At 35.9% G+C, this 144,179-nt stretch overlaps 1 protein-coding gene across 1 annotated transcript; it reads left to right on the top strand.

Moving 5' to 3' along the window:
• Positions 1 to 50,178: 50,178 nt before the first annotated feature.
• GNAT3 (G protein subunit alpha transducin 3) lies at positions 50,179 to 106,423 on the top strand. The gene is made up of 8 exons (XM_041723090.1): positions 50,179 to 50,296; positions 74,845 to 74,887; positions 77,752 to 77,893; positions 85,076 to 85,233; positions 90,744 to 90,872; positions 101,549 to 101,678; positions 101,884 to 102,037; positions 105,319 to 106,423. The coding sequence occupies exons 1-8, from the start codon at positions 50,179 to 50,181 to the stop codon at positions 105,507 to 105,509; spliced, it is 1,065 nt and encodes a 354-aa protein (XP_041579024.1). The 3' UTR covers positions 105,510 to 106,423.
• Positions 106,424 to 144,179: the final 37,756 nt, after the last annotated feature.

Below are 144,179 nucleotides of genomic sequence, written 5' to 3'. Positions count from 1 at the left end.
TCACACAGATGAAACTTCCTTAAGGAATTATAAAAAAAAAAAAAATAGCATGTCAAACTATTGCCTTCATAGCCCGTGCTCCCTTTTTTACATCTTGTACCTTCTCCAAAAATCATCCTGCCAACTCCAACATTTATACAGCCTTGAAGAAACATCAGTCTCAAGCCCAAGAACTTGACTGAAAGAGCAAACAGAATGACTTAAGAACAATTGTCTTCCACCTGGGAGATCCTGTAAGTGAAAAGGGAGTACATTTCCTCCCAGGAGAAATCAAGCTGTAAATAAACAGAATGAACTCATATCCTAAATTCTCTGACATCCAGACATCTCTTACACACCCACTCCCAGAATGTTTCTTTTTATAACATAAAAACTAGAAAATCTTGGGTACTAATAACTGGTGACATTAAGTTCTGTAACAGCAGGGGATGAACAAGACAACTTGAAAAAATACCATCTTGAGGCTCTTCTACAAGGGACAGGTGGAGATGTTAGCACCTTCCCAGAGCATCTCTTCCCACAGCCATTTCTAACCTTTGTTTTATATGAAATTAGAGTGTACTGATGACCTATTTCTTGCTAAATATACAAAGGAATTCTAACTGAATCATTTGAGGGTAAGCAGAAAATGGTACTTAAAATGAGAAAATATATGAAGTGAAGGCCCTTTCCTTCAAAATTTTAAAACAAATGACATTGCAAAGATTACATAAAATAACATTCTAAGGCTTTCCCCAGTTCTAGAATCTTTTGGAACAAAACCTGCAACAAATTTCAGAGAAAAAAAAGGACAAACAATATTAATGAGCAAACCAGGCTTCCACTATAACATTGTATATCCCAGCTGCACTAGGGAAATCATATACTCTGTGCTGCAAAGTTAATGTCTATTTCTTGTTCTTGATCGTAGATCAAGCGACCTAATAATAAGTTTCCATGTAATTATTTTCTGGATTTTATTTTACTTCCTTCTGTCAGTAAATTCTCTAACAGTAGGGTTGCAGAGGAACCTCAACCTACTCTGCTTCTAGTACATTGTGATAGCAGTTCTGGGGTTTTCTCCTTTTCTCTTTTACTCTGCCCTACTTCCTTGGTTCCCTTGGTCACTTTGTCCTGTGTCACAGGATCTGATAACTTGATCAAGGCATTTATGCAATGTGTTGGCACACCTCCTGCCTCCCGACTGCCTTGACCAACATGCTTATGGTAGAGATTATCATGTGAATCTTTGGCTGGGCCTATTTAAGATAATAGAGCAACACACATAATATCAAGGCCAAAGTACAAAAGGTGCTTGGGAATTAGAAGAAAAGATAGAGAAGAATGGAAAATAATAATATCTAATAATCAAAGAACAAATGGGCACAGGATATAAGGAAACGTGGCAAGGTTTTATTAGAATCATGTACCTGAAGTATGATTTGTAGATATAGTCTACTAAGGGCAATGAGGAGACTCATTCTTGATGCAGTTCTTAACCTCAGGAAAGTCACTTAGACAAGTTCTCTGGACCTCAGTTTTATTGTCTGTTAAATGGAAATAAAAATATTTGCCCTGCTAATCTGGTGGCCTTGTTGTTTACTGCAGAATGCTCCAGTGTCTCTAACAAAGTCTGGTTGCAAGCAGGAGCTCAGTACAGCTGTGCATACCTAGATAGAAATCCCTGCAAGACAAACTCCCAAGGTTCCTTTTAGGCAAAAATTTGAAGCAGAAGTTTTATTTTGATTCCTTGGATCCCATTCTTGCAAAATTATTCTAGATTTGGCATCTTTCTTCTCCAAAAAGGTGTTGGGCCATTTCCATTTGTACCCTCTTTGGAAAACATACATTTAGGGGAACCTAGGTGGCCTATACGGTTGAGTATCTGACTCTTGGTTTTGGCTCAGGTTCCGATCTCAGTGTCATTAGATTGAACCCCACATGGGGCTCCACATTTTCTCCCTCCCCCCACCCCTCCCACTCATGCTTTATAAAATAAATAAATATTTTTTTAAAATTAATACTTATGAAAACTTACACTTATACTGCTTAATATTTAAAATAGGCAAATCTTATTCATGTGCTTCAGGATATAAGTATTTTAAGGCTGGTTTTATTGCAGAATGGGTTATTTTTATTTCATAGGTAGACTCATGTTTTATTACCATGCTACTCAGTTCAAAACAAGGTAAAGGGGAATGATAGAATGTAGCCTTGGCTCATGTATTGATGGCAAAAGAAAGTGGCCAAAGAAAGTAGTGTGAGGAGATGAAGGGAACTTAAGATATGCCAGTAGGGAGGTCTGTAGAACAGGGTAATAGCACAGAGAAGAATAACAGGCATACAGACTATAAAATGCCACTATATACCCTGTCTACAGTCAGGTTTTCTTGGGTTACCTAATGTCAAAAACTTGAGACATCTCAGACCCAAAATCAGTAAACTTTTTGAAGTTTGAGTGTATTGAGTAGGGAATGGAAGGAGAAGTAAAATTGGCACTATTTTCAGATGACATATTATATACAGAAAACCGTAAAAACTCCATAAAAAATCTGTTAGAATAAACAAATTCAGTAAAGTTGCAGGATATGTAATCAATATGCAAAAAACTGTTGCATTTCGACAAACTGATAAAGTATTGGAAGGGCACTATTAAGAAAAAAATCCCATTTATAATTGCAACAAAAAGAATAAAATATCTAGGAATAAATTTTACCAACGAGATCAAAGACTTGCGTATTAAAAAACAATTATGAAAGAAACTGAAAAAGACACAAATGAATAGAAAGCTATTCTGTGGTTATGGATTAGAAGAGTCAATATTGTTAAAATGCCCATACTAGTCAAAGCAATCTATAGAGCCAATACAATCTCTATCACAATCCCAATGGCATATTTCAAAGATACAGAACAAATAATCTTAAAAGTTGAATGCAATAGCAGAAATATCCAAATAGCAAAAGCAATATTAAGAAGCTGGAGGCAGGGACACCTGGGTGGCTCAGCGGTTGAGCATCTGTCTATGGCTCAGGGTGTGATCCCGGAGTTCCAGGATGGAGACCTACTTTGGGCTCCCTGCGGGGAGCCTGCTTCTCCCTCTGCCTGTCTCTGCCTCTCTGTGTTTCTCATGAATAAACAACAACAAAAAAAATCTTATAAAAAAAAAAGAAGCTGGAGGCATCGTGCTCCCTCACTTAGAACTATACTATATAGATCAACGAAACAGAATGAAGAGTCCGTAAATAAACTCATGCACACATGGTCAATTAACTAACAACAAAAGAGTCAAGAATATATCATGGAGAAGGACAGTCTTTCAATAAACTGTGTTGGAAAAACTGGACAGCCACATGCAAAAGAATGAAACTTGACCCTGATCCTGTCCTATACACAAAACACTATCCCAAAATGGACTAAAAATTTGAACGTAAGACCTGGAGCCATAAACTCCAGGGAGAAAACATAGGTGCTAAGCTCCTTGAAATCAGTCTTGGCGATGAGTTTTTGAATCTGACATCAAAAGCACAAGCGACCAAAGCAAAAATAAGCAAGGGACACTGTATCAAACTACAAAAATTCTGCACAGCAAAGAAAACCATCAACAAAATGGCAAGGCAAAATACTTGATGTGAGAAAATATTTGCAAATCATATATCGGATAAGGGGATAATATAAATATGAATATATTTACATTATAAAATATAATATAAAATATAAAAATATGAAATAAATAAAATATAAAAATTAAAAATATATAAAATGTAATATAAAGAGCTCATATAACTCAATAGCAAAAAAACAAAACAATCCAATTCAAAAATGGACAGAGGACCTGAATAGACAATTTTCTAAAGATGACATACACATGGTAAACAGATATGTGAAAAGATGCTCAACATCATTAATAATCAGGGAAATGCAATTCAAAACCACAGTCAGAAATTAAGTAAAACCAACCCTGTTAAGGGGCACCTGGCTGGCTCAGTCAGTGGAACATGTAACTCTTATTCTCAAGGTTGTGAGTTTGAGCCCCATGTTGGGCGTAGAGATTGCTTTAAGAAATAAATAAAATGTTTAATAAAAAATATACCTATTTAGAATGGCTATTATCAAAAGGACATGAAATAAGTTTTGGCAAGGCTAAGGGAAAAAGGGAACCCTTGTGCACTCTTGGAATGCAAATGGTGCATCCACTTTGGAAAACAGTATGGAGTTTCCTCAAAAAATTAAAAATAGAACTGCCAGTTGATCCAGCAATTCCACTCTGAGGATTTACTTGAATGAAACAAAAACACTATTTGAAAAGATATATGCATCCCCATGTTCATTGCAGGATTATTTATAATAGCTAAGATATGGAGGGAACCTCAGTGTCTACTGATTGATGAACAGATAAAGAAATTGTTATATAAATAGATATATTAAAAAAAAAATAAATAAATAAATAGATATATTAGAGTACATATTATGTATGTACAGTACATATGTGTATATATTAAGCATATGGAGTATATATTACAGTATACGCACATACATACGCATAATGGGATATTATTCAGCCATGAAAAAAATGAGATCTTGCCATTTGCAACAAGGGCCTTATGCAAAGTGAAATCAGACAGAGAAAGATAAATGCCATGTGATCTCTCTTACATGTGGAATCTTGAAAGACAAAAACGAAAGCTCAGATACAAAGAAAAGACTGATGGTTGTCAAAAGTGGGAGAAATGGGTGAAGAGAGTCCAAGGGTAAAAGAACAATAACAAAACAAAACAAAACAGAAAAAAAAAAAAAGAAAAGGAAAGGAAAAAAGAGAAATAGTGGGTTTTACGGAGAAATGAGAAGTTCAGCTTTGGAGATTTTGAGTCTGGGGTGCCTGTGGGATATAGAGACATCTGTCATGTCCTAGAAAACGCCCCTCTGGGCTTGGGAAATGGGTATGAGTTATAGGTAGACCGGGAAGCATCAGCATATAACTAATACCTGATGTCAAATGAGAAGGCGGAGATGAGCCAGGAGAAATGAAGAGTGAGAGGAGGTACAAGCCAGAGCCCTGGCATGTATTAATACCCACTACATTTAATGTCTGGGCAGAGAAAGATGGACTTGGAGTGGAAACTGAGTTAAACATCCTCAGGGGGAGGAGGAATTAAAAAAAAACAAGTGGAGTCTGAGGTCACATAGGCTGCTGGAGGAGTATTTCTCAACAAGAGGAGAGAACAAATACAGTAAGATTTGAGAAATGTGAGATTAGCAGGTGGGGCCCTGTGACCTTGACCAGAGGCATTTCTGGGCATGGAAGATAGACTGGAGAGGGATGGAAATTAGGAGGGGAAGGACAAGCACAAGGAAATTCAGCTGCCAAAGGCGGGTAAGGCAGTGGGGAGGAACCTAAGGATTTGTGGAGCTGAAATGGAGGGATGGTGAGACAAAGCATGATGAACTGCTACTGGGAAGCAGTCAGTAGAAGGCAAAGATGGAAACCACATGAATATAAGGAAAATAACCTGTTCAACAGTTAGCTGAGAGCTCCCATGTACCACTCAATCCAGTCGCCCTCTCATGAGAACGCAGGTATAGACTACACACATGACAAGTGAACCTAAGGCTTCACTTATCTAGGGAAAGCAGTTCTCCTTAAGCTGTTATTCCTAAAAGTTCTTATTCTGACCCCTCTTTCTCTTCTCCCCTCACCACTACATACGAAGATAACCTGCAGGAGAGGAAGGAAGGAGGGAGGGAGGAAGAAAATGAAGGAAGGAAGGGAGGAAGGGAGGAAGGAAGGAAGGAAGGAAGGAAGGAAGGAAGGAAGGAAGGAAAGAAGGAAAAAAGGAAGGAAGAAAAAAGGAAGGAAAGAGAGAAAGAAGGAGGGAGGGAGAGGGGAAGGGAGGGAGGAAAGAAGGAAGGAAGGAAGAAAAAAAGAAAGGAGAAACCAGATTCCTTCCAGTTTTTCTTACCTGGAGTTCCCCAAAAGAATGAAGCCCTAATGCCCTCAGTTATCCATTGTGGGCAATAATGTAACTTCTCTCTTGTGCATCTAGAATGGCATTTCTTAGGCACTATGCATGGGAGATTTGTTCTGTGAATCAGATGAGGAACCTGGTTGAGAAAGGCTGCAATGAAGGAGGGCACTGTCCTACTCAAAGAGGAAATACCCAGTAGCAACTGCTAGGACTTTCCCCAAGCATAGGACTCTTCATGCTTGGTTTTTAGCCATTGAACTTCAGATAAACTACAGGGTGAAACCACTCTTGTCCCTTAAGGAATCATGCTCCATAAATTCCCATTCTTCTCCCACCCTGGAAAGCCTGGACCTCATATGGGTGAGGTAAAGATGCCCAACTGGCTTAATCTGGGAAATAAGGAGAGCTTGGTATAGATGTGGTGAAAGGAAAGGGATGGTTAGGAAGACGACATGCTATCGCTGGAGAATAGGATTCAGTGACTTCCTGTAATTACCAGTAACAGATAGAAACTTTATGTAGCTGCCTTTAGGTCAGCCTTGCTCATGTTTAGGACACATCTCTCTAAGGACAAGTGGGGCCTTAGAGACTCTCTAAGACTGATAGCCTGGGTGAGGTGGAGCTACTTAGAAGGAAGATTAAGAAAAGTAAGCTCCTGGGGTGTCTGGGTGGCTCAGATCTCAGCGTCCTGGGATTGAGCCCCTCATTATTGTAGTTGGACTCCCTGCTCAGCGAGGAATCTGCTTCTCCCTCTCCCTATGCTCTTCCCTTCCCCCATTTATGATCTCTCTCCCATGCTCTCTCTCTCTCTCAAATAAATACAATCTTTTTGTTTTATTTTAAGATTTTATTTATTTATTCATGACAGGCACAGAGAGAGGCAGAGACACAGGCAGAGGGAGAAGCAGGCTCCATTGGGACTTGATCCTGGGACTCCGGGATCATGACCTGAGCAGAAGGCAGAGACGCTCAACCTCTGAGCCATCCAGGAGTCCTTAAAATCTTAAAAAAAAAAAATAGTAAGCTCCTGAAAGAGGTTGTCAAGCATTATCCCGGTGCTCAAGCTCACCAATCTTTCTCAAGATGTTGATGGCACTACTTTGTGTGCATGTCACACTATCCTGGGGTAGCATCTCCATCTGAGATAACATACACGTTTCAGCTTTCTGGTGATGGAGGAGATGGTGACTATGGTGATGGCATGTGGTCACACAGGAATGGGAAAGAAGTATTGTTTGAGAGGACATAAAGACATACTAGTGGGGGGAAGTAACTAGATAAATTATTGAGTTACATATAAGTGACTGATCTCCATCTTTCCTTCTCTTATTTCTAATCATATTGCTATATCAGTTGAATGCTCTTCCAGAATGTTCTTGCAGAACGTCAGATTGAAGTCATTGGAGGTTAGCTCCACATTAGGACTTTGTTAAGTGTTCCAACTCACTGAAGACATTATGCTTGATATCATAGAAAGGAAGGAGAAGTGAGAGGGTAAATGAGTAGGACTCTAAAAGTCCAAAGAAGGAACTTTCCTCCAGCTTCATTGCAATATCTTGAGGGAAGTGGCAGGATCTCGATGGTGATGCGATCCTAGTTCCTCAATTTCATGTTTCTAAGATCTATCTCCTTTCTTTACCCTTTCTCGAATTTCACTCTTTTCTTGAGTCTTTATGCTGTTGTGTCCCTACATTTTTGACAGTCTAAGCTAATCTGCGGGGACTTCACTTTCATATTTTACTTTATACCTACAAAGAACTCGAATTCTGATCTACAATTTCTCTAGCCTTTTCTGGCGTTTTGTTCTTAGTTTAGTCTTATCTTGATACTGATAGAGTGCAATAGCTGTCTTCTACTCAAAACTTTGAGACTACTAATTTGTCCATGAGAAACAAAGAGAGAGACAGAGACATGGGCAGAGGGAGAAGCAGGCCCCCTCCCCACCTGCGACCTGAGCCAAAGGCAGATGCTCAACCATGGAGCCACCCAGGTGCCCCAAATCCCCTCTCTTGAGTGTAAGTTGGATTAATCAATTTCTTTTGACCAACAGAATGTGACAAAGTTGATAGGATGCCATTTTTGTGATTAGGTTACAAGAGACTGTGACTTCTGTCTTGCTAGTAGACTCTCTCTTGCCTTCTTGGCTTATAAAGTTTGATAGAACAATACACTCTGTCATAGAGGCCATGTGGCAAGGAACTGAGGGTGTCCTTCAGCCAACAGCCAGCAAGAAACCAAGACTTTTAGTTTCTGCAAATATACCCACTCCTCCTAACATTTGAATACTGCCTATTACTCAAAGTAATATGGGGATGTTTTTAACTTAATAGGTGACTTTCTATAACCAAAACACGTTAAAGATATAAAGGACTCAATAATGGCATAGATTTTGTTGTTGATTTTTTCCTTTTTCTTTTTATATTCTTTTTGTTTATTTGTTTAAAGCAAAGTGCATTCCCCTAATCATTATGTGTAGCCTATCACATCTATTTTTCCTACTAAAAAGCTCCTGGTAGAGCTCAAATTGATTTATATCACCAATTTAGTTACATCTAAAAAAAATAGGATGATACTGATATGTCAGTGAGCAGAAAATACCCTGTAAAGCAACTCTTTTTTGACCTCTAATAACCGTATTCATTGCTTGGCCTTTGTAGTTTGAGTTCTATATCAAATACAATTTGAAGAACTTTGGAGTAGCTCAAGAGAAAGAACTAAAAAAATGATTAGCAGAAGAGTGGTATTTAGAGAAGTAAACTAATTAGGATAAAGAATATATATATAGTGAATAAGAGAATATGTTTGGCAATTGTCACTGAACATATGATTGGTTAATCTAAAGAATAGATTTGTTTTACCTATAAACATTGCCAAACAATACTATAAAGCAATGACCATGGTTTTTAAATTTTTTAATAGATTTTTTAAATTCAAAGTCATCTGCCTTAATGAGACATGGTAATCCAACAGGCAAATAAAGTCAAGGGTCGGCAACCTTGCCTAACAGAACTGAAGAGGCTCTGTTTATATTTTCCATACAGACAGCCCAACAAATGCTAGTGTACTCAGTTCATGAAAGGACGATTCACTAGTTAACTATTGCCCACACACCAAAACAATGTTCCTGAAACAATAATGCAGAACTAATCTCTTCTTCAAGTAGTACTCGAGTGTGACTGTATGATTAATGATGACTCAGTACTCTTTTTGGAAACTCAGTATCATTATGACATAAAACATGTGATATGGAAAGAATAATAGGATTTTGGAGATCCTACAGACCATTCTTTTCAGCTTACAAATGAAGCAAATGTGATACCCTGGGGTTCAGTAACTTGCCTGGATACATATGGTTATTGAAAATGTCCTCATCTCTAATACAGTGTGCCTAATTGTAATGTAGGACATTGATAGATTCAAGATGCTTATATATTGATAGATAGAAAGTCACAGATACTTGCAAAGTCATCATCATAAATAAAATTTGGATGGATTTTGAATTTTAAAAGTTGACTGTCATTTTAAAAAAAAATATTTTTCAGAGTGCCCAGCAGCCTAGAAATGCTATGAAGCCAATAATTTATCATGATTTTTAGAATGTTTCATGTAAGTGTCAGAAAATATAGATTCCAAATAAGACTCATTGTTGAATTCAGAACTTTTAGCCCTTCTGTCTTTTAACAGAGTTAAAAGGTTCTAGTTAATGTTAGGAATCAAATGGTAAGGGAGACATAGTTCCTACTCTGCCATCACTTCCAGACTACTCAGAGTTAGAAGTAATTAAACAAATAATTAGAATCCAATATAAAAAAAAATAGTTTAAGCGCCTATTGTTTTTTAGACACTATCCGAGGTTCTGTATAGGACAGCAGAAAAAAGGCAGGCAAAATCTCTGCCTTACCCTTCCTTGGGTGAAGGGAGGAGAAAGAAAAGAAAAGAGCTAGAGAAAGAAAGAAGTAAAATGTAAATGAATACATATCCATACATATAACTCATCCCATGCGATACTGCAAAATGAAAGGTGCTCTGATGAGAATGAATTGAGATAATGGGAACAGAATGCCAGGTGGTGGAGAAGAGCATGGTTCTTTTGGAAGGCTTCTCTGAGGTAATGCATTGAAGCAAAGAACTGAATAAAAAATAGATGAGTCATAGAAAAATCTGGAAGACCATTCTAGGAAGAGCTACCGCAAGTGTAAAGCCCAAAGGTTGCAAAGGGTTGGACATATTAGAGAAACAATAAAGCCATTATTGTGGGAATGGAGTAAAGAGAAGGTAGGAAGAGGTGAGGCCAGATTAAGAAATGGTTATAGGTCATGGTAGGAGTTTTGATTGTATTCTATGTGTGTTGGGAAGCCACTTCAAAATAGGGACACGTAGGGGAAAGAAGAGAGGCAAAAGGTTTAGTTAGGAGACCAGTGTAGGAGGCTAGAGGGGTTTAGGGGTGACCCAGCAGAGGGTAGTATTAGTGCAGTTGTTGAGAAAAGGCTAGATTTTTAAAAAAATATATGTATTGTATATATAAATACACACAAAAATATATAGACATACACACACAATTAGACATACACAACAATACACATACATACAACAGTTGATGCTTGAATGTTACAGGTTTGAACTACACTTATATTTGAATTTTTTGGATAAATACAGTAAAGTATAAATACAGTAACTCTTTTCCTTGTGATTTTATTAATAACATTTTTTCTCTCACTTACTTTATCCTAAGAATATAGTATATAAATCATATAACATGCAAAATATATGTTAATTGTTTATGTTATTGGCAAGGCTTCTGGTCAATAGTAGGCTATTAATAGTTAAATTCTTGAGGAGCCAAAAGGTATACACAGAGTTTTGAGTGAGCAGGGGGTTGGTGTTAACCTTGTGTTGTTCTAAGGTCAACTTTATCTATATATAAGAAGTAAAGCATAGTCACTGATGAACTGACTGGATGTTGGATGGATGTGAAGGAACAGGAAAGGTCGTGATGAATCCAGGATGTTTGCCTTTGAAGGGCTATTTAACTCAACTTCGGTGAACATGTAAGCTTTCCTGAAGAGAGCAATAACCTATCAGCTTTATCAGGTCAATATATGCAGAAGTCTCTGATAGATATATTCCCTAAAGACGTAACTAAATATTTCCCCAATACATTATCTAAAACAGCCATTTCTGAGCTTAATTCAACAATAAAGATAAAAGCTTATAAAGTATTTCTTTTTAATTACTAATCTTGAAAGAAGTTGGCTATTAATAAAGGGTAGCAGGATGCTTCTGTATTATCTTTCAAATGTTGTATGCAGACGCGCACATAGGGAGGATACAAAGGAAGAGGGCAGTACGTGTAGGTTATGTTTCATTGAAGCCTATGTTTTCATTAGGCCAGCATGGTACAGTGAGAAGGAGAGAAGAGGTTTATAAGGAAAAAAAACCCTAATACAATGATAAAATGTTCTAGTTGAAAGGCACTCAGAAGTCATTTTGTTCGAGCACTTTATTTTACAGATGACAAATTAAGTATCAGAGATATTAGGTGACTCAAAGTAATTTGAAGGACATTCTCTATTTTCCCTGTTCACATACTAGTACATGTCATTTTCCTTCTTTATCTCACTCTTGGATTTTGAAAAAAAAATATGTATGTTTTTTAAAGTTAAGAAGTCAACAACAAAAAAAAGTTAAGAAGTCATCTAATATTTTTATATGATACTGAAGCCCTTATTATTTACCTCCTCTCCTCCCCAATTCCACCCAAATAATAGTAAAAACCTCATAAATCTATAATCCTAAAAAAATGGAGGAGAACTTTCAATGAACAACGGATTCCAATACATTCTGGGAAAAGATAAAAGGACTGGAAATTACTGAAAGATGAAGTAAAATAAGCAAATCATGGCCTAAAATACATATAGAAATGGCTGTAGTGCAGCAGACAGAAAACTCAGTATCTGTGAGTTAAATCTTCATCCCATCAGCAAAAGGTATTTTAAATTGATAATTTAGGGGATCCCTGGGTGGCTCAGTAGCTTAATGCCGCCTTCAGTCCAGGGTATGATCCTGGGGTCCCAGGATTGAATCCCACATCGGGCTCCCTGCATGGGACCTGCTTCTCCCTCTGCCTGTCTCTCTGCCTCTGTCTATCTCTGTGTCTCTTATGAATAAGTAAATAAAATATTTTTAAACATTTGATAATTTAAAAAAGTAGCAATAGAGCTATTAGCTATTTAGTATTTAGAGACTTGAAGGTACTAAGAACTGCTAATATTCTACATGCCAAACAGTATTCTAAAATACTTTAATGTATTAGGACTTAGAAACTTGATACTCTCATCCCCAATTTATAGATGAAAAAATTGAGGCATAGAAAGTCAAGCCCGAGGTCATCCAGCTAGTAAGTGGTGAAGCCAGGATTTGGAGCCAGTAGTCTAGTTCCAGACTCCTACATTTCAAAACACTGCAATGTGCTAACTGTATATACAACTGGAGGAGGAAATACTATCATAACTGAAACTCGAAATAATTAAAAGAAGCTATTTCAGAAAAATGGGAGTGGGGGTAGGCAGAAATGGGGCACGGATTATACCTTTTCTTTTTAGAGGTTCTATATTGTCTACTTTGTAAAACATTTTCAAATATTACTTAAAATTAAACCAACAGATAAAATTTTTTAAAAGGAGAGATAAAAACGAGAGGGCTGAATGGTATTCAATGGTATCAATGGAATAATACTGAATAATGTGAATATATTTAGATGAGCCTACTAGAGCACATGAAGTGTTTTCTCTGTTTTTCAGTTTCTGCAAGAGGGTTAAGAACAAAATTAATGAAAAAACCCAAAAACTTTTAAATAAAGATAGAATGATCCTTCCTGTATCAAGAGATTCATTTTTGAACTTCAAATAGTATGACTACCCTCTGTAATATTGTAAAGTGTGCCTAGAAAGAAAAGCCTGGGGCTAAAGAACCATAACTCACAAGTCACAGAATACAATCCAAACTCTCAGTAACACTTATCTCTTTTCTCATATGAACTTAGATTCTAAGAAAGAAATTCAAGAGGAAGTCCATTATATAAGAAAACCAATGCCAGGAACTGATGATTTTACTGCATGAAGGCCACAGAGTCCTGGAAAGAGAGACTACAATCACATAATTATAAGAGTAATTACTTGAAATGTGTATTAGTGGGCCATTATCTCAAATTGTATCTTGTGATCATTAGTGAACCAGGAGAATAAAATCACACCAGCACTTTGAAAGTGATGATTTAAGACAAAGAGAAACTTAATTGGCTTAACTTTAAAAACAAAAAAACAAAAAACATTTCCACAGCCAGATTTTAGAAACACTGACCTACTTAATAGAGTATCTATCTATGTTTAGGATAGATTATTTCCACTTGAAATAATCTCATGATTCAGATGGAAACAATCTACCCTAAACATAGAAAAAATGCAATATCCAGCCAAAAAATGTTAAAGATAGTCAGGGTCAGGAAGTCATTTTGTTTTTGTTGTTCCCATTGATTCTAAGAGAAATAAAGTAGCAAACAGGATAAATGGCATATGCATTAAAGAATATCTTTGGGATATTTCCTGAAACAAAAGAAAAATATGTGGTTAACATGGACTTTCTACCATCACACTTTATAGCCAAATTAAAGTATGTCCACAAATTATTTAATACTGCTGTGTTTAAGAGATAAATATATATAAAATCTGACATTGATATCAGGGACATAAGAGCAAGCTTGGCTTCTCAGTTAAACTGTGGGTTAAAAAAAAAATAAAAAATAAACTGTGGGTTAAAATAGACCACATAATAGAAAGAGTCTAGGGCCTAAATCAATGACCCACTTTGTGGTTATTTCCTTAATCTCCAAACACTTAATTGGGATTCATACATTTTGTAGCTGGAAAACCCGTATACTGATCCCTTGACCTGAGAGTTAAGAGCCGTTAAAGTAGCATAAAAAGAACCAAGTGAGAGTCCCCTGAAATTTCTCACTCTTGAAACTTCAGAAGCAATACCATATTCTGGATAGAATTGCAAGGATTAATATCATCCTTAAAGATTTAAGGATATAGGTATAGTAGTTGCCATTACATTTCCCTTTAATTCTTTTGAATGGCTCTTGCAAAAACTCTACAGATGGCAATGGAATACCATAAACTTAACCAAGTGGCTCCAATTGCAGCTGCAATGTAGATGTGTTATTCTTACTTGAATATATCAACACAACAGCTGGAACAAGCATGTATCTGTTAATCTGGCAAACATATACTTTTAAATCCTATCAATAAGGATAATTAAAATATCAACTTGCCTTTACACAAGAAGGGCAACAATAAGCTTTTACAGTCATGGTCCAAGGTCATGTTAAATTGTTCGCTGTCATAATAGAATATCCAGGATGCTTGTTCTTCATATGCTGCAAAGTATCATTCTGGTTTCTTCTTTCTTTTCTTTTCTTTTTTTTTTTTAATCAGTCTGATTTCATAGAGAGAAAATATAATACCATGCAAATTGGAACTGGCTTATAAAGCACAAATACTCTGTGTTAGTTAGACACATTTGAGCTAGAGGGTGGAAGATAAAACCACAAAGATGCCTGGGCTCATCAAGAGGATCTTAGGAGTGCAGTGGTATGTCGATGTTTAGGATATCCCCTTTAAGGTAAAGGGCAGGTTATTAGACCTTGCACTTGCTACGTCTAAGAAAGGTACTCAGTTTGGTTAGTCTAGTTGGATTTTGGAAGCAGCATACATGACATTTGAGAACACTGCTCCAACCAATTTATCAGGTGACTCAGAAGGCTGCCAGTTTTGAGTGAAGTCCAGAACACGAGAGAACTCTGGAGGGTGGCCAAGCTCTGAGCTGAGAAACCTGCTAAGAGTTTCACAGACTAAGGACTTAACTGGAGGTCAAATATGTGACTTCAAACCAAGGAAAGGAACAGAGACCAAAATAAATCTGATTTCATATTCCACATAATGATACATTTATGCTCATACTACTGTGCTTTGTGCTTGTATAGGTGTTGGTAATTACCACCAGGAATCAGTTTTCTGCTTTACTCAAAAAAAGCAGGGTATAGGTTACTCTGAACACATTCACAATTAACTGGCTTCATTGGTGTGCACTCTACCATCTTTAGAGCAACATACCAAAAAAAAGGAAGTGATATAACTGGGATAGTGAGAAAGACATGTCATTTTTTTATTCTTTGTATGTATATGTGGCCGAATACGGAAATAAAACATTTTCAAACATTTTGTTATAAGTGAATTATACTTTACTTCATGAAAAAAGGCAGTGAAATATAGTTGTTCAACTGATCTTTTAGACACCTTCATAAATACACACACATTGGTTAAAGTATAGTCTCTTAAAGCAAATACACATGCATTCAAATTTTGCACTACCGCTGGCTATGTGACATTCACATTCATTTTCCTAATGAAACAATGTTTGTAGACATTTATAATTTCGGAATCATATAACGATTAAGCAGCAAATGGCAGTACCTAGTTCTGTGTGTAGAATAGAATGAAAGTTTAATATATATTAACCAGTTATCATTACCATTACCAATTTCATTATCTTGCATATATGTGTACACTCAACATATATTTACATATAATTTTATATTTGTATATATGTCATTTATATATACATAGATGGACTCTCAGTTTATATTTACATATACATAAACCTGAAAAGGAGATATTTTAGCATAGTATGGGATCGTCATTTAAATTCACCATTCACATTTTTATTCCTTTGATAAATGATTATGGAGTACATCTATATGCCAAGTTCTATTCTAAGACTAAGAATAATTGAGACCTAACTTCTACTGAGAGGAGCCTACATTGTCGGCTTACAGCAAGAATGATACCTGTATCTGTATACATCCTCGTGTTTTCATATTTTATTGTAAATTATTTTACTTTTCCTCTCTTAAAGGATACTAGGAATGCACAAAACACAGACACAATATAGTTACCAAGAAGTTAGTTACCAAAAAAAAAAAAGAAGTTAGTTACCAAGAATTCAATCATTCTTGCCTGCCCATCTCCAGAGTACCAGCATGTAATGCACCAACAATGCATGTTACCTGGAATAAATGCTCTATATTCTTTTATATGCATATTTGAGCTGGAATCCATCAGTCTCAACATATCTTTGCATATAGTTAAAACCCACTTTCATTAGGAAATAAAAAATGAATACCTTTCCATGTTACAACCATCGTACAACCTAAATAAAATGCCGAGCACAACTAGCCCACCAACTGTTCAGTGCCACTTTCAAAGGAACACATTCCAGGAATTAAAGTAATTTAAAGCAATGTGTCTCTTAACTGCATCTCTCAAGACAAAAGAAAATTGTGTTCCTGGCACTAAGGTGACATTCCTGAGTAAATCGTTTCCCTTTTTGTTTTACCTCTTCCTCTTCTCCTACTAAAATTCTTCCCAACATCCAGAATGTGTAGACCCATCCTCAATTACTCAATTGTTTATTTTACCTTATATATTAGGGAAATAACTTTGAACAACCCAAAGCTCTACAAGGACTGGATAGATGCTTAGCAGTTTATTCTGAAGGAACACATATGTTCCTATAGTTCCCACAATTTTCCTGGAATCAAATATGGTCATTTGATAGCCAAAGATGATACTCCAGATAAAACTCATTACTGATTCCAGAAACATTTCTTTTTTATTGAAGATATTACTATTTTTATTGAAGATGACTATTCTTATCTTTACAAATTTATTAGTAGTGATATTATTTGTGTGATAATAAATATCTAAATTATTCTAATATTAGTATCTAGCTCAGAGCCTTTTAAATGTGATACAGTATTACACATTTATATAAGAAGTCCACTGAAATTCAACTCAGAATTAGAATTGAGATATTACATGTCATGAAAGTCAAGTGTTTGTGTTATTTTTGTATTATACAAGAGTATACTCTGTAAAATTTTGAGGGATTGGCACACAAATTTAAGTCCTTCTGCACCTAGGAGCCTCCATCTCTGTGGAGTCTTTCCATTCATAAAAATTTAAATCAAAAGATATATAATGCTGTAGGTTATAGCCAACTCTTAGAAAAAAAATAGTGAGAGCTCTTCAGTCTCTCTTAACCAGAGTTTTCACAATATGGTCCTGAATTTAATACTTGAGCTCCATTTATTCTGGCGTTTCAATCTGTGAAACTGGAATTCACTCAATAAATAACATCTTTTGTGTATCAGGCACTGTTCATGACCTAGAGAAGAACTAAAATCTATTTAGTATTTTCTACATATTTGTTCATTTACTCTACACAACAATGTTTGAGGCAGGGCAAGTATTTTTACATTTATTGTATAGGTGAGAAAAAATGATTTTCAGAGAGATTGAGGGATTTTCCATGAATACACAGCTAGTATATGACCTAGATGGATTCAATTTTAAATTATGTCTTATATCTAAGTTCTTTTCAAGTACACAAAATACTTTCACAGAAGGAAAGAATATTAACAATAACCATATGGCTAAAAATAATAATCCAACATATCTAAGATGGTGAGTAACATGTAAATAGAAGTACAGGTATTTATTAATTGAAGGTATTTATTACTTTTATGTAATAGGAAAAAGGAATGAGGAAGTAACATATGAGGAATTAAAATCAGTAAATTTGACCTTATTTTTTTTATTATTTATTTATTTATTTATTTATTTATTTATTTATTTATTTATCTCTGGTAGGATAAGATTATGCTTCACATGTAGAAATTCTAGAGTAATTATAATTTAAACAAGTTTATTCTCTCTTTCACTTCACAGTGGAAGGGACTCAAGCTACTGATCTTAATATTCTCTGCTGTGGCTTCTGATCTCATGACCCAAAAGATAAGTGTTTCAAAATTGCTGCTTGAAGTCATAGCCTCTACCGTCCCTCTATCAGGGAGGAAGTATGGAAGCAAAGCATAACTTTCTTCCTTAATGCCATTCCCTAGACACCGAATAGCACTTCACCACTTCCTACTGGCCAGACTTTTCGTTCCATGTCAGCACCTGTTTGCAAGAGAAGCTGGAAAATGCAGTCTTCATTCTAGACAGCCAGCTACCAGTTAAAAATTGGAAGGTAATTTATTATGGAAGAAAAAGACAATGGGTGTGACAACCCAGGTTTCTACTACAGTATCCAAACCAAGCTCATTCTTGTGCTCCATGGCTAGTTTTTCCTGTCATCATTAATAGCACCATATTTTTTTCTTTCACTAAGACTCATAGTCTTTTATTGTTAAATGCATTTTTTGGGGGAAGAATGTAGAAAAATTAGAGATTATAAAGTCAAACAGGACTGAACTTGTAACAGTCTTCTACTTGTAAGTTCTTTTTATTAATAAAAATGTTCTAACTCCTCTTTGCCTCAACTTTCTCTTTTTAAAAAATAGGAAAACCAATGGCATTTGACCTTGAGATTTACAAGCATTGCATGCAATAACTTAACTAAAAATATTAAGCTCCACACTTTACAGAGTGAGTATTCAGTAAATATTAGCTTCAGTAAATATCATCTTGCCTCTTTCTTTCCCGTCATGATCCATACCAACTCAATTGCCATAACCTTGAAAGCTAACCCAAAAATGGGTTTCTTAACTTCTTTTCCTTCGCCATGTCCTGTGCTCAGCTTTATTTTATTAGCACGCATATAGCCATGATACCTCGCCTCCTAAACTGACCTCTGTGCCTTCATTCTTTTTTTCCCTGAAAGCCATTCAACCCAGCATAGCTAGAACTTCTTTCCAAATAACAACTCTAAAGAAAAAGATTTCTGGAATCCATAGAAAAAGTTCACGATTTCTTATATGAAATACACAGTACATATGAGAGCATGCAGCATAATGCTTGATGTGAAATAAGTTAGATCCCTTCTATCCCCACCATCCCTTTATACACACAAGTCCTTGAAATTGATGTTCATATAATTCAAATATCAGTTATATGATAACTTTGGTTTTCTTCTTGTCCCTTATTCTCTTAAATGTCTTATCTTTAAGCAACCCCTGAATGACTTTATCCTAGGGCCTTACCTTATAAAATTTAGTTAAAATGTACACTCTGGTTTTTCCACCATCAATTTTGAAATTTTTGAAGCAAATATGGCTAAATGTTTATAGTAGTTGAATATAAAGGATTGGGTATTCACTGTATGCTCCTTCTGACTTCTGTATTTTTGAAATTTTGATTATAAATATTAAAAAATATTTTTCAAAGAATTGTAATTTCTTCCTAAAGAATAAAACAACCCTCCAACCTGGAAATATGCTTTCTTTCCTTTAGGTACACTAATCCTATTCTTTTAGGTGCACTAATCTGCATCTCCTTTTAGGGCTTATGCCTTTATGACCTCATCTGAATTTAGCTACCTCCTCCAGGTTTCATCTCCAAGTACCACCATATTGGAAATTAGGTTTTCAAACCATACTAATTTTGGGAGGATACAACCATCAATCCATTATACCTAATATCTGGCATACCTAGTTGCTTTAAAAAGAGAGATACCTGTCTAGCACACGTTGTCTATGAGTAGAATTAGCTTCATGAAGAATTAGTGAAGAAAACAAAATATAGATAACAGTAAAAGCAAAAATAAAACACTATAAGGAAATTTTTTTTTCTAAATGATAAGGTAGTGAAACATTTGGAAAAAGGAAATGAAAAATTTCCCATAAATTATTGGCAACTTTCTAGAGGATTGAAGACATTCTGGCGATTAGCACCATTCCCTGCCACATCATTTTTGACATCTCAAAAGTATCTACTGAGACTTGAATCTGAGTTTTCAGCCAGCTGAAATTAGCACCAATGTATCCCCAAGCCCCATAGCAACACATATCACATATACAAATACATGCATGTCATCCGACTTTGAGTCATAAAAGGAGAGTTAAAGGTCATAAAATTTGTTAAGTTGAGCAAAACTTAAAAAATGTTCTTAGAGATGTAGAAATTGGCTAGAAAGAAAAAAACATAGATGCAAAGAAAAATGACCTAATTTTCTAAATACAGAAGATTATATTTGGTCTCATAAATAAGTTATCACTGAGAGATGAGCACCTCAAGGTGAGCTAGAATCTTCTACATAGTTTTTCAGTATGCATCAAAAAGTGTTCCTAAGTTAGGTCTATAAATGTTTTACTTTACACTAAATATTTAGTCATTCTCAATAGGTAACCTTGGCTACTTCAATTATTTCCAAATTAGATATGCTGGGTCAGCTACCCGAACAATTCACTCAAGAATTTGTGGCTCAAAACAAGAAAAAAACAAACCTTACCATATTATGGAGCAGTGTGAATTTCTGGATTCCTTATAAATTATACATTTAAGTTCTATGTCCCAATAGATTATTTAGCACATTTAGAGCATAAAATTATTCAACGTAATCATTTTAGAGTAGTATCTTTGGAAATGTCAGTAGAAATAGTCCCGATTTTCACAGCAACTCTGCAGGAGAAATTATAATTCTTGTTGGAAAATTTTATTATCAGGAAAGGTTATCTCTGGGTCATTAGAATGAAGGCTAATGCTGAGAGAACAGGAAGAGGAACGGAAGGTCTGCCTATATTCCTAATTGAAAAGCAGGAAGTAGCAGAGTGACTTTTCCTCTTGATTTTTATCCCAGTAATTACATGTTTACAAGTTGCTAATTAAAGAGGCAGAAGGGTCTCTTCACCTAGATACGTAGGTGCATCTACACTATCAAAGATGAAAATTAATTCTCAAAGTAGACCTCCTGCCTCCAATTTCTTCCTGATTTGCAGATTCTTGCCTAAAACATTTACTTCTCTCTGTCTGGTTTTATTTTTACGAAGATCATGTTATGCATCAAGTGAAATAAAATACTTTTCTATCAGCCATTGCATGGAAGGATAAACTTTCCTCCCCACAGCCATCACATTGTTTGACTCTGAAGATCATATTCAACAAAAATGCATCAGTATTTCATTTCTTCAATGTAAATTCACACAGTCACTTGAGGGAACCTACCTTAATCCTTCAAGAGTCATTTGAGGTGTTCTTAACCACTCTTAAAAATTGCAGACTAAAATTAAGGAAGATTTTTTTTGGGTAATTGAGGCAAGTGTTGTACCATGCCTACTGATGACTTAGATACTGATGACTTAGATGCTGTGGGAAGGAAATTTGGTTTTCACTATGAGAGATTGGATAGAATAAATTTCCTCCTCTTAGCTTGCAGACTAAAGATGGTATAGGAGGGGAATGAGCAGGAGAGCCAGAAACTAAAAAACCTAAAATAAAAATAGAACCAGAAGAAAGAAGTAGGAAGTAGGAAATACACAATGGAAAGAAAGATCCTATGTGTAGAGCACAATCCAGGTACGTTCTCCTGTAAGCAAGATTGGCATCTCCAGAACTAAGCACATGTGCTATGGTACAATATTCCCTCATATTTACCTCGTATATATGGGGGGGATGCTCTGTGGGGTGAGGGATACCGGAGCAACCAGAGATGCAGCTTACAAACCAGGGCTTTGGAGTTGAGATTTTTGACTTCTCTACTTACTTCGTGAAATTGGGCCAGTTACTTAAAGTAAACTCCTAAGTTTTAATTTTCTCAACATTTAAATATTAACCTCATGGGATGATTCTATTAATATAAATATATTCATTAGGTGTTATATTATGTCATATATAACATATAATGTACTCTGTGGCCATCACTGTTCTTTTTCTCTTTTTTAAGATTTTATTTATTTTGGGGTGCCTGGGTTACGTATCTGACTTCAGCTCAGGTCAGGATCTCAGGGTCCCGGGATCAAGCCCTGAGTGGGGCCCCTATAAAATCTTTAAAAAATATTATTTATTTATTATTTATTTATTTATTTATTTATTTATTTATATTAGAGTAAGTGAGAGAGTGTGCATAAGCATAAGCAGGGGAAGGGGTAGAGAGGAAGGGAGAGGGAGGACTCCATGCTGAGTGCAGAGCCTCAAATGGGGCTCGATCCCACCATCCTGAGATCACAACCCTGAGTTCATGTCCTAAGTCAAAACCTAGAGTCAGAGGGATGCTTCACCAACTCAGCCACCCATGTCCCCTTGTGGCCAACACTGTTCTAAGTGCTTTCATTCACTGACTCCTTATTCTGTACACCACCACAAAGAGGTTACACACTTTCATGCATAAGAAAATTCTAATAAGTTACAGATAGTGTGTACAGAGTTCTTGCCACAGTTCCTCATACACAAGTGGAGTTCAGTAAACAAGAATCATTGTTACTTACAACCTTGCCCATGTACCTTACACTGTTGGAAATAAGGCTATTTTAAATGATGAAATTAACTAATTGCTAAACCATATAGAAAGAGAATGTAGCCAGCAACAAAACTATTTAGACAGAAAGGAAATATTTCAACAAATAATTAAGGAAATTCTGATTATATTTACCTGATGATTCTTAGTGAGCTGGAAGTTGATAACATTTGCCAAGGATTTCTTTTGTAAAACGACTCAATTATTCATCAAAATAGTATAATTATTGAAATATAAAATTTGCTTCTCTTAGATGTAGAATATTTTTCTTCTCTTCTCAAGTTTAAGAATGAGAATTTGGTTTTTGGGCATCAGTAAAATGTAGTACCATTCAGTGCAAACACTATAGGGAATAAATATCAATCTAGGCAATTGCATTTCACAGATTGCTAGGATGAAGCAATTAATATTTAATGAATTTTGCTTTTCCTTTTATTTAAAAAAAAAGCCCAAAATGTGTAAAATTTTTAAGATCTATGGGTTTTGGGGAGGCCCTTGGGAGGTTCAGTCAGTTAAGTGTCTGCCTTCGATTCAGGTCATGATCCTGGAGTCCTGGAGACTGGAGTCCCAGGGACTCCAAGCAGAAGAAATGCTTTCTTGGGGTAGGGAGAATGGGCAACATAAATCGCTCAGAAAAAGCAGTTGTTTTTTAATAATTCTGTTTGTTTCCATTTTAAATTTTACATATTGATAATTGTTCAAAAGACATTCTGCGGTACAAATCCCAGTTTTTTGACAACTACATAATGTTCCATGAATCCTAAGACTTCTCATTATTATTTTCCTTCCTGGGTTATATCTCAGGCAAAATGTAAAATAGTTGTTTGACACATGCTATGTTATTACAAATTTGAGTCGTAATAGTTGGATAGTTCTGGGCCAGTATTTAGCCCTTTGGCACCATCTAAGAAACAGTTGGCCTCCATTTGGGCAAAAATACTAGCCAAGTTGCTCTTAGGAGTCAACCTGATTTAAAATTTGCAGTTTAAGGCAGCCATCTGGAACCTGACTATCACTGGGGAAATGGAGGAGGATGTCACTCCCATTGTACAATGGAGGCAAAAAGTGTTTATTTCCTCTCATGCTGATTAAATTTTAAAGGGAAAGGTTAAAATGGAGAATATGAAAAACAGAACTTTGGTCCCATATGTTCTCTTTGCCTTCTCATGCAAATTTGAAAGCATTATGGGAACTGGCAGCTCCTAAGACTGCCAATAGCAGGAACTGAAACAATCTAAAATTAGATGTTGATGGGGAAAGTCTCTGAGGATGTTCAAAAATGTTCTTTTGTTTGTTTTTTTGTGTGTGTGTCATTAAGTAAATATTGTAAATCATAGGTCACAGGTCTAGAATGTTTCTAAAAGCCAACTCCCTTTTATACTCCACACAATACCAACAGAATTAGAGAGAGCCAATAGGAATTCACTGTAAAAGGGAAAAAATACTCATAATGTAATAAACTGATTATATTAAACAAACATATAAAAGAAAGGCCTAACTGCCATTTAGATAAAGTTGGGCTCTCAAGCTATAATAAAAGGTAGATAGTAACAGTTGAAAAATTAATAAAAAAAGAAGATATTTGTGAAATGTGCCACTTTGAGAGAGAACAAGAATGACAGCAGGAGAGAGAAAGAGAAAGAGAAAGAGAAAGAGAAAGAGAAAGAGAAAGAGAAAGAGAAAGAGAAAGAAAGAGAAAGAGAAAGAGAAAGAAAGAGAAAGAGAAAGAGAGAGAACTAAAACTTAGAATCCCAGTCAATCATTGCCTATAGAGAAAATCCCTATCCTTTGATAATGAATTTGACCTTGACTTGACATCAGTCCAAAGGAGCTTTTCCTAATACCCAGCCTCTACCCCAAGGGAACTGATACCCCACCCCTCTGCAGCCCTACTGCATGAAATCTGCATTTCTATTTCATATTTACATCATTATGCTTCTACTACAGCAAAGTAGTAGTAGGCATATGTCATTCAATAGGTGGATATCACAGATATTTATCAATTGCATTCTATTTACCAGAAAAATTTACCAGGATCTTGGAAAATGCTGGTGAATGATCTTGCCACTGGGGAATTTTACCCCCTCCTGGGGGAGACAGATAATAAACAAGTAAATATGTGAAGAAATGGCTTAGAAATGATTTAATTTGACAAAGTGATATAGCATTTGAGATAGAGATAGCAAAGACAGGGAGACTTAAGGATCTACAATGAATGACTGGGAGGGAAGAGTGTAGAATGAGACTGGTGAAGTGACGGTGATGGTGTCACACTAAAGCTATGATCTCATACAAAAGTCTTTGAATGCCAGGACAAGGAGTTTAGATTTGATTTTCTAGTCCAGAATCTCAACTGGTAGGGATTTAGAAATATACATTTTAACAAGCTCCCAGGATGATTCTGATGTTAAATCACCCAGCCTAATCAGATAAAATAACCTGTGGCAATTTGCGGAGATCACTAGCAGAACTGCTATGTTATTTTTCGAATATTACATAGCGTTATTATTTTTTCATATTCTTGAAATTACACATTATGAATTTATGTCAGTGATTCTTTAAATTGAAACATGACATTGACATTTGCATAGGTGAAAAATGTTGAAATATCAGTAGTTACATATACTTTAAAATATTTACTAAAAATTTATAAATATTTAAAAAAATATCAAATATTTTAAGGCTTTTATATCTTGGACCTTATTATTTTACATAGAAGTTTTGTTACAAATCTTCAAAAATGAAGTTTTAATAAATCAATGTGTTCAGTGCATATTTACATATCCCAAAAATAGTAGTTGAGTGCCTAATATAGTCAGACATTGTTTTTGTTTGTTTGTTTAGAAGATTTTATTTATTTATTTATTTGTTTGTTTGTTTATTTATTAATCATTTCGCACAGAGAGAGAGAGATCACAAACAAGGGAAGTGGCAGGCAAAGGGAGAGGGAGAAGCTTGGACTTTCATATTGGCCCAGCCATGCCCCAGTATCCTCCTTTGCACTTAAATTGCCTCTAAAAGAATAAAACACAAGAAAGTTTATTTCAAGGTATACATTAAAGTACATAAATGAACTACTTAGGATTTCTTTGCCAAACTTTTAGAATTACTTATGTTGTTATAGAACAACACAGCATACAAATGATAGCAGAAACAAAAATGTTTTAATTCTCATCTGTCAATGACAATTTGATTAATAATGAGACCATGAGTGACTGAAGGTAAATTAGCACAAGGAATTGCATTCCTTTGATTTCCTAAATTCAAACTTCATATTCTCTTTCATGTGATTCCTTTGCATTTCTCTCAGATAGCCCTGATAACTAGTCTGCACAGTAAGGATTTTTTAGTCTTTATATGAGTTTGCATAGAAATGATTTTTTTTATTCTTTTGAAGAAAGGCTAAAACACATATTTAGAAATACTTTTTGCATATATTCACAAAGATAATTATATCCACATTTAAGACTCACAAAGTTGATGAACCCAGTACAACTAAGACTACATATAGTCATGTGAAAAAAAAAGACAGAGGACTAGGCATGAATTAAGTAACACAGCAGATCCAAGAGCATTTGGTGGAGAGGTCATAGGAATGTGAGGCTCCTATCATGCCCCTTTAAAAAAAAAGTCTCAAATTAACCTCACTACCAAACCAGCTTTCCATAAACACTGCTGTTAATCTTCCCCAAAGAGATACAGTGTGCCCCAATCATTGCCTACTGGGACAGATATGGATGGGGCATGCAGCAGATTTTGGGTCAGCAGATTTTGTGTCCACTATAGTTGGTATATCCTAACTCACTAGTTAAAAGGACCTTAGAAAAGACAAAAAAATAATAACTCATTTACTGAGAATGTTGTGTCTTTCACAGAGGGAAGCCTAACCCACATTATTATTCACAATAATCTTGTGAATTCACCTGAGTATTCCCAACTGCTTGTTGGGAAATCAATTTTAAATCTGCTTTAAAATTACTCAAAAGCATAGATTTCTAGGTTTTTATTCCAGAAAGTTCTTTAATAACTGAATAACATTTTAAAGTATATCAATTAATTAATCCATTCATTACTGTAACAAGATTTATTGAAGGCCTTGATGTGCTAAGTGCTATGCAAATTAAAAGAAAAAAAAAGAATTAATTCTACCCAGAAAGTTCTCAGTCTAAAGCAGAAGACATAATCTTATTTATGTGAGATTAGCTGGAAATACCTATAATAGAACTGGATGCCTTTCACTATCATTTACCTTTCAACTTTAATTAGAGAGATATATTATTAGAAGACTTTGAAATAGTGAATAAAATGAGGATTAAGAAATATATATATATATATATATATATATATATATATATATCCTTCTTCATAGAAGAGCAGATGTATTCCTAAGGCATAGAAGCTTCTCCTTACCCTTTCTAATCTTCCCTTGGTCAATGATTCTTATAGAACAAGAGAGTGATCAGTTTGAGCTGTGCTAATAGTTTCTGGACTATGACTAAAGCTTCTCTCTTCCTTTCCTTTATATATATATATATAAAACTCAAAAATTATAATAACTCAAAAATTTAACATTATATATATATAATATATATATTAACTCAAAAATATATAATACCTCAAAAATTTAACATTGCTTTTTAATATTCTGAGAAATAAAATGTGAAAACAGAGCACAACATAAAGAAAAGAGATACAAAAAATGTATGCTGGATAAAATATTCTTAGCTGCATATTTTTCTCATTTAGCACCCTGAATATACCATGCCAGTCCTTTCTGGCCTGCCAGGTCTCTGTGGATAAGTCTGCTGACAGTCTAATGTTTCTGCCCTTGTCGGTTACAGATCTCTTGTCCCAAGCTGCTTTCAGGTTTTTCTCTTTGCCCCTGAGATTTGAAAATTTCACCTATTTTTATTGATTTTGAAGGGGAAGTTCTCTGTGCCTCCTGGCCCTAGATGCCTGTTTTCTTCTGACGATTATGGAACTTCTCTGCTCTAAGTTGCTCCAATATACCTTCTGTGTGTCTCTGTTTCCTCTTCCTCTGGGATCCCAATCATTCTAATATTGTTTCCCTTTTGGCCTCATATATCTCTCAAATTCTCCCCTAGTGATCCATTAGTTATTTATCTCTCTTTTCTCACCTTTATTCTCCATCATTTTGTCTTCTATATCACTAATTCTTTCCTCTGCCTTGTTTATCCTAGAAGTCAGAGCCTCCATTTTTTATTGCATCTCATTAGTAGTCTTTTTTATTTTAACTTGATTAGACTTTAGTTGTTTTATTTCTCCAGAAGGGGATTTTCTAGTGTCTTCTATGCTTTTTCCAAGCCCTGCTAGTATCTTTATAATCATCATTCTGAGCTCTAGTTCTCACGTCTTACTTAGGTACATACCGATTAGGTCCCTGACAATCAGTACTGCCTCTTATTCTTTTTTTGAGGTGAGTTTTTCTGGCTTGTCATTCTGCCCAGAGAAGAATAGACAAATGAGAGAGCAAAATGTTAAAATGGCAGCAACAACCCAGAGAAATATACACTAAACAAATCAGAAGATACCCCCCCCCCCAAAAAAAAGTAAAAAAAAAAAGAAAGAAAGAAAAGGCATCTGAACTGGCAAAGGAGTCAAACTCTCACTCTTTGCAGAAGATGGTACTTTATATGGAAAACCTAAAAGACTCTACCCCAAAATAGCTAGAACTCATACAGAAACTCAGCAAAGTGGCAGGATATAACATCAATGGACAGAAATCAGTTATATTTCTATAGAGTAACAGTGAGACAGAAGAAAGATAAATTAAGAAGTTGATACCATTTACAACTGTACCCAAAACTACAAGATACCTAGGAATAAACCCAACCAAAGAGGCAAAGGATCTGTACTCAGAAAACTATAAAATACTCATAAAAGAAACTGAGGAAGACATAAAGAAATGAAAAAATGTTCCCTGCTCATAGATTGGAAGAACAAATGTTGTTAAAATGTCTATCCTACCTAGAGCAATCTATACATTCAATGCAATCCCTATCAAAATACCATCACCCTATTTCACAGAGTTAGAACAAATAATTCTAAAATTTGTATGGAACCAGAAAAGACCCCAAATAGCCAAATAATGCTGAAAAAAAGGGGGGATCCCTGGGTGGTTCAGTGGTTTAGTGCCTGCCTTCGGCCCAGGGCGTGATCCTGGAGTCCTGGGATCGAGTCCCACATTGGGCTCCCTGCATGGAGCCTGCTTCTCCCTCTGCCTGTGTCTCTGCCTCTCCATCTCTCTGTGTCTCTCATGAATAAATAAATAAAATCTTAAAAAAAAAAAAAAAGCTGGTGGCATCACAATTCTGGACTCAAGCTGTATTACAAAGCTGTCATCATCAAGACAGTGTGGTATTGGCACAAAAACAGCCACAAAGATTCTAACAGAATACAGAGCCCAGAAATGGACCCTCAACTCTATGGTCAACTAATATTCAACAAAGCAGGAAAGAATATCCTTTGGGAAAAAGACATCTTCTTCAACAAATGGTTTTGGGAAAATTAGCCACATGCAGAAGAATGAAATTAAGCCATTTCCTCACACCACACACAAAAATAGACTCAAAATAGATGAACGACCTAAATGTGAGGCAGAAATCCATCAATATCCTAGAGGAAAAAACAGGCGCCAACTTTGTGACCCCGGCTGCAGCAACTTCTTACTAGGAATGTCTCCAAAGGCAAGGGAAACAAAGGCAAAAATGAACTATCAGGACTTCAACAAGATAAAAAACTTTTGCATAACAAAAGAAATAGTCAATAAAACCAAGGAGATATTTGGAACCTACAGAATGGCAGAATATATCAGATAAAGGGCTAGTATCCAAAATCTATAAAGAACTTATGAAAAAAAAAGAAAAGAAATCAAACTCAACACCCAAAGAGCAAATAATCCAATCACGAAATAGGCAGAAGACATGAATAGACATTTCTCCAAAGAAGACATCCAAATGGCCAGCAGACACCTGAAAAAATGCTGCACATCACTCTGCATCAGGGAAATATAAATCAAAACCACAGTGAGATACAATGAGTCAGAATGACTAAAATTAAGAAGTCAGGAAACAACAGATGTTGGTGACAATGCAGAGAAAGGGGAACCCTCTTATACTGTTGATGGGAATGCAAGCTGGTGCAGTCACTCTGGAAAATAGTATGGAGCTTTCTTTAAAAAGTTAAAAATAGAGCTACCCTACAACCCAGCAATTGCACTACTAGGTATTTACTTCAAAGATACAAATGTAGTGATATGAAGGAACACTTGCACCCCAATGTTCATAGAAGCAATGTATACAATAGCCAAACTATGGAAAGAGCCCAGATGCCCCTCAACAGATGAATGGATAAAGAAGATGCTATATATATACAATGGACTACTACTCAGCCATCAAAAAGCCTGAAATCTTGCCTTTGCAATGATGTGGATGGGACTAGAAGATATTACGCTAAGTGAAATAAGTCAATCAGAGAAAGACAATTATATGATCTCACTTATAAGTGGAATTTGAGAAACAAAACAGAGAATCATAGGGGAAGAGAGGAAAAAATAAGCTGAAATCAGAGATGGAGACAAACCGAGAATCATAGGAAACAAATTGAGGGTTGCTGGAGGGGAAAGGGATAGGGGGATGGGATAACTGGGTAATGACATTAAGAAGGGCACATGATATAATGAGCACTGGGTGTTACATAAGACTGATGAATCACTGACCTCTACCTCTGAAACCAATAATTTATTACATGTTAATTAATTAAATTTAAATAAAAATTTTTAAATATTAAAAAATAAAAGGTTAAGGATCTAAAATTAACCACCTAAGTTCCCATCTCAGGAAACTAGAACACAGTGCAAAATAGAATAAAATATATAATAAAAATTACAACAGAAATTGATGAAATTTAAAACAGAAAATCAATAGAGAAAATGCAGTAAAACCAAATGCGTAAAACCAAAAGCTGGTTCTTGGAAAAAATCAATAAATCAATAAGCAGATTAACAGAAAAAGGGGAATGGACAAATCACTAATGTTAGAAATGGAAGAAAGGACATCATTACAGATCCCATTAATATTAGAAAGAATAGCTGTAGGCCCACAAATTTGATAGTTTCACTGAATTCAATAACCTAGGCCAATTCCTTAAAAGACATAAAAGAAGATATTTAGATGGCAAAGAAGCATATGAAAAGATGCTCCACATCATATGTCACCAGATAAATGCAAATTAAAAACCAAGATAATGCTATGCACTAGTGAAAATGAACAAAACTCAGAATACTGACAACACTAAATGCTTACAAGGATGTGGAGCAATAGGAACTCTCATCCATTTTTCGTAGGAATGAGAAATGGCACAGGCATTTTGGAAGACATTTTGGTGGTTTCCTACAAAAGTAAACATATTCTTACCATTTAACCCAGCAATTATGCCCCTTGGTATTTATCCAAGAGTTCAAAACTTTATGTACATATGAAAATCTACTCGTGGTTATAAAGCAGTTTTATTTATAACTGTCAAAATTTGGAAGCAAACAAGATGTCACTCAGTGGGTGATGAAAAATTGGTACATCCACGATGGAATATTATTCATTACTAAAAAGAAATTAACTGTCAAGCCATAAAAAGACATGAAGAAAACTTAACTACATATCGCTAAGTGAAAGAAGCCAATCGGTAAAGGCTGCATACTTTATGATTCCAACTACATGACATGCTGGAAAAGACAAAACTATAGTGATGGTAAAAAAAAAAAACAAGTAAGAAAATAAAATAAAATAAAATAAAATAAATATAAAATAAAATAAAATAAATATAAAATAAAATAAAATAAAATAATAAAATAAAATCAGTGTTTGTCAAGGGTTAGGAGGAAAGGGGGATATAAGTAGGCCACAAAGAATTTTTAGGGCAGTGAAACTGCTCTTGTCTACTATAATGATGGATATGCCATTATATATTTATCCAAACCCAAAGAATGTACAATACCAAGAGTGAACCCTAATTTAAACTATGAACTTTGAAAAAAAATAAACTATGAACTTTGGATGATAATGATATGTCCGTATAGGGTCACTAATGGTAAAAAATATACCATTTTGGTGGGGATGGTAATAATGGGGGAGGCTCTGCATACAAGGACAGAGGTATAGGAAAAATCTCTATACTTTCTGCTTAGTTTTGCTATGAAGCTAAAATGGTTTAAAAAATAGTGCCTGTTAAAAATTGAATAGACCCTCTTTTTTTGGATGTGGAAATAAAATGAGAGTAAGTGGCAAAAATACTTTGGTTGATTGGATCAAAATGCTCAGTGCATAAAATGCCTTGTAACCTATAGGTTTGCCTGAAGTTGTACTGTTGTTCTTGGTAATGGTCTGTTTCGGCTTGGCACATGCTATTTGATGTGGTTCCCTAGGAAGCCAACCCTGACACAAGACTACTGTAAAGGAAGTTTATTAGGAAGTCCTCCCATGATCAATATTTAGGATGGAAGTAAAACTATTAAAAATTGGGAAGAAGGAAAAATTGGGATGCTGTGCAGTAATACTGTTTCAGTGAAGCCCACAAGGCGCTCTGAAACCGGGATGGTTCTTCAGACTTGTCTTGACTTGAAGCCTCAGTCATTGGATGCAGACTATCCCCTTTGGGATGTATGACCTTTGGTGAAATAGATATTTTTGGCTGAGGGAAATTTCTGGAAAGAACTAACAATCCCACAGTTATCATCAGACAACAACATTCTAGCAGTTGAAGGGGAGTAATCTTCAATCCTGAATAGGGGTGTGGATGACTACGCACAGGATCCACAACAGGATATCTATGCAAAATTCTAGTAAACATGTCCGTTAGGCCACCCACAGGATAAAGAATTGTGCTGGAGATATAATCATCACTGGGTACTTAGGGGAGTCCTATCAAAACATCTTTTGGGCAAAGGACCCAAAAGGACCAGGAATAATATACTTAAAAAAAATACTGCCATGGGCAAAGCACTGCTTTAATATTCTCTCATGTGTTAGTTCCTTCTGACAAGAGACAGATTTCATCGCTGCCATCTTTAGAGATGACATAAATTCAGGGAGATCTGCTTGACTTTCCATTCCCCTCCATTGCTTACTAAAACAGCTTTAATAAAAATAAATAAACAAACAAACAAACAAATAAATAAAAAACAAACAAACAAACAAATAAACAAATAAATAAAATAAATCAAACAGCTTTGATAGTGGGATCCTCAGGTAGTAAAATAGGTCTAAATTGAGAGGTTCTGTTTTGTAGGAGGGTTTGAAGGAAGTGTGCCATTTAGAAAATGGGCAGTTTTGTGGGTCTCTGAGCTTTTAAGGAAGATCGGGCCAGGTGATATAGGAAAAGAAAAACTCAAAAGGGAGGCAGAGTGGGTGGCACAAATAATGATGTCACTCATTTGCTATCAGGGTAACTTTTTTTTTTTAAGATTTTACTTTATTATTCATGAGAGACACAGAGAGACAGAGAGAGAGGGGCAGAGACACAGGCAGAGGGAGAAGCAGGCTCCTCACAGGGAGGCCAACATGGGATTTGATCCGGGGGACTCCAGGATCAGGCCCTGGGCTGAAGGCAGGTGCTAAACCGCTGAGCCACCCAGGGATCCCAGGGTAACTCTTTTTAAAGGGATTGGTCTCAGGTCAAATAAAACTACTGATCATTTAGTAATGTTGGCTCTTCATTCCAGGTAAACATCATGGTGGATAATAAAGGTTTTTCTGAATTCTGCCAATGATCCATTATTTTCCTCACTGGGAACTGTTGGGTTTATGTTGTGTTTTTAAAGCTAAGAAAGAGAAAGCTCGGGATCCCTGGGTGGCGCAGCGGTTTGGCGCCTGCCTTTGGCCCAGGGCGCGATCCTGGAGACCCGGGATCGAATCCCACATCAGGCTCCTGGTGCATGGAGCCTCTGCCTCTCTCTCTCTCTCTGTGACTATCATAAATAAATAAAAAATTAAAAAAAAAAATTAAAGAAAGAGAAAGCTCGATTCTTACTTTTTGCATCTGGCCCAAATTGTTCGAGTCAACACAGAACACAATATAAACCCCCTATTCTCACTGCTAGATCTGCGCTTCCCTAAAATAAGTTTTCCAATTTACATACTCCGTATTTTCAACTTTTAAGTGAATGTTGCAGAACCCTGATATCCTAGACATGTCTGGGATTCATAATGACATTTCACATGCAAATAACTTCAGGGAACAGATAGAGTAAAGAGTTTGTTTTTGAGGAAGACTGAAAAGCCCTGGGAGATTTTGCCTCGAACAGCAAAGAACTTATGGAAATATGGTAAAGTATGGACTAAACAGGGATTTTGGAACTATTTAGCAGAGAGATGAGAACGCCACATCTCCAAAACCAATGAAGATTCTCAAATGAGGCTTAGGAAATATATTTAGTCATATTGTGGAGCTGAATGGGAAAGGGAAGAGTGACAGGCTAAGAAATCTATTACCAAGGTCTGCATCAGATTCCATCCAATCAGGGATGGACAGTTGTATGTTCACAAACCTCACAATTCTGACATTCTAGGCTGAGATTTCTACCCTATTCTTCCAAAGTATCCTCCATTTTCAAAATAGAATAATAGTCTTTCTTAACCACTAGTCCTGAATTTTCAAATGCCTAGAATACGTTGCCTCAAGGAGATTCTTCTATTATGTTGAATTAAAGAAATGTTAGTCTTCTTATCCCCCATTTCAAATATTTTGTTCACTTTTCAAAATCCTGTTCATTTACACCATCATCATTCCAATTCAGAATAAAAAATGCATAAGCTTTCCATGTTCCAATTGCACAGCAAATTCACTGGTATCATTAATTTTACAGAGAAGATAACCAGGGCTCACAAAGATTGAGTATGTGATTAAATTCACAAAAAGGGATCCCTGGGTAGCTCACTGGTTGAGCATCTGCCTTTGGCTCAGGGCCTGATCCTGGAGTTCCAGTATCGAGTCCCACATCGGGCTCCCTGCCTGGAGCTTGCTTCGCCCTCTGCCTGTGTCTCTACCTCTCTCTGTGTGTCTCTCATGATTAAATAAATAAAATCTTAAAAAAAAAAATAACACAGAGTGCAGGCAAGATTTTGAGCCTAAGACTCTCTGATTGCAAAAAATTCCTTTTATTACTCCAAATTTTCATTCGAAGTTCCTCTTTCCATCAGGTATCTATTACCTTTCTGTAGGTATTATTTCTTCTATTTGTATATCATTTTTAAGTTACTTTTCTACATTTGATACCTTAATTCTAAGCCTTATTTTCAAATGTTTCAATTACTGTATTGGACTCCTGACTTGATGCTCTATTTCTATCCTCTTTCTTTCAAGCATGGTAGATGAATTTCTATTTTTAAAACACTTCTACTTGACTACTGTTACTGAAGAACATTCATTAGCTCCTTCTAACCTATATGACAGACTCTTTACCTTGGAATAAAATGCCTTTCACAATCTTGTTTCTATCTATTTTTCTAAATATGCCCCATATTGCTCCCAAATAAACACAGTCCTTGAACCAAGCTGATCTGTTTGTAGTAACTCAGCATGCTGTCTCTTAAACTCTCTTGTGTCTGTGGGAATTCCTGCCTCTGGTTCTCAGGACATGCAGTTTCCTTCATCTGGAAAAGTCATAATGCTACTCTATATTAAAATCCTGTGATTCTCCAAGCACCATGCTAGGAGTTTTACAGACATTATATTTTATCTTCAAATAACAACAACAACAAAAAATGTTGTAAGGCTCTTGCTTTACAAGGAAAGAAAAATCAGTTTTTAAATATTCAGAAATTTGCAAAGAAAGACAAAACTACCAAGGGAATAGTGTTCCTACAAATTCCATGTCTTTGTGATAGTCTTTACTGTGTTCTGCAAATCTTTTATTTTATCCATTTGAAATTTTACTTACGATTCAAAACAGCTAAAATCATAACTTCTTCATACAAGATTCCTTATATTTAAAGTATATAAAAGTAATACTTTTCTCTGAACTTCTTGAATCTTTGTGTGTGTGTGCAATTCTTTTTTTTTTTTTTAAGATTAGACAAAAAGCAGGGGGAGGAGCAAAGAGACAGGGAGAGAATCTCAAGCAGACTCCCCATCGACATGGGGCTCAGTCTCACAACCCTGAGATCATGACCCCTAGATCATGACCTGAGCAGAAATCAAGAGTTAGACACTTACTGAGCCACCCATGTGCACCTTACAATTCTCTTGACATTAACCATAAACCTCTTGTACCACAGTTCTCTTTTCTTGTGCACTTATATCATTGACTCAGCCATTTTTAAATATTCCCCAGAAATATCATTCTGTGGTATGACTATAGTTTGAAACTTCACTACAGATATAAAAAAGAGTTGAATAGGTAGAGAAATCCCTTGAGGATTTTCTAGGAAAAAAAGTATTCAATGGAGATATGAAATTTTTCTTTTGCTAGCATGATGGAGGAAGAGAAAAATGCACGGTCACTGAAACATTAACTTTTCTTCCCGTTACCATCAAGCACCCAGTAATGTCTCTCTGACCCATATGTGTGGAGAAAAAATAGAAACCACAACAAATAAGAAGGAAAATACTGGATCATGGGCTAGCGTTTGGTGAGTAATGGCTTTGTGGCTGTTTTTAGGCTTTCATGTGTTTTGCGTAGTGTGTGAGAAGGGGGAAAACACTCAGATTAGGATTTATGCAGCATGAGTCATAGAAATAAGGCCAAAGTTGGTATGTACAGTATAATTTTGCAATGGCTGGGTGAGATGTGAATCCTCTAGCAGCGTCACCTCAAGAGTTTGCGTGTGGTGAGATGAACAGATTGTGGTGACAGTTAGGCAGGAAATCTCAGTGCACACATACAGGCCAAACAGGTAGTAACTAAAAGCTGTTAGCTACTTGTACCTATTTAAATTTAAAACCAAAATAATTAAAATTGAATAAAATTTAAAATTTAGTGTTTATTTGCACACACCTCAAGTGCTCCATAGCCACCTGCAGTCACCGGCTACTGTATGGGACTGTGCAAATACAGACTATCCTCACCATTGCAGAAGATTCTATTGCATAGTTCTTACTAAAGGACAAGTAACATGCAGTACCTTTTTTCAGATTTCTCTGTATCTAGACCCTATAACTCATCAATTAGTATGAATAATTGTTGAGGGAGGGTCATCAAGAAGATGCGACTGCTGGTTGACCTGTGAGCTGGACCCAACAACTGGAGATTTCTTACCTTTTCCTCTGTCCTTGGATTATGGGTCCACTTGCCTCCCCTGATCCCAGAGCCTTGAGATGCTGATGTACAGTTGAGACTATTTAGGTGGAATATGTGACTGAACTCAGTTAAGCCCTCTATATAAACTTTTAAGATTTCAGGGGCAGGTGCAGAAAACGACTCATCTTGCAGTCCCCCAGAACAAGCCTCGTATGTCTAAATTCCTTTCCTTCTTAAAACTACCACCTACCAATCTGGAGTGACTTTTTTCTTTCAGTGTTTCTCTGCCCTCTGTGTTAGGGGGTCTGTTTCAGATTATACCTAGAAAGCCCTCCAAATCAATAAGAAATAATAAAGTAGATGTATTAATACTTTAACTGAATTGCAATAAGTTCAATTACCTTTACAAAAGTGGTCCTAGTAAAATTTTAAATTTTCAGACAAAATATAAAGAGCTCAAGTTCAGATGGAGTTCAGAATAGTAGATGCAGTGGCATTGAGTCAGGCATTAAATACTTTTGAGATGAGAAAGGACATTTAGGCAATAAGAATAGCACAAGGTTAATGATGAAACGCATGAAGGGCTAACAAAAAAAAAGTATGAAAAATATTAAGTGATTAATTTTGACTAGGATATGAAACAAATATAGGAAAGAAATGTAAAATTCAAAAGAAAGGTGGATTGAAATCAACTAGTAGAGGATTAAAAGTTGTTTTTGTTGTTGTCTTTACAAGGCATTTTTATTTTATGATGTCTTCCTTCAATCTGGAAACACAAAATAAATATTTACAGGATATTTGGAACTGGAAGGTCTTCTATAATGGATAATTTCAGGAGACTTAAAGTTCTTTGGTCTTAGTGGTAAGTGCTTAGTGTAGGGTGGACTTCAGTTTTATTTGAACTCATAATTCAACGATTATTTTGGGAAAGATGGTCAGAAGTGAGGGTGGAAATTGTGAAATTTCCATAATCAGCAACTGTTGAGTATTCCAAGGTTTTGAATAATAGTTTCTCAAATTCCGCTGTTAACATTGCAAAAAAAGTTAAAAATTAAAAAAAAAAAAAACTAGTTTCTGTTCTTTGGACCTTCTAAAAGTTTTTAACTTAAACATTGGACACTGTTATAACGGACATTGCCATTTGTTCTTTGGGAATATAAACCTTTTATCCCTCTGAAGTCAGATAGAATAAGAGCTTAGCTGAAAGAAAAGAGGAAGTAAGAATCTTTAGGGGTCTGCCCCAGTAGGCAGGGAGAGAGGGCAAAGTATGGACCTGGATAAGAAACCAAAAGGGAACAAAGGATTTGAAAGAACTTTGGAGTGCGATAGAACTTATATTAAATGCAAGTAGAGAAAAGCAGAAATGACTCAGATTTCAAGTATGAGGGAGGAAGAGAGTCATGATGGTGCACAAGGGACTAGGGAAGGTTTATACTGAAACATGGTGAGTTCAGTTTCCAACATGTTAATTCTGCAGTGCTCGAGGACTAGCCGCCAACTGAGGAGAGAGTCTAGGTGGAAGGAAACATTTGGGGTTGCATCTTGTAACATTTCCTAAAGAGGAAATGAAATTGCCTGAAGAAGGAGCATGGGATTTAAAGCCAGAAACGTGAAAGAATTTGGCTTTCAAAAAACTAACCGGAAAAGAATTCAATGAAGACAGAAGACCAGTGTGAAGGCATAAAAAGGTATTAACCAGAACGTGAAAGCCTGAGTGACCCAGGGTTCAGAAGAATGAGCGGTTAGCGATGTCCACATTCCCGAGGAATTCCTGGACAAGCCATAAGGGAAAGAGTATTTGGTGATTTGTACAACACAGTGACTGACGAAGCAACTTTGGTGGAGTTGGAGGAGTGAGGTTATATGACTCATATAAAGGATTATTTAGATAGAACTGGAAACAAATTCGATGGCTGTCTCACCTTTTCTCCTTTGGCATCTCTGATACATGCTCCCACTCTTGCTTCCTATCTCAATGAGAAAACAGAAGCAATCAGAAGAGAAATATATTTTATTTTTATTTATCTTTTTTACTGAAGTGTCCCATGTATCCAACATAGATGCCATATTATTTTTAGGCTTACAATATAATGATTCAACAATTTTATACACTTCTCAGGGCTCATCAAGGTAAGGTATTCCTAATTCCCTTTATCTATTTTATCCATGGCCCCCATCTACCTCCTCACCTGACAACCACCAGTTTGTTCCCTGTATTTAAGAGTCTGTCCTTTGTTTTGTTTCTTAAATTCCACATGAGTGAAATCATACGGGATTTGTTCTTCTCTGACTTATCTCACTTAGCATCATACTCCCGAACTCCATCCATGTTGTTGCAAAAGGCAAGATTTCATTCCTTTTTATGGCTGAGTGATATTCCGTTGTGTATATATACCACGTCTTCTTTATCCATCCATCCATGGATGGGCACTTGACTGGCTTCCATATCTTGGCATGGAATGTAAATAATGTAAATAATCTTGTAAATAATGTTGCAGTAAACAGGGATGTCTATATTGTTTTGAATTAGTGTTTTTGTTTTTTGGGGGGCAAAATACCCACTAGTACAATTACTGGATCATATGGTAATTCTATTTTCATTTTTTCGAGGAAGCTTTATACTGTTTTCTACATTAGCTGCACTAATTTGCATTTCTACCAACAGTGCACGAGTTCCCTCTTCTCCACTTTCATTCCAACAATTTTTATTTCTTGTGTTTTTCTTTTAGCCTTTTATTGATGGTTTCCTTCCTTGTGCAAAAGGCTTTTGTTTGTGTTTGTTTGTTTGTTTTTTAAATATAGTCCTAGTAGTTTAATTTTGCTTTTGTTGGGATCCCTGGGTGGCGCAGCGGTTTGGCGCCTGCCTTTGGCCCAGGGCGCGATCCTGGAGACCCGGGATCGAATCCCACATCGGGCTCCCGGTGCATGGAGCCTGCTTCTCCCTCTGCCTGTGTCTCTGCCTCTCTCTCTCTCTCTCTGTCCTTCATGGATAAATAAATAAAATCTTTAAAAAAAAAAATTTTGCTTTTGTTTCCCTTGCCTGAGGAGACATATCTAGAAAAATGTTTCTACAGCCAATGTTAAAGAAATTACTTATGCTTATGTTTTCTTCTAGGAGTTTTATGGTTTCAGAATTCACTGTTGGGTCTCTAATCTATTTTGAGTTTATTTTGTGTTTGATATAAGAAAGTGGTCCAGTTTCATTCTTTTGCATTTAGCTGTCCAGTTTTCCAGCACTTTTTATTGAAGAGCTTGTCTTTTACTCATTGTATATTCTTGCCTCCTTTGTCATAGATTAATCAGCCATAGGAGCAGGGGTTTGGATATGGGTACCCTATCATGTTCCTTTTATCTAGGTGCCTGTTTTGTGCCAGGACCATACTGCTTTGGTTACTGCAGCTTTGGTATTATATCTTGAAATTGGGATAGTGATACTTCTAGCTTTGTTCTTTTTTTTTTTTTTTTTAAGGTTGGCTTTGGCTATTTGGTTTTTTTTGTAGCTCCATGCAAATTTTAAGATTATTTGTCCTAGTTCTATGAAAAATGTTATTGATATTTTGATAGATGTTGCATTAAACCTGTAGATCACTTTAGGTAGAATGGGCATTTTTAACAATATTCGTACTTCCGTTCCATGAGCATGGAATATCTTTCCATTTGTTTGTGTCGTCTTCAATTTGTTTCTTCGTGTTTTATAGTTTTCAGAGTTCAGGTCTTTTACCTATTTGGTTACATTTATTCCTAGATTTATCATTTTGTGGGGGGTTCAATTGTAATCAGAACCTTTCAGCATCATACCTAACACCTATTTGTTTCAGTATCATTTTGCTTCTCCTTCTTGTTACTGTAGATGAAGTGTCTGGTCTTCCAATAGAAAACCACCATCCACATAGGTCACCACCTCGCTTTCTCACTTACTCCGGATGATCTCTGCAACAATATAGTCCCTTCTCTATTACATGTGATCAAATCTTACCATTTTCCCTCTACACTGTATCTTTCTTATCGGTTTTATAAAAGCATCCCCCTTGACCAATGTCCCCTACCAGTTACCATGCAGGTCCTCTCCTTTCCTTTGCAGAAAAGAAAGCCTGGAAAGCAATGTCCACTGCAGTCTATAATTTCTCTCCCCCATTTTTTAACACTGCTTTAAAACCTCTGTTATCAAGGTCAGCATTTTTAAATTCTGTACCACCTCTATATTCAGTCAAGAGAGGACCCTTTCCCAAAGCCCCAAAGTGCTGCTTCCAAGTCTGGCTTGGAAGGAAAAAACGCAAAGCTGCAAAGGTCCCAAGCTCATAAAGGCTGCTGCTTTTATTAGGTGCACTGCTTAACCCTATGTGTTCCAAACAGAGATCTCTACATTAGATAAGTCAGGTAATACAATGAGGCAGGCTGAAAATAACTTCTAATGAACACCCTTCCCATATAGGGTGCACAAGGAAGTTTCAAGTATGATGAACAGTCCATTTTGATGTTCCAGTTGGTTGCATCCTGCATTCAGGACTTACTGTTCTATTCGTAGAAACTTCTCTTTGTCTCACCATGGGGCGGATTTCTCAGGATCATATATTAACAGCCTCTTTTCTTAGATCTATTTATGATACAAAAGGCCTGTTTCCCACACAAAACTTAGAAGTCCCCTCTCTGGCCCTTCACTGGCTGAGCTCTCGCCTCATGGAGCAAGGAGTTCATGAGGCTGAGAGGACATGCCCACCTGGAGCCTATATTCTTCCAGAATCCAAGAAACCAGAATCCCATAATTTCCTGCTAAAATCACTTAAACCTGCTTCAGGATCTCCATGGGCCTCTTTCTTAAGTCTGAGAGTTAAGTCTTAAGAGTTTATCACACTGTGTACTTATCCCTAGTCCCGAGAAATTGCCAAGAAGCACCCATTTGCATCGTGTTAAGACAGCTTGGCCGGAGCTCGCCTGTGCAAGGATTCTGTGCATGGCCGAGCATAGAATTGATAAGAGAAGAGAAGAGAAGAGAAGAGAAGAGAAGAGAAGAGAAGAGAAGAGAAGAGAAGAGAAGAGAAGAGAAGAGAAGAGGGGCAAGGTCCTCATTCTTTCACATTTTGGTGTTGAAAAGCACTCAGTTTGCTAAATCTGAACATCTTTTCACGGCACTATGAAGTTACATTTTTTTTTTCTTTAAGAGGAAAGAATACCTTTGAGTTGTTAGCCTGATTTGAAATAAATATTTAGATGTATAGTAGATATGCTGTGAATGATATTCTTCCTTGAAAGTGTCAGTGATAGGCCTATTGGGAATCAATGATCAATTCTCAATATATATTTACTTATCAGTAGCATTTGACAGAGTGCCTCACTGCCTTCACTTGAGAACCGCCCCCCTTTCCTTGGGTTCTAGGAGGACAGCGTGTTCTCCTCTCTTCTCTTTACACATTAGCAACAACTTCTCAGACTTCTTTAAAATCTTGGACACAAACTCGGAACCTCTTTTCTATCTTTACATATCTGATTAGATCGTCGACTTTTGATTGCTTTGATTACCATCATCTGCTAATGACTCCCCAATTATATTCTAGCTAGAATTATATTCAAGCCAGCCCTACACCCATAAACTCATGAGTGGCCTGCATAAACACTTAGTTTGGCTGTGTAATAATTATTCCATACATGTGATATTCACAATTGAGCTCCCGATCTTCCTCCTCCAGGTTGGTTTCACAGTCTTTCCTGTCACAATATGTAGCAACTACACTCTTACAATTACTCAGGCTCAAAAAAAAAAACAAAAACAAAAAAACAAAAAAACCAATTACTCAGGCTCCTCTCTCTCTCTTTCAAATGATGCATCTCCAACCATGTCCATTCTACCTGTAACCTGTATCCAAATCTGACCATTGGCTAGTATGGTGACAATGTCGCCTAAATCATGTTGCCTTTCACTTTTGTTATCATGAAATTTTCCTAATTAATTTTCAACACGCTATCCAGAATCCTGTCAACCTTGCAATGTTTTCCAATACCTCAGAGTAGAAGTCGAAGTCCTGAGCTGGCCTAGGAGTCTCTCAACAATCTGGACCCCTCACCCTGACACCTATTAACTCTGCTTTGTTCTCCTGCTGCCATCCCTGTCCTCCTTCTACTGCAGCCACTCTGGTTTTCTTACGATTCTTCAATTCGGTAGGCAAATTTCTGCCTCACGGCTTTCACATTACCGTTCCCTTTGCTCAGATTTGTCTTTCTCCAGATGATTTTGTTTTTTATTTCTCATCTCTTTGATGTCCTTGCCTAAATGTTACTGAAGTGAACATTCTGCTGCACCACTTAGAATTCGTTCTGTGACTGAGACACTTGTTCTTCCAGCCACTGGGAGTGGTGGCAGCTGAATCCCTCTTCAAGAACTGCTCTTGACCAAAAGGAGCTGTCTCTCCCAAGGCTTTTAACCCCTACCTGAGGGAATCCCCCAACCAATGACTAAACAATTTGGGAGTATACATGTTCATCTCTTGTCTCATTTATGACTCTGAAGATTCATTCTAGTTAAAGACTCCTGGTAAATGCATTGCAGTTCAATCTTTCATCCTGCCAAGTTTTAATTCTAATTCCATAGAGGCATCTCTGCAAAGGGTTTTCCCCAGTCCATTTTATCATGTAAGTCTGTCTCAGATTCTGTTTCCAAGAAACTTAATCTGAAAGAGTTGGTGCCAGCAGTATACCTAAGAAGCAGATGCTAAAATGGCACATTGGAAAAAGATAACCCACTCCTTATCCTCAACCTCTAGCCAGCTGAACAATTAGACCCTCTTTACTGGTGGTAGGTCTATCACTGATAGCTCCTGGCTTCAGTAGTTGTTTAGTTTTGAAAGATTTTCACCTGAGATGGCATACTAGTGAAAGACAATGTATAGGTGAGCACACTCTTACTGTTTGAATTAAGGAAAACAGAAACTATAAGGACTGTAGCAGTGGACCACTGATTCACCGTAGAAAGACGATGAAAGGCCAAAAGTGATTAATCAACAATTAAATGCAAAGTAAAAGCCAACAGATCTCTTGTGCTGCATTAAAAGAGACTCATCTCCTGTAGTAGAGATAAGGGTGGAAATAGTGATGATCTGGTGTAGGATTTAATTATAAAGTAGGAGAATTCCAAAGAGGATGGAATTTTCAACTTTGGCAAGACTACTACATCAAAATCAAAGTCCTCATTGGAAAGGAGTGGGACTCAGAAACTTAGAATAATGATGCCTGGTCTAATGCATCAAAAAATCTGGAATTCTTAGATTTGGACCCTCTGTAGTAGAAAAAATAGGATGCTCTTCCTTTTGAAAGGCTAGCACACCCCTTTGCATGAAGACAGTACAGAGGCCTTTGTCTTATAACATTCAACCTAGTGAAGAACTATACCCACTGCTCCTAGAGATCAGGTAAATAACTAAATCTACTTTATGACAGAACCTGGCCAGGGAAGCTCTGGGCTGGCCATTGGAAGAAAGAGTTCACACACCAAAAGAGCTACAGAAATTAACCAACAAATACAGAAGGGGGATGAATATCCATACACATAGTACATGTACATATGTGACTGGATTATTAGGGTACTAGATCAAAGGAAGGTGAAACATAAAGTTGGATAAAGGAGAAGTACCATACAGAAGATTGTTCTTATGATACAATAGGATGCCAACACTTTAGGCGACAGTATTAACATGTTTTATGGGATGCTCTTAGAAGACTGGATATTGTGTTGTCCTACAGAAAATGGTAGAGAAGGGCAACAAGAGGCTTAAAGAAGTTGGCATCCTAGATTGCAAAACCAATTAGACGTTAGGAAATGACCAAATAGTTTTCTATGTATTAAAATAATAAATACACCAATGAAGAAGACTTTAGCATTTTTGAGATAGTCCTTTATAGACAGAGGTTAATAAAAAAAAATCAAATTACAGACCTAGGCTTCCTCAAATCAGTAAGAATAATAGGATCCCCAAATAAGAAAGATCAAGTTCCAGTACTTAATTATGAGAACAAAAGTAAGGGTAATATTATAATGAGAGTCAAAGTCAGAGTAGCAGCCAGGAGACCCTTTATGTAAAGAGAGACTTATGAAAATAGTTAATAGAACAAAATGTTCTTAAAATCCAAATAAATGAGTAGGCATAAAAGTATTGCTCAACCTAAACAACCAGAAAAGTGAAGAATAATCATTAGGAGGATAAGAGTGGTCACTTTCAAAAAAATGTTATGAACTCTTGTTCTGTTTCTATACCTGAGTTATTTCTCAAAGCCAGGACCCAATTACTGAATAATCCTCACGAATGACAAAACTTCAACCACAATGATGTATGTACAGAATGAAAATTCACAAAAGATATCCTATGGGGTCTGTGTGAACCTTGATAGTTGGGGACCAGTAGTAGTATCATGGCCCTTATATTAGAATGGAAACATATGGGAACCAGGTAATAAATGGTATCCTGGACCATAGCTAGGTTACAGAGGATCCGCTGGACTCACAGGCTCAGCCAGTACTCATTTCTGAAGTCCCTAAATGCATAATCAGAATAAATATACACAGAAGTTGGCAAAATCCTCATTTTTTGGCTTATACAGTAAGATCTGACACAGTGAATATCAAATGGATGCCTATGATACTGCCCCACCCAGAACCTCACTGTTATGTTCTTAAAGGAGGTATACTGGTCCAGTCTTTGTGCTTCATTTCAATATAAATTTAAAGAACCATTCCAGGTTTTGAGTTCCCCATAGGAATGGCTGAGTTCTCTGTTGTAACTGCATTGCAATCTAATTTCTCCTTCTGCCAACATTGCTTCCTTTACTCACTTATGTGGATTGTTCCAAAAAAAAAAAAAAAACACTTTCTGGTAAACTTTCTGCATGCATTTTTCATATTAAAGTCAGATTTTAGAACTCTTAATCCAAAATAATTCCCTTTTCAATTAGTTTTTCCCTGAACAAGTTATATAAAATTCTAATTTCTATCCTTACCACAACTCTCATACTCCTTATTTCATTATGTTTTATTTAACACTGTCGCCATCTATAATTCTGTATACTTTAAATATTTATCAGGTTTGTTGTCTGTGTGAGCCCCCATACATACTTACATTCTAGAATGTGAGGGTAGGTATGGGGGTCTATAGTTATCTAGGGCAGCCCAGGTGGCTCAGCGGTTTAGTTCTGCCTTCAGCCCAGGGCCAGATCCTGGAGGATTGAGTCCCATGTCGGGCTCCCTGCATGGAGCCTGCTTCTCCCTCTGCCTGTGTCTCTGCCTCTCTCTCTCTCTCTCTGTGTATCTCTCATGAGTAAATAAATAAAATCTTTTTTTTAAAAAAAAGAAGTGTTATCTAATTTTTTTTTCGCTGGTAGTAGTGTGGGGCATAGTGGAGAATATTCATATTAGGTTCTCAAAGAATGGGTACTATGGGAAAAAGTCAGCTACGGAAAGGCAAGATATTCCTAGTGAGGAAATAAAGCATGTGTGAAAGCTAAGCTGGGAAATCTAGTTGGGAAAGAGATAAAAGCCCAGCTATAAAAGTGTGTTATGAGAAGTAATGGGAAGTGGTTTGGGCTAGTTGGACAGAGCTAACCAGATTGCTCAGTATGTGGCAGCAGGAAGCAGTAGCAATGAAGTAACTCTTTGAGTTTTCAACAAGAAAAGTATAACAATGAAATTTGGGTTTAAGGGAATTTAACCTGGCACCATCAGACAGGCTAGAGTGGAACAGAGCAGAGACTAGAATCTGGAAACCTAAATTAAGAAGTGGTTGCAATAATCAGAACTGAAGTGACTGAGGAGTAAGATTAAGGCAGTAAGTGGTGGAAATATTGCATTAAAGAAATATAGTACAAAACATCTTAAATAAGATCCGAATTTGGGATAGGAAGTGGCCCCTTGGGAGATCATTATGATTTTCATCTTTGTCCATTAAGCTGATAGCATTTTTTATTTCAAATAACCATTCCATATAACCATATTCTAATCTAAAAAGAACATGTAGAGTAAGTAAATGTAGAAATCAATTCCAATGAATAAAAATACATATTTGTATTACCTCTTAAGACATAAGAGCTGCTTAATGTTGGCATTGTAAACTTATTGCACCACATGAATGTACTAACTTGAAACAGCAAGTTTTGCCCTATTCCCTCAAGATCAAAAGACTGCTCTCAGGAAGTCCCCAAAGATGTGAACTCTCTGGAGGAAATACCATGCACAGAGCTCACAGAAGTGCACATTGGAGTACCATTAGCAAAGGAGGGATGGTTTGCCTCAAATTTCAGGGGAATATGCAAGGATAAAGGTCATTGCTAAGGTAGCCAGAACTCAAACCACCCAGGGCCCAATGTCTGAAGTCAACACCTCCTATAATATATGGAAACAAAATAAAGAACAATACAGATGGTAGCCTGGATTTACAATTTCCAGAAGGAGCTGAGCCATTGAAACCACTTTTTAAAGTCAGCCACAAAGCACATCCTTGGAGGAAATCCAGCTTGAAGCCCAGGTAATTCTGGCAAAAGAGACATCTACAAAAACATGGTTTGAAATTTCACCATGAAAAGCAGGTGAATGATTGCATGTCTTCTCAAGCTAGATGTTGAATTATAAATCTAAAATAGTGATTACTCAAACTTTTTAAGGGCTAATATCCCCTTCTGAAGATAATACTGAGACCCTGACCAAAAATATCAAGAGGAAAAATTATCCACACCATACAAAGCTTGTGGTATTTCAGTGACCTAATTTAGAGCTGAAGACTCTCTCTGTACTTTACCTCAAGTCCATTTTCTTTCCCACAGCCTGGTGCCAAAAGTAGATATTCTCAGTCAGCCTAATGCCGTGAAACAAAAAATTAAAAAGCAACAAGATTCTTAGAAGTCATTCTCAGTGATTATTCTAAAAGACCGTGATACTGATATACAGTATCTCTTGCTTTCAGGCTCTGGTATGTGTGTGTGTGTGTGTGTGTGTGTGTGTGTGTGTGTGTACACAGCAATCCCTTCAGCAGGCTAATACGGAGAACTCTAACATTATAGCGTCTTGGATAACTTTATGTTTGTTTTCAAGAAAAAAAATGTATGGCCACATTTTCCCCTGAATAAAAAGCATCTAACGTAGTTATCTTTCCCATTGTTAACTTTTATCCATTTTCTCTCACTATGAAATGAGGTTTTACCATAGAAAGAGAGTGTACCAATGTCATTTCTAAGACTGAGAAAAAAGAAAGGTAAATTGACATCATTTGACATTATTTCAGACCAAAATTAGGCTTTCTCATTGATATTTGGAGATACTCTAAAGTTTCTAGGTTGTTGAGACAGACCTATTATGACAATGAACATTGGAAAGGAGCCCCTAACCATTCTGTCACCTTAGCAGAGCATAAGAAATAAAAAGGACTCCAGGCCTCAATCTATCAGCAAGAACTAATTTTTGAACTTTTCATATGGCTAACACTGTGCCAAATACTATAGCATACATCCAAGCTAGTAAGATATTGTCCCCACTCTAGTGTTTCTTATTTTATTTTCATCATTTTCTTAGGCCCAGGAAACTATAATTCTAGGTGAAGCCACAGGACTAATAGTGTATTAACAACCCAGCTCATTAGTAAAGCTTTGTCCCAGGTACCCAGGGGAGAGGGCTGAAATAGGAACCTTTCTCTTCTCCCTGGCTCTCCCCAGCCTGCCACCCCTAAATATAGACACATCTTGAATTGTGTATCAAGCTTATTTTAATCACTGCTGAAAGAAATCATACAATAGTCTTAAAGTTGATGACTAACCATTCTGGGATAAACAGAAAAGTAGAAGTTCATAATTTTATATAGTGCAGAAAACTGTACACAGCCCTGAAAGAGTTGGTTAGTTTAATAACCTACTTAGGAAGGCTGAGTAAAATGCTTATCTTTTCAAAGCCCAGGTATGTGGGGTATATTTACTTGAATGCAAATTATATGAAGTCTCGTAGTTCATAACTGTTATGAAATATGCAAAAATCCTGTATATTCAAGGTACTCAGTATATATGATTTTGATATAAAAACAATAGGCAAAAACAAATTTATTTTAACGTTTTAATTTTGCATTGCTGTCAGAGTGAACTCCGTGTTCATGGATGAGGTTAAATAAATGAAGCAGTGCAAATCTTGTTCCTTTGGGGCAGGCCTTTTGCATTGTAAAAGCTATACCACATGATTTGCACAAACCCTTACGTACCTACCTTTCCACATCTTTATACTATCATAACAGGCTTTGGAGAGATGAAATCCAGAAGTTTTGACTATGCTTATATATCTGCAGCCTAATATTTTATGTGAAAAAGTAAACAAATTAGGAATATGTATTTGATTTGGAAGCCTAACATTTCCTTGCTTTATGAATATGCAAAACCCCACCTGTTCAGTCTTTGCAGAAGATCTCAAAAGAAGAACAGCACTGCCATGTGGATGGATTGACGATAGTCCAGCATTTCCTGGTCGGGGCACATTCACAGATCCCGAAATATTCATTGAAAGATTTGCCTGCTGCCACCGGTAGCCAACCCTGTTTATGAAATATCTCATCTACCTAATAAGTGCTTTTTTATGCCTCATATAAACAAAAAGTTGTATAACATAATCTTTGCCCTCTACCTTGCAGGTCTTCAAGTGCATGATATCTATTAGGATAGTTGAAAGACAGGGAACATATTTAGACGTATTTACTGTTCTTACTTTTCAGGAAGAACCAAATTATTTACCATTTCAAAGAACATTGTTTTGTATTTTCTTGGTACCAAATCAATAAAAGTGCTTCCAGCACAACAGCTGTTGCTTAATGGCCCCAAAGAGTTAATGCACTGCCTAAATTGAACACAGTCCAGTGTCTACACCAAGTGGGCCCTAGAGTAATGTTGATGGATTGGCTTTCTCACAAGCAGTAAAATCTCAATTTATAGAGATGAATCCTATGAGGTGAAAATCAATAATTTAAAAGTATGTGTTGAATACTGTCTGTGGCAATACATTAGTAAGTATAAATATAAGAACTACATTTATGTGTTTCTATTTTCTAAAAAAAAAAGTTTTCTAGTTAATATGAAGAGATTCCCAATAATTTTTAGTGATAATCTAAATACACAAGACTGTAAATTCGGATGATTCAATATAAATATTCTGATAGTGATACTGGAATGGTTGTGAAGAATTTGAAAACTCAAATATCTGAAGATACAAGCTTGTTGATTAGTAAGAACTTTACATCACAGCAATAAATATTATCTATTAGAAATGTTCTGATTGTATATTATCTCTAGTGTATAGATTTTGACCACGTTCTACACTATTATACCCTATTCTTTAAGGAAGCTGAGCAAGCTTTTGAAGATGTGCCATTAGTGGCCATTTAATTTGAAAGCATAATGAATTTCCTCTTTTGCTTCCAGCCATACAACCATGGTGTCCTATGGCTTTACGCTTTGATCATGTGACAGCTCAGAAAGCATCTCCTTAGTCAAAGCAGAATCTCAGAGTGAGGGAGTGGGCTGTTAGGAACCTCTGCAGACCACTGCTTCTGGCATCCCACGTCCAAGCCAGAGCTGTGCTGGATGTTTGAAAAAGTTTGGGCAAATAAACTGACAAGTATCTAAGACCACAAGATGGGAAGCGGAATTAGTTCAGAGAGCAAGGAGTCAGCCAAAAGATCAAAAGAACTGGAGAAAAAGCTTCAGGAAGATGCTGAGCGAGATGCAAGAACTGTAAAGTTGCTATTATTAGGTAACATTCTCTTTTCCTTTTGTTTTCAAAACTCCAATTTTTTTTACACTTATGATGCATTTCCATTCCTCAAATTTTAATTTCAGGTATATTACCAAATGGGAGATTTATTATGAGTATGTGTCTGGAAACTTAAATAGACTTTATCTGCACTCTAAATATTTTGGTGTTTGTTTGGTATTTTATTTTATTTTATGTTTTGCTTAAGCAGAGAAACAACTATTTATGAGATGATTCAATTCCTTTGCCAATAATGCAATTGCCTATTATTAAAAGAAAACTCATATACATTTTTTATTTTATCACACCCTAATCATTTTCTGAATATCAGTTATTTAATACTGAAAACAATCCTTTAATTACAAGTTGTAAAGTGTGATGTTACTTTGAAGAGAAATATGTTCAGTTGTTTGATATCAAATTTAATATGGTATTTAATTACTTGTGCTGTGAAAACCAACTAGTCTCAAGTTATTTAGAGAGTAATGAATGATAAGGTAATTTATATTAATAACATTGTTCAGGCTTTGGAATACTGTCTGTGATATTGCCTGTATACTTGCAAAATATTCCATTTAAAGACTTTTAGGATATCTATATATTGAGTCAGGTCAGGAATTATGTTCCTTATATCTTTTTATCCTTTTAAAACTCAGAACAATGTTTTACTACAAATCTAAATTCAACAAATGTTTAATGAACTGAAGGAAAATCTATATGCTGAATATTATTCTCAACATAAAAATTCTAACATGTAGTAGTCATGTCAAGATAAATATGTTTTTGAAATAAAAATCAAGACCTATTTAAAGAGATCAAAACAAGAACTTAAATCAGTTGTGTGTTCCTCCTGTTTAGTACACACAGAAAGACTTCATTTTATTTCAGAATTGTGTATCTTTCACACGAAATGCCCTCATTTTTTTAAGTGCCTCCCTTACTGAGGCTAATTTGCTCCCAGTGGCAAGAGTGTCTCAGAAACCAACTGTGGGATTCCCAGCACTTGCTCCTCAAAGAAAAGAGAATGTTCTCTCCCTTTATGCACAAGTTCTGTGGCTATGCACTTGTCCACAGCACTTGCAAGTTACTAAGGGTTGGTAACTTAGAAAGATGTTGGGGCCAACTCTTATGAAAGCACCACACTCCGGGGCGCTCTCTGAGGCTTTGATCACGAGTACAAGTAATGTGGACATAGAGAAAGCAAACAAAAGGTGAGAGGGAAAGACAAACATTCCTACAATTCAGTGTCCCTCCAGTACTAAGAACAGTGGTATAATAATAATGACAGAATATATTTAAAAATTCCTATGTTTGAATAAGATTTCAAAAGAACAGACATATTCTCAAAATACCAGTAATTTTTAGATTAAAGCAGTTGAGATAGAGCAAGAGGAGATGATAATTTTTAGTACCAGAGATCTAGAAGAGTAGTTAGCAGCACTATTTTACCTCTTACTCTCCCAAGACCATCACGATTTCACAAATACAGTTCCAAAGTGACCATGCACCATGCGTGGATTTATTTGGTTCTTACGATATGTGCACTGAACTCCTTATTTACACAAGTGAATCCAATTCTCAAGTCTTCCTCTTCCAGTCTATTCCAAATATTTGTCTAAGTTTTCCTTTCTGGACTCTGAGTATTATGTACGATCATTCAATTGTCAAGTTCAAAACAACAAAGTTTTGTAACAACTCTGCTTTGATCCTCATTTTTTTCTTGAACTCAAATTCTCTAAACAGTAATTTTTAATATGCAACATGGCCTCATTAAGACCTAAGAAAGCTAGTAGAACTAACCTAAAACTTCCCCATCCTACCCTCAAATCCCTTCAGAAATGAAATCTACTTATTTTTTCCCAACACTGAAACAATGATTCTTATTCACAAGAGCCGAGAGCAGTCCAAACAACAGTTTTAAAGTTTATCAATGTTTTGTGTCATGTGGGACTAACCAGTTAAGCCTCAGTAGTGATCAGATCCTGACTATACCTCAATTTTTGAAAAGATTCAAATAGAAAATTATTTTTGACAGAATTCATTCTTTACGTTGATCCTCTTATCTAATAAATTCTGGGCGCTTAAACACATAACACAACTTACCAAATTTAACATGTGCTGTAAAGTGGTTGTACCATTTGGTATTATTATTATTGGACACAAGATTTCACTGAAGTTAAAGAGCTATCTAATTGCTATTCTACAAATAAAGGATCACCTTGCAGACAGGTTCCCTCTTTATTATGCCTTTCAGACATTTAGTCAAATTACAAAAGAGATGCCGAATCTTTTTCCTTAGCAAAAAGCAGTCTTCTAGGAAACAGTGGAGATGACTCAGACGTTCCTGGCACATTTGAAAATTACTATTAGAACAGTAATGTCATGTGCTTAAAAAAAAAAAAAACACTATAAAGATGCCCCAGAAAGACTACATTTTAATTAGAAGAACAAATTTTATTGCATAACATGTTCTCTTTTGGAGAATTCTTAGTTATTTTTAAAGACTTAATTTATAAATATTTGATTAAATTTTATTTCTATTCAAAAGAAATACCTGTCATTTTTTTTTTTTAATTTTTTTTTTTAATTTATTTATGATAGTCACGGAGGGAGAGAGAGAGAGAGAGAGAGAGAGAGAGAGAGAGAGGCAGAGACATAGGCAGAGGGAGAAGCAGGCTCCATGCACCGGGAGCCCGATGTGGGATTCGATCCCGGGTCTCCAGGATCGCGCCCTGGGCCAAAGGCAGGCGCCAAACCGCTGCGCCACCCAGGGATCCCCAATACCTGTCATTTAATTGCAAAATCAGTGTGGATCATTTCCATTCTTTCGATGTCGCTTCTCTTTATATTTTCTGTTAATTTCTTTTGTACTCCTGTAGACTCAGAGCTTAATGGGAAGTATAAAGAAAAAATTAGTTTTGTTTTCTCTTCATATTTGACACTGTCACATTCATTCTACAATTTGCAATTATGATATTATAATTAGCTTTTAGCCAGTGATTTCCAGCACTATTCTGAACTGTTCATCATTAGTTTTCTTTTAGATCTTGACCCTTCTATTCTTTATTTTTCTATCTGCTATATTGTAAACATCTCATAATTTTTAAAATTGTGCCATTTGAACTTTATTGTTTAAAAATATTACTGCAATCATCTGACTCTTAGAAACATGAACTTAAACAGGGCCCAAAGATAAAAAATATCTCCTTTAAATGTGCTTATATTTACTCAGGTAATCAACACTTTCAAACTTTTCAAATGGTCCCGCTTACTCAACATATGGATATTTTGGAAAGTGTATCATTTTTCTAGTATGATAGTGGGAGAATTATTTTAATTCTGACACTATCTAAAAACTTGTTACAAAATAATTGGTAAAACTAAATCTGCAGAGTAGAATTGGCTGAATAGGTTTATCCACCTGCAGAGTGAAGAGAATTCAAAACAAATAGAGTACAATGCGTTTTTAAGCCATTTGAGATAAAAAGTTGACTTCATACTTTCATTACGTTATGCTTTTTTTGCATCTCTGAGTTACCTCGGACTAGCCACATAACCTCAGAGAAATGGGTGTGAAAGTACTTTATAAATTGCAAATGTGATTTTTGTTGTGTAACATATTTGCAAAATTGAAATAAATTGAATGTCAATAAATGTATACAATTTTTCTTCCTTTTGTTTTCCTTTTATGTATACCTAAGAGAAAAGAGGACACAAACTCAGATTAAATCAAAGTTCTCATTTTTATTCTTTTTTTTAAGTAGGTCTTTATTTTTATTTTTAAAAGTATCTCTAAATATGAATGTGATAGTGTGCAGGAAACTGGAGGTGTTCCTGAGTCACAGGCTAGATTATAAATTCATCAAGTATAAGAAATTCTATTTTGAATTTCTATTATACCAAGAGTCAATGTCTATCCATGGATGTCATCAGACAAATAGACCCCTGGGATAATTACTTTGGATTAACCAATTAATTTCTTTCTGATCACTACTGATAAGTGAGCAACATGTGAGACATATTCCTAAATAATGTTTTCAATTATTTGTTTTGATTATTCAAATTAAAGCTGTCCTTTCTTTGCTCCATTAATGTATTTTTGTTTAAAATATTATACAATAATTTTATTCTATCTTTCTAAAGATATCCAATCCTGTGGATGAACAAATATATTTAGTACAAATGTTTAAAATTGCTTTTCAGTAAAGTGAAGAGAAAACAGACAGAAAAAGTCTACTTGGAGAGTTTCAAATTTTCTCCAAAATACAGTGAACTATTTGCACCATAACAATTTGAAAGCTCTAAAAGGAAAGCCAAATATTTATAATGTTGTATTTATTTACCAAGAATGGCAGATGGGAGTATTAAATAGCTCCATATTATGTCCCTTTTTCCAATAGACAGAGTACTTAGACAAATGTTTTGGATATATTTGGATGTTTATTTATCTTAATTAGCACATCTTATCCATAGACTCAAGTCTCTCACATAAAAGATGCAAACCATTTATTACAGTAGTGTAAATGAAATAAAATACTCTGAAAATGGCTCTTGTTAACTCTAATTTAACAGAACTTCTCTAACAATATTGCAGAACATTTTTGTATTCACTTTTTTCTCAAACTCTGCATTATTGATTCAAGAGCAAGCAATACTGTAATTTTAAAAACATTTACATAAGCACCATGAGAAGCCAACAAAAAGTTATTTGCCCCTCCAAACCGTCACAGAGGTAGGAGCGTGGTGAACATTTGAGAGCATAACATCTCCAAGATAGATTTCACATATAATATACCTCCAAGTTAAAATTTTATACTCAAACTCAGAATCCATCTGTGTATCTTAATTTTTCTCCAAGTACTGATGTGTAAATCTATCGCGGTAAGCTTGAACCTATAGAAGTTGGATTGATTCAAGGTGAAACTGAGGGCGAGACCCATCAAGATGTGGGAAAACACCCATTCTGTTAATTAGATCCTGATGCTTTAAAGCAGGTGCATGGGGGTGCCTGGTTAAGCATCTGCCTTCAGCTCAGGTCATGATCCCAGGGTCCTGGGATCGAGTCCCACATCAGGCTCCCTGCTCAGGCAGTAGGCTGTCTCCCTCATCCTTCTACCCTCCCCCTGCTCGTATTTTCTCTCAAATGAATAAACAAAAATCTTTAAAATAATAATAAAAATAAAGCAGATGTCCCAGCTTTCATTCCTGCCTCAGTACTTTATATTTAAATAGAATAGGTATGCTACTTAAAATTGTTCCTTTTTTAAGTTATCTGAAAGTTTCAGTCTCTGACCAGCATTTTACATTCTCTCATTCTTTTTGACACTTGCTGAGTTATTTCTTTAATTTCATATACTTTCCTGCCCCCTTTAATCAGAATCAGCCTTTTTAGCTGTGTTCCTCAGACAATTCTGAAATATCCTGTTCCCTTAATCTTCTGCTTTCATTGACATTCATACACTCAGCCCTTCAGAATTCCTCAAAATTCTCCATTCACCATTGTTCTAATACACTGAAGCCAACCAATTTCCGCCAAAGTGATGCTATTCAACATCTTTTCAGCTCTTAGTGCTGATCTAACCCTTACTCAAGTATTCCCTTAATTTCCCTCATCAGGTGTTGAAGAATAAAATGCTATCATTTTCTGTTTCCTGGCTGACAATTTTCTGGGTTCTTTTTTTTTTTTTTTTGAATTTTCTGTTTTTAATGTTAGCTGGACCAACAATTATTTTGCTCTGTCCTAGTTTTCTACTACAGTCCTCCAAAGGGCAGCTGTTCCTGCATTCCCAATATCATGTTCCTCTAGAACTCCCCTCCACCTTACCTGAGATCAACATCTATGTACTAAATAGTGATCAGTCATCAGCTGCAAATCTCACTGCACTATTTTCAGTTTAAACCTAATTTCAGCCACTGTGTTACAAATTTTATCATTTGCTATATCTTAAGAATTTTGGTTTATAAAATTGTTTTATCTTTTTTTGCATTTTCAAAAGTCTTCTTTACTAGCTCCTTACTCTCCGTACATGGAAGTATTTCTCTTCTTTACCCTAAAAACATTCTGGACTCCTTGAGTTTACCTTACATAGGTATCTTTTTAAACATACTTCTCATAGTGTTTGCTCACTGCTTCTGTTTTCTTAACATATACATTCTGTTTAGCTAATTGCAATTGAATCTCTACTAAAATGTTCTCTCTCATAGAGCCCTGATAAACCCCAATTCACAAAACTCAGACCTCAGCAACTTTGCATCTCTTCTTTACGTATCGTGTAATACTGCAATACCCTCTGGTGTTTTATATCCATCACCTCTCCCTTTAATGAACTCCGCTTCTTCTCCCCCATTCTTCAGGGGTTTCACCTGTCCAGGTTTGTCCTTTGATCTTTGTGTTCTGAAATCTGTACTGTCTCTTGGGGACCTCACATCAGAACTATCTCCTCTGGAAGAACGACACTAATATCTTTCCTTTTGTCCATTGTCTTGACCCATATTTGCAAACTTCTGTTATTTATCAGTGAACTGATTGCACTTTAGGAGACCTAGAAAATTAATTTTCAGTCTTATCTTGCTGCCAATTTACCCCTAAGCTTTATTTTTTGAAGCTCCCAATTATATTTTTTCCCTTTAACTCTATATTTCAATCTTCTTTAATTCCTTTGTGATCATTCTTTCCCCATTGTGGTAAAGTTGAGTTATATCTCTATCTTTGATAGAATGGATCTCATATTTCTTTTTTCGCACTGCTTGCTATCTACAAAAACACCCCTATGAAATAGATATTATTTTCATTATACGGATAAAAAAAACAAGAACTTAAGAAGTTAATTCAGTTTCTAAGATCACAAATTAGTTTATAAGAAAGCAAAGCCTTTTATTTTTATCTATGTAAGTTTTAAATGTTTATCTGCATTATAAGGTCTATGACAACAAACAATATGTCAGGTTTTGTTCTTCATTGAATTCCTATGGTTTAGTACAGGAATGCCTACATGCATGATATATGTATGGAAGAATGACAGAATTGGAATCTAGAATATTTCTGTAAGCTTCATAGTGTCTAAAGCATAGCCTTACATTTGGTATGTGGAAACAGAGCTATAAAAAAGCCATATGTCATCCATATAGAGCTTGTTTAATTCAATTGGAAGATATTGATAGGTTTTCAGAATATAAGTGAGAATGATAACATTTGGATTTGGGGGGGAGGGCATCAAAAAACATCCTGGCTACACTGTGAGACAAAGGTTTTATGAGAATGATTGAGGTAGGTAGGCCAACTAGGAAACTGTCACTGCTATGCAAGTTCTTTTGAGATTGTAAATTAAAGTGGAAATTACAAGTACGGAAGTAAGATTTGAGGAACATTCAGAGACAAGGTCAAAAGAATGTGGTAGGTGACTGCATATGGATTTTAAGTGAGAGGAATGATTAAAAGTAGAATTGAATATAGTGATCATTTTATTAGTACATGAAATGCAAGACAGAGTTTACACTGCAGAAGATATGATGGAAAAAATAATTTAGAACACTCAAATGTGTGATGTTTATAGCATAACTAAATGATTATATCTATCAAACAGATGAATATATTGGTCTCAAAATTATGAGGGACAACTCAAGTGAGCATTGGAGATCTGATATATTCAATCCTTTGTTTTCCTTTGCCCAATTATCAAATGTGCATAAAATAGCCATGTAGTTAAGAAAGGGTTTTTTTTGGGAAACGTTATTATACAAGAGATATGTACGTGCCTGTTCCACAATTACTGAACACTTAGATATGTCTGTCTATCATCCATTTCTAATTAAAACAGGCCTGTGTGGGGAAAATCACATAATTCTGTGTTTCAGTTTCTTCTTTTTTCAGCCTAAAGTTTATAGTAATAAGATAAGAAAGATGATATATTTTTAAAATACTTCTCAAAATCCAGAATACCTCATATGATCTTTTAAATATTGCATTTTAAAAATAAGTATAAAATTGGAAGTACTTAAATAAAATTTCATTAGAAAAGATAGTACAGAGCCATAATATTTCACACAAATGAAACACGCTTAGTTTGTCTCATAAAGTATTTTACAGATTTGTGATGCTTATTAGTACTCTATCACAGAAATTGGTATTTGGACTTACTAACAGTCATGGAAATACAGCTTACACCATATTCTTACTGCAGTGATGTAAAACATAGAGTATTATTTATATCATATTTATGCTAAAATATTTATATTGGATCTAATCAGATAAATATAAAACACTGGACATTATATAAGAAATTACCCTAGACTTTAGAAAAATGGTAATGCCATGAAAACAAAATAAAAACAATATGAAAAGGGGGATATTCTAAATTAAACAAATTTGAATAATCTAACAATCAGAGGCAATATATAAACTTAGACTGGATCTTGGATCCAAGAAATATAAAAGGTATGAAAAACATTTTTTGGAACAATCAGATAAACTTGAATATAGACTACATATTAGATCACATTTTGGATTAATATAAATTCTCTCAAGCATCAAACTAGTATTATGATTTTATAGGGGAAAAATGACCTTATTATTATGTGTTCTGAAGTATTTATGGGTAAAGTGTCCACTTTCAAAGGCATATTAAATACGTGTAAGTAGGGATCCCTGGGTGGCGCAGCGGTTTGGCGTCTGCCTTTGGCCCAGGGCGCGATCCTGGAGACCCGGGATCGAATCCCACGTCGGGCTCCCGGTGCATGGAGCCTGCTTCTCCCTCTGCCTGTGTCTCTGCCTCTCTCTCTATCTCTCTGTGACTATCATAAATAAATAAAAATTAAAAAAAAAATTAAAAAAAAATACGTGTAAGTATACATATATATGTAAAACATTATTTCATATATATATACATATATATATATAAAAGAAAGCAAACATGACAAAATATAATAATTGGTAAAGGGTATAAAATACAGGTTTTTAAGGGAGTACAGGGAAGATGGTAGAGTAGGAGTATGCTCAGCTCACCTTGTTCCTTGGACACACTGAGATAACAACTGCACATATGCAACTAACCCTGACAATGACCTGAAGACTGACCCAACAGAATTTTTCCACAGTTAATTGAAGAGAGGAGTCCACATTGCAAAGGGCATAAGGGGTAGAGATGCAGTTGGGAACCAAACTTCCAGTGAGACTAACCACAGACAGGAGGGACAACACAAGTGCAGCAAAGCAAGAGTATTAAATTCCACCCTGGGCACCCCAGGAGCTGGGGATTCACACTGCAAGGACAAGTTTCCATAAAGTCTGGCTTTGAAAACCAGTGGAGCTTAAATTTGAGAGATTTTACAATCAGTGGGGCTTAATTCTGATTACTTTAAAAATCAGTGGGCTTAACTCTGCGAGAGCCAAAAGACAATAGAAAACTGAGCCCCTGCCCTTAAAGAACCCCCACACACACCCTGCAAGCAGAGATCAGTGCCATTCCAAAATGATTCCTGTTTTAGGGAGAAGAGAAGATAACCCCATGCACCAGCACACTCATAATTCCTGCATCCAAGCTTCGTAGGGGGCTGCACAGGGAGCAAGCCCTGACACTAGGTGTGTCTGCACCCAACGCATTGCAGCTGGATGGGCAGAAGACAAGAGCAACCTAGTGACAACAGTAGGGCACATGCAGCCACACAGAAGACAACTCTGGATCATCTGGTTCTGGTCACCAGGGGAGCACTGCACTACAGGGCACCACAGGACCTCTTCTACACAAGGCCACTATATTGAAGCCCGGGAGATGTAGCTGACCTCCTTATTGCCTAGAAGTAAACATAGAGTGAGACAAAATGAGACAGAGAAATATATCTCAAATGAAAAAATAGACAAAATCACAGCAAAAAAAAAAAAAAAAAAAAAAAAAAGCTAAATGAAACAAAGATAAACAGTATGTCTGATAGAGAATTCAAAGTAACTGTCATAAAGATTCTCACTGGACTTAAGAATAGTGGACGAACACAGTAAGATCTTTCACAAAGATACAAAATATAAAAAAGAACCAATCAGAGATGAGGCATTCAGTAACTAAAATAAAAAATACTATGGAGGGAATCAATAGCAGATTGGAAGATGCAGAAGAACAAATCAGCAATGTAGATGAGAGTAGTGGAAAGCAAGCAAGCTGAATAGCAAAAAGAGTAAAAAATGGGAATGGGTTAAGGGAACTCAGTGACATCACCAAGAGTAATAACATCTCAGGAAGGAAACAGACATCCAGGACCAGAAAGCACAGAAAGTCCTTAACAAAATTAACCCAAGGAGGTCCATGCCAAGACACATAATAATTGAAATAGCAACAAGTAATGATAAAGAGAGAATTTTAAATTTTTTTTAATTTTTTTATTTTATTATTTATGATAGTCACAGAGAGAGAGAGAGAGAGAGAGAGAGAGGCAGAGACATAGGCAGAGGGAGAGGGAGAAGCAGGCTCCATGCACCGGGAGCCCGACGTGGGATTCGATCCTGGGTCTCCAGGATCGCGCCCTGGGCCAAAGGCAGGTGCTAAACCACTAGCGCCACCCAGGAATCCCAAGAGAGAATTTTAAAAGCAGCTAGAACAAAAGAAAAATGTTATATATAAGGACAACTCCATAAGGCTCTTTGCTGATTTTTCAGCAGAAACATTGGAGACCAGAAGAGAGTGGCATGATATATTCAAAGTACTGAAAGGTGAAAACCTGCAACCAAGAATACTATACCCAGCAAGGTTATCATTTGGAATAGGAGAGATAAAAAGCCTCCCAGATGAACAAAAGTTAGAGGCGTTCACCACCACTAAATCAGTCTTACAAGTAATGTTAAAGAAAATTCTTTGAGTGGAAAGAAAAGGCCATAGCTAGATGAAAATTATGAAAGGAAAAAGATTTCACAGGTAAAAGTAAACACACAGTAAAGGTAATGGAACAATCACTTACAAAGCCAGTGTGAAGATTAAAACACAAAAGCATAAAGTCAATTATATCTACAAAAAATTAGTCAATGGATACAGAAAATAAAAGATAAGTTTGGCTTTATATACATAAAACATCAAGGGGGAGAGAAAATTTCATGGTTTTTTTTTGTTTTTTTTTTTTGTTTTTTTTTTTTTACTTAATGACTTCTAACTTAGTATAGACTGCTCTACATGTAAGATGTTATATAGGAACCTAAAGGTAATCACACAAATAAAAAATCTGTAACAGATACACAAAAAATAATGAGAAAGGAATTAAAACATAACATTTAAAGAAAGTCATCAAATCACAAGGGAAGAGGGCAAGAGAAGAAAGGAACAGAGAAGGACTACAATAACAACCAGAAAACAATTACCAAAATGGCAATACATACATTCCTACCAATAATTACTTTAATTTACACCCAACACAGGAGTACCTAAGTGCAAAGCAAATATTAATAGACATAAAAGGGGAAGTTGAAAGTAACACAATAGACCAGAGGACTTTAATGGTACCTTACATCAAAGGATAGAACATCCAGTAGAAAAGGAAACAGTGGCTTTGAATGACACACTAAACAAGATAAATTTAACAGATATAACCAGATTATTACATTAAAAAAATCAGCAGAATACACATTATTTTCAAATGCGCATAGAACATTCTCCAAGACAGATCACAATGTTAGGCTACAAAATAACTATCAAAAAATTTGAGAAGACTGAAATGATACCAAGCAACTTTTTTTTTTTTTTTTTTACCACAATAGTATGGAAATAGAAATCAATTACAAGAAAAAAATCTGTAAAGCACAGGAATAAATGAAAGCTAAACAACATGCTACTAAACAATGAGTATGTCAACTAAGAAATAAAATGGAAATTAAAAAAAAAACATGGAGACAAATAAAAATGGAAACAAAATGACCCCAAATCTTTGAGACACAAGGAGAGCAGTTCTAAGAATGAAGTTTATAGTGATACAAACATATCTCAAGAAACAAGAAAACTCTCAAATAAAACCATCTAACCTTACACCTAAAGGACATAGAAAAGGAATGAACAAACCCCAAAGCTATTACAAGGAAGAAAAATGTACAGATTAGAGCAGAAATAAATGACATAGACACACAAACACACACACACAATGGAAAAGATCAATGAAACCAAGAGCTGGTTCTTTGAGAAGATAAACAAAATTGATAAATTTTTAACCAGACTCATTAAGAAAAAAACAGAGAACTCAAAATCAGAAAGAAAGGAAGAGAAAAAATAATCAATATCGAAGAAATATGAAGAATTAAAAAAGAAGATTATAAAAAAACATAAAAACAAATTGAGTAATCTGGAAGAACTAAATAAATTCACAGACTATATGACTTCCAAAACTGAATCAGGAAGAAATAGAAAACTTTAACAGAATAATTACTAGTAATGAAATTTATTAGTAATCAAAACTAACAAACAAAAGTCTGGGATCAGATGCCTTCAAAGGTAAATTCTATCAAACATTTAGAGTTAATATCTATTCTTCTCAATCTAGTCCAATAAATAGAAGAGGAAGGAAAATTTCCAAATTCCTTCCATGAGATCAGCATAGTCTAATACCAAGACCAGAAAAAGATGCCACCAAAAAAAAAAAAAAAAAGAAGGAAGAAAGGAAGGAAAGAATGAAAGAAAGAAGAAAAAGAAGGAAAAAGAAAAAAAGGAAAAAATAAAGAACTGCAGCCCAATATCTCTGATGAACATACATGTAAAAATCCTCAAAAAATATTAAATTGAAGTCTAGAATACATTAAAAGAATCATTCACCACAATCAAGTGGAATTTATTCCAGGAATGCAAGGGTGGTTCAATATTCATAAAATAAATGTGATACATCAGATTAATAAGAGAAAGGATAAAAAACATATGATAATCTGAAAAAGCTCTTGACAAAATATAATATCCATTCATGATAAAAACTTTCAGCAAAGTGGGCTTAGAGGGAACATACTAATGGTGAATAACTAAAAACTTTTCCTCTAAGATCAAGAACAAGATAAATAGATCCCTGGGTGGCTCAGCGGTTGAGCGTCTGCCTTTGGCTCTGGGCATGATCCTGGAGTCCTAGGATCGAGTTCCACATCTGGCTCCCTGCATGGAACCTGCTTCCCCCTCTGCCTGTCTCTGCCTGTCTTTCTCTCTCTCATGAATAAATAAATAAAAATCTTAAAAAAACAAAACAAGATAAAGATATCCACTTCACAACTTTTAGTCAACACAGTACTGGTGTTCTGGGCATAGCAATCAGACAAGAAAAAGAAATAAAATGCATCCAAATTGGTAAGGAAGAAGTAAAATTTACTATTTGCCCATGACATGTTATTCTATATAGAAAACCCAAAAGACTCCACCAAAAATATTACTAGAACTGATAAATGAATTCAGTAAATTTGCAGGATACAAAATTAATAAACAAAAATAGTTATCTTTCTATACACTAATAATGAAGTAGCAGAAAGAGAATTTTTTTAAATCTCATTTACAATTGTAGCAAAAAGATTAAAATACCTAAGAATAAATTTCACCAAGGAAGTGAGAAACCTATACTCTGTAAACTATACAATATTGATCAAAGAAATTAAAGACAACACAAACCAGCGGAAAGCTGTACCACACGTATGCATTGAAAGAGTTAATGCCATTAAAATGCCCATACAACCCAAAGCAATCTACAGATTCAAAACGATTCCTATTAGAACACGAATAATATTTTTCACAGAACTAGAATTAATTGTCCTAAAATTTGTATGAAATCACAAAGACCCTAAATAATGAAAGCAATTTTGAGAAAGAATAAAGCTGGAGGCATCACAATCCCAGATTTCATGATCTACTATTGAGCTTTAGTATTCAAAACAGTATGATACTGGCAGAAAAATGGACACATAGGTAAATGGAACAGGATAGACAGCCATGAAATAAACCTACATCTATATGATCAATTAATCTATGACAAAGGAGGAGACAATTCCCCAATCTACAATGGAGAAAAGACAGCTTTTTCAATAAATGGTACTGGGAAAAGTGAAGAGTTACACGCAAAAAAAAAAAAAAAAAAGAAAGAAAGAAAGAAAAGGAACTAGACCACTTATTCTACACCATATACAAAAATAAACTCAAAATGCATTAAAGATCTAAATGTGAGACCCAAAACCATAAAACTCCTGAAAAAGGCAGTAATCTCTTGGACATCAGTCTTAGCACTTTATTTATGGAAATATATCCTTAGGCAAGGGAAAGAAAAGCAAAAGTAAACTACTGGGACTACAACAAAATATTATATATATATTTTTTATAGATGTATATAAATTTATACATAATAAAAATACATATATATATATATATATATATTTTTTTTTTTTTTTTTGCCCAGCAAATGAAGCCATCAACAAAAAAAAAAAGGCAACCTAGTGAACTAGTGAATAAGAGAAGATAGTTGCAGAGGTTATCTCTGATAAGGGGTTAATATCCAAAATGTATAAAGACCTAATATAACTCAACACTAAATCATCACAATCATCCAATTAAAAAATGGACAAAGAACCTGAATAGATATTTTTTCCAAAGACCTACAGATGACCAACAGACATGTTAAAAGATGCTCAATGTCACTAATCATCATTAGTGATGCAACTCAAAACTATGGGATGCAAGGAAATGCAAATCAAAACCGTGGTGACCTATCACCTCACACCAGTCAGAAAGTCTAGTATCAAAAAAGACAAGAAATTACAAGGGTTGACAAGGATGTGGGGAAGGGAACACACATAGTATGCATTGCCGGTGAGAATGTAAATTGGTGTCATGTAAATGCAGCCACTATGGATGACAGCATAGAGTTTCTTCAAAAAAAAATAAAAATAGAAATGTTATATGACCCAGTAATTTCACTACTGGATGTTTACCCAAAGAAAATGAAAACACTAATTTGGAAAGACATATGCCCCCTTCTATTTATTGCAGCATTATTTACAATAGGCGATATACAGAAGCGACCCAAGTGCCTATCAATAGATAATGGATAAAGAAGATGTAAATACAATGGACTATCTATTAAACATAAAAAAAGAATGAATTCTTGCCATCCGCACCATGAGTGGACTTAAAAGTATCATGTTAAGTGAAACAAGTCAGAGGAAGAGCCATACCATATGATCTCACTCATATGTGGAATCTAAAAAAAAAAAAAAAAAAAAAAAAAAAAAAACCAAAAAAAAAAACCAAGCAGATTCTTAAATATAGAGAATTGGTGGTTGCCAGAGGAGCAGTGGGTTGGTAGGATGGGAGAAACAGATAAAGAGGTTCACAAACCTCCAGTTATAAACCAAATAAGTCACAGAGATGAAATGGACAGCACAGGGAATATAGTCAATACTACGGTAATAACATTGTATGGTGACAGATGGTGCTTGTACCTATTTTGGTGAGCATTTATTATATATTCAACATATACAATTTAATAATTTACAGAATAATTGAATCAATATGTTGTACACCTAAAATTAATATAAATCTGTATGTTAACTATACTTCAATTTAAAAATATAGATTTCCAATGGACTATTTTCTCAAACTCTTGCAGGTTTTAAGATTATTAGAATAAAATATTTGGGAAAAAATAAGTGTACACTGAGATATTGTTTATTATCTGGCAAAAAATGTATAAATTCAACTACAAATTCAGTATGACTTTACAAGTAAATTCTACCAATAATCTCATGAACAAATCATTTACAAATTTCACAAAGAAATATATATTTTTTAAGACTTTATTTATTCATGAAAGACACACACAGAGAGGCAGAGGGAGAAACAGGCTGCCCACGAGGAACCTGATGTGGGACTCGATCCCAGGACCCTGGGATCACATCCTGAGCTGAAGGCAGACCACACTCAACCACTGAGCTGCCCAGACATCCCAAGAAATACATACTTTGATACAAATACATTATTTGATAACCTTTACAACAAAATTTAACAGATGGTAGGGAAGCCTGGTGGCTCAGCTGTTGAATGCCTGCCTTCAGCCCAGGGCGTGATCCTGGAGTCCCAGGATCGAGTCCCACATTGAGCTCCCTGCATGGAGTCTGCTTCTCTCTCTGCCTGTGTCTCTGCCTCTCTGTGTCTCTCATAAGTAAATAAATTAAATCTTAAAAAAAAATTACAGATGGTGACACAGCAATCTCCCTCAACAGAAATATAAATGCAAAGACCAAAACCAGTATTATTAGCAAGCTGATTCTAAGAATGTACAAAATGTTGAAGAAGAAGAAGAAGAAGAAGAAGAAGAAGAAGAAGAAGAAGAAAAGAAGAAGAAGACGAAGAAGAAGAAGAAGAAGAAGAAGAAGAAGAAGAAGAAGAAGAAGAAGAAGAAGAAGAAGAAGAAGCAGGAGGAGGAGGAGGAGGCGGAGGAGGAGGAGGAGGAGGAGGGGGAAGTATGGAAGTATATCAAGTGTATCTTCTTTCAGGGGGCAGTTATCCTAAAAATGCATGGTTAAAATAGCACTGGAATATTAATATCATTCACTACATTACTACATTACCACATTAAAGGAAAAAAAAATCGTTATAGTTATGTTTGAAGTAACCAAAAACAAATAATAAATTTCTTTCATCCATATCTGATAAAACTCATATCAAACAAGCTATAAAGGCAGTTCCCTTAACCAGATAAGCAATATGTACAATAACGTTCAGGGGTTGTCATAGTTCATACTGTAAGCCAGTTGACTACATTGTTGACTACAAACAGTGAACAAGGGCTAATGATGATTCAGGGACTTGACCCAGTTTCCTGCCCCTCACCCTTTCCTATTCAATGCTCTTACCAGGTGTTTGGGTGAAGGTGGATAGGCACCATTTCATACTCAAATAAGATTCAGAGTTTGGCAACATATAGTGACAAACAAAGTCAAAGTCCTGACTGACTTTAACCATCAGAAATGATTGATCCAAATAAACAAAATGGAATTTACTTTTTTAAAAAAAGATTTTATTTATTTATTCATGAGACACAAAGAGAGAGACAGAGACATAGGCAGAGGGAGAAGCAGGCTCCCTGTGGGGAGCCAGATGGGGGACTCGATCCTGGGACCCCGGGATCACAATCTGAGCCAAAGGCAGACACTGAACCACTGAGCCCCCCTGGTGCCCCAACAAAATGGAATTTAAACAGAGATCTTCAGCTGAGGTTTAAAAAAAGATTATACACGCACAGTATGTGAAATAATCTGTTTGCTAAGAGGTGATGTGGAATCAAAGGAGAAAAATTTTAAATATTCCAAACTCAATATAGGTAGAGGATATGATAAAACTGAAGAAGAAAAGAGAAAGAAGAAAGAAGGAAGAAGAAAAAGAAGAAGAGGAGGAGGAAGACAATGGCAGTGGCAAATGAATCATGGTCTGCATTAAGTGTTCTATTTAAAAACAAGTACCAAGAGCAAGGCCAGCCCAGCTTGCATTCCTATCCTACTACATCAGAATGTCAGTATTGTTGATAAATCTCCTGATATGTATGGCACAATTTTCAGTACCAGTGTTTCAGGACACTGGCTTTCACGTGGAGTCCAGTGTCGAGTGTAAGGGGTTTAAATATCTTGTTCCACAAGAAGGGATTAAAGGACCAGAACATATTAAACTTGCAGATTCTCTTAGAAAAGAGATAGAGCATGCTTCAATTAAGAGAAAATGCCGAGAACTCACCATAAGTTAAAGTATGTCCTGGGGATTTCTATCTGTAATTTAACCTGCCCAACCCTAAGGGGTAGATATTAATAGCCCCATTTTATAAAAGAGGAAACGGACTCTCTGATTAAATTTGACCAAGATATCCAAAGTCAAAAATAATTGCAAGCCCACATTTGTTTAATTCCAAAATGTGAGTATGCCTATCACGTTTTCCTACCGTCGGTCTAGCCGATTTGAAGGGTTGTCATGAGGAAGAGACAGATAATTTTGTCACCGCTCTGTAAGAAAGAGGAATAGTCAGTGCAATAAAATTAAGTTGGTTCAAAAGGGCTACCCTAAAAACCTTCCATGCCTACAGTCTATAAATGGATGGCAGGCAGACACTGCACACCGATATCTATGACAAGTACACTGCCTTCATATTAATTTGTAATGAAGGAATTAAATAATTTATGTGATGAAACAATTTTGATATTGACATCATAAGGACTTTTTTTTTTAATAAATCAAACTTACAGCATTAATATGGGTGTCAGAAGACATAGTTTCTCTGTTTTGAGGTAGATGTGGGACTTTGGGTGAGTATCACAATTTCTCCTGGACCCATTTTTCTCATGCATAGAATGAAGAGATATGCACAGTTGGTTGATTTCTGAGTTTGTATTCTACTGTACAATTATGTGATTTTTAAAACCACCTACAAAAAAATCTTATGCAGGATAAGTGTTTATTCTCACTTTGCCTCTTAGCAAGTGAATAATCAAGCCTGGAAGTGTGTCCAGTTGAAGTTCAGTTACAACAATAAATGTCATGTAGCTTTAAAATTGTCTTTAATATTTGTAAATAAAAATGTGAAATAAAATCTTTAATTCTTAGGAATAATTTGAGTATTAAAATAGGAAGCACCAACCTGAATATTTAATTATTTGAAACATTATCCACTTCCAATAAATAAAATTCCTTTAGTACCCCTTGACCCAGAAAATAATTTTAGTGATGACCGGTTTGGAAGGAAGAGATTATTTCAGGACACCCTCAGCCTATGTGAACATGCTGTTTTGATGTCTATATTTGACACTGTAACATGATCTCATTGTACAAGAATGGAATGGTTATTGTGAACTATGACCTTGAATCATTGTGAGAATGGGACTTGCTAATTTACTTCTGATATAACTTTCTAATAGAGTTTCAAATAATAAGGATTTTGGAGAGATTGACTTTTCTTCAAGTGTTTTCCCTGTTAACACTATAGTGGACTATACTGGACCTTCATATAGAAGACTGAAGTCACTACATAGAGCAAAGAATGATCCAGATAGCTTCTCTAAAGTCTTCCAAGGAAAATATTCATATTTCATATGTAGTTTCATAAAACATACTATTTTGTAAACATTATTCTGTTTACCCAAGAAAGGTCATGAATGATCAGTTAACCTATAAAGAATCATTTTATAATAAGATACCCTCTAGACTCAGAAATAATTTGGCAACTTGCCCAATCTTAGTGTTATCAGTATAATTACCAATTAAATATAATAGTCAGAGATGAGTTCTTTTTCTCAGTCTCAGATTTTCACCAGTTTTCCCCCCCCATACTTCCGTTCTGATTGATCAAAATATAACACTAAACACATCTGCATGAATAAGCAGTGGGGTTCCTATTGAGCCCATAGGCTGTCCTCCCACATCCTTATGATTCTACAATTTTCCATATAGCAAAATTATGAATATACATATACATATAAATATAAATTTGGAGGTGAGATATTCTCCAAATCTGTCACCCAAATAGGATGACACTATAATTTCTAATGTCCACATCTACTATAGAGCGTTTAAAACAAAATTACCAAGAACAGTTTTATAATATTGCTAGGTAACTTTTTTTCCCCCAAAATGAGGCACAACCTGGAGCAAAATAGCCAATTTTCTGAAGCCAGCAAACCAAAATATTGTACAGAGCTTGTTGATTTGCTCTTACCACTCTTGCAAACAAGCAATGCTTAGTCATGCAAAATAAACAGCCACTTGTCTTCTGAAAATAAGTGAGGTGATATTTTAATGTGATTTTTATTTTATCCTCAAAAGTTTTACCCTTGGACATAGCAGTCTCTATTAATTGGGATGGTTTTACGCCAACTGTCAGTTCATGTTTGGTTACAAGTCTATAAAGAAAGATTAGCAAATTGCTGTGGCTGATTTTGCATTTGTCATATTTTATGCTGTGCGGTGTAGACCACAGTAGTATATAAGTCTGCTGGAGGGTCCTCAGGATGAAGAATCCATACATCCTCACCAGGCAATGAAATCTCATTTTCCGTAGCTTTACCACTCTGATATCCTTGCTATGAGGTGGCCCGCTGTTTCAGATAACTGTAGGAACTAGATACATTTTGATAAGCTTGAGACAATACCTATTTGCTGTGAAGTAGAATTAAATTTAGGTGTAGATATATTTGTTTATCAGAGCTGAAGAAAATAGTGTCAATCAGGCAGAAAGGTTTCAAGATAAAAAGTGTAATATCCAATACAAAGGGCAAAATTTTATTTTTTAAGTATGAACTTAAAGAATTCATTTATTTCATTGGAATTCTAAGATTAGACACTTTTCTAGGTGTTTTAGATTCATCAGTGGACAAAACAGAGACCCCTGTCCTTATGCAGTGTACCTCACAGTGTTGGAAGGACAGACAAAAAAAAATTAAAAATGGCATGTGAGTAATTTGTTAATTTGTAGAATACAGGAAGTGCTAGGAAAAAGTCGAGTAGGGAAATTAGAATAAAGTAGCTGACAGTGGAGTTAAAAATCTAACCAGGCAAGTCAAGTTCCTCCAATTCAATATATATTTTGCTATAAGTTTAAATGAAATTCTGAGATTCAGAGTTATCAAAAGTCCTAGTAGTTTTGTTTACATAAAAACAGGTAAAACAAGGCAGTTGACTGCTGGAGGGTTACCCCTTCAAACCACCTGGTAAGGGTTAGACGTTTAGGGTTAGACGTTTAGTAGCATAATAAAATCCAAATCCTGAGTTTGGATTTTTCCTGGGAAATTTTAAAACTGCCTTAGCTGTGCTACTTTGAAATCTGTCCAAAATTAACAGGCGCATTGGGACTTCGAATGTGTCCCGTGACCCAATTTTTGGAGCTACCAGTAGTATTATGAAGCCTCTTGCTTCTCTTAAAGATACACAAATTAGGATGAGAAAACTAACAAATCTACTCATTGGTATTTTAGTTCAGATCTTTGGTCAATATCTTATTTTAATGTCATATTTCCTTGGATAAGGGTTAGTTGTAAACTGAGGATAATTATAAAAAATATGATTTCATATCAATTACAAAATACTGAATATTCCCCAATGCTTCCAAGATTTATTGGTGATTTTATCTAAAAGTTTTACGAAATTTGTATTATCAGGCTTTGCCAATTCTTGGTGACTCTCTGCTTCTCTCCCATCTGTAAAATCAGAACATTCAAAGTTCTAGTGGCTGCCTAAATTTGCTCCTTCCCCACCTCCCGCTTCGTATGTCTAGGATTCATAGATAAATACGCTAAAAAAATATGTCTTTATATATCATTTTACACTCCATACAGTATGCCCTACATGTTGCAGTAATTTTAACCAAATTCTCCCATCATTTTCACTCTCAAGAGATATATCCATTTTATTTTTTTTATTTTTATTTTTTTTAGATATATCCATTTTAGACTCCTCATATGGCAGCCATCCTTACACTAGTCATCATTTGTTTTTAAAGATTTTATTTACTTACTCATGAGAGACACACAGAGAGAGGCAGAGACACAGGCAGAGGGAGAAGCAGGCTCCATGCAGGGAGCCCGATGTGGGACTCGATCCCAGGACGCCAGGATCATGCCCTGGGCCAAAGGAAGACCCTCAACCTCAGAGCTACCCAGGCGGACTGTCATCATTTTAATAAACACTCATATGAATACTTCTGAGTCCCATTGCATTTATCCTAGTATTCAAAATATATAAATATTACATATTACATATAAGTATGTAATATTCTACTTTATAAAACACACATATATTAAGATATTATGGGAATACTGGACCTTAAAATCATAGGTGTTTTATTCTCTGTAGTCTTCCTGATAATGACCTACGGTACAATCATTTTTAAGTTGCTGAGGATGTATGTTTTTTAAACAAGATTATTGAGATAAAAATCTACATATAATAAATTGCAAATCCTGAAAGAGTACAATTTAGTGAGTTTTGATAGATGTACACACCCATGAAATCGTTTTTACCATGACTAAAGATACTGAATGCTTTCCTCACGCTCAGAGTTTCCTCCTATGCCTCTTCAATCCTTGCCTTTCTCCTCTCCTCCCCCGTGAGTAGGAAGCATGGATCTGCATTCTGTCACTGTGCTTGGTTTGTACTTTTTTTATGTTTTTAAAATTGTATTTATCTATTTGAGAGAGAGAGAGAAAGATCACGAGCAAGGGAGAAGGGCAGAGAAGCAGACTCCCTGCTGAGCAGGGAGCCTGATGTGGGACTCAGTCCCAGGACCCTGGAATATGACCTGAGCCAAAGCCAGACACTTAACCAACTGAACCACCCAGGTGCCCTGGTTTGTACTTTCTAGAGTTTTATATAAATGAAACAAATATACTATGGAATATATGGGATCAATACACTCTATTTGCCCTGCTTCCTTCATGCAGCATCATTTTAAGTTTATTAGTGTTGTTGCATGAGTCATGAGTGTATTCCTTTTTACTGCTTGCAGCATTTCATTAAGAGATGCTATGTTTTGTTTATTGTCCCTGTTAATGGGCAGTTGGGTATTACTGCTCTGGCGCTATCAAATAAAGTTCATCAAATATGAACATTCATGTGCAAATCCTTGTGAGGATGCACATTTTCTTTTATTTGGAGTAAATGCCTAAGAGGGTAATGAGTGGATCATATGATAGGTTTATACTCAACATATCAGGAGCTGCCAATTGTTTTCCGGAGTGGATATACTTTGTTCTTTCCTACCAGCAAATTAGAGTCTCCCAATTGCTCCACATCCTTGTCAATACATGGTATTGTGAATCTTTTAATTGTAGCCAATTTTACTGGATATGTAATGCTATCTCTGTAGGGTGCCATTCTTGATTACTAACATGGAGCATCTTTTTACAAGATTATTGGTCACAAATATCTTGTTTTGAAAAACATCAGTTCAAATTTTGTGCCTAATTTTATTGGATATTTATGTCTTCTCATTATGAACTTAAAATAGTTTTTATAAATCTAGGTACCTGCCCTTTGCCTGACAGACTTGCTGTGAATGTGTCCTCCTAGTCAGTAGCTTGTCATTTCATTTGTTTGACAGTGTCTTTTGGAAAGCAAACATTTTTAATATTGAGCAAGTCCAATTTATCAATTTTTAAGTCTTTGTTGTTTTGTTTGTTTTGTGTTACCTAAGAACATTTTGGCTACTTCTAGCTTGCAAAGATTTTTAATCTATGTATTGCTCTAGAACTTGTATAGCTTTAGTACACACACAAACAGATACATGTTTATGAATCAATTCAAAATAATTTTTGGATTATTGTCATGGAAGAGTCAATGCTGTTTTTCCACATGAACAACCAGTTGCTTCAACATCATTTATTTAATACATGTAGGGTTTCTTTACACTGTTCTCTTTACAAAGTACCGCAGAGTTTCTGACATACGTGGATTCTTAAGTACATTGCTTTATGTTTTATCTTGCATGGTAGCTGGCAAATAAGTTTGTGCTTATTATGGCATTATAGTCTTCAATAATCTTGTGAAGTAAATATTCTCGGTTTATAGGTAAGGCCTTAAGAACTTACCAAAGAGATCACAAAGCTCACAGGCGTGCGCACACGGGGACAGAACCAAACCCTCAAACCCAGGTCACTTCAATTAAGTACTTCTTGGGTTTCATTTCACAAGTAAACACTCATTAATGGCACAGGAGACTCAAGAAATATGCTCAAAAGGCCTTGCGACATAGCTGGCCTTTTATATTTTATAAATCTTTTTATATTTTGTATTTTATAAATCATGTGAATTTTGTACCTCTCTATACACTGTTTGTCAAACACACCAAAATTAAGTTGTATATTGGATATCAACTAAAATAAATGCTCGAGGTAAATGCAACTGGTTCTCTATGGTATTATCACCCCCCTATGCTCCTCCCTCTGGAATGTGTAATCCATTTTCAGATGCTCACCGGTCATTGTTATCTGCAGCCTCTTTAGGTTTGTTTAGTGTTGTTTATCTTATTAATTTCCCTTTATATAAACAGAAGAAAAAACATTGTGTACCAAGGTAAACACAGTATTAAAGACAAGAGTCTATTCTTCAATTAGAATAGGCTTCAAAACGTTCTGGGAATAAAAGACAACTTTCTAGTGTTCTTTTTTTATTGCTATTTAATCTAATAGGATACATGAGGAGACATTCTGGGAGACTTAGAGCTACCTAGAGACTGTAAAGTTGGGACTACTTTCCTTGGGGTGCAAACCTAGGAGACACGAGCTTTCCAAATTATGTTCAAATGCAGTAATATATTTTTTTTCCTGAGAGTATACATTTCTTGTTTTAGAAGATACCCTTTACCTTGAAGTCAGACCTATATCTGGATTTAACATCAATATACAGGGGTTTTATTTTCTTCGGGTATCCTAGAAAGTAGGCAGCTAATATCTTTCAAGACTTGACAGAGATTATTTTCCTTCTTTATATAGGAGAGCTCTCTGTTCAAGGTTTACCCACAAGAAAGTGATAATCACAGGTTTTATTATCTGTATGAATTTAGCAATTTATAACAGTCCCATCTTTCTGTTGCAGGTGCAGGGGAATCTGGAAAAAGCACAATCGTTAAACAAATGAAGTAGGTATAAACTATTTAAAATGTTTGATATTTGAGGTCTGTGTACTTGAGCAGTCTGAAAATAAATACTTATGGAAAATTTGATTGATAATCTGTGCATCCAAGTAGTGGCAGAGCTGGCACAATTCCTGTGCAAGTATCCCTCCCTCCTTTAACAAAGAGCACAACTGGTGTGTAATATTGCAATCTCCACTCTCTTAAACTTTGCTTCTCGACAAGATGAATACTCAAAGCGGTCATATTTTAAATACATTAATCTGGGTATAATTTTGGGTTTTGGTAATGTTGGGCACAAGCCATAAACATTTCAAAATATGTCAATCAATGATCCATTTGAATTTAGGAGGAAACAATATTTTTAACCTGCAAAGCACTTTCTTCTTCCTTCCTTTTTCTTTCACCACAGTAACCACACCAACATCAACCAGTTTTGTTAAAAAGAAAATTGTTATCTCTTTCCTGAATTGTACTCTTCATGAACTATTAAGTACAAACTCCTTGAAGGATACAGAAGACACTTCAGAATCCAGCTCTTAAGCTCTCTTCCTCCTAACATCCCACGACATCCCCCTTCCTGCTTCTACACCAGAAATGCTGAACTCACACGGTTCTGTGAACTACCTAAGTCAGTACAGCTCAGTGGCTAAGGTCGCAGGCTCCCCAATCAGACTGCGTTCCTTGCCCAACTGTACCACGTACTAACTGAATGAGTTGGGGGGCTTCCTGCCTTTACCTACGCCTCCATTACTTTCCTGTGAAATGTAGGCAAGAATCTTACCTCCTTTAAAGGACTCAGCGCAAGAAAGGAGAAGACATATGAAGCACTTAAAACAGTGCTTGGCACACACCAAAGCTTGACAATTGTAATCATCTACTTGGTCATACTGATCCTTCTGCCTAGAATGTTCTTCGTTTTCACTATCAGGAAGTAACTAGCTGAAAACTCAGCTGATCATCACTGCTCCCAGGAAGTCTCCTGTGACCCCTTACACATACTCCCAATAAAGTTTACCACTTTTTCTTCTCTAGTTTATTGCATCACATGCAGACATGGTTGCTATGTACTATCACAATGCACAAAAAAAGATTTTATGTTCTTCCTTTCTGGTATTAATAGAATATTTTGTGATGATAGAAAAATTCTCTATCTGCACTCTCCAAGACAGCAGCTCCTAGTCGTATGTGGCCATTAAGCATTTGAAATGTGGCTGGGGTAAATGAGGAATTAATTTAATTTTAATTAACGTCTAGCGGCTACTCTATAACGTCTAGGGGCTACAGTGGAGATCCAGTCTATAAGTCCTTGGGGAGGAGAGAAAGTATAATTCACTCATTCTTTTCAGCACATAATTCAGTATGTTACAGAAAATGCCCAGTAAAAGCCCATTAATTTAAACAGATTTAGGAATCAACTTGCAAGTAGAAAGCTCTATCTCACCAAAATGCATTTATGCAGTCCCTAGACAAACAATGCTGCTTAAAGTCTCACTACAGCTGGATTTTTAAAAAGTAAATTAAACACTATTTTGTCATTTTGCTTTGTGATGTTTCCTTATCCTATGATGAAAAGATAGCAATCAGAATTTATTCCAGAAAGAAATCCTAAATGCCCCCAAGTTTAGTTGTACTTGCCATTTTAATGAAATTAAAATAATTTCCCAGTTTCAGTTTTTGAGAAAGGACTGAGATTTTTTTAATGAACTTATTCTTGATCTATCCACAAAGACATTTTACTGTATTTTTCTACAATCTCTAATTATCTATTTACTTATTAAAGTTACTTGTTTAATACAGCAAGATAAACATGGCCATGTTTAAAATAGAAATACTGCAATTACTGGTAATTAAATACCAAAAACAATAAATATGGATACAGAGGCTGCTTCAACTCTTCTCACTGTAGAAATTCTTGTATTTCAAAGTTTTAGTATCTTGCGGGACACTTCTATTCTTTTTCCACTTATGATAAAGTGTCTCTGTATAGATAAAACACAACTGCTTCAGAATATGATATCCAAAATGATACCCAATGTACCTACAGCACTTCAAAAACAACAACAAACAACAGAAAGGAGCAAGAACATACTACACGATAGATGTAAAAAAGTAATCAGCATATGCAGAGATTCTAGCTTTTGAAAGTAAATCTATTTTAATCTATTACTCCAAAACTATGAGTAAAAGGTTGTGTTCTGATCGAGTGGAAGGAAAAGATGAGTTCAGTCAAATAAAATGTCGAGCATTTATACTTTGAGAACTAGTGGCACGTACACAGATGGAAAACTGACAAGGGATTTAACAGCAGGTAATTACCTACATTAAAAAAAATGCCTTTGTTAATGCTATATATAGAAAGCCGGCACTCCTATTTTCCAGTGTGTCTTAAGTGATAGGAAAAGAAATGAATGTTCTGCTAAATTGCTTTGCTTCCTCTAGAAATCACGTTATAAAGACGTTTCAGAACTCTGTATGTATCTTTGTGCGGGGAATCTGGAAATTTTTCTTTTGAAAACAAGTAAGCTTTCTAAGTAAGGTTCTCATGATTTACTCATTTTTAAATACTGGTTTATCTAGGGTAAATTCAAAGTCCTTTTTATATTTAACATGAGGAGCTCAGAAAGAAAATACTGAAAAATAAAAGAAAATAAAGAAAATACTGTATTAAATCCCAATGATGATAATAAAAATTCAAAGCCATAAAATTGTTCAGATTTAACATAGACATATGGACTATATTTTTTGGACAATATTTTTTGTAGCAAATACATACTGTAATTTTATTTCAGCAAATTATTATTGATGTTTTAATATTATAAAAAAAACAATTGCTCAACTCACAAAAGCTTTTCATGTTTAAATTATAGGATCATCCATAAGAATGGTTACAGTGAGCAAGAATGCATGGAGTTCAAAGCAGTTATTTACAGTAATACATTGCAATCCATTCTAGCTATTGTGAAAGCCATGACTACCCTTGGGATTGATTATGTAAATCCCAGAAGTGCAGTAAGTATGCGAATAATGACAGTTGTGGTCCTACAATGGAGTTTCAGCCATAAAACAATAGAACTAAATTTGTAGGACTAATCTAACAAAAATTTAAAAGTATAAAATATGAATTTTGGGAACTTTAATTCTGTTTCATGTAAGATTCCTTTTTCTCTCTAAATGAAGCTTTTAGATAGCTGTGTACTATTATCTTATTTAGCATTAACTATTTTTCTAGGAATCGAACCTAGTATCAAATAATATGTTGTATTAGAGAAAAAGATTGATAACATTTACTAAATACAAGAGTTCATTCCATTAACTCAAACTGCAATAAATCTACACTTATTTTCTTAGTTTAATTATGAGTCATTCATGGAGTAAACATTTTATTTATAACATGATTATCATTATTGCTCAACAATAATTACAAAGACAATGTGGGGCAACGAAATGATTCTTTTATGTTAATTTTTTTAAAACAACTCAAAATTGTGTCATTAAGTAAGATGTTTGTATAATATACTCAACTTGTCAGTTATGTTTATAAGGTATATCTAAACAGTTGCATCCTGTTTTATATTTTGTAATATATTTTATGTTAAAACACATTAAAAACCCACTTAGTTTAAAAGAGTTTATGTGCAAACATATAGAACTATTTTAGTTGACAAATGAAGCATTTAGTATTCTCCAAAGAACAATAGTTAACCACACCCCAAAAAGGAGTAATGGTGTACAATCAACAGGAAAATACTCATTTCCATTTGTTCTGTCGTGGAGCAGCTGGTTGCCTCCAGATGACATCAACTAAACTGCTCCCAATATAACTCCTAGATACCTTGTTACACTCACAATAAAAAAGAGAGGAACAGCATGTTTAGAGAAGAATGTGATATGTGTACTTGTCTCTTCCTACCCCTCCAGGAGTTTAAGATTAGACTATGTACATTACCATTGGAAGCCATTAGGATGAAAAGAAAAATGCCTCTTTCAAGCTGTTCATTTTAAAGGAAATGGTCAATCCTCATCCGTCATTTTCCACAAAGAGCACAGAAATTCTAAGTATGTCCTTAGGGCAGATCCTTTATAAGCAGAGTCAGGAGTTCCAGGAGGATCTCCTTCCAATTTTACCTTTCCTCAAACGTGGCTCCAGTAAGTCACCTACATTTTTAGATTACAGTTTCCCTCTCACGGCATTCTTTACCATTCCATGACTTAGTGATTCCCCTTTTTATTTAAGGATAGTTGGTTATCACTCTGACCCTGGCTGTTCCTAAGGCTCTGAGATTTTAAATTGGCTCTTCAGAAACCACCGGGTGTAAACCCCATACTTTAAGGTGTGGAAAATAGGGAGGCCTGGGTGACTCAGGGTTTGATCCTGGGGTCCTGGGAGCGAATCCCACATCGGGCTCCCTGCATGGAGCCTGCTTCTCCCTCTGCCTGTGTCTCTGCTTCTCTCTCTGTGTCTCCCATGAATAAATAAATAAAATCTTTTAAAAAATAAAATAGAATAAAGGTGTGGAAAATAAACATCAAAGAGGATTAGCAATGTGGCCTGCATTGCATAGCTAGTGCTTTAGTCAAAACCCGCTTCTACTGGCTTCCATTAGAGTGCTTTTCCCTATGCAAGAATTTTTGTAAAAATACTTTTAATGATCAGGAATGATTGTTAATCCTTAACTGGTTAACATCTTAATGATCTGCATGCAGGCAAAGTGAAAATAATATAGACTCTGTAGATTGCTGCCATTATGTTGACTGAAAATTAAAATAATGCAAGTTATTCAAACTGTACATTAAATGGTAGCAACAGTGTAATTCATGCAATACTGAACGATTGATATGACATCTCAGGAGGACCTATGCCCTCAAGTGTTAAACATCACAGTTGGCAGGTACTGCATAATTCAAATTTTGATTTCAGTTGTTGAAAACTATAATAGTTTCAGTGACCTTCTTTAGTATTTGATTTTAAGATTAATATACTTTATACCAGGTTTACACGGTTTAAACAGATTAATTGCTAAACATCTTATCCATGTGTGTGTGGCTTTCAGGTTCGGCTGTACTATAGCTTTCAATTTAGCTATTTATACAATTTATATATTTTTACATTACCCTTTGTTATATCAACATTCAGAGAGGAAGAGTCCTAAAGGAAAATTTCCATAAGCTTTATTGGTTACCTGTTCTGTAAATTTTGATGTTACTTAATCTCTCTACATTTGTGTTTCTACATCCACAAAACGTTAGTGCTTTTTTTACCGAGTTTCAAGGACTATTACAGTAGTGAACAGAAATATAGGAAATCCACTTAAAAACAAAATACTGTAAGAGCCTAGGAAATATTGAGTATATATATTTTCCAATAGCACTCTGAATGCAAGCTCATTAAATTTATGTATTAAAGTCTATACATCTAACATCATTTGAATAAATTATATTTCATCAAACTATTATTTATATAGCAGACCCTTGTTTGGACACTGAGAAATCAGCAGTAAATAAAATAGAAACAGTATCTGCCCTTAAGAGAAGGAAGTCTGATGCTGAACAAGTAATTAATTACAAAGCATCACCTATTTCAGAAGTGCAGCACAGCTGGATGGGAAACCAAATCCTCACTTATGAAAAGAATTACTGAGAAAGGAAATACTATCACCAGTGAAAATGGGGGCAGAACTAGTATGTCTTAGGAAATGTTGAGTTTGTAAGTTCTATAACATATCCACATGTGTAAGTGGTTGAAAATGTGCCTTTCAAATTCAAACAAGATAATCTGATGAGAGATCTAAACCTCAGTAGTATTGGCATTACACTATCGTGTATAATTTATATTACAGAAACAGATGGGATGGAAGAGGTCAACTGCTTCAAAAGAAAAGTTGAGGGCATAAAGGAGAGTAGCAAGTTAGGTGCTCGTGTTGAAAAAGTAACATATTGTGGTCATTTGGGAGGAAGAGGGAAGTTTGGAGATGATAGGATAGTAAGAGGAAAACCAAATTTATGTGGAATCACAGAATTCAATACAAAGTTTCCAAAGGGAAATTATCTAAGCTGAAACGTCTTGAGAAGTCAGGAAAGAAGTATATTTAAAGTCTATTGGTTTTAATAATATAGAAAACACTGGGGAATATGAGACAGGCTTTAGAAGAGTTGTGAAAAGAAAATTTTAAAAAAACAACAACAAAAGGAAGAGTTGTGGATGCAGAATCCAATGAAGTATGCTGAGAAGTGAGAAGAAAATATGTGAAAAGGGTTTAAAGACATTGTTAGCACCTATTGGTGAGGAGTAGGAGAGAAATAGGATCTGTAGCTGAAGGTGAATGCAGCTAAGGAGGGCTTGTTCTTGCTTTGGTTTAATACTTGGCAGACTAATTTCCTAAATATAGAACATATAAAGGGGGGAAGTGGAAAACTAGAGGGGAATACAATACAGGCATTTAGTAAATTCCAACTTATCCTCTCTGAATATTATTCTATTCTATCTTAGAGCATCTCAAACAACCACTAGACCAACATATTGTAAGTTTAAACACTTTATCATGATTTGGGTGTTGTTGTGACCATCCTTGGGACAGCGTTTTACAAAGTGAAGCCTCTAATATGAACCAATGAACGCTGTTTCATGAGATGTTTTAGGAGAAAAGTTCTGTGATCAATCAAGTTTAAATACATATAACAACTTATTGGAAATTGGCAAATGGCAGTAGTCAAAGGCTCTGACAGTCTTGTAGAGACAAAAATCTGGCATTTCTTAACCTGACATTTCCCAAGATTACAAGGTTGTCATATGTCTCCCTTCCTTGATATATTTTTTTCCTGCAATCTTGAAAATACGACCAAGGGTTTAGAATGAGTCCCACAATGTTCTAGGATCATCACCTAATACTGGTGAGGGAGTCTGGGAAACTAGTAGAGAATATATATTTCGGTTTCTATGCAACCTTGTTCCAGAGCTACACAACCTTGATAGAATGAACAATTTCAGAATCATCGTAATTCCCAAGCTTTTCCAAATATGTCACAAGGAAATAACATTTCTTCAGGATTCCACTCAAACCTCTTTGGAGCTATTTGAAAAATGTAGGAAATTATTGGAGAATCTTTTAAGTTTCTCTAGAAAGTGAGGTCTGAGCTAATACACCAAATTCATTTTATTGATTCATTTGTTCTACAGTATTTCTGGGACATATACTATATGTTAGATTCTGCTACCAGTCTTGAGGATGTAGAAATGAACAGAACAAAAACAAAAACCTGTCACCTGCATGTGCTTATAGTCTAATATAAAAAATACAAAATAAAAAAAAATGCACTATATGGGTAGAAATAAGTGCTATGAGGAAAAATCAAGGAGGGCAGGAGGCTATAAAGTAAGGAAAGAGTGGAACAAAGGATGGCCCTGGAAGGCATTCTTGAGGGGTGATATTTTAGAAGAAGCTAAATGAAGTAGGAAATGAGCCACAGGGAAGACTTGGAGTAAGAGCCATTCAAATGCTCTCAAATGGGGGTTTAGTGAGTTTAAGGAACAATAAGAAGTCTAGTGCATCTGGAGGAAAGAGAGACAAATTGTGAGGGGAGGGAAAAATGGGGAAGGAATGAGAAGGAAAGGTGAAAAGGAATACATGGATTAAAATATGTAGAACCTTGTGAGCCATGGCATGGGATTTGGGTTTTGAGTATGATGGGAAACTACCGGAGTTTTTAAAATATGGGAGTAAGATTATCAGTAGGAGTTCAGTTTTCTACCGTTTTGGCTGTTTATGTAGAAGACAACTTTTCATAATACTGGTTAATTTTGGTATTATATATTTAAAAAATTCAAATGTGATTTGGGGCCCAATTCATGAAACACATGAATTTAGATTCTTTAAATTACCATGCCAGCCTTTTAATAATTGTAGAAGAACCCCACATGCTTATAATGCACAACCTAGTTTGAAAATCCCAACAACTTGCTCTATCAATGAAAGCAATAAGCTAAAAAATAAAAGGTCTTAAAGACAAAAACCAAACTGATAGGCTGGCCTGCCCTGGGGGGAAAGTAGTAGGACTGACATTTACATGTTCAATATGAAACTATTTTCATGGTTACTACTCAAATAAAGTGTAGATTGAAATTGGATAATTTTTTTAATGAAAGAGTTCATTAGAAATTAGTTTGGTTTCTAAAGGTATACTAATAAAGCATGTCAGTTTGTCCCTTTAGGGAAAAACTAGTTTGAGCAGCTATTTCATTGCATCCTTTGTCCTAAATGGCACCTTAACAGTGCAAAGAGGCAAATGGGATGATGCCAGCTAAACTGGTGAGGTCATATTTCACTGGATTTGTAGTGCTTGCTCATATCCAACTTATTGGAAAGAAGGACTCAAAAACTTATGCTGTGCCAATATATGAAAATGGGGTCAATTCTAAGTTTTTGGCCATTTACAATTTCTGGCTTGATAGTCATCTGATCTGTTTGGGTTAGCAATAAAATCTGAATGTGAAGGCAGATGCAATAAGGTTTTGTCGTAACAGAGCCTTTCTTTGACAATAAGAGACATACATTTCATTTTTAATGAAAACAACAGATTTTTAATAAAATGGTGAAGTACATCATTATTACTATTTTTAAAAAGATTATTTATTCATGAGAGACAGAAAGAGAGAGAGAGAGAGAGAGAGGCAGAGACACAGACAGAGGGAGAAGCAGGTTCCATGCAGGGAGCCCGACGTGGGACTCGATCCCGGGTCTCCAGAATCACGCCCTGGGCTGAAAGTGGCACTAAACTGCTGAGCCACCCGGGCTGCCCCCATTTTTACTATTTTAAAATGATAAATCGAATTGTATCAGAAAAGCAGCAAGTTCTCATTGTCCATTCTTCACTGGGAGCCACCTACCATTGCACAAAGTAGTTTGGGTTTGACTCTTCTGATGTTCCTTGTCTTTCTTGGTTTGGCAAATTAACCTCCCAGTTTTAGATTCATTTTTAAAATGGAGAAAATATAGCATCTATGTGACTAGTGTTGTGAGGATTTTGTGAGATATTACAGGTACTGTCTTATAAGCTGTTATTATAATACTATGTACTAAAAAGAGTATGAGCTTTGAAGTCTGACAACCAGAATTTGAACCCAGACATCATTTCCCTAGTTTAGTATCATGGGCAATAATTTAATTACTCTGGAACTCAAATTCTTAATTTTTTTTTCAGTCATAAATGGTTTATTCTTTTAAATAAAGCATGGGCTATATAATCTACTTGATAAAATGTTATTTTCTTCTGCCCTTGTCACCTCTAAATATCCCATAAGGACTAACATAATGCATTCTTTCTTTTTTGCTTGTTTTTTTTTCATTTTTTTCTTTTCTTCCTTCCCTTCTCTATTTCCTTTTTTGAAGATTTTATTTATTTATTGAGAGAGAGTGCATGCACGCACATGAGTGGGGAGTGGGCAGAGGGAGAGGGAGAGGATTTCAAGCATGCTCTGTGTGAGTGCAGAGCCTGACTCAGAACTTGATCTCACAACCATGAGATTATGACCAGAGCCAAAATCAAGGGTTGGCTGCTAAACGGACTGACCCGCCCAGGTGCCATTCTTCTATTTTCCTAATTTTCTCCTCTGCCTTATTGATTAGCACCAAAAGCATATAATCAACAACACCTAGACAGGTATCTAAAACCTGTGTGAGGATTAAAGTGCTCATCATTTCTTATTTATAGGATTGCAAAAGATACACGATGGCAAAGAATATTGAGTTCTATTTTCCATTTTAACTCTAATTCTTGCATGATATTTTTATTTCCTGGAAAATATATGGCTGTGATGAAAGGTAGATGAAGAATCAGATTAGTTCAGATTCATTACCTTTTTATCTCTGCATTTTGACTCCCTAAGATCTCAATGGATTTACATTAAGGTATTAACCCTTTTGATATCAATATTTCAGAAGTTAATGATATATATAAAAATATCCTAATTTCACCATATAATGTTACACAGTTTTTGCTATGGAGAACTCTACCCAGCCATTATAAGGAAACTTAAGATTCCATCAACCTTAAGATACATTGAATAGATGTTCAACAAAATTATTATCTAAAGGAGTAAGATAAAAATAATAGAATTGAAATGCTCTATTTAAAAAAGAGATATGTGATTCCAAATAACAACACAGTTTTATCATTTTCACAAAAACATTGCTATAGGAAGACCAACAGCAACTCTGTGTGATGGCAAACACTCTGGAAGATGGAGGTATGACACCGGAACTGGCCGAGGTAATAAAACGACTCTGGAGAGACCCAGGAGTTCAGGCCTGCTTTGAAAGGGCATCTGAGTATCACCTCAACGACTCAGCAGCTTAGTAAGTGAATGCATTTGACAAGAATTATAGTTGAAACATTTTAAATTAACAATTCTAATTTTTCATATTCTGCATTTGTAATCACAAATGAGGAAAGAAAACAGCTTTACAATATGTTAAACTAAAATAAAAAGTAATTGAAGAGAAATGAAGATCAAGAAAACAGCATGAGATTTAAAAATCTAAGCAAAGGAGCATTTAAAATAACTAATTTTGAAGCTATTTGCCTAAGAAGACCCATATTTTGCAAATATTTTCTCCCAACTGAAAAGAATTAATCACTGTGTACTGTGCTCAATATAAACGCAGATTGGTGACATGCATACTGAGGTTTGGGGCTATTCCTTTCACTTCTATTCATATTACTGATCATCTTCTAAAATAATTTTATTAATGACACACATTCTTTGGTTCCATTGGTTTGATGAATATGACACAGAATTCTAGAAGAAAGTAATGATTTCCAAAACATTTGTATATTGTATAATTCTGTTTGAGTCTCAAGAAAGTTATAATTTTCACAGCTAATATCATCCAGTTGGCAATAACCAGCCACAAAGAAATTAGAAGGTTATGACAATATGTATAACTTCATTATCAAAACTATTTTAAATTTCTATCTTAGTAAGCAAATTTTAGCCTATGCTGTGGTTAAATGCCTACAAGCGTGTGTGCACATGTATGCAAATATAATTTACTTATTCTGTATTTATGTCCATGCATACCAATGTCTGAAAAGGTATAAATACATCTTTTTGATGAACTCCCAATGGAACATGTTAGTAGTACTTTAAAAAATAAGGTAAAAATGAAGCAAATGAAAGATTAAATGAGGACAGAATAATGAAGCTTGTACAATACTTCAGATTTCTGATCATGGTGGTCAGAAGAATTATGGATAGAAAGCAACCCATATAAATTTTAGGAAAAGCTAACAACAACAACAAGTCTTTTGTGATTACTCACCCATGTTCATTTTAGATTCCAAAGCCCTTGGAGGAAAGTCCTGCTCTTGTCACTTTGGAGAAGTAGCAAATGCATAGCGTCATGTAATTACATAAACCCCAAGAACTGTTTTATGTGTCCCAGTACCTAGCCACATTATAATACTAACAAAACTCTCTGTAATTTAGAAACCACTGCTTTTCTATATAAATCTATATAAGGGCAGTCACAATAAGAAAGTGAATTGTGGATTATTTTCATAAAATGTTGCTTAACAAAATTCTAGGGAAGAAGGGAGAAAGTAATGGATAATGTTGGTAAATGTGCTGCCGAAGCAAACATAACACAGTGCTGGGGACCGAGAATTCCTGTCCCCTCCAAGGTCCTTCTAGTTGGCCCAAGAATCAAATTGGCAAGAAACAGATTAACAGGAGAAAATCAAATTTAATAAGGTACATACAGGGAATCTACATGGACATGGAAGTTTCAAAGTCAGACAAAATGAAGTCTATATGTTATTCTGAACTAAAGAGAAGAGGGAAGTGGTCTGGGACTTGAGAGCAAAGAAATACATTTCAGAGAGTGATAAGAAGAGCAGATATTTGGTAATTAGGTGTTTGCCCTACCATACAGATGGGTCACTCAGATAAAATGTATCTCTGCTAAATTGAGGGCAAAGATTCTCAATTTAGATTCTTCTATGTAGTTAAGGAAGAGGCAAAAGTTCTCTTGAGCCTGCAGAGTCTCAAGTGCTTTCAGCTCAAAATAATCCACATGCCAAAGTGGCACATTCTGGGGTATGGCGGGGAGTAGAGAGTGGTGTGTGCTGTCCCAAACCCCTTCAATAGCTGCAATTGATATATTTAGTTTTAGATAAGCATTATTGATTAAGCATTATTTTTCTATTCAAATAATGTAAGAAGTGTGTTTGCAATTATGCTATCATTATGTTTACCAAATACTTTGTTATTTAATAGCAAAAAATTTATGTATTGTATTGTTAAAATGGGCAGATAAAATTATCTTTTATTGTATTTTCTAGTCTTTCTAACCTTTAGTTTCAGTTTTTCTGTTTTCACGTGCAAAATACATAATTTACAGCAGAACTATCAAGTTATAGATTCATAGTAAGCACTTATCTGTTCAAGTTAAACACAATTACACATTTGTACTCATTCGGTGAACGTTGCCTATATTATAATGGTTTTAAACACCACGATTGATTTACAGACCAGTTGGACAAGAAATCCAAACCGCCCCTTCACCTTCACTCCCACTTCCATGTCTAAGAAAATTTGCATTTAAAACCCCCCAAATTTAAATATTAACTATGTTAATAATTAATTAATTAATTAATTCTGCCCTTAGAGGCCCTTGAAAGAAAGATTAAGTAAAACAAATAAAAATAGCTGAAAGCTATTGTTTTCTTCCAAAAATTAATATTTTCCTCAAATACCACATTGCATTCACATTTTAAAACTAAATACAAATAAATAAATAAATAAATAAATAAAACTAAATACACTATCAGATCAGTATCGAATCCATGTCTGCTTCATATGTATTATATAAGGTAATGAGCTCTTTTCCCTCTTTCCTTCCTCTCTCTTTCTCTCCTCCCTCTCTCTCCCTTTCCCCTTTTTCTTTTTTTTTCCTTTTTCAGTCAAAATAGGAAATTTATTATTATTTTAAATCTAGAGCCCTCTCAGGGCACCTGGGTGGTGCAGTCCCTTGAGCTTCTGACTCTTGGTTTCCACTCAGGTCTAGATCTCAGGGTCAGGTCAAGATCTTATGGATGTGGGACGGAGTCCTGGTGAGGCTCCATGCTTAGCAGGAGTCTGCTTAAGACTCTCTCCCTCTGCCTCTGCCTCTGCCTTCCCTGCCCCCTGCCCCTCCCCCCACCTCCACTCACGTACATGCACACTCTCTCTCAAATAAATAAATATTAAAAAAAAAAAAACCACAAACCTATAGTGCCTTCAAGTTTAGGCTAACAAAGAGGTGAGTCCTAATCAAAGTAGGGAAGGCAATGTCCTTGGCAACATAACACCTCCCTGCCCCCATCAATACAAGCAAACTGGAAGGAAAAGTCATGACAGTGACAAACAGGGAAAACTTTTGTATTACTACTTCATGGTTTACTGATTAAGGCCATGTGTGTGCTATTTAAATTCTATAAGCCTTAAGATCTAACAAAGACTTTACCAGAAAAAAAAATTAAAAAGTACTGTTTGCTCATGATTAGAAAAAGAATCAGGTGGGGTTTGGGGGATTTTTTTTTTTTTTTTTTTTTTTTTGGGTTTGGGGGATTTAAGTGACTTTATGTATGTCAGGCTTCTGGTTTAAGTTCTAGATCACAGGCCTGAGCACTCAAATCTTATATTTATTAAAAACAGGCATCTTGGGATCCCTGGTGGCGCAGCGGTTTGGCGCCTGCCTTTGGCCCAGGGCGCGATCCTGGAGACCCGGGATCAAATCCCACGTTGGGCTCCTGGTGCATGGAGCCTGCTTCTCCCTCTGCCTGTGTCTCTTCACCTCTCTCTCTCTCTCTCTGTGTGACTATCATAGATAATAAATAAAAAAAAATTTTAAAAACAGGCGTCTTGTTATTTTCAAGATTTTATTTATTTATTCATGAGAGACACAGAGAGAGACAGAGACACAGGCAGAGGGAGAAGCAGGCTCCCCTCAGGCAACCAGATGTGGGGCTCGATCCCAGGACTCGAGGATCACACCCTGAGCTGAAGACAGAAGCTCAACCACTGACCCACCCAGATGTCCCCAAAACAGGTGTCTTAAATGCAAATTTGTCACTCTGCTAATGCTTCTGCTTTGCTTGAAATCATTTGTATATGCAAATGAAAGCACATTAAATGCGTCTTTTTCAAGTATTCATTTAGCTAGCATAAAATGAATTTAGTCGCTAGGTTGACGGTTTGCTTTTGTTGTTGCTGTTCCCGCGTGAACCACCTGACCAACAGTATGCTTTACCATATGTGCAGACTTAGTCAACAGGGAATTCACAAAGGACCTGGCTTCACAAAATAATAAAGAGATTTTGGAAAAATCTCCCAATATTTTCTTCTGATATATCTGTATCTTGATTGTCTCTTGCTTTTAAGAAAAATTCAGCTTTATTAGAATAAAGCATGGTGATAAATTTTCACACCACACATACATGTGAACTGAACTGTGATCGCCTTTTTGTCATTTGGCCGAAATCCCTTTGGGGCGTTCACTCAGTTTGTTTCGGCTCAAAATCAGAAAGAACCTCTGAGAATAAATTATCCATATTGCTGTCAAATTTATTTTTTAAAAAATGATAAAATAGCTTTGCTTTTTAAGGCATCATATGAGGTGCTAATGCATAACAACTCTTTAACTTTGTCTCTGAAAAATGCAACTTTTGGATAATAAAATATTTAGCTGGATTATACCCTTGGAATTCTGTCTGGATGGATGTCTGCCCATCATGATCTTCCTATTTAGCCACATATGTAAACTAAGTTTAACATCATGGCCAGTTTTGTCATAAAAACCTTACCAGGCTTTTACTATCTCTATTTAGCATTTTCACAGAAATAGCCATATTGCTAAGCTACTAAAGCCTTAGTTTTGAAAGTCTAGAATACTGGTTGCCAACTGTTTTGAAAGCTATGAAATACTTTGTTTTAGTTTAAAGACATGATCTGGTTTCAAGAAGGAGGCAGAGAACAGTTTCTTTCCTCTCATCCAACAGACTCTTAGAGAGCAAATAGTCTCCTCAGACCTAATCCTCCTCCTCAGCACCCCGAGGATCCTGTGGGCAAAAAGAGGGCAGGATTCAGCTTCCTAACAGTAGGGCTTTTAATATGTCCTCCAGGGAATAGTTAAGGACAATGACACACGGGTGGAAGAGAAACTATTAGAGGTGGGTGCAATGTCTAAGTTCAGCCTTCCATCCCTTGGAGGGGTCACCAATATCATGTGGGTCACAAATCATGAGGGGTCATCATATCAGTATCATGAGTTGGTTCCATTGTGAATTGGCAACAAAGTCAAAAAGGTTTTCTTTTATTGCACTAACTGCATATAATCACGGCGCTTAAAACAAATGGTCCAGAGCCCTAAGCTAGACAATCTATAGAGAACAACATTATTGCAACCACTCACTCTCTTAAAATTCAAAGTGCTTGAATTCAAACTATAGCATTTTTAGGACAGTCTAGTGAGTAGCATCACAGGATAGCACTTGCGGGTATTTAGGTCTTTTGGGGATGATCAAAACCTGAAGATAGAACTTTTCTCTGAAACATCCATACACCATCAATTCATACACCTCACAAAATCCAGGCCAAGGCAGCATAAATCTAGCAATCTTTAAAAGAGGCCTTCACAGGTCAGCCGTGCGCCACTTAGCACTCTGCAACATCCGCCCACCAAGCTCTAATGAGCAGAATTTAAAAAGCACCAGTCTGCAACTTGATCATTTTAATGGACTCTGAAGTAAAAATTCATTTGTACTGAATCCTGGTGTCCTCAAATATAAATTTTAAAAACACATGCTATTTTTGTTGTTTTATTAGCTACCTTAATGATGTAGACAGAATCACAGCTCCTGGATATGTCCCAAATGAGCAAGATGTCCTACATTCTCGAGTGAAAACAACTGGAATCATTGAAACTCAATTCTCCTTTAAAGATTTGCATTTCAGGTATGCACCATGTCTTTTCTAACCATCAATAGAAATATTCAATATTTTTTTTCACAGAGGAAGGTCTTTCAAGCCGAGTGAGTGCTTGGGCATCCTTCCCAGGACTGGTTCACCTTCAGTACCACTCTCTCTCTTACTGCTTTCCTGTGGCCCAACACCCTAACCCTCATCCTAAGCCGCATCCCTTCCTCTAAGAAAGATGCTTCTGTCTTGACCAAGTAGGCACTAAATTTCATTTTCCTCTTGAAACTGATATCCTACTATGAAAAAAATAGAAAGAAAATATATTTAAATAAAATTTAAGTAACAGGTGCCACAGCTACTATGTCCTTTGCCCTTCAACTCTCCCATTTGCCTGAAATATTCATTTCCTTCATTTAAAAAATGCAAATAATTGAGAGAATTATTTGAATGTGATACTATTTACTGAAATAAGACCTATTTTATAAGCATGGTTTGGGTAAGAAAATGAGTCCACTATTTTTATTGCTGTCACATTATCGAGACATTTCTAGAAATGCTATTGCGAAACCACTTATTCACTATACCAAGAAATGGAAATCCAAACCATAGTGTTATAGAATGTCACAACACTTAAGTGCCTCTCCCTGTGGAGTGTGAATTGACAGACTATTAAATATTACAATCAGGTTCCAGATGTATCACTTAATAATGAAGAAATTAATAAAAATGCAATTAATAAACTCATCCATGTATGCAAAATGGGAATATTTTTAATAAGTAGAAAAACTGAACAAAAGTGATATGAATTATCTGTATTGATTGTGAAGCAAAATTTACCTCAGTGGGATAAGAGCTTTAAATTTTTTTTTTATTATTAGAATTGGCGAGATGTAACATCTAATTAGAATAGATGTTAACATAGATAGCCAGGGTATTTTCAAGTTACTATCAAAGAAAGCTCTTCAAAATTTACACCTGAATTTCAAGTCTACAAATAGTTAATTTTCTGACAGATGAGTCAAAGATCAAACCGGGATAAAGGAACTGCCAAGATTTGGAGCAACATCTACTCTTGGCAAACGTCAGCAGTTTGTCTTCCATTCTGTCATCGCTGTCGCACAGTTCCTCCTTAGGAACTGCTTTCTCCAGGCTCCTGGTTTTTGATCCAGTTTCAGTGGTTTTCCTATGGGAACCCAAGTCCAATTGCTCAGACCCTCTGCCCCTCCTAAGCCTGTCAAAGCATTACACAAGCTAATGGAATTTTCTGGATTTTAGACTGTCTGGGAACAGTCTGGATGGTAAACCAGTTACTAAAATTAATATCACATACTGGATACCTAGAAGGTTACAACTCTAGTCAGTCTACGCAACACCAATTTAGTATCTTCTCAGAAATAGTCACTCTCATAAATTATCTGTTCCTTGAACATTCCAGTCCTTAGGGCCTTTGCACTTGCTGTCCTCTTTGCCTAAAATGCTCTGCCCCTGGGTCTCTGCAAGGGTTGGCTCCTTCTTACCATTAAGTTCCCAAATGAGATCCTGTTCCCTCATACAGCCTTGATCATTCTGTGTACCATCATTGCATATACTTGTCACTACCATACCCAGTAGTGTGCTGGCGAACCTATCAACAGGTTCTCTGGGACAGGAGGGAGGGAAAGCCTGATGTGTGGTCATTGAAGATTCCCTTGGTACAAATACGCTAACAATGGCTAATTGCAATTTAGCAATGTGATGTCACTAAATGCAGCATGGAGAAGAAGTGCAAACAGCTCTCACCTGCCATGTCAATGTGAGCCAATACCTTTAAAACATTGAAATATCACACTATTTTGTTCTTTTCTAAAAAAAAAACTTACTAATATATGAAATAGCCTTTTAAAAAATCTGTTTGCTCTTTTGTTTGTTTCTGTCACATATGCTCTGAGCTCCTGGAGGGTGGGGGCCGTGTCTACTTACAGTTCCACCTCCTATGACTATCGTGGTGGCTAGTGCAGGGTAGGCTTACAGTCAGTTCTTGCTGGATGGATACATGTGCTACGCCAATCACTGTACCTAATCTATTTTTACACACTCCTTATAACACATTCCTTGTAAGAGCACTGCCGCCCTGATGTTGAATAAAGAGTCAAAAGATGGAGGCTAAAATGAAGTGAAAATTTTCCCCATGATCATATAGAAAAGTGCTAGAAATATGACTCGAACACATCTTTCTAACTTCAAAGACCACATTCTTACACTGTGTATCGCTGTGGGCTATGAGGTAAATTGGAGCAGAGAGCATTCTTTCTTTGTAGAGTGCTTCTTCCAATGTTGTTGGTCATTCATAACTTCCTTCAGAGAGAAGAGGGAACAGGGGATAAAATGGACAGCTGGTAGGGAGACCTCTCCAAGTTGGCAGGGCTCTGGTACCTTCACACATCTGTGCTTCTGAAACCAGAGGACATGACGACTGCCAATGAGCACACAAAACCTCAGAAAGTCACGTTCATTTCCTGGCACATCTATTTCTCCCAGGACCAAATAATATTCATAAAGTTTTAAAAATTATATTCTGAGTGAAATAAACCATTCGCATTAATTTTAAAAAATAAAACATTATTGTAAAGATATGTTACCTCATAATATGCCTCTTCTCATCATACCTCTAAACCCTCATTGGTGCATCAACATTTTCCTGTCCTTCTGCAGTTCTGTGGTTTAGGAGGCACTGTCTGAAGTCCTATAGGTAAGTGATTGTCTATGCTACTTCCAAATGCTGCTGACCCTTATGAAGGAATAGGAAAGGTCTTGCTAATTCTCTCTGACAGCATCAACACTGAAATGGAAGATGTTCGTGAACTGGATTGTGAAGCCAAGTTAGGACTTCTTTTGACATAACATTTTCTATACTATACAACTACTACCTCCTTGCCATTCATTAAAGAGGATTTTAACTATTTTAATAGGTTTTGTTTTTCCTCTCACTCAAGAGGGTGTGCTATTAAAAGGTATCTTCTCTAAGGAAATGGAGGACATTACTCAAATGCAGGGAATTTCTCTCAACACAAGTGTTAAGCAATGATGTTTTGAAAATATTAAATTTTACCACAAAATATAAAAAGGCAACTATACTTTTTTCTGAAGCAACTATTTAAAATCATTTACTTACATTTTTAAGTTTGGTCACAGAAACTGACATATATTAATCCCTTAATAAATTCCCACAGTTAAATCACTCTTTTTTTTTGAAGTGCTGAATAGGATTATCTGAAAGTGAACAGGCTTTTGTAGTATAAAGTATGGTAGTATTTCAAAATAGAAAGTATAAAAATAAGATACCTTCCAACTTCATTTCAGTAAGTGCCAGGTATTAAAATATATTGCATTAGCATTGATCTGTATTCACATAGCATAAATCATCCTGTAATTATATAAAACTAAAGATTTAATTTGCATATTAAATTAGAGAACTAGCATTTTAAACAGGAGCATCAAAATGAAATATTCTTTCTGCCAATGTACAGTATCATCTTCCTGTACCACCTAATTTAATGGAAATTATCTTAGAGTTCTTATCAAACCAGAATTCCAGCAGTCAAACATAAAATAAATTGTTTTTACAGATATTAGAGTACTATGTAAATGGAAAATATTAAGTGTGAGCTCTGTTACTGTTATAATTCCTTGAGACAAAGAACGTAAAGATTTACAAGGCCTTATCAAACAATTATAGAAAAGTCATTTCCTTCCTAACTGCTCCAATATTAAACAAGAGAACTGGAAGGACGTAAAACTATGTGGAACTCCAAGAAGAGAAGTCAGTAACTATTACGATGTAGAGCTTTAGATTTTGTAAGTTCAGCAGAACTATTGTCAACAGTGTTTAAGTGGATCTAGGATCTGACATAATTTAGAATTTTCTTTAATTTTAAATTGATCATGTGCACCATGTTCCTTTCTATGGGGATATAAGTCAGCTTAGGCTTAGGAGTGAGTCTGATTGTCTACCCAGCTGCTAAATCTCAAATTAGCTTTATCATTGTCTATTAAATCTGAGAGAGCAGTAACTCATACATAACTATTATTTGTTTCAGGTATGTTCATGGTCAATATTACCCCCAATAAGCCCTGTAATATGTCTAATGTATTCTAGTGATATATTGTAATGACTTTATAAATTATGTTATTCAATAGTTACAGAATTATCTAGTGGACATTTTATTTATTTATTCATGAGAGACACAGAGAGAGAGGCAGAGACACAGGCAGAGGGAGAAAGAGGCTCCCTGTGGGGAGCCCGATGTGGGACTCGATCTCTGCACTCTGGGATCACGCCCTGGGCTGAAGGCAGACGTTCAACCACTGAGCCACTCAGGCGTCCCTAATGGGCATTTTAAATGCCAAACGGACACACACACACACACACACATTGAGTAGAAAGTATATAATGTTATTAATTATGGGTATTTAGAAACCTAACTTTTTCATGGTTATAAGTCCTTTTGATTCTGTTTTTGAATCACAAGATATTAAGGGATTTAGAATATCTCTGTGTATCTTTTTTTTTTTTTGTCTACAAACATTTACCCTGATCTATTTTCAGAATTTGGCACAAGGGAAAGACCTGGTTAGACCATTTTGCTATGTCTGTGTAATGATGACACAAATCTATATGACACTTTCATAATGTGGCCAATCTTAAGAAGTTGTATCAGTTCTGATACAGTCAAATATCTTGGAACAACTCCACTCAGCAGAATAATTTAAAATAAATTCCAACTCAGATTAGATCTTCTTTTTCTGTGGTCAAATATATAGATATCAGAAACTGTGTTTTTTCCAGGAGAAGTCACATACTTATAGGAAGAGCAAAAACACCTAACAAAATTAGTTACAGTAGCATTAGTAATGTTTGGCTATCATAGATTATGTAACAATTGTGTAAGTACCATGAAGGACGGATTACTTCATTATAATCTGTTTTAAAATGAAGTGTGAATAATCTGGTATTGGTTAAATATTTAGCCAACTGTTTGACATAAAGCCATAAAACTCAACAGTTTTCCCAACTGTTTAAAATAGACTACACAACTCAACTGATTAATATAAAGCCATAAAACTCTGATCACTTGCCCTATATCAGTGCCATGAGCAATTTAATAAATAACCAATATTCAGCTGTCACTTAAAAGCCTTGCCTGTGGACTTTTAGTTGTATCATACAACTCAGGCATTTAAAAACTTTCTTTTTTTAACTTAAGAATTCTAACTGAAATATCAGACTTAATAAGGAAGTATATATTACCAAAGAAATAAATAAGTAAAACAAAATCCCTTCACCTAAACGGAGAACTGTGCATTCCGTTCAATATTGTTAATGCTCAGGGAATTAGGGTACTCAACCTGCATCACATGGGCATTTACCTCACTACCTGTCCCTGTTGATGTGACCAATCCAAATGTTCAGTCAGCGAGAATGCATGTTTTCCTCAGATTTCTACTTTTTTTTTTTCACAAAATGGTCATGATGGAATATACATATATTCATATTCAAGTATATTCTTATATATTTATATATTCATACATATTCTTACATTTATTTTTTATAGGAGAATACTTATTCAATGAAATGTATAAGTAAAAGCTTCTGCTTTGGGATTCTAAACTGTTTCAATAGGTTTTAATGCTTTTACATCTCTAAAATAAGCCCCAAATTACAATTTAGAGGAAGAGCTAAAAGTGGAGAGAGATGTATGAAAGGAACCTACTACAACAGCAGCATAACAACATGTAACTTCTCAGAGCTAACATCATATCCAGTAGACTCAATATTAAAACAAGACTCCAGCGTTGGTCTGATTTGCTAATGAACATTTCAGTTCCGTAATGGCAGATGGCATAAGAGCAATGTTCAATGCTCCCTGGACTTTTGTCTCTAAGGTCAACCTGAACGCTTGTGCATACACACAGCACTGTTTATCAAGTGAGTTATAAAATGAGGTTATTAGCGTGCAACCTAAGACTTTCAAAAGCCATTTTTATCAATATGACAAAGCCCTCAGAGGATAAATCTTGTCTTCCCTCTCTCAGGAGAAAGGTGATTTCAATGGCTGCATGATATGCTAAAACAGTAGGCTAAGGGTCATGTTACACATTGTACTCTTAATTGTATTTGTTTACCTAGAGGAGAATAGCTACCCTTGTACAAGGATGTTAATGTCAACATTAGGCTGCTGAGAGCCAAAGAGATGGCTGGGCTTGCTCTGACTTTCATCTCAAAGATTTTTTCAAATATTCTACTTCTTGGGATAGCCATTTGAGATCATTACAGTGCAGAAATTAGATAAATAGAAAGTACACAAAGTTTCTGTTTTCTCTATTTCCTGGGGAGTTTAAATTCCTTTCAGAGCTCAGAAATTAGCAATACTCATATCTTGATAATTCTTATTACTATTTTCATTGCAAGGGACTCCCTGTGATTTTTTTTCTGATTTAAAAACTATTAACATGAGAGAAATAAGACTATTCTCTTTGAGGTGCCAGGCATCTGAGCAGGTATACTAAGTCACCTTAAGAATATTCTCAGATTTGTAAAGTTTGAATATAATCTAATTGAAAATATAAAATTGACCAAAAAGAAAAAAAAAAAGAAAGAAATCATCAGACAGATGGAGATAATTTACTTAGTTGGCCATAAAAGCAGAGAAAATAAAGAGGCTCAACAACAAATGCTAGTTATGCTAACCCAAGTCCTACCTAGTGGAGAAAACATAACCAAGGTGTCCTGGAGTTTAGTTCCTACAGCAATATCATTTCTACTGGGAAATTGGATATTGGTCTCAGCACAGGCATTCTATTCATCCAGCAACTTCTGTCCTCATTCCATGATTAATTACTTCTCCATTATGGGATGCCCAGTATGGAAGCAAAGAGAGCACCAGAACAAAGAGGAAACAAGAATTGTGGAGATACTTACCTGTTCAAATCTAGTGGGTGGAGATACAAGGGGTTTTAGCTGGAAAAGCTTACCAGGAGTTTAAACCTACTGATGTGTATTCAATCTGCAACACACCAAACTCCACAGGTTAACTTATCTTTGTTCAATTACAGTTATCACCTTTCTTTGCCAACAAATGATCCATCACATATTTGTATATGACCAAATGGAAAATATACACGACACCTAGAATCCCGGTAGTCTAAACGATCACTATTCAAATCATGGAACAAAACACTTGGAAAGGGGGGAGTTTTACATTTTTGCCCAGTTTGACAACATGTAGGACTAGTATCTGATCTAGGGTAAGAAGGATGGACTCTACAGTGAAGGTGATTCCAACCCACTGGTGACAAATTAAGAGTTTTAAAGCTAACTGCAGATGCTAGGTACTAACTGGAGCCCTCTGGTCTAACTAAATAAACATACACTTAATAAGATTCATAAGAAAGCTTCATTATCAAACCCACAGAATCTATCATGGTACCTGACACATCACAGCCTCTACAAATATTACTAGAATTAATGAGCTTTGGGCAAGTTGCTTTAACATCTCATCTGAAAAATAGAAATAATATTGTACCTACCTTATAAGTTTATAGTTTAAAATTTGAGTAAATTGTAGATTGCTTACATGCCTGGCACATAAACATTTATTAGGTGTGTTAAATTAAAATTAAGACATTACAATTGGTGGGAACTTATGGAAGAATTAGAAGTCACTGTAATGCATTTAATACTTTCAGTAAAGCTATAAGGAAAGCTATTTTGAAAGCTTGAAAAAAAGACTAAGATTATTTTTATAGATCAACAAAATATTTGACTAAAAGTAAAGGTCTGCGTATTGCTTATCTTCGCTTCCATAAGAGTATTGACTGGTTTTAACAATTAAATTCGCTGGTTGGCTTACAAATTATATAACCTTAAAGTCAAAATGCTGCCCTTTGCTCCATTTATATCACAAGTCTCAAGATGCAGAGGATTCGGTATGAGCAGCACCTAACTAGTGTTAAAGACACTGGATTTAAATTTCCAAGGCACCCAACTACTGAACTCTTCAACATTATCCTGAATACTGTGAGCATCTTCTCTTTCAATCTACTGCTAGAGTCTTTCTGCTTTGGGGTACATAGAGATGTGTGACTTCAGTTCTATTTGTCTGTTCTCTGCCTGGTTCATACCTCAAGTGTGAAGTAGTAGAGAAGTACAATGTAGTCTACTTTTGCTTATCCTCCGCAGGTCAGCTGACTGACATTTATTACCCCAACTACAATTATTACCTTTGAAATCTCTGTACGGCTTGGTTGTTTCCACTAATTAATATCTTGTGGTTAAACTAGTATGAAAGCCCCATAATTTCTTTCCCTGCCTCTAGTCTCTTCCTTATCGAATCTATCTTCTGGACTCAGATCAAAGTGACCTAACATAACAAGAAGCAAACAATGCGAATTCCCTGCCCCCAAATCTCCTGTAGTTCCCCCACTGGTTGCAATATGAATGTCATCTTCTCATGTAATACAAAAGACCCAGTTAATCGTTTCAGGGTTAATATGTCAGGTTTACTCCCTCCCACCTGCTTAAATCTTTGCTCTTGCTGTTTCCTCTGCTGCCTCTACCTGGAACGTTTTCCCAGACATTTACTTGGCTCTATCCTTCATCTCCTTAAGTGTTTAATTAGCAGTTTCCAATTAGTTTTGTTCAAATTATGACTCACCCCTACCCTCTCTGTATGTATATCCTAAGCCTGTTCACAAACACACACACAAACACACACACACAACAAGCCCCACTGCTACCACTGCTGCCTCCATAGTAGGTTAGGAGCTTCTTGAGGTTGAATCTCTAATGCCTGGCATGATCAATAAATATTTATTGAATAAATTAATTATCAGGCCATTTATCTCAATGGTTTTACCTAAGTTTTCATGTTCTCCCAAGCATTCCAATGTTCTCTCATTCCTTGGTAACTGGCACATGCACTTGATGTCAAAGTCCCCCCACAATCCCATTACCACGAAATACATTCTTTTGTTTAGCAAATATTTATAGCATGTCTATTGTAGGTCAGACTTAATGCCTGCTACTGGGAATGTAGTTGTCACTTAATATAGCTAAGTCCCTACCCTGGGGCCATTATTCTATTAGGAAGATGACAGATATTAAACATGTAAAAAAACTAAATAAATCAGTACATTACTGATTGTGACAATTGCAATCCTTTATAGGAAAGAAAGTTACGTACAGAAAGTAAATGCGGGCGGAGAGAGACACAACTCACATGGGGACTCAAGAGGGTTTCTTTGTGAAGGAGACACGGACTATAAGACCTGTGAGTTAGGCAGTGTCACGTAATGAAGAAAGGACTCACGTCACCTGGGAAGGAGACATATTGTGCACATTCCTGAAGCAGAGAAGTTAGGTTTCTGCACGATGGGGCTGTAGTAGAGAGGAAAGTGGTATGGACTACACTGGGAAAAGTAAGCAGGAACCCAAAGAGCCAGAGCCTTAAGAGTCATCAGATGGGTCTGTGTTTGTTCCATGGCTAAGGAGTCGCAGAGCGTTTGCAGTGGCCTGCTGAGGAACGGCGGTGGCTTGTGCTAGACAAGGGGACTTGGAAAGGAGTGCATGGATTGGGAACTGCACTTTGCATGTGTATTCCATGGAGAGTAAGGGAAAGGAAGCTCTTTAGAATGACTCTTAGTTTCTTTACTGAGTTACAAGGTCCACAAGGGTGACTTTCACCGAAATACTAAAACAGGGGAGAGCTCAACTTTCAAATACCTCCTCTGAGTAAGCTCCATGATGACTCAGGCTTACATAAGTTTTCCTCTGGGCTCACATTTTACCTTGTGTGTTAGAATATTTATGATGTAGTACTGGGCACGTGGGTAGCTCCCTGGGTTAAGTGATGCTTGATTTCGACTAGGATGGATCTCATGAGATCGAGCACCCTGTGGCCGCGCTCCACAAGGAGTTTGCCTGAGATTCCCTCTCCTTCTGCCCCTCCCTTTGCTTTCTCTCTCTAAAATAAATATAATCTTCAAAAAGAATTTTTATTATAAAATCCTATAATAACATATTGGTTTTCTCTCTCCAAGACAGCAGGCTTTCTGAAGATAGTGGCCGTATTTTTTCATCTTTGTGTTGATAGGCCTACCAGTGTCTTGCACAAAAAAATGCAAACAATAATTAAATGAATGAATGTAGGAAGAACTAAGAGAAGCAAGAATCATACGTAGTATCAGAACTGTGTTAGCTTCCAATCTTTCTGTAGGTTCTCTTCATTTAAAACTATGCATAAGGTTTCTTTTTTTTTCAATTTCCAACACGGTTAGTTGTGTTCTATTATTTTTAATACAATACACACAATATTGTCTGTACAATATAGTGATGCAAGATTTCCACACTCTGCATAAACTTTGACCCAAAATTTCTCAAGTCTAGTAATTTCTTACTAAAACTGTAAACTGCCTGAAATTTCCCAGTCCTTCAAAGTCTGTATGTGATTTGTATCTAATTTGCATGAATTAAAAAAAAGAAAGGAAGACGAACTTTCTCTTTTTTTGTAGTCCTTGAGCTGCAAATTGACCAAATAAGATATTTTATAACCAATAAAAATCAAGATTATTTGTAAAGATATGAGAGCATTCATTGAGAGCTCTAAATCTTAATATTAATGTAACTTTTGCTGGGTATTTTAAAGACTTGTTATTCTTTTTTTTTTTTTTTAAAGAATGTTCGATGTAGGAGGACAGAGATCTGAGAGAAAGAAATGGATTCACTGTTTTGAAGGCGTTACATGCATTATATTTTGTGCTGCACTCAGTGCCTATGACATGGTCCTAGTGGAAGATGAAGAAGTGGTAAGTCTAAAAAGGAAAATAAAGCCAGGGTATAGCAAACAAACAAAAAACCAAGCGTGTGTGCATTCCAACATTACTACCACATTCCCCAACTCAGTGAAGATCTTCCAAACATACGTGTTCCTTCTAGAGCCTCATTTATAATGCCCAGGGTTAATACTTTGCAAATAATAATCCTACACATTTTCATCTTTATACCTAACAGAACAGAATGCATGAAAGCCTTCACCTGTTCAACAGTATCTGCAATCACAAGTACTTTGCAACCACCTCCATTGTCCTGTTTCTCAATAAAAAGGACCTCTTTCAAGAAAAAGTTACCAAAGTGCACCTTAGTATCTGCTTTCCAGAATACACTGGTAAGATACTTTGCTCTTTAATTCCATACTAAATGCTTCTATCGACTTATATTTTCCTATCTTCATCTTGACAGGTAACATTTATGAAGTTGAGGCTTATGATAATTGCTTGAGTCACATGTATGATTCAAATTGGAAGAGATCTTGCAGACAAATAAGAAACCCTGTCTACACTGTCAGCATTAAAGCAAAGCTCTAAGGAATCAACAGGAATATCGGTAGACCAGTGTTACTACTCTCTGTATGAAACAACACTGAGAACTATATTATCTTAAACACTATAAACAATGCAATATATTCCAAATTGGCATTTTTAAAGATTTGTTTTATTTATGAGAGAGAGACAGAACAAGCAGGAGGGGGCAGAGAGAATCCTAAGCTGGCTCCGTGCTGAGTGTGGAGCCCAACCTAGGGCCCAATCTCAAGACCCTGAGATCATGACCTGAACTGAAACCAAGAATCAAGCACCCCTCAAATTGGCATTTTTTAAGTTTCTTTTTTTTTTTAAAGATTTTATTTATTTATTCATGAGAGACACAGAGAGAGAGAGGCAGAGACCCAGGCAGAGGGAGAAGCTGGCTCTCTCTGGGGAGCCTGATATGAGACTCAATCCCAGGACCCCAGGGTCACAACCTGAGCTAAAGGTGGATGCTCAATCACTGAGCCATCCAGGTGCCCCTTTTTATGTATTTCCTAATAAAACTTTATAATGCAGTGGTTTCTCAAAGTCTGAATTAAATTCCCTGAGGGACAGCTTGAATGATTTTGAGAATAGTGACATTTTCTTTTACTAGTTTTCATAGATCCTAGAATTTTAGTGCTGATCCTGTTAATGACTATAAATGTCAGGTTCTATAAGGGTTTTTTTTTCCTTCATAGACACTTTTTTGAGGGGGTATATAGTTATCCAATGCTTTGCTAATGAAACTATGTATAAGGCAGAGCTCCTTATGACTTAAACGCAGATAGGGGCACCTGGGTGGCTCAGTCAGTTAATCGGCTGTCTTCAGCTCAGGTCATGATTCCAGGGTCCAGGGATCGAGCCCTGTGACAGGCTCCCTGCTCAGTTGGAAGTCTGCTTCTCCCTCTCCCTCTGTCCCTCCTCCCCCACTCAGTGGTGTGTGCATGTGTACTCTCTCTCCCAAATAAATGGAATCTTAAAACACGCGCACACACACACACACACACACACACAAATAGAAGCTCAATTCACCACTTAGATACATGGGTAGCCCAGATGTTACTAGAAGCATGGCATTCTGTCACAGTAGTTATTTTTTAAGATCTTATTTATTTATTTGACAAGAAAGAGAATGTCAGTGGGCACAAGAAGGGGGAACAACAGAGGGACAGGGAGCCTGACATTCGGCTCCATTCCAGGATCCCAAGGTCATGACCTGAACCGAAGTCAGACACCCAACCAGCTGAGCCACTCAGGAGTCCCCACAGTAGCTATTTATGCTCATCTAAAACTATTACTTATATCTTTCTTCTAGCATTATAAATATCAATTACATTTTGACACATTTATCTTGTGACTAAATATAATCATGATTCCATGTAGAATATTACAAACTAAATATAGACTCAAGACAGTTCTATAGGTTTTCTTCTGACTAATAGGCTACTCCCTCTCTGGTCAGCTTCCAATTTTCCTTATTACTAACATTTTGCACTGATGTAGTGTATTTGTTACAATCGACTAATACGTACTGATATGTCATAACCAAAGTCCATAGCTTTTTATACTCTGTGTTATACAGTTCTGTGTGCTTTGCCAAATTCATGTCACATACCCACCATGACAGTAATATACAGAATAATTTCACTGCCATAAAAATTGTCTCTGTGCTTTACCCCCTCCCCTCCAACTTGTGGCAGCCTGTGATCTCTTTGCTCTACCTATAGTTATGCCCTTTCCAGAATGTTACAGAGCTTTAATCATACAACATATGGCATTTTCTGACAGACTGCTCTCATTTTTTGTCATAAATTGCAATACACATTTAAATTTCCTCTATGTCTTTTCATGAGTTGACAGTCCATTTCCTTTCATTGCTGAAAAATATTTCATTCTGTAAACAAATTGCTTTCTTTAATCCTTCACCTATTGAAAGATATCTTAGTTACTTCCAATTTTTGGCAATTATGAATAAAGCTGCTATAAACATCTATGTTCAGGATCCTGTGTGCTTGTACGTTTTTGTGTAAATATCTAGAAGCAGAGGCCAACCAAGTGCCTTCCCAAGTGGCTGTACCATTTTGTGATCCTGCCAGCAATGAAATCAAGTTCTTGCAGCTCCACATCTTTACCAGCATTTGGTGTTGTCAGTGTTTTGGATTTTAGCCACATTACATGGTTTTAAAGGTTGTCCCTCATGGAATTGTTCTCCTACTTACAGTAAAGTGGGGCAATAAAAATCTCATGTCCTTGGAAAATCTCCATGCTGCTGCCCTATCGTATGTTAGGTTCCCACCAAGTATATTCTGTTTTAAAGGCCATCAACAAAGTCACTTTTATTTGCCTTGTGTGTATTTTATTACCACCTTTCCCCAGTTGATCCATTGTGTGTCCTGCTACTAAGCTAACCATTCCCAAGCCCACCCTTCATCCACTCTCCATTTAACTCTACAAAAGCCTCAATCAAGAACAGCTCTCTCTAGTTTTACATATGTCATTTCAACTCCTTTGTTTGGTTAGCAACATAAACCATAATCTGACCCATACTATCCATTCTCCTTGATTTGCTACAATTCCTCTGCAAAAATCTCTCCAAACTGCACATTTACCTCTCAACCCTACCCTCTAGTCCACTGACACAGGCCATTCTCACTCCCACTTTTTGGCCTTCATGCATACTATTTCCTTCTCTCTTCTCACTGCACTTCAAGATCCAGCTGAAATACCACCTTGCCCTGTAGTCTACTCATTTTCAATTTCTCTTCTTCCTTTAGCTCATATTAAAACACTCCTCCATACACATACATATGCAGAGCCTTTGTCATATATATAGACTTCATTGCTCATTTATGTATATATGTCAGTATTTTTACTGTATTGTATTTTAGGCAAGTGAAGCCCCTTATCAGTGGGGCAAGTATAGTTCCCAGCACAAATTTAATATTGCATAAACCTTAGATAACTGACCATTGCCATCTTGATTTTTCAATACTGAGTATATCAAACAGCAGCACACAAAGTAAAATCCTAACACTTCCTGATACTTCTAATTTTATTCCTTTTAAGATGCGATTTACGTTTCTTTCTTTTTTTAAACAAGGACCAAATACATTTGAAGACGCAGGAAACTACATCAAAAACCAGTTTCTAGACCTGAATTTAAAGAAAGAAGATAAGGAAATTTATTCCCATATGACCTGTGCTACGGATACTCAAAATGTCAAGTTCGTGTTTGATGCAGTTACAGATATAATAATCAAAGAGAATCTAAAAGACTGTGGGCTTTTCTAATCAATCCTTTCTTCTTCCATTCTTGCTCATGTACACTTTTCAAGATACAAAAGGAAAGGTGCTGTGTGACGTGTTTAGTTTTAATAGAGTAGTGTTCTGAAGAAAAAAGTTTTCATACAAAAATTTTAACATATTGTCAACTGTATCTGGATAAGTTTCAATTTCCCTGTGACATTGAGGATGGGGGTATCTTTCATGTCCTCAGATCTAAAAATATACATTTTGGTAACTCTGCGTCAGTGCATATCAATGACAGGGAATTTGCTTGGTAGTAAATTTCTCTATTGTGATCTATTTCTAATTATAGAATAACAAAAAATGCAAGGTTTTCCATGTTACATCATCGGCCAGATTATGAGAGGCATTTGTTTTCACTGGTATAAAAACTATTCATTATTGGTCCATTCCTGCTATTCAGTAAGTTGCTAATGAAATGTTCACCAGACATGTACTTGTTGATGGGAAATTACACATGCAAAAGAAATGCATGTAATTTTATCTGCTACATTTTTCTTAGGGAAGAAAGTCATTAATGCTGAATTTACCCTTAGAATTAGAGATTTTAACAGTCTATCTTTTTCTACCAGCCTAGTTGAAAATGGGACCATGCAGAGTCAAATACTGAACCACAGTCCTTAATGGGGTACTCATCTCCCATATTTTGCCCTAGAGTGGCATGGAGCATTATTACAATTGATGGTTGAAGGACAACACTTTTAAACCACAAGAGAGAAAAATAATAATAATAATAATTCAGTTTCTTGGCACTTATTATGTTTCAGTTTTGTGAAAAAGAAGAACAAAGTAAGAGTGAATAATTAGGAGAATTTGTAGAAGAGAAACATTGAGCTTCTCTGCTAGCGTTGTACGGTCCGTTCTAAATGTTAGACTGTATGCTAATGGTCAAGCCTACTTTTAAAAAGCTAATTTGGTGCCTTACGAACCAAATCATGTCATTTGCAAACAGAAAAGATGACCTTTCTGTTTTTAAAGTGTGTACCACTTTCAACATATGCTCTTTAAGCAAGTCTTGATATTGTTTACTCTCTATCCTGGTAGAAGGTGATACATAGGTCAGGACATGAGATTTATGTCCCACAAAAGAGGGCTAATTAGTGTTTTACAAGCCAGTTTAGGAAAACATAAATTAAGCAATTTGCCAATCCATAGCTCCGATGGATTTAGGAAGCTCTGTCTCAGGGTCACCTCTTCAGGGTTCTGTAACATTTCCATTCTAAACGGTTAGGAATGATCACTATTCGATAAATAGCCTTGACTAGAGTGTTTCTGGCTTTACTTTCAAAAACAGAAAGGAGATGTCAACAAATACAATCCAATAAAAATGTCATAGTAAGAAAAATAAATTGGAAATTTCTTTGCAGAATATAAATTATTAATTAAGGAGCCTAAGATAGCAAGGACAAAAAAAAGAGAAAGAGAGAGAAAACATTTTCAAGCATTCAGTGAAATTTTCTGGCTAAAAACCAATATCTATAGGACAAAGACCCAACATTTTGCTGGGAGATATTCAATGCTAAGAGATTCTAAATTAAGATTACAAATGCTGTCATTTTATATATTGCTTTGTCGTTTTGTTTTTTCCCATTCTGCTTTTACCTGCTTTTCTCCAACAGCGTGAAGAGAATTTTCCATAAAGGAGTAAGATCGTTTGTGACATATTACTATTATTGTTTGGATTTTGACTTTGTCTTACCGTTAGGATTTCTCTTTTTGGTGTAAACGGTGGAGTCAAAAATGTTTCAAAAATTTGTCTTTTAAAATTTCATAACTTATTTTGATCTGTGCAAAAAAGACTGACAATTATCAATATTTATCATTTTCTCTTGGAAATTAAAAAACATGTTAAATGATCAAACTAAAATTAGAGGTCACTTTGGATTACAGGAAAACAAAACAAGACAAAACCTATTTCTTCCAACCCTATCATTGGAATTTTAAAATGTCTTCTCAATCACAAACAGTTGTTATGCCCATGAATTTTAATTAAAAAAAGAAATTTTAAGTAGAGAAAATAGACGTTTGCATTATTTCTTTAATGATCATCCACCTTAAAACTGAGTATCTTTCTGATTTCATTTTTTAAATTTGTAATAAAAAAAGTTGGCATAGAAACACAGTATTTTGAACTAATTAAAGAAAGTAACAAAATAGAAAATCCGGAAAACCATGCTTTAGTTGGAAGAAATTTACACTGAGATCAGGAATATTAAAGTTGGTTAGAATTCAAACACCTGTTTCAGGGGAAAACTCAACCTTCCAACTGTACAGTTAGTGTTCTTGCTCTGACATATCTCAAAGAAGCAGCCTAATCTTTTTTTTTAATATTTTATTTATTTATTCATGAGAGACACACAGAGAGAGGCAGAGACACAGGCAGAGGGAGAAGCAGGCTCCATGCAGGGAGCCCGACATGAGACTCGATCCGGGGACACTGGGATCACACCCTGAGCCCAAGGCAGATGCTCAACCACTGAGCCACCCAGGTGTCCCAAAGCGGTCTTAGTGTTTGTAAAAGTTCAAATATTCTATTGCTATTTTCCTTTGCTGTTATTTGAGGTTTCTCTTCCTCTCTCAGAATGTCCTTCAATCCTCTTGCTTTACATTGATAACACTCCCAACTCATTCATTTCTAAAATGTGTCCATTGTAGATACACTGTACTACCTCAGAGACCTGGTGCAGGCCTATAGCTAATGGAGTCACTAACAACTGGTTCTTGCAGAGTTTTTCCAGAAGCATGAACTGGTCAACATATAAGTCTTTGCATCGGGGGACCAGTGCCTAGAGAATTAAAGAAGACTATTAACTGGGAATACCCTTGAGTCAAAATATTAAAGCTGATGACTCTAAAAAGTAGCTCTATAGAAAAGAAGTGCCCAATTCTGTGAAATCCACAACATACATTATAGATTTCCCATTTTCTATTGATTAACAAAATTCATAAACAAACACTAGTTTTCATGTAAATCATACAAATTGGCAAACTAGTTTTTTCAGGCCTTGGGCCTGTCCTAAGACAAGTTTTCTTACTTGATTCATCATCTTATCTAATCACAAAATATACTTTCAAAATACTTGCACAGAATCATTCCGGTTGACTTAATCACACTCTCTACTCTGTAAATGAAGAAAAATACATCTTTTGTGTGGAGATAATTGTTCTTCCTATGAGACACCACTTCAGAATCAGAGGTGGATGTGCTGGTAAGCAGGAGTAATTACTAAAAATAAAATATCTGTAAGAACCGTAGACGAATCCTCTCACTTAGAATAATTTGAAAAATAAGGGACACCAGCCTCTGCCTGGATGCAGCAAGCTTTCAGATGATAATTCAACCATTTATGGCTGGATGATCTTTTTTCTTCCTTTTCTGACATCCTTCCCAACTGGTCTATAGCCACATGGGGGCACACTAACATCATGTGTTTTTCTCCCCAAATGTTGCCAACACAATAAATTTAGATTACCAATAACTTCAATGAGACAGATAATAAAATCCTATTAAGAAACATAGCTCATGTTGCGCTTCCAGCTCAGAAGCATACGATAATCTCCTGGTAATCATAATATGCACTACTTTAGTCAAATTTGCAAATAACAAAGCTATTGAAACAGCTCCAGATTTGTTCAGTGTTACACAGATAATTTGGTTTTTTCTCACCCTCTAAATTTTTTTTGCCACTTCTCAACTGTTGTTTACCTCTAAGTTACCATTAATTTTGTACAGTGTGATTTTCCATTAATCCATATTGTTTCGAAAATCTTGATTAGCTTACAGTGAAACGTAGGAGAAAAATAATTTGATGTTTCACAACTATGTTTCATGAATGGTAATTAAATGGCTGCTTATCGATGTGCTTCTTTTCAGTAAATCAAAGTAAAATTTCACTCTGCTATAACATCAACCATCCCCTTATTACGTTGATTACAACTTTTTCCTTAACCACCACTCCACCAGATAGACAGGAAAATAAGTGCTCTGTGACATTTTGTGATTACTGGCACTGTGGCTGCCAACACATTTTCATTAGTAATAGCACAATTTTTACTTTAAACCACATTGGTCACACTAGTTAAGACGTAAATAGAGTCACATGAAAGAAAAAGGAAATAAAAAGGCCCTAATTTACTCGAGATGGACAGTAATGGCCCTCTAACTATTTTACCTTTCAGAAAGCAAATAACATCTGAGACACACAAGCAAAGTGATTGTTTGAGAGACATTCATATTTTCTAAATTCCTTAGATTAGAACGAAACCTAGCACATATACGTGATTGAAAATATTTTTTTTCAGTTTTGATTGCTGTGTTTTCTTTTTTTGAAAAAGAAAAATGGCTAAATATGATGTGCCATTAGTGGTGACTGTTTCTACTTTAACATATTAAAAGCCTTACATTGGAAAAAAACCATCGATGATTGTACTTAGAGTTAGCTTATGAAGGTTTGGCGTAAAAAGGCTCGCGTGCAGAATGCCAAAGAAAAAGATGATGTATGCTATGATTGTTTATCCTATCCAATTAAAATCTTAATACTTTATTAAATCTTAAAAATATTGATGTACAAATGTACATTTATATGCAGGCATATCTTGTTTTAATGCACATTGCTTTATTGTGTTTTGCAGTATATTTTGCTTATGATTTGAAGGTTTGTCGAGGTTTGACCCTGTCTCCAGCAAATCTATCAGTGCCACTTTTCTGACATCATTTGCTCACCTCACACCTCTGTCACATTTTGCTAATTCTGGCAATATTTCAAACTTTTTCGTTATTATATTTGCTGTGACCATCTGTGATCAGTGATCTTTGATGTCACTACTGTAATCATTTGGATGCCATGAATCATGACCAAATAACACAGCAAGCTTAATCAATAAATGCTGTGTGTGTTCCGACTACTTTGCCCACCAGCCCTTCCCCATCCCTCTCTTTCTCTTTGGACTTCCCTATTCTCTGAGATACAACCACCCTACATTTGATGTAGGAAAGATGTTAGAGTATGAAGCAGACAGCCAAGAAAGAATTATTGAGACGTCTTTGGTGCACAAAGCCCGGGGACAGAACCCATGGGCAGAAAGAGCTGCACTGGGGTCATGAAGAGTGGCCCCTTATATACTTTCAAGTGAGAGGCGGTTAGGGAGAGCATAAATCTCAAAGGAATTTTGGAAGCAAGAATTTCAGGACCTTGAGGGGCTAGCTATTGTTAGGAAAAGGTCATTTATTACTAATACAACCTTTATCATGAGACCCTTCAGATCATATGCTTGGGGGATGATTGCCAACACCTATCTTGGGAGGTAGAGATAAAGGAAGTTTCCAAAGGAATTTTTATATGCTAAAATAGTCTTACAGGATCCTGGGGATCAGGCTAGGATTGCCTTTTGCCCTTAAGCAAAGTATTAACATTGAGGCAGCTGAGTCCCTAGAGGAATGTCACTCTGCCTGTTTCAAGGACTGGTCAATGGGCTGTTAGGAAGCAAGGAAATTTAGTAATTTTTCTTCTGCTTTTGTTTCCCACATCACAATGACCTCTAAATGTTCAAGTTAAAGAGTTGCCCATATCTCACTATCAAAAGCTAGAAATGATTAAGCTTACTGAGAAAGGCACGTCCAAAGTGGAGATAGGCCAGAAGCTAGGTCTCTTGCACCAAATGGTTAGCCAAACGATGAATGCAAAAGTAAGTTCTTGAAGGAAATCAGAGGTACTACTCCAATAAACACATGAATGACAAGAAAGCAAAACAGCCTTATTGCTCATATGGAAAAATTTTAGTGGTCTGGATAGGGAGTCAAACCAGCCACAATATTCTCTTAAACCAAAGCCTAATCCAGAGCAAGACTCAACTCTCTTTAATTTTTTGTGGGCTGAGTGAGGTAAGGAAGCTGCATGGCAAAAACTTGAAGCTAGCAGAGGTTAGTTATTAAGATGTAAAGAAAGCAGCTGTCTCTGTAACATAAAAGTACAAGGTGAAACACTAAGTGCTGTTGTAGAAGCTATAGCAGTGTGCTGTGTGTGTTCTGACTACTTTGCCAACAGAAGACCGAACTAATTCTAGAAAGTGGTTACACCAAACAACAGATTTTTCATGTGCAGAAAATAGCTTTATATTAGAAGAAGATGCCATCTAGGACTTTCATAGCTAGAGAGGAGAAGTCAAAGCCTGGCTTCAAAGCTTGAAAGGACAGAGGCTGACTCTCTTGACTCTCTCAGAGGCTAAAGCAGCTGATGACTTTAATTTGACGCCAGTGCTCATTGACCATTCTGAAAATCCTACAGCCCCATAGAATTATGCTACCTCTACTCTGCTGTGCTCTATCAGTGGAACTACAGAGCCTGGATGACAGCACATCTACTTACAATGTGGTTCTCTATTTTTGAAGCCCACTGTTGTGAACCACCGCTCAGGTTAAAAAAAAAAAAAAAAAAAAGGTAACATTGCTCATTGATAATGTACCTGGTATCTAAGAGCTCTAATGGAGATTGAGATCTGATGAGATTAATGTTTTCATGCTGATTAACAGAACATCTTTTCTATAGCCCATAGATCAAGGAGTGACTGCTACTTCCAAGTCTTATTACTAAAGAAACCCATTTTGTAAGACCATAGTTGCCAGAGATAGTACACAATTCCTCTGATGGATTTGGGCAAAATCAACTGAAAACCTTTTGGGAAGGGTTAATCATTCTAGATACCATAAAGAACATTCTTGATTCATGGGAAGAGGTCAAAATGTCAATCTGAACAGGAGTTTGGAAAAAGTTAATTCCAACCGTCATGGATGAATTTGAGGGGTTCAAGACTTCAACGGAGAAGTAACTGCAGTTGGGGTGGAAACAGGATGAGAGCTAGAATTAGAAGTGGAGCCTAGAGATGTGACTGAATGGCTGTAATCTCGGGATTAATTTTGAATGAATGACGAGTTGCGGGATCCCTGGGTGGCACAGTGGTTTGGCGCCTGCCTTTGGCCCAGGGCGTGATTCTGGAGACCCGGAATCGAATCCCACATTGGGCTCCCAGTGCATGGAGCCTGCTTCTCCCTCTGCCTGTGTCTCTGCCTCTCTCTCTCTCTCTCTGTGACTATCATAAGTAAATAAAAATTAAAAAATAATAAAAAAAAAGAATGACGAGTTGCTTCTTATGTATGAGGAAAGAAAGTGGTTTCTTGAGATGGGACCTACTACTGGTGAAGATGCTTTCAAGATTGTTGAAATGAGCACAAAGGAGTTAGAATATTACAACAACAGAGTTTGAGAGGATTAAATCCAATTTTGAAAAAAGTTCTACTGTGGGTCAAATGCTATCAAACAGAATTCCACGCTACAGAGAATTATTTGTGAAAGAAAGAATAGGTACATGAGGAAAATTTTATTATTGTCTTAAGAAATTCCCACAGCCATCCCAAACTTTAGCAACCACAACTCTCATCAGTCAGCAGCTGTGAGCATCGGGGCAAGACCCTCCACCAGTAAAAAGATTACAACTTATTGAAAGTTCAGATGATAGCTAGCATTTTTTAGTAAGCAAGTGTTTTTTTTTTAATTATGGTTTGTGCATTGTTTTAGACATAATGCTATTGCACCCTTAATAGACTAGAGAATAATGTAAAACTAACATATATATTGGGAAACCAAAAAGTTCATTGGCCTCCCTTTATGACATTCACCTTATTGTGGTGGCTTGGAACCAAACCTTCAGTTTCTCTAAGATATGCCTGTATTAGCACAAATGTGTGAGATAGTTTTCCAACAAAAGAAACAATTTTATTTCCCTTGTTGTTAAAGTCAAGTTAATTCATCACAGTCAGTCTACAAATATTTAGTTGGTCTCCATTACATTCAAGAGAAAATCACTTCACATTTTTATTAATATATATGGTGAGCTCCCCAGTGACAGCTGTAGTGGTGTAGCATAATCATCTCCATCTCTTGAAACAAAGGGCAGAGAAATTCATTATAAAAAACATAAACCAGGGCACCTGGGTGGCTCAATCAGTTGTGTCTGATTCTCGATCTCAGTTCAGGTCTCCTTCTCTATACATCTATCATATACCTTACGTGAAAACAGATACAAATGTTTATTCCTTTTCCACAGTTTTGCTTTTTTTTCTAAATATAAAAAGAAGTACTGTTTCATACACTTAAGCAATAATTACATTGTTTTGCTATAAAACAGTAATGTAGGTATCTGCACAGTCATATTCTAGACCGCCATGCTGAGAAACCTCTATTAAACTCAGAGATTCCAACGGAAAGTTTCTCAACAAGTATTTCATTGTGAATCTGTGGCAAAAGTCGCCTGAACTACATCCTGTCTTTGGGACAGGTGACACGGTAACTGTAGGGAACCTGTGCCATGCTTGAGAACTTGAATTTAAGTAATAGTTAAAGGATGAACTGTCTGCCAGTGGGACATCGAACAGTTCTTAATTTTACCAAGTGGCTATTTTACTTTCTTGAATGGAGTTTGAATTATTTAAAGAAAATAGAAACTGGAAGACTAATGTATTTTAATTTGTAATGAACATTTAAAATTGACTTAATGCTTAAAATTGGGATTTCTTTTACTTTTCAGTTTTAAGTTAGGGGCTTAGAAATGTCATTCATTGTTGAGTAGAAGGATCAAGCATGTAACACTGGTCCTAGTAAAGCTTCAGAAGGGCAACATTTCATTGTTCAGCTTGGTAGGATCCTTTGCCATCCAAGGAAGGAAAAATACATCAATTAATGTATAAAAAATTTATTAAAGATAATGTGACAACTTAGTAAAAGTACCAAATATTTGAATTATGCACATAAACTGGATGAATATATAAATTGTCCTTCAAATTATAGTGATAAAGTTGATTTTTAAAAATATGGAACTTATCTTCCCCATAGTATCTCACACATATTACACGTAATAGAATAAATATTTAATAAATTAGTAAGTTCATATTTCCTATAATTAATGACCTCTCAGCCTAAAGTGGAAATGTACCAAACTCCAACATCCCTTTCGATCTCCGGGGTGGTTGGTTGCCTAAAAGTAGTAATGTATTTTTTAAAAACTCCTGGAAGCTGAAACCATTTTCATGCTAAAAGTTGAAGGTTAACTCCTAGAGCTCAGAGTACATGGCTAAATTCCTCACTTAGTAGGTGCGTAATGTTTGCCATTTCATTGCCAGATGCCAGAACTCTGCCCCCGACCCCATTGTGCCTTGTTAGCTCCTATTTCTTTCCTAAATCTTAAGTCAAAGTTTGCCTCTTCAGACAGGGGTTCCCAGAATTCATAGAAGTTCACCTGCTTTGTATTTTTATAGTTTTTTAATAATAATTTTACTCATGACTACTTGAAATTTACAATGAAGTATTGGTGTGATTATTTCATTTATATTTATTTTCCCACCTTTCTGTAAGTTCCCTGAAAGCAGTGCCCGGTATAGGGGTTTTCCACAATTGTGCTTGATGCAAAGTAGAAGCTTAATGGTTACTTGTGAATTAATGGATGAATCAATGGTTGTTTGCCAATTCCTCCTTGAAAGCTTCTAATCTCTGGGTCCTTGGAATACAATACTTTCCTGAATTTCCTATCTGGTTTCTTCTTCTCCTCCTCCAACCATCCCATAAATATTAGTATTACTAAAAATCTGTTATCTAGTCCATCTTTTACTACTTGACACATTCTCTATAAGGAGTCTTAAGTACTTTCATGACTTCATTCTTTCATAGGTAAGATCAGTCTTCTGATCTCTAGATGTTTGTCTTCACTGCCTCTTGGGACGTGCACAAATAAACCTCAACACTTTCAAAATTAAACTCATGACTTAATGAGTTGAATTACATTTGAACTCATTGAATCTATGCCTCCTCCCATGATGTCTCTCAGTTGTTCAATGCCAAATGTGGGTTTTGCATTTCTTTTCCTTCTTCTGAGACCCAACTCAAATCACTCACAAGTTCTAAGGGATTCTGCATGCTAAGTATTTCTTTCATTGCCTTTTTTATCATTATTTACCCCTTGTCAAATTCAAGTCTCTCTCTTGCAGAGATTTCTGGGACAGCTCCTTGAACTGTCCACGCTGCATCTATTCTCACCAATCCCAATCTATTTTCCATCCAACTGACAGGATGATAGTGCTCTTTCTAAAATGCAGAACAACATTGTAGAAGACTCCAAAAGCTTCCGTGGTTCTCCACTATCGCAGAATAAAGTCCAACTGCCATGATGGTTAAATATCCTGCATACCCCGATGCCTTTTTACCTCTCTAGCTCCATCTTTAACCATTATTTGCTCTAAGTCCACTTGCAAGTGTGCTGCTTTCCAGAATATTCCTGTGTCCCCATTTGCTGATCGATTAACTCAACCTCTAAGTTTTTACTTTTTTCGGAAATTCTCTCCTCATCTGCCAGGTCTTGTCTACCTGTCTGTCCTCTGTTCTCTCTGACCACCTGTGGCTCCTTCTTGGTAAGCCTTATGAAAACGTAGTCAAGTAAATGCACGTCCATCTCTGTGAAGAGTAGATAATCCACTTTAAGATAAGCATAGTTGTATATATGCTATGTTTACACTCTGTGCATGTGTGTCCACATGTTTTAAAGATCACAACCCTGTCTTAATGTTCTTGGTGCGGTAGCAAGGGATAATAAAAGTGTCTAAAGTCGTGTATCATGACTAAAAAAAAAAACAACCCTATTTTTCTTGAGGCACCTGGTGGCTCACTGGTTGAGCGTCTGCCTTTAGCTCAGCTCATGATCCTGAGGTCCTGGGATCTTCTCCCTCTGCCTGTGTCTCTGCCTCTCTCTCTGTGTGTGTCTCTCATGAATAGATAAATAAAATCTAGAAACAAAAACAAAAACAAAACCTGTTTTCTTCCCTGAATAAGCCTTTAAAAAATTCTTAAATACATTTGGTAAAGTTTCCCATCAGTCATTCATTACCTCTTTATTTTATATTCCAAATGAGGCTACATGAATATGTTAGCAATCTGTTTTCTCAAAGCTATTTACCATGTCTTACTAGCATCAATACAAATTATGCAAGCTTCTAGAGAGAAGCTTCTCACTATTCTAAGAAGTAACAGTATCATCCTAAAGACATTTGAAAAGAAAGCATCACCACTCTTGCCTCTGCCGCCACACTGATGCCTCTGTAAAAAGAGACCTGTCTAGAATATCTCAAAAGGCTTGAAATCAGACTGCAGATCCAGAGTAGATGTTTAAGTCAAATAGGTTTTTTTTTTTTTTTTGAGATTTTGGATAATGAATAGCAGCATATTACAAAGGCCTGCAACAATTAGTCCATTACATGAAAAACCTTAACATGTGAGCATTTCTCTTGTTCACCAACTTGTAAAGATAATTATGTCATATGAAGCATTGTCATTAGAGCAGCAAAACATAATAATAAAAGAATCAACCTTTAGATCCTTAGACATTTAATTTCATGGCTTTATATGCTATCTTTATAATAATTAGAGGGTGATCTCTTTAAATTTACTAATATTTTTGTGTCCTGTCTTTAACTCTTACAAAAGCAACTTCTCCCCTTAAAAACAGGACAGACTCTGAACCTCCTATGTTCACAACTGCTTTACAAACATGAATCAGATTTTTACCAAAGGATCAGTCTAATGACACCTGTAGGAGAAATAACCCCTATCTATGACATTCCAACAGAATGCAAATCATGTACCCAAAGTTCTATCACATTTGGAAAATGCTTACATTTCAAAGTTTACAGTATAACTTGTAAAGTTAATGAATAAATTACCCTTTAATGTCTATAAACACAAGTACATAGTGAAATTCCTCCGTGTATATTTTCTATAATCTGAATATATTTAAGTTTCTCACATTTTAACATATCTTTATGTAAAAAATATTTCCTTCACTGAGATGTACATGAATATATTTAGTTGTCTGGGATAGATTTCAGTTGAAAATCAATACTTATTCTCCATGAGGTTTAGCGATCATGATCTTTGATATAGATGTAGGAATTTCATAATTTCCATTAATCATGTGTGTGGGGAGGGTGTATAATATGAGATTTTTAGATTCCTTTTATTGTCCTCCCTTAAATTTATAAACTCATCAAATCTAGAAAATATCATTAGTTTTATCTTTTTGATATAAAGTATGCAGGCAAGTTGCTAAATATAATTGCCTACATCATCTCATGCTTCAGAAAGACCTAAAACCACTTTTGCTCAACACAGTTGATTTATTTGTTTGTTTATTTATTTGAGAGAGAGAGAGAGAAAGAGAGAGAGAGAGAGAGCACACAAGCAGAGGGAGAAGCAGTAGAAGGAGAAGCAGAGATCCATCCCAGGACCCTGGGATCATGACCTGAGCCCAAGGCAGACACATAACCTACATAACTTACATAACCTACATAACCCACCCAGGTGCCCTAAACACAGTTTAAAAAGTGTCTTTTAAAGTAACAAAATCTGCCAGTTACTTAGTCCTTCTTTAAATCATAAGTTTAAGTCCAACCAGTTAAGGGTTGTAAATTTTTTATACAATTCACAGGGCTTTCTTAAAAAAAATTCAATAAAAAAAACTTTTAAGAAAGATTCAGTGAATTTACTGTGCATATACTCTGTGCTATCTCTCAATGGTGATTCTAAAAATATAAGTACCATAAGTTCCAATTTTGAAAGCTTTTGAAGGGGCAGATTTTCTCTCATGCATAAGGACCAGACCAAACTACAACCAGCTTTGCAATCTATTAAACTCCCACAGTGTGAATGGTGAATGCACACAATTTGCCTTTCTGATGATCATTAAATAGTCTATAAAAGGTGCTGTGAAATTTGCCTTCTGAAGACAAAATTTTCACTTTGGAAGTCCTTTTCCTCTTTTAAGTTAAATCAAATCTTACATCAAGAGAGCCCTATCCTGAAACTCCATCTCAGCAGAAGTCCAGACATCTTTTTATATTACCTGGGTGAGCTATGACCACACAACACCCTACTGAGCCCACGGCATTTTCCCAGTGCTCCAAACCCAGGAGACTGGCAGAGCAGACATCCACATACTAACTGTGACATTCACCTGCAGCCATCAGCTGACCAAGAGTGTTAGAACTGTATGGGAAAGATGCTGCACTTTTAAATTGTTTCATCCAGTAACTCATAGAGTGTCATATTTTATTACTATTCCAATAAGGAGAGCAAGAATAGTAGAGCTGACTATGAATTAAAAAAAAAAAAAACTCTGTTGTGGTACACAAGTTGTATAAGCAGAATATGATACAACCGTGCCATCTGGAACTCAAAGGACATCATCATTTGCCTATACGGGAGACTTCTTACTAAATAGGGTGTTTTCAAACTACTAGAGTATTTGCTCCCTTCAAACCCTGGTATCTTAAACCATAAGGAACTATTCAACTATACCATAGTCTTCTGAGACACAGTGTAAGAGTTCCTTTTTGGAACCACTAGTGTTGCAGCTAGTGTTGAGAAAGCAGTCACTGCAATATTAGATAATAAATTAGCACCAATAACATTATTGCACGGATTTATGTGACAGGGTTTTGGGAAAAGGCCTTTTCTACTTACTTTCTGGTTTTTAGTTTTGTTCAGCATACAAGGACATGGCCACAAACTAAATTTCAGGAAATAAGGGCACTATTTGTATTCCTTTAGACCACACACACGGGAAACAGACTCCAGCACAGTAAAAAGCAGTTTTGATAACTGACCAAGTCCAGGAAGCAATACAGTGAGCCATGCATGTCCTGGCCATAGCCAGGCCATCTTGTAGGTAATGTTTTTATGCTGAGAGTCAGCACTGCTCCCCCCACCTCCCAGGCCAATGGATCACAGATACTATTTGTGCAGCAATTTTCCTTAAAAAACCAAAAGCCACAAATAAGGAGAGGCCCTTGGGGTTCTCCAGGGCCTTGACTTTCATCCTGACTCTTTGAAGTACATTGAACAGATATCATAATTCTGCAATCCGGATCCAACCCTAGCAGAATCTTAACTGTTCTAAAACTGAAACCATAAGAGTGTCATTAATCTCATTTATTATCATTTTAAAATGCTGAGCCAGAGACAAGACCCTCTCTCTCTTTCCCTAGGAAACCACTTGCCCCATTGTACAAAATCAATATGAGGTCATTCATCTGAGTACAACTCTTCCTTGACACTCTAATTTTTCACTAAAATGTTGTTGCAATAATCTTAACATGGCTTTCTCAGCTTAGCTATTTTCCAGACAATTTAACTCACAAAGTTGAACCTAGAAAAATGTTAGCACTTAGGTTGAGATTTCCCCAAAGAATATATAGTAAGATGTATGAGACATAATTGCACCATTGCGGATTACAAAATTTCACATTAAGTACAACCACACTATTAGCATGCAACCTTAAATAGCATACCCCCAACCTGAAGACTTAAGTAACAATTTCTTTACCGCTCAGACAAACATGTTTCTTGCTTTAGCAAAAAATTGATACTAGGAAATCCCAAGTGTACTAATGATTCAGGAAAACGAAGCACAATTTGCAAATCTACTGTAAACAAACTTGATTTTGATTTTGGAATACATCAGTATGAATGTATGGGTGGAAAAAAAAGAAGGTAGGAAAAATAGAACATATTTTTTCCTCAAGATATGTGTGAATGATGTCATCATTTTTTGCTCATTACTACATTATAAATATATTAACGATATTAAATTGGTGTTTCTCAAACTTGCCTTGCTAACACTAGAGAAGACTGTTTAAAAATGTATATTTTGAGGTTCCCATTCTGATTCTGTTGCTTTGAAGAACATCCATTAATTTGTGGTTCTTGTGACAAGGTAGTAAGGGAAACATTGCTTAAAACATCAAAAAGTAAATATTGATTTAAATTTTTATTTCCACTTACATATTTTCTTCTAGTTTAAATTTTAACAAAGCACTTATACTGTGTTCCAACTTAGACATGTGAGGGAAATGTGAGTGGATTAGGTTAATGTCTACTTTTGAAACCTACTATTCTAAGAAGGGAGATAACTAGATATTTCAAGAGGAATTCTATAATAAAGGTATTATCTGCAATTTTGTGTTCATTAAATCATTTACTTATTCATTTATTTACTCAGTAAACATGTATCACTCACCTGTTACAGCACAGGTATTATCTCAAAGTAGGTGTCTATAATAGCGAACAAAACCAAGCACATGTTCTACCTTCAGCGAATTCCTACTCCAGGAAGGAGAAAGCCATTACACTAATTAGAACAATATAAGTATAAAATGGAATATATGTTGTGAAAGCAATGAATATGATTTTATTAGCATATAACATGCAAACAGTGATCTACTCAGATGGGGTCAGCAATTTTTTTTCTGAGTAAATAAACTTGACCTATGAATGTGGGTGCAGTAATGAACTGAAGAGAAGAAGGGATCTCTGCTGGGCCAAGGAAGTGCACGGGCCAACTCCCTGAGGTTAGAGAAATCATGGTGCAGGTAAATTACTATGGTTACTGGAGCTCAAATAGGAAGGAAAAGAATACAGTGAAGGAAGGTTGAAAAGATTAGACCAGTCAGGATCTTTTAATATACATTAAGGGATTTTGTCTTTATTTTTTATTTTTTATTTATTTTTTTTTTGTCTTTATTTTTTAAATGAGTGTTCAGAAGTGGGATGGTGTGATAAAACTGACAATTTAAAAAATTTACCCTGGCAGTGTTGTGGAAAGGCGATTAAAAGAAGGAAGACTGGATTTGCACAGATCCGTGGGAAGTTATATTCAAAATGATCCAAAAGGAGATAATAACCTAACCTAGGACTACAGAGATGGAGAATAAAATGGCAGAGAGACTCATAATGTACTCTGGAGCCAATGCAACAGACCCTGCGATTCATTCATCACTATGAGATATGAGAGGGTAGTGGACAGTCAGGGAGAGAAGGTTTTAGGGATGATGGTGAGCTACCAAGATAGAGGATGGCCAAGAGGATCAGGGGTGAGGAAGGAAGAGGGAGTATGTGAAAATGGTGTTGAACCTGATGAATTTGAGGAGCAGTCTGTACCAGTATTAGATTAGGAAAATCATCAATTAGTTTTCTTAAATGTATGTATTTTCCTTTGTGTGAATGACAGATCTTTGAGATCTCAAGCAGAAATAAACTAGAAACAGCTGATCTAATAAGGGGAAAAAGGAATAAAAAGAATGTCTCTTTATACTCATTAATTCTTGATATAAAGTCGGAAAATTTCTAAGATAGGAACAATGATTCTAGAAAAAACATTGAGGTAGCAGTAATAAATGTAGGTGATTTTAATACACTGTTGATTAACCCAACATGCCATAAATAAGGAGAAAACATTATGCGAGAGTGCACCTACATTCAGTGGAACTTTAGCAGGGAATCACAGACTATTAAGTGAAAGAAATCCTACTATCCACTCCCTCCTCGCCCTCCTAGACTGCTGTCTGAAGAAAATAATGCCTTATGATCAGAGTCAACTCAGCCCACTGCCAAGCCGTGTCAGATCTAGAATACCAACGTAGGATGCAGTCTCCTTGAGTTCAAACCCCAGCCCCACCACCCGCTAAGCATGTGACCTCACCTTTGAGCTTCACTTTCTTCACCCTTACTATGTATGTCTTAGTTTCTTGGAGGTGCTATCACAGAATACCAAAACTAGATGGTTTACAAACAACGGAAATTTGCTTCTCACTTCTGGAGACCTTAAGTCTGAGATCAGGACGGGAGCAGGCTCAGTGTCTGGTGGGAGCATACTTCCTGGTTCATTCCAAAGTCCTCACTTATCAGAAGGGGGTTGGGGCACAAGCCCATTCATGAGTGCTCTACCCACACACCCTGATCACCTACCAAATACTGACCAATTAAGACCATCACAATGGGACTTGGGATTTTAACATATGGACTTTAGGGGGACACAAACATTCAATCTACAGCAGTGGCAATAATGGTTTTCTCATTTATTGAGCTGATATAAGAAGTAGTGTATATAAAGCAATTGCACAGTGCTTGAGACATATTAAACATCAGATAAATTCTGTCATTATTTCTGATTTCAGCCTTCCAAGAAATACAGAAATGACAATATTGAGACCTGACCTTGTTAAACAACAGAAAATCTCGGAGCTGTGCCAAAGACTACCAAGACCTGTGTCTACTTCAGCTAATTCTCAAGGGAAAAGTGATGTGCAGTTTTTTCAGTATCAATATGGAAGTTCAGTGGACATGACCTAGAGGTATTCATACAGAAAGCCATATTGAAAATCCTGTGAAATTGCACAAGGTAATGGGAAAAAGTCAAGTGGGGCTCTGTATGCACTCAGCATGATGGCAGATGGCGGGAATTGATATAGATGATGAGTTGGAGTCAGAGGGGTGTAATTAAAGAAAAAGCAAGGTAATGTTCTGTGTGGGTATGACAAAGGACAGCAGAGGAGGGAGTGGGGTCGGGGGGTGGGTAAGTCTGGACATCACCAACAAGTCATCCAGACAAGAATTAGGGAGATCAGTGAGGTATAGTAAGACGCTTGGGTTTGACATCATGAGTAATCCATTTTTTGGTCTCATTTCTCTCCAGTTTTTATAATGTTGGTATTATGCCTGTAGCTTAAATTGTATTTTAAAGTAATTACCTTGACTAACATGTCTATAATCAACAGGGTTTTCCATGACATGAAAATGGATAGTTCGTTGGCAACTTTTAACACTAGGACATTTCAAATTCGTGTGAAAAATAAGGCAATTATCCTTAACCATCATATAACTGAGGTTGAAATGTTTACGTCCTTATTTCTTATCTGATTATGTTTGTCTTTCACTTAATCTCCTGATTTGTTCAATACACAATTTTGTATCTGCTTCAATACAGAATCTTAAGTTCTAGGTTTAGCTCATTATAGTAGCAGAAATCTAAGTCTGCTTCAATACAGAATCTTAAGTTCTAAGTTTAGCTCATTATAGTAGCAGAAATCTAAGATGGCCCCAAGATTTTTACCCTCTGGTGCGCACAGCTTGTAGAATACCCTCCTCTTTGAGCAGGACTGTGAATATGATGAGATACCGCTCCTGTGATTAGCTGGTTATCAGCTGATTTTGAGGTACTTAAAAGGGATAATGCACTGGGTGAGCCTGACCTAATCAGATGACCTCTATAAAAGCTGTGGTGTTAGAGATATGCTCTTCTGTTGGTCTGAAGAACGAAGTATTTGTCATATTGTGAGAATTCCTATGAGTGAGTAGGGATCTGTGGTCTCCAGGAGCTAATAATAAGAAAACAGGGACCTCAGTTATACAGCTATTAAGGGGTGGTTTCTGCCAAAAACTGAGCTTGGAAGAGAACACTCCGAGCCTCATATAAAACTGCAACCCTGCCCAACAGCTTGATTGCAGTCTGGTGAGATATAAAGTAGAAAATCCATCTAACCAATACTCAGACTCCTGACTGAATTTGTAAGATAATAAAACTATAATGTTTCAAGTCACTCAGTTTGTTATTTGTAGCATTAAAAAACTAACACTCAGAAAAAAGTCAAAAGAAAAAATCTAGTAATAAAGAGTAAACTGTAAAACCACAAGGTATGTCAAGAATAATTATCAACTATTATCAACTTTGGCAATAATTTTAAAAAATAACTCCTAATGCTAATGAGTCTAATGATGTAACTCCTAGTGCTAGTGAAAATGTGCTAATAAAAATTTATATAGGCCTTTTAAACTATATATATATTATATTCCATTTTATATATATATAAAATATATATAAAAATCTTTATATATATATATATATATATACAGAGAGAGAGAGGGAGAGAGAGACTTTGTATATGTGTATATATATATAAAGATTTACTTATTTAATCAAACTAAATATACAAAAAATTGAGATTCCAGCCATCATCAAAGGAGATCAGAAGCTTATGCATAATGCTTTCCTCTTTTATCATCTCTGGACAGACAGTTCTATGAGGCGGTTTCTAGGCTCCTCAGAAATCCCTAAGGATAGAACCCCAGGTCAAGTAACAGCCGATGCAACGGTACATCCTTACATGGGGTTTCTCTGGTGCACGTTCACTTCTCCTTCATCCTTCATCTCCACTCCCCAGGATCACTTCCCAAATAAATGATTCCTCAGGATTTTTTTCTCTTCAGGTTTGCTCTCGAAAACTCAGACAAAACATATGTAAAAGAAGGGTCCCCGGCTCAGTAAGTTAAGCATCGGACTCTTGATTTCGGCTCTAGTCATGATCTCATCAGGGTGGAGGATTGGGCCTCGCATTGGGCTCCATGCTCAGTGAGAGTCTGCTAAAGATTCTCTCTCCCTCTCCCTCTGTCCCTTACCCATACTCTGTCTCTCTCTAAAATAAATATAAATCTTTAAAATATGTATATATGTAAAACATAAATACATGTCTCAATTTTTAGTATATTTAATTTGATTAAAGATATTTAAAAACCTTATAATTATGTTTTTGAACACTAAAATACAACCTTGTGAGAGCATGTTCAAACAGAAGTGCCTGGGGGCTCAGTTAGGCTTAAGCTTCTGCCTTCAGCTCAAATCATGATCTCAAGGTCCTGGGACCCAGACCCCCATCTGCCTCCTGCTCACCTCAGAATCTGCTTGTTCCCCACCCTGCCCTCTGCCCCTCCCTCGGGTCATGCTCTCTCTCTGTCTCTCAAATAAATATCTTTAAAAAAATAAACAAAGTGAATAATCTCAATCAGATTAAAATGTTTATCAGGGCGCCTGGGGGGCTCCGTGGGTGAGGCATCTGCCTTTGGCTCAGGTCATGGATCCTGGGGTCCTGGAATCGAGCCCCTCCCTCTCTCTGTGCCACTCCCCCTGCTTGGGCTCTCTCTCTCTCTCTCTGTGTCAAATAAATAAAATCTGAAAAAAAAATCTATTATATTAAAGAAATGAAATGTAATGTTCTTTCCATTAGTTGTAAAATATATAGAGCCGTTTGTTTTCCTCCTACTTTTACTAAAAATTCTACAGTTACAAGCATGCCTTTTAGTTTGTGTTAAGTGCCTGTTGATCAAGGCTTTCCAGATCATCTGCCTTCTCTAAACTTGGATGAAGATTCTAGTCCTATTATCATCCAGGAGGTTTTGCCTGTCGTACGCTGGCCTAACTGATCCTAGCAGAAGATCGCTTTTTATTAATATTACGGGGTCTTCTTTTGTGGGACAGAGAATGAGAGCAATTACAAAACATCTGGACAAAACAAAAATGGAGATATGCATAGGATGCATACAGATGTGGAGGGCTGGTTTGAGGAGAAGTGACCCTGGGCTGGGTCAGGTAGAGAGATGTGGGAGTCACTGAATACGTGCCGTTCTTTCGGCTTGCGAAATAAGCATTTGGTTTATTGGAACAAAGTAGAATGAAATTTAACAGGAAAAAGTGAAAGGGTAAAGAAAAGCTTCTGTTATTTTTGTAATCTCTCTAATTAAAAACCCCAGAGAAGAGTGGGGATTGCTCTGAATGAGAAAATAAAAGGCACAGTGGTCATGAACCAACTGGAAGACTCTAGACCAACAGACCATATCAAAATACATCATCAATAGTTTTTCAACATAGGATGATCATTTGACTTAGTATGAATAATACAAAAAGAGATTATGGCTGAATATATAGCAAGAGGTTATCAAATTAGAAGAGCTTTATGGAAAAGATGACAAATATTATAAGAAATTAGGCTATGGAAGAGACTCGTAATTAACGGAATAGAGTGATTTTGCTTGACCCTGAAATAGTTCCTATTTTGCTTTCACTGCAGACGTGCTTCTTCAAAGTAGAAAAAATCTGAAGTAATGTTACCCAAATAAAATGCACCTGGCTCTCAGGATTTTGCTGGATCTTTACTCGGGCCTTGGGAACACCAGTAGAACTATATGCTCCAAAGTTTCCTTAGCTGCCTAACACTCCTCACAGACCTATCTTTTTTGGGGGCTAAGACTTTAAAACAATACTCTCATGTTGTTACCATCTAGAGTTGGCTCTGCCTGGGAAGATCTGAGGCTATGTGGTTTGACTCAAGACATGCCAGGAAGGTTCAGTACAACTTTCATGTTTGAAATTGTCCTGGAGGAAGGAAGACAGGAGAGAAAGAAAGGATGGCTAACATTTCAAATTATCTCTGCATACCACCCACCCCCCGCCCCATACATCAGGGAAGCTATCTTGTGTGTATATTTTGGGCGAAATCTTCAAGTTATTACAATAAAACCAGATCTCCCTTTCTCCCTCACTGAAAACCCCTTAAAGGCAGACAGTCACTTTAAAAATACAACCCCTTCAGACTCAGCCACGCCATTGAATCTATCAGTAGTTCACTTTTTTAAAAAAGATTTATTTATTTATTCATGAGAGACACAGAGAGAGAAGCAGAGACACAGGCAGAGGAAGAAGCAGGCTGCATGCAGGGAGCCTAATGTGGGACTCGATCCCAAATCCCGGGATCACGACCTGAACCAAAGGCAGGTGCTCAACCGCTGAGCCACCCAGGCACTCCTATCAGTAGTTCATTCTTTTTGTTGCTGAAAAATATTGGAGATCACATCAGGTCCCACAGGTTAAGGGCTCGGTCCCACAGGATCCCTCCAACTTCAGAGGACAATAAGGTTAGGTTGTCATCTGTGCTTCTGACCAACCCGCTATAAGTGAGAAGTTCTTCATCCCCTCCTTCAGCTCCATTTGTTACTGCTCACAGAACTCAGGAAAACAGTTTACTCATTAGAATATCAATTTGTTATAAAAAGATACAGCTCAGAAACAGCCACATGGAAGAGATGCATCTGCAAAGTAGGTGCAAAGCCGCGCAGAGCTTCCAGATTCTCTCCAAGCATGTCACTCTGGTAGCATTTCCTCATGCTCACCACTCCAAAGTTCTTGGAAGCTATCCTTATGGATTGTTTTTTAAGATTTTATTTATTTGAGATAGAATGAGCATGAGTGTGGGGGGAATGAGTAGAGGGAGGGGGGAAAAGCAGGTTCCCTGCTGAGCAGAGAGCTTGATGGGGGGCTAGATCCCAGGACCCTGGGATCATGACCTGAGCTGAAGGCAGATGCTTAACCAGCTGAGCCACCAGGTGTCCATCCTTTTGAGTTTTTATGAAGGCTTCATTACACAGGCATAACTGATTAAATCATTGACCGCTGATGATTAACTCAACCTCCAGTCCTCTCCACAACCAAAAGTCCTGGTATAGGGCTCAAAGTTTTCCACCTTCTACACCAATAAAAGCTAATTAAAAAAAAAAAAAAAAAAAAAAAAAAGAAAGGGCAAGCTTTTTGGCTAAGAATCAAAAGCCAGTGAACGACAAAACTTGGTTTAAAACTCATGAACAAAAAAAATAAATAAAATAAAATAAATTTTAAAATTTAAAAAAAAAAAAATAATAAGAAAATAAACTGTTCTACCTTTAAAAAAAAAAAAAAAAAAAAAAAAAGTTTTCCACCTTCTAATTGCACTTTTGGTTCCTTTGGTAACCAAATCCCATCCTGTGGTTATCTAGGGGCTTTCCAAAAATCACCTCATTAACAAGAAGGCAGGTAGTATTTAGGGTTTTTTTGAGTAACAAAAGACACTTTTGTTGTTCTTATCACTTTGAAAATTCCAAAGGTTTTAGGAACTCTCTGTTAGAGACAGAGGCAAAACCCAACTATTTTTTTTTATTATAAATTACAATATCACAAAGAAACTTTATGGAGTTATGGAATTATATGTTACCCCATTAAGGTGATGGCATTACAGACATACACAAAGGTCAAAAATAACCCAGTTGCAGACTTTAAGTATGTACATTTGACTATATTTCAATTATGTCTCAATTAATTTGTAAAATCTGCAATAGCTTTATTATAGAGTACAGCCATTATTATATGTACCTCACAGATTGGTTATTGGTCCATGAGAAAAAGCCTCCAACTTTTTGGAATGGAGTTTTTCTAAAACGTTGGAATGGACTATGAGTCAAAGAAGGAAGCCCAGTGTAGCCCAGCCCATGAAAGGGAATGATCCAAGCGAAGAAGATGGAAAGGACTTCTTGAATAGGAGAATGTTCCAGGGACGAGAGGTACAGGAACCAAAGGAGGACGTTGTTCTTTCAGGACATGGCTCTTCCATTGTTTTTGTGGATAATAGACAATGTCTGTCCTTAGAATTTCTCCCCCTACCCCAGCCTTGCTTTTAGATTTAAGGAATGGCTTCTCAAGTATCCTGACAGAAGAGTGGGAAGGGAAACGTTGGGAAGGCGACTTTCTTACTGGTTCTTCTGAGCCATCTTGGCCTCAGTCTTGAGTATTCTTACCTCATAAGAAAGCAATACATATGGTAAATTAAAAAACTTAGAGTAGGATTGTGGGAATGGTGTGCTGTGGTTTTCTGAAAGATCATAATATCTGGAATTAGGCCTGTGTTTGAATCCTAGCTTCACCAGCTGTGTGATACTGGGTAAAGCACAGAAAGCATTTAAGTCTTTTTTCCTTCCAGCTATAAAATATTCCCTATTAAATAATGCACACATAATTAGGTGACTCGACAAATCTTTTTAAAAAATATTTTATTTATTTATTCATGAGAGACACAGAGAAAGTGGCAGAGACACAGGCAGAGGGAGAGGGAGACTCCCTGCAGGGATCCCAATGTGGGGACCAGATCCCAGGACCCCAGGATCCCGACCTGAGCCAAAGGCACATGCTCAACCACTGGCCACCCAGGCACCCCGTGACTCAGCAAATCTAAGATGATTTTCTATGGGTAATGGAACACTATAGAACTGGAATTAATATACTCTTAAATTTTGTGTTTATTAAGGAAAATATCCAAGGTTGCCCTGAAAGTTGATGTTTATCTTTAAGCAAAAACTATCATACATGGATTATATTTTCCTTTTATTTCTAAAATGCCTAGTCTGTGTTCTCAGCAATGAACCATATCTTTTTTGTTTGTGCATTAATTACACTACACTAAAAGATTTTTTTAAAACAAAACATCTGATGAAATGATGGTGATTTGAACCCAGCTAATAAAATAGCCAACAGTGGATGTGTTGTATTCTTAACAAAAACCTAATGTAGTTGAGTGGCCTTCAAAATACAAAAATAAATTCTATCTTATAGTACTATATGTTGTTTTTCTTTCTTTTTTTTAAAAAAAAGATTTTATTTATTTATTTATTTATTTATTTATTTATTTATTTGAGACACAGAGAGATGTAGAGACCCAGGCAGAGGGAGAAGCAGGTTCCACGCAGGGAGCCTGACGCAGAACTCAATCCTGGATCCCAGGATCATGCCCTGTGCCGAAGGCAGAGGCTCAACCACTGAACCACCCAGGTGTCCCATCATGTTGTCTTTCATAAAGCCAGTAACTAATATAACATCTTTATACATACCCCAAAGCTTTAGATGCTGGAAAATTTTAAATGTATAAACTTCCAAGCACTGGTTTTTGTCAAATTCCTCTTATTATTCTGAGTTTTGAGAATTATTTTTTTATATCAGTTATTTGCTAGAAATTGAACTGATAGTAAATGAATTTCCAAATATCTCCATTATGACTCTCAAGCAGAATTGACAATATAGCTCTTTTAGCAGATGAATAAATCATATAGGAAGAACCGTAACTGTAATATGTGCTTTTTTTTTTTTTACTACCTTTACACGGTGGACTCTTCAAAGATCTTTCTCCGTATTACTTGTATTGTTTGCAGGCGCAGTGAATGGAGGTGTACATTGGTATGTGCTGCACCCTACTGGAGATGGGCAAAGCTAGGTTTTCATGAGTAGGACATTGCCTCAAGACTTCACATCATTGTCTTCACATCGACTGTTAAAGATAGTCATTTAGAAATCAAACAGCCTCAGCTTTTGTATTCCTATCTACTCCAGATTTATACTCCTACACATTCAAACAGTCACAAATCCAGTCAAACACATATCACACTCCAAATGTCAGCAATGAAATCTTCTAATTTATAGAAAAGATTAAGACCAATGTAAAAAAAAAAAAACTAACTCATTAAAAGCAAAGTTATACAGGCCGGGGCTTTAAATAGTATCGTTATTTTTCTGTGGCCTTTTAAGTTGTCTAAACATTAAACCTCAGTTTTATCATCTGTAAATTGCTATTAACAACGTTATTCCATAAAATTGCTATAATAATTAGATTTCATGCATAAAGCACTTAACATAGTTTCTGGAACAAAATACATGCTTAATAAATGTCACATAATCATTCAATGAGCTATTTAGTATTTTCTGGAACTAAAATAAAAATTCCTTACAGAATAACTTCCCTCTGTACCGCAATGTGTATTTGTTAGAATGGTATTTCCTTCTTTCAAACGCTCCACCCTACACTTACTTGTGTTCTTTCCCTTATGCTCTCTCACCTCACTTGACATTTTTCTCAAGGAACAATTCCCTTTCTCTCAGAGTTCCTTTTTCTTTGTTCTGATTTTTCTTCTCTGATTACAAACATGCTTTCCTAGTTTGAACAATAGCCCTGTCAGTCTTTCCTTTTAAAATCAAAATTGCTAAATATTACCCCACATTGGCCACCTCCTTGCCTCTTACTCCTTAAGCCTTTGGTATGTAGGCCGACTTTTTTCAATCTACGAAAACTGATCTTTCCAAGGTCACCAATGTTTGATCTCCTTTGTGCCACATTTAGTATCCACGTCTCTGTTCTTGCTCTTCGTGAACTATTGGCTGCATTGACATGGCTTTCTTCTTCAGTTTCTGAACAGCTCTGTTTCACGTCTTTCTTCAATTTCACCTTTTCCATCAACTGCTTAAATATGGACATCCCCTTGAGGCATCTGCCTCTTTCTCTTTTGCTCCGTACTGTTAGTGATCGTTATTTTCATATTATCACTCATCATCCTTCTAAAAATGAGTCCCAAATCCACCATCCCCTGCAGTATTTCATCACACGTACCATTATAACACAGCGACTCCACTCTTATTTGTATACCCAAGAGAAAAAAATGCAGCCACACAAAAGCAGACATCAATGGTTCAGACTAGCATTAGTCTTAATAACCAAAAAGTGGAAACAACTCAAATGCCCAAATGATGAACGGATAAATAAAATACATTGTATCTGTAACACAGACTATTATTTCACAGTAAGAATAAATGAAGTATTGGCACATATGACAACAAAGACACACCTCCAAGACATTTTGCTAAGTGGAAGAAGCCAATCGCAAAAGGCCAAGTATTTTAGGATTCCTTATATGAAATATTTAGGGAAATTTATGAAGACAGAATTTAGATTAACCATTCATCCAAGTTAGAGGGTAGAAGAGGATGGGAATGGTGACTGACCACTAATGAGGGCATAGTTTCTTTTAGGAGAGAAGAAAATGTGCTAAAATTTGTGGTAATGGTTGCATAAGCACATGAATATACTAAAATACTGAACTGTACTCTTTAAACGGGTGAATTGCAGGATATGTGAATTAGATCTCAAGGCTATTGAAATTAAAGCAAGTACACACACAAACAAAACCTAGTGAGCATTACGTCACCTTTTACAAAATCACTTTCCTTTAAAGTATTTTCATTTTGAAAGTATTTCTGAATTGACCCCATCTTCACTTCTAAAGCTCAACTTGTGACTTTTCACGTCTTCCTGTGTTTTATATATATATATATATATAATCTTCTTTAGTTATTCGGGCAATGTTTGAACCCAGAGAACATAAGAAGAATTTTACCTCCATTTACTTTTTTTTTTCTAAAAAAGCATAGACTTAGAAAGCTAATAGAACACCAGATTCATTCCACACTTAATGTGAAAACAGTACATACTACATTTTTAATCAGCAGTGGCAACTTGAAGATTGTAACCCTGAGTTTTCTTTATTGCTAATTTTCTATCTTTCTAATTTTCCAATGGAAAATATGACATTTTGGATGTCCATGGCTATATACATATGACAGGGTATCCATATGTCTTCTGACAAGGTGATGTATCTATTTATTGAGGAAAAGATGACAGGAAGGTCAGACTTATTTTTAGCCACAAAAGTGAGTTATTCCATAGAAAACTTATCCTCTATAAGGAAGCGATGTAAGGGGTTTTGTTCTGTTTTTTTTTGTTGTTGTTGTTGCTGTTGTTTATTTGTTTGTTTGTTTTTTAATTAATGCCATATATGATCTTTGTTTCACCAAGCATTTTACTCCTACAATAGAAAGAAGACAAGTGACAGGAAAATGGTACTCTATTTTTCAGAGTAAATAACCTATCAAATACATAGCAAAGCTGGGGCACCTGGGTGGCTCAGTGGTTGAGCATCTGCCTTTGGCTCAGGTCGTGATCCTGGGGTCCTGGGATCGAATACCGCATCGGGCTCCCTGCATAGAGCCTGCTTCTCCCTCTGCCTGTGTGTGTGTGTGTGTGTGTGTGTGAGTGTGTCTCATGCACAGCAAATCTGCTCAACAGCAATTCTGGCTTTTTTTAAAATATCTTACTGTACACAATGTTAAAGTTAATGAAGCATCAATTAAGATATAAAAGATGGGTTTGGGGTTTTTTAATGCCATAGATTATTTTTAAGAAAACCCATTACTGTTTCCTGTCAATAGGTCTGACTGAACTCTTGGAAGTGATGAGGAGCCACAGATCTTGATTAATCTCATCTGATCAGAACTGAGAATATAAACTATTTTCTGAAAAACACAAAGACTGAAATATAGAGATATTGGAAAGAAGAACAGAAGAGAAGACTAGCAGACAGAGAAGACCTGAGTAATGCTTTAAACAAGGTAAGAACATACCACTGGAAATATGTGACATGTCAGAGTAATAGGCTTGTGGTCTGGTCTGTGTTTCCAGCCGTGGCTGGTGAAGTTAGCAGTTTCAGTCTTCACTCCTTTCATACAGATGAGTAACTTTTAAAAAACATCTTTGTGCATCGCTGATTCTTAAGAGTTCTCATAATGTTTCCTCCTTCCTTTTTATTCAGAAATAGGTTTTCTTAAAATATGCAGTGCCAAAGTTATTTATGATATACTGTACATAGGAAAAATGTTTTTATGATTTCTAAAAATTTTCTTATGTTTTATCTTAATTTCCCCCCTACAAAATTCCGGGATTGTGCGTAGAGCTAATACTGTTATACATAATTTACAAATGAAGGGAGTGAGGCTTCTGAAGCTTGACAAAGTTGCCTAGGTATGTATGTGGTTAATATGATCAAGAATAGCATCACTCCTTTTAACCTTGAACTCAAGTGTTCTTTCTAAAATTTTAATTATTTTTTACATAAATTACTTTTAGTTACTTTTTACATAAAAGTATCGATTTTTCTCTTTTCAAATCAGAAGGATAATGCATGCACATTAGAAAATATCTGTGTCTTGTACAAATTTAGAAAGTAAAAGAATTAAGAAGCCCTGAATGTTAAATCCCACTGTTAACCACTGTTAAGTGTTTGGTGTCTCTTAAACCACTTTATTGCCTTAATACACACATATTAAGATCCTTAACAACATAAGTTTATATAACTGTCTTGGCTCAAGCTGCCATAACAAATACCATAGACTGTGTGACTCAAGCAACAATAATTTAGCTCTCACTCACCTGGAGGATGGCAAATCCAAGATTAGTCCAAGATATTAGCAAGGCAAGTTTCTCTCTATGGCTGCTTCTTTTGGCTTCAGGAAGCCAGCACGTGGCTATGGGTTCACATCATCTCTTCGAAGGCCCATGGGGAGAGAGAGAGCAAGCTCTCTGGTATTTTTTCTTATAAGGGCACTAATCTCATCATGAGGGCCTCCTCCTCAAGACCCTATCCAGCCCTAATCACCTCCCAAAGGTTCTATCACATTTGGGTTAGGGCCTCAGCATATGATTTTGGGAGGGATACGAACATTCAGTCCATAACAGTAAAATGTATTTTCCTGCAAACTCTTTTTATAAACTCTATTTGTAAAATATTCCGTATTAGTACAAATATGCTACATCAACAATTGGATGGACGTATCTTAATCTACCACATGGACTCAGTAAAACATTAAATTATTGCCAAAATGAATATTCTTTATATATCATTGTACACTTGACTTAGCAGTTCCTCCAGATATAAATAACTTTATTGTTAAGTATGAGCATTTATCAATTAATATTGATAATTATTATACATATATGTATATATATAGTATTGATAATAAAAAATCAAATAAAGGACTGGAATTGGAATTCAGGCCCAGGTCTGTAGGGGCCCATGAGTATTTTTTTCATTTTCTTCGATGTACTCAGAAATAAAACGGGAGCATGTAGTAAGTGTGTACTGTTCACTTTATTTTTCTTTTAAATTTTATTTATTTATTCATGAAAGATATGAAGAGAGAGGCAGAGACAAAGGCAAAGGGAGAAGCAGGCTCCACACAGGAAGCCTGATGCAGGACTTGATCCCGGGACTCAGGGATCACGCCCCGGGCTGAAGGCAGACGCTCAACCACTGAGCCACCCAGGCGTCCCTGTACTGTTCACTTTAAAAGTAGAGCTCTCTTCCTCCTGGGATTCTCTTCAGATTACGTATGTACCTGGTCATTTTCTGAGTCTCACCTTTTACTATATTATACTCTCCCCCAGATTCAACTCCAATTCAGATATGACAGTTTCCTAATTTTGTGTCCATTTCCTTGGAACTCACACTCTGGACTGTGCTTTTATGCCCAGAAGAAGAAAAGAAACTTGGAGAACAAGAAATACCAGCAGAAAACACACAAGGCTCCTGTGTGTTCTGCTGCACACACATAGTTTTTCAATAGCAGGAAATGTTCATTACGGAAAAGATTAAGGGGAAACGTGTGTATCGTATCTGTACATCATAACCTTCAGTCAAGGAAAGATGTCTCTTTCTAACTATGTTGATAGTTATGTTGATTTTTATTTTATTTTTATCTAGAAGAGATCATTTCACCTGTATATACAACTGTCCTTTTAACAAAATAGAACTCATTCTACCAAAAAAACAAAAATTCACTCATCTAATGAGCAGAAATCCAGTCACTATGGCCTGGAAAGAAACTAGTGCAACAAGGATTACATTGTAATTTGTGCAGCTGATGAAGACCAAGCATTTCATCAAAAAAGTAACCAAGAAGAATCTTGTATCTATAATATTTCTATATAATGTATGTGAAATTGGGCAAAAATCGTAGGACATAGGTGATAAGGCATTAATCAGCAAATAGCATTTTAAAAATGGGATTTGGGGGCAGCTTGGGTGGCTCAGTGGTTTAGTGCCACCTTCTGCCCCAGGCCTGATCCTGGAGACCCAGGATCGAGTCCCATGTTGGGCTTCCTGCATGGAGCCTGCTTCTCCCTCTGCCTGTGTCTCTGTCTCTCTCTGTGTGTCTCTCATGAATAAATAAATAAAATATTTTAAAAAAATAGGATTTGGACATGAATTACTTTCCACTTGTATTATGAATCTTAGAAGTTATTAAATATGCCCTTCTTTTTCCAAGTTCTCTCACAATCTCTGCTGTTTTGCCTTTTCTCACTTTCTCATAGTGACTAAGTAACTACCAAATGAGTATTTATAGAGGTTAAAGTGTCTTATATTTAAATGTTTTTCTCAAAGGGTTTGGAAGTAGATGGGGGTTATCAGCTATTGCTACTTCTGGTACCAATTAACATAGTCTATTGCCTTCCTTTTAGATGTAGCTGACAACAGATTGACTGTAGGACTTTGAGTCTGAGTGGAAATAAAAGGTTTAGCACAGAGTGCTTTAAAAGGAGTAAAGACGGTGGCCGTGTGTGGATTCTTGGTGTATCAGGCAGTTTGGGACACAAGAGGACACTGAGCCCAAAAGTGGGGGAGAAGAGAAGGCTCTGAGCTGACCTGCACCAGTGCAAGACAAGGATGAAGCCCAGGCCATATTGTGCCCTGAGGTCTCTCTAGGGGATTAGTCTTTAAGGCGACAAACAAGGTAGAAAATAAACATCTTTATCTATAACTCTTTGGCTTCTATAGAGCAATATTTAAGTTCCCCAATGACCAGCTCATACATCTATGTATCTCATCTTTCAGACATTTTGTTATATGCTCTTCGCTACATCCCAGAGCTTCTTCCATTGTGACTCAATGTTTGAACTTTTTTGGATAGACAAATTAAAGTAGGCATGGAAAGCTCACACTGATTCATTATCCTACCAACTCAAGGCTGCTTGTCTTATCATTCTCTGCTAATAAACTCTAAACAAAAGGAAGGCTAGATATGTAATTCAAGAATTACAGAGCAGATCTATTTATTCTTTGTTCTAGTAAAGGACATCACATCAGCATCAAGGCCAAAGAGACTTCGAAAGCCTGTGTCTTAACAAATTGTTCAGCTGTTTGATTCACAGAGTTCATTTTTCTGCTGTTTGAAGAGCATTCGTGGGTGCCAAGACTGAGTCACAAAGAAATATGCCCAAGCTGAAATAGTTTATCTTGATATGGATAATCACACATAAACACTTCAGTTTATACCAAAATGGAAGTGTTTTTCCTTTTTCCCATCTAGCAGAAACAGTTTACAAAGTTTTTTCTATGTAGTCTGAAATGCTAATCTCTCAAATACAAACAGAAAAGTGTATTTAGACCAATGTAGTTGCTGCTTCTGTGGAATTACTAATGTCTTCTTTGTAGAAGTTTTTTTATTGCCATACTAAGCTCATTTCCTGTCATTGTTGATCTGTACCATATCATCCTCAAGGCCTCACACTTGAGAGAATCAAGTTTAATGTCTTGATATATTTCTAGTTCTTTTATTGACTTGAATTCCATTGCTTTTTGTGTAGCTCTTAAATTCTATTACCTAGTTGTCTAATTACTGTTAACTCCGATTTCTCTTGGTTGTGTTTGTTGCCAGTTTTTATATTGTAATCTATGCTCCACATTTTTAGTTCTTAATTCTTAATTTTTACTCTCATTCTTCAACCTTACCTACTTATGTTATAAACATTGAGCTATTTTATTCCTAATTTTGCATGTTATGAACTTTTCCTTTTATTTATTTATTTATAACGATTTTTATTTATTTTTTCATGAGAGACACAGAGAGAGAGGCAGAGACATAGGCAGAGGGAGAAGCAGGCTCCCTGTAGGGAGCCAGATGTGGTCCTCGGACCCTGGACCCTGGGATCATGACCTGAGCCCAAGGCAGATGCTCAACCGCTGAGCCACCCTGGGGTCCCATGAACTTTTCTTTTTAATATTCTTTTATATTGTAATTATCTTCTGATTACATTTTTATTTTTCTGATTTCCAATTTTATTTATTTATTTATTTGAGAGAGAGAGCTCACGTGAGAGAGAGAGAGAGAGAGAGAGAGAGAAAACCTGAGCAGGGGGGAGGGGCAGAGGTTGAAGGAAAAGCAGACTCCTGTGGGGCAGGGAACCCAACACAGGACTGAATCCCAGGAACCTGATATAATGATCCAAGCCGAAGGCAGACATTTAACTGACTACCCAGGTGCCCTGATTTTCAATTTTTTTTTTAATCACAAATTACTCTTTAAATATTCTTTTGTATTTGTACCTATTTTCTTTCTCTTTTCATTTGTACTTTAACTGACTGTATTCTACTTTTTAGTTTAATTTTCCCTATTTTTTCTTTTTTAATTTCCTTAAGATGGCCACAATAATTATGGCTACAGATTAGGGATATGAGTCAAGTCTACAACATAAGTCAGGGGGCTGGGAAACATGCTCTGACTCTCTCCATGGATACCCTATCCTCTCCATGAATGCTTTCCCCAAGTCCTTAGCATAACCAGCCTCTGAGAATAATATATCTTATAGGAAAAATCACCCTCTATGTAGATATTATACTTAAAATATTGTTATTGGATGACAGACATCTGATTGTTATATGATGAGTTTGTATTTACTTGTTTAATATATGTTTTGTGACATATATAAGCACGAGACTTGGAGAAAATATGGCAACAGCCTGTTTTGGCTAAGAAGCTAACATCTGGAACAATGAGGGGCTTGGTAGTACTGATTCTCCCAGTAGACATTCATGGCAGAAAGCACTGGAAAATACTACCATTTCAACATTTGCTTTCTGCCAAAGTATTTATTAGCAGTTTGGCTCTATTCCCTTTTCTAAGGTCTGTGGGAGAATTTGCTAAATGCATATGACTCTCACTACCTCTTTTCCATTGTGATGGTCTAAGAGCAGCTGGATAGATAGGTTATCCTGAAAAGCATTTCTATAGGTCATTGGTATGCCCACTGGTGGCTCCTACAAATTTTCAGAAACTCTCTGCAGCCTGAACCCACTGAGAAAGACGTAATCTAAGAAAAAGGGAGACATACTTGATTCATTCTGGATATTTCCTGGCATACAGAGACAGACAGACGGCTCTCTCCACTTTTTTTTTTTTTTTTTTTTTACTTTTTCTCTGTAGGTAAAGAATAAAGCATTTTCAAAACTGAAATTGTGGTTACTCTCAGGATAAATTATATGTTGAAGTGTTTTTTTAAAGAATTATTTTAGGGGTGAGGGGCAAGGAGAGAGGGAGAGAAGCTCCAAGCAGACTCCTGGTTGAACTTAGAGCCCCTTGCAGGCTTGATCCCAGGACCCTAAGATTTATGACCTGAGCTGAAATCAAGAGTTGGATGCCTAAATCAACTGAGCCACCCAAGTGCCCCTATATGTTGAAACTTTCTAAGGACCAAGTTTAGCTCCTTGCAAAAGATAACCTAAGTATTCAATCAAACCCTGTGTATAATAAACTCAAGGATGAAAAACTGTAAAATGATTATAAGTGAGGAAGTTTTATTAAAGATTTTTTAAAAATCTTTTAAAAAATGGTCTAAACATCATCTATAAAAAAGAGAACAAAAACCAAACTGGCACCGTATCTTCAGCATTATCCCATAAACACATGTTTGATGTGACAGGAATGCATATCTATGATAAAAGTGTAGCATGGGGTATAATAGTCTTAAATGCATTAAGTGTGATCTCTGTATTTTCATTTGCATGCCAATGGTCAATTTCATCATTTGTGAAATGGGAAAAGTAGAATCTACTCTATAGTAAGAGATTTTTTTTTTTTTTTTTTTTTTTTTTTTTTTTAGTAAGAGATTTTAAATAATGTAACTGTCTCCTAGGATATGTGTGCTCAATAAATATGAAGTCTCTTAATTATTGTGTAGTTATGAAACTTAAGGATTTGATGTTACAGATGCTGTAGACATGCACCTAGTAAGCAGAGTACTTTAAAGCCTTTGTTAAATATAGCAGTGATGTCATAAAAGATATTTTTCATCCTATAATTGTAAGAAAGTGTTGATTTTTGTCTGTAGCTATTGTCAAATTAAGTACAATTCATAATTAATCAGTTTGTTTTAAAATCTGTGATGCAGCTTGTTCAATGTGCCAGCAGATCTTCTATCAAAACGCACTAATTATAAATCGCTGTATTAGTCAGCTCAGCCTACCATAATGAAATCCCATAGACTGAGTGATTTAAACAGCAGAAAATCATTTTCTCACATCTCTAGAGGCTATAAAGTCCAGGTTCAAAGTTTGGCAGGGTTCAGTTTCTAGTGAGAGCTCTCTTCCTGGCTTGCAGATAGACACCTACACTTTCCTGTTGAGTCCTTGCGTGACTTGGGAGTGGGGAGAGGAAAAAGAGGAGCAGAGAGAGAGGAGGAAGGGAGGGAGGGATAGAGAGGGAGCTCTTCCTTTTCTTATAAAGCCATAGTCATGTCGAAATTAGAGTCCCAAGCTTATGACCTCAGATAAAGTTAAATCACTTCCTAAAGATCCTATCTCCAGATACAGTCACATTAGGGGTTAGGGCTTCAACACATGAATTTTGCAGCAACACGGTTTTGTCCATAGCATCTACACAATTAGAATTATCATCATATTTTAATGGGCAGCCTGTTTTCAGAGTACTCAAGCAAGAAGAAGTCTAGAAATAATATATACAGCATGTTATTTTCTTTAATGGGAATAGTTAGATTCTTTTATTAGCATGAGAAAACAAATTTATACAGGCCAAGATATTTGTCTTCCAACTAAGAACAGATGGAGCGGTATTACTGTTTATGATGGAATGTTTACCATTAGAGATCTATTTAAAAATTTATAGGTAAAATTTCTTCACTTTTTAAAAATAATTGAAATAAGGCTAATGTGTTCATAGACAGTATCCAAAGACAGCCCACCAGAAAGATGAGTTAAATATATTTAACCATAGAATGATGATGCTAATCTTGTTTTTGTTTTTGTTTGTTTGTTTGTTTGTTTTTGTATATTTTTTTGGAAAGACTTCATTTATTTGAGAGAGAGAGAGAGAGAGTACAAAGAGGGTAGGGGAAGGACAGAGGGAGAGAGAGAATCAGGATCCCTACTGAATAGGGAACCCCATGCAGGGCTCAATCCCAGGACCTGGGATCATTACCTGAGCTGAAGGCAGACACTTAACCAACTGAGCCACTCAGGCTCCCCAATCCTAATCCTTTATAAAATAATTCTACCTCCATTTTAGTTGGAGTCTTTATGCTTAAAATGAGATATGTTCACTTGGTCACTGTACCTGCAAAAGGCATGCTACACTTTATAGCTTCTGTGCTGATCAATATTAGTCAACACAGGTCCCTGCTTCTGTGGTAATTCCCATCAATCAACAAAGAATCCAGTATAGTTATCTCACCTATAATCGAATCATTTTTATATGCATGGGAAATCTATTAACTCAAAAAACCCAATATCATCAATATCAGATACTGTGTAAGAAAAAGTACATAATATACATAGAGCATGCATATTCTATAGAAAAAAATTAGCAGAAATCTCTTTATAAGAAATCTAGACCTTTCTAGTATTAGTGTGTTTCTATGAGAATATTTTGTATTACATGATAGAAAGAATTTAAGGATAATAAAGAATTTAGATAGAACTAGGCGATAATTAAGTTCATGTTATCTGTAAATTCTGAGGTTTCTGAGATGAAGGGTTAATGTTCCAACTAGTGAGGACCAGCATTTCATAGGATGAGAGAGAGTTTTCATTACATGTAAGGAATGACATCTTCAAGTTGGCTAAATACATTACCAAAATGGAGTAGTAATCACAAAGGAAACATCTCCTTTGGGAATGGAAAATAGTGGGTTTTTGACTTTTTATCTGATATTCTCTAGAATGTTATGAAGATTAATTCAAAGGCTAACTGATTTTGTTTCTTAGTTTCACTTTTACAGATGCTTACAATTGCAACTTATAAAAGAGCCATCCTATTTTTTTCTGGAACTGCTGTTCATACAGTTACTGCATAGTTTATGTTTTTCTTTTATATATTCTTATTTCAATCATATTGTATTGTGCTTTACTCTCTTTTCCAAACATTTGGAAAACAGTTTTTAAAATAATAATTTGTCTTCAACAACTTACTTAAATAATGACCGAGGTCATCCTCATTTGTGGAATTTCATGGATTGATCTGCATCTCATTACATCATGCATCAGAGGACAGCTAGCCACCAGAATAACACAACAACCTAATTTTGTACTAAATGTTAATTTTGGTTACTGAGAAATGGTCATTTTGAAAAAAAAAATTAAAACTCCTTTTTTTAGAACACAGCAGTTACATTTTTTTATAAATTGAAAATGAATAAAACTGATTTAGATCACTTAGACTCTCTTGACATAAAGCAGTTTTGATGATTTGAAATTAATTTGCTAAGCTGCAGATGTTGAGTACAATTGCATGTTTATTAAAAAGAAATAAAGCTATAGAGCCCACCAATTTTTTTTCTGGAATTGAGTAGAACATACTTGAGCCAGTCATGGCACAGCTTCAACTAATAATGGACACTTAGGATTATCTGACTAAGAAGTTCATTTGGGACTAAGGCAAGCAGTTCCTAATTCTAGTCTCTTGGGCCATCATTCAAATATATTATTATTCAAATCACTAATGAGACAGGAAGAGCTCGAACCATAATTGACTTGCATTCTCTTGGGAAGTCAGCCCTGAGAGTAGATCTAAATAAATTCCCCAAGTGTATTGTCAACAGAAAGTATTGTAATTAATTTACTAGTCAGGCCCAAAGCATTGTGAGTAAAAGAATTGCCCAGTTTCTCCTTTACCTCTTTTAACTCCTAGATTCCAACCTCTCTAGGAAAAAAAAGAAAAACATGTCCACAGATTCCAAAATACAGATGTGATTTAAAATGTGAAATATGTGTATATGTGTGTGTGTGTATATATATATATTCCATATATATCAGGGAAATGCATATAAAAACCACAATGAGATATTACCTTACATCTACCAGAATGGCTAGACGTCAAAAGACAAGAAATAGCAAGCATTGGCAAGGATGTGATGAAAAAAGGATCACATGTGTTCTATTTTTAGGAATGTAAATTGGTGCAGTCACTGGGGAAAACTGTATGGACATTCTCTAAAAAAAAAAATTAAAAAATCAATACCACACAATCCACTAATTCCACTTCTGAGAATTTACTGAGAATTTTTTGAACACTAATTCAAAAAGATATGTACACTATGTTTATGGCAGCATTATTTACAACCACCAAGATACGGCACTATCAATAGGTGAATAGATAAAAAAAAAAAAAAAAGATATGGCGTGTTAACACAATGGAATGTTCAGCCGTAAAAATGAATGCAATATTGTGGTTCACAACAACATGGATGGACCTGCAGCATATTATGCTGCATGAAATAAGTCATCCAGAGCACAATAAATGCCATATAGTTTCACTTATACCTGACATCTGAAAAACAAAACAAAAACAGGCTCACAAATACAGAGAACAAACTGATAGGTGAAATCGAGGATTAAGAGGTTCAAACTTCCAACTATAAAATCAATAAATCACAGGGATGAAAAAATACAGCATAGGAAATATTGTCAATAATATTGTATTGATTTTGTGTGACAGCAAATGGTAACTACACTTATTGTGGTATTATCAATGTATATAATTGCCAAATCACTATGCTATATACCTGAAAATAATATTTTATGTCAACCCTACTTTGCTTTAAAAGAAAAAAAAAAAAAAAAAAAGCACAGATTTCCATATGACCAGTCACTCTACTTTTGGGTTTATGCCCAAGAGAATTGAAAACATTACATCTAGCTTTCATTTCATTGTCCAGAGGTAAAAATCAGGGTGTAGGGAATTACACATTCATTGTTTTGACCATTAGGTGAATAATACTAATCTATCTTCAATCCAATGCAAATTTAGGATTAAATTAATAAAAATAAATATTTAAAAAGCCTGTGCCTGTCCTGCCCTAACTCAAGACTGAATGTCAGTCCTCACTAGAACTCCAGAGTCAAAAATCAGAGCTCTCAAAGGCTAGATTTTGAAGAAGAGAAATAGAAATCCCCCTCCTTTTTGTAATCTATGATCACAGCATAAAATATTTCATAATAATATGAAAATACCAAGAAGTAAGTGATTCTTTTTACACTCCACAAAAGATGCATTATTTTACTCTATTTGGGGTAATCTGTAAGTAACATTCAGTGAAACAGAAAGAAATGACTAAAGATGGAAAATAACATTTACAGCTAGATTTAGGCCACATTTAAACTAAAGTAAGCTGAATATTTTAAAGGTTAACTTATCTTACACTTCTCTGCT

The sequence above is a fragment of the Vulpes lagopus genome, chromosome 11 (genome assembly GCF_018345385.1).
Source record: "Vulpes lagopus strain Blue_001 chromosome 11, ASM1834538v1, whole genome shotgun sequence".
NCBI classification, from domain to species: domain Eukaryota; kingdom Metazoa; phylum Chordata; class Mammalia; order Carnivora; family Canidae; genus Vulpes; species Vulpes lagopus.
Note: the sequence above shows the minus strand (reverse complement) of the source record. Positions and strands in the feature narration are given on the sequence as shown.

Excerpts from the sequence above, each read along its gene's own strand:
- GNAT3 (XM_041723090.1), top strand. The coding sequence starts at position 50,179 with ATGGGAAGCGGAATTAGTTCAGAGAGCAAGGAGTCAGCCAAAAGATCA. Across the intron at positions 50,297-74,844 it reads TGTAAAGTTGCTATTATTAG|GTGCAGGGGAATCTGGAAAA; the intron begins GTAACATTCTCT and ends TTTCTGTTGCAG. Across the intron at positions 101,679-101,883 it reads TAGTGGAAGATGAAGAAGTG|AACAGAATGCATGAAAGCCT; the intron begins GTAAGTCTAAAA and ends TATACCTAACAG.